The sequence below is a fragment of the Ursus maritimus genome, unplaced genomic scaffold, assembly GCF_017311325.1.
Source record: "Ursus maritimus isolate PB19 unplaced genomic scaffold, ASM1731132v1 scaffold_18, whole genome shotgun sequence".
NCBI lineage: Eukaryota > Metazoa > Chordata > Mammalia > Carnivora > Ursidae > Ursus > Ursus maritimus.
In genome coordinates, this window is record NW_024424230.1 from 12,601,110 (window position 1) to 12,745,288 (window position 144,179).

Here is a 144,179-nt window from a genome sequence, read left to right on the forward strand (position 1 = left end):
AACAATAACAGCTAACATTTAGTGATGTCATATTCTGAGTACTGAACTAAGCCTTCATATATCTCACTGAACCTTCTCAACAGCTTTGTAAGTAGAAAATATTATCCCCATTTCATGCTTGGTAAACCAGAGCTCAAGAAAGATATTCCCCGACTACCATCTGTCAGTTTTCAGGACGGAGCTCTTGTCCACGAGGCTCTTCTGCCCCCTCCTACCATTCTCAAGCTATTTACTATGACAGTGCCCATCTGGGGTCATGTAAAACATTACATGGTGTCCCAGTACAATACCTATTTTGAGAGCAAGAAAAGCACCCCTTTTCTCTTAGTCCCTCTCAGTTTCCCCATCTGCAATATGGGGATAACAATCCCTACCTGCTACATAGGGCTTTTATGAACTTCAAATGTACTAATGAATATTTTTAAAAACGTGATAGCTTTTAAAGTGTCATTAAGTTTTATTTCAAGTTAAAATTCCAGACGGCAAGAATAGTACCACATATGTGTTCTCTGTCATATTTAAATCACTGAAAAAGTGAACTCTAAAAGCACACTGCAGAAATGTATGCATGAGAGCACTGATGGGAAGGAAGAGACTGGGCTACATGTATTATGATATTTGCATTATCATTATGGCATTATTTAAGCCATTATTCATTTTTAAGAAATACGATTTTCCTAAATGTTTCTTCTTTCACAAGATGGCAGAATTTCCTTGGTATAAAGATGTGAGCATTTGGCTGACCCACAGGGGTGCATGAAGACCTCTAAGCTATGGGGAAATCTTTGCTGTGTTCCATACCTTTCCTATCTGCTCTGCACTGTTTCCTCTGGCACCAAGGAGGACCATACTTAGAGCATAGAGCAGGCTCAGCGGTGAAAAGAAGATATTATCTCCTACGTTGTTACTGTTCAGTTCTTTGAACACATCAAGGCAAAATTCAACGTTCGCTGTGCTGAGAGAATCCATTTTATGCCCAGCAGTATCTGAGAAGAGATGGGGAAAAAAAAAATCTCAGAATATCACTTGGAAATACAGATAATCTATAGAGTTCAGTTATTACATTTCATGAATTTAAGAGTCTGAGTGCACTGTTTCATGAAAAATTACATATTCATAGTTTTTGAGAAATCTGTAAATGATAGAGGTGGGAATTCCCAGTAGTTTCAGATTCTAACGAATAGAAGAATCTGTTCCTTTCAACCAGTATTTCAAAGCTGTCTCACTATCATTTGTATACATTTAAAATTGTTCTGCAGCAAAAGAGCAGAAGGAATTAGGTCTTTGTGCTCTTACTGTCCATGCCATAAGACCCCCCTCATCCTGGAATTTGTATAGAAAAATTCTCGTGCGAGGGCGCCTGGGGGGCTCAGTTGGTTAAGCATCCCCTCTGCCTTCAGCTCAGGTCATGATCTCAGGGTCTTGGGATTGAGCCCTGCATCCAGCTCCATGCTCAGCGGGGAGTCTACTTCTCTCTCTCCCTCTGCCTCTGCCCCCAACTCGTGCTCTCGCTCTCTCTCTAATAAATAAAATATTTTTTAAAAAAAGAAATTCTCGAGTTACACAAGTTCAGCCAAACGAAATGCTATCCCACTAGACTACCCACCTTCACAGCCTCATAGGAGGAGAACACTTTTCTATTTCCAGATACCTTCAAATTCTCCCCAGATGGCACAGTAAAAAAATTGATTGCCTGTTGCTCAGCCCTTCCCTTCCCTTCTTCTCTGCTAAGAAAACACAGATCCCATGAAGCGGCTTTCTCTTAGCCATGTACTTCAGAGAAGAAGTACTTCCTTGATTGGCTTAAGCCAACTGAGGTAATTATCCCACATTAGTGACTAATTAGGTACAGACTTTGAGTTATAAGAAGTTCTGAGAATCTAAGTACAGCATGGTGACTACAGTTAATACTATGGTAATGTATAGTTCAAAGATGCTGAGAGTAGATCTTAAGCATCCTCTCCAAAAACAAAACAAAACAAAAAACAGTTAACTATGTGAGGCGATGGATGTGATCTTGGGAAACATTCCACAATGTTTATGTACATGAAATCATCACATTGCACCCTTTAAATATATAATATTATATATTTTTTAAGATATTATTCATTTATTTGACAGAGAGAGACAGCCAGCGAGAGAGGGAACACAAACAGGGGGAGTGGGAGAGGAAGAAGCAGGCTCCCAGGGGGGCAAAGAGCCTGATGCGGGGCTCGATCCCAGGACTCTGGGATCACACCCTGAGCCGAAGGCAGACGCTTAATGACTGAGCCACCCAGGCGCCCCTATATTTTTCAATTATTCCTCAGTCAAATTTAGAGGGAAATAAATAGAATTTTAAAGATCTGAAGGTGTCATGATTTTTGCCAATAAGGACAAAAAGTCACTGCGGGGCTTCTAGAAGAGGCCTCCCTTTGATAAAAGACTCATGGGGGAAGCCAGCCCTCTTCTTCCTCTCAGAGTTGTTTTGTCTTCATGTGACTACTATCATGACAGCTAGTTGTGGGAGTGTGCTATAGCCAGCCCAGGAGGATAAGCCAGATGTCAGAGAGGAATGGTGGACAGAACCGAGTAGATGGATTAACTGAGTAGACAGATTAACCCACCCTGGATCTGTCTTACCTTGGGATTTCTTGTCATGTAAGATGATGTTTCCTTACACTTTCTCATTTTAATCAAGTCTTCCACTAGTTGCAGCTAAAAGCATCCCGACTTACTTTAGGGATTTCTTTATACACCCTTGTCCGCTAGAACCAATTAGCCCACATACCTCACATTCACACATTTCTAGCCCAGCTACATCTTTTCCCTCATTTAGTCCCCCAGCGATCTGGAACTACTTCATTCTTCTTCCTCTCATCTTCTAGATTACAGGTGTGCACTCTTACAGAATCCAAGTCCAGGCCTGTATTCTCTAGGCTATTATGACAGACAGCCAGTCTATTACCTCCACCCATGTATATTTATTTTAGTTACTAACTTGCCTTGTTTTCAGACAGTATATATCTGAGCTGAGCTCACTGGAAATGTGTTCTCTGGGGTGTGACTCTGTTGGGTTACTGATTTAGACATTAGTGTCATACCTGTCACTAAAACATAGTGTTTTGTGCCTTACAAGCCAAACAAAGCCAAGCCTAGGGTAAAGGCCTCAGATCTGGGGCAGGGAGGACAGTGCACAGCTCAGCATTTCTCAGGCAGAGAGAGACTGAAAGGAAACATGTCACTTGGGGACTTTCAAAATAATGACCCACCAAATTTATACGGCAAGAAATGGTGATGACACATCCCTGTAATTGAAACTAGTTGTCTTAAAATAATCATTAAGGACGAGAGCTACCTATTCTATTCATCAGACCACCCAGCATAGTATAATAGAGCCTAGCAGTTACATTATCAGACTGGACTGTATTTTTCTTTGCTCCTAATAGTTTTTTTTAAAGGTATAACACAAAACTAGTGCTAATCTTATTTAATGAAAATACTAGTATATACCTTTAACAGGACACTGTTCAAGTTAATTTTAATAGAGCTCTCTGTAACAGGTCTAATAATAATAACATCCTTGAAAGTTCTTTATTGAGTTACTTTAATAAGAAACCGATTTTGGTCCAACAATGAAGCATGTCCAAACCTTATACTCTTCATACTGCATTCTGCATTTCAGTATACATTGTTAGCTAATGGAGTCAGGCTCTAGAATGCAATTTCAGATTTCACATTTCTAAGTAAATGTAAACTTATTCTCTTAAAATCTATGTCATATTGTCATTATAAAAAGCCTGCCTACATAGCAGAGTTACAGTAGCCCTACACTTATGGAGGCACCCAGGAAAAGAGTATGGGGATATGACCACCTATGTGAACCTTGCACTCCTGTTTTTTTTATTTTTTAAAGATTTTTTAAAATTTATTTTTGTGAGAGAGAGAGAGTGAGAGTGAGCACAAGCGGGGGGAGGGACAGAGGGAGATGCAGACTTCCCACTGAGCAGGGAGCTCGATGCAGGACTCAGTCCCAGTATCCCAGGATTGTGACCTAAGCAGAAGGCAAACGCTTAACCAACTGAGCCACCCAGGCACCCTATTCACTCTTATATTATTAACCTGTTTGTTTCTTTCTTCTTTTTTAACCACATAGCATAGAGGACTGAAGTAATCACACCCCTTGGTTTTCTTGGCACAGCCATCATTGGGCCACAATTCTCTTCTTTGCTTATTGACTTCAACCCAGTTCATTTCCTTTCTCTTCCATCCCCAGAGACAACACTTATAATTTGTTTAAAGCATATTCTTTTATTTACACGTGTCCTTAAAAAATGTTTCTTTATGCATTTTTTTCGTTTTCATAAATGAGCTTACATTAAATAATTTATTTTTCACTGAGTACTACATTTTTAAGACTCATCCAGGTTACTCTGGAAACATCACCTGTAACTTGTAAGTACTGTGTTTTCATGCTTTCACATTTTGCCTGTCCACTCCCCAGAGACAGACACCCAATGGCCTCCTCCTCCACACCATCAGCAACAGGGCTGTGAGGAGCATCCTCACACACACCCCTTTACACACCTGTGTGAGATTTCCTTGTAAAGGAAATGACTGAATGGCAGGGTTCGTGTAGGTGCCAAGCACTGTATACATTATTCAGAATTTAAGTCCTACAGGATGGGTCGTGTTACCCCAGTTTTGCAGACAAGGCAGTGAGGGTTTGGGAATTCACACACTGTAAGTGGGGGAGCCATATTTTGAACACAAGCCCATCTGTTCTGAAACCCATGCTCTTTCCACTTGCCACTGGATACTACTCAGATAAGCTTTTATTTGAGGTAAAATGGTTTTATTTTTATGGCATTATCATTATTATCCCTATTTTATAAGGATAGCATCTTACCAGAAAAATTAAGAAATTCTGTCCAAGATACAAGGCATTGATAGGTGTACTCTAACAGTTAATGGTTATTAAATAGAGTATTATTTCCCTCACTTCACAATAAGATCTTCTAGCTCTTCAAGCATTTAACCATAGCACCAAGAAGAAAAGCTTTAGGTTTAGGTTTTTCTCAAAAGTTATTGGGAATACATAACTTAAATTAATGCATGAACTTTGGTATTTGGCACACTTATTTGCAAGACAGAGTTTTCACTATCATTAACCTAGCTCTTAAGAGCTCTACTGTCATCATTCATTTTCCAAAATTTCACCCTTCTGGCTGTTAGCACAACAGAGTATCCACATTAATCTGGTGTTCAATGGATTTTACCTGGTAACCTTAATTGACTGTTTCTTCTACACCTGAGTAGTTGTCTTTGTGAGACACTGAGACACAAATGTGTGGACGAATTTACAGATTCTTATTCACTGAATAAGTTAGTCTTCCTCATTAGACTTAGCGCTCCTCGAGGGCAGGGAAAACCTACCTGTAAAGTCATCCGTGTCTTGCACAATCACCCAACAATGGGTATGTACTAGAGAAATCAACAGTATAAATGTTTTATAATTTCTAGTCTAATTAATATTATGCATTTGGTTTCAGAAAAGAGCACGCCATGAAAGACAGAAGTCCCAAGACACACAGAACCCTACTGCAGATGCACAGACCCACAGAAGGACTTTGAAGTGAGCTCCCGAAGAAGGAAGGAATGGCAGAAAATTTCTTTTAGTGTACTTTTCTATCTGCTTTTAGATGAAGAAAAATCCCCCCCAAGCAAAAGGAATGTGTCACCTGGAAGCTGTCATGGGAGAAAAACAGTAACAGGATGCCCAAGGCTGCAGCCCTTCTAGGTTAAGAAAGAGGATTTCTAGAAAAAAGAACTATTCAGGAAATGTGAGGAAGAAACGTATCTTAAAAGGGGATACTGCCACTAAAGTATTGCAAGAGGACAGAACATTGTAAGGCATTCTTCCCAACACGTTAAGTTACTAATAAGGTCACTCCAGTGCAGTTAAGACCTTCTAAGGAACTAAGAAAAGTTTCATCACACAGACGCCAGAGCCATGTGCAACAAGCTCTGCTCTGAATAAGGGTTATTAGTAAGTAGAAAATATCAACAGGGATCTATTTTGCTAAACAAATCAGAGGTTTGAAATTCAGTCAGCCTGCCTCAAGGATTTTAAAAATGCACACCATCAATGTTAATGTATTGCAAACATGTTAATGTGTTCATCAAGAGATCAGCAAAAGACACACTCAATCCAAAAACAATCTTCACGCTCATTTGGCTCATTACACACCTGTCCAACTGCCCCATTATACTGCTCTTATCTGCTCCTCTCGGACAACAAGCACAGCTGAAATAATGAAGTACAGAAATACTTCTCTTTACCTTTGTTGCTTTCCGGGGTGAAGTGGACAATTTGGCAGGTGAGATGGGAGCTGGTCCCTGGAGAGGAAATATAAAGCCTTTATTTTTTGCCCCTCCCTTCCCATTGTGTCCTTAGTGATTCAGCTCTACATCCGCCTGGCAGAAAGGGCAGCCCTGAAAAGGAAGTCCCCCTACAGGCCACCCAGAGCTCCTCTGCATCCAGGACACTCACGGGATGGCCAGGGCTTTCTGGATAAGTGCCCAGTTCTTAACCTCCTTCTGCCCTGCTAATGAGGACACATTTACAAGCCTAATCTCTGTTCAAGAAAATAAGCTGTCTTTCTAAAAAGAATAACTGGGACACATTCAAGTTAGCAGCACCATATTAAAAATTCCAAAGATTGCTGTTTCAGTATGCATGGCAGACAGCGATTCAAAAGGAAAGATTCCAGCTGTGACAGAAAGACTCTAGCCATGATGAATGCTTTCTGGCCTGAGGCCCATTCATCCCAAGATTTTCCAAGCTCTCTTGCATGGAGTATATGTTTTTGTGAAGAGCTTCTGCTGGCAGGTAATTCTTGTCCCATAAAAAGGACATAACAATGAGCTCAAGCAGTGGTTTCAGTTTAAAAGCTTGGAAGGAGCAACAAGCTACCTCTACCTAAAGTGAGTTCAGAGGTATGATTCAGCACCATGCAAGAAAGATTATAGATTAAGGGTAGACATCAAAGCTGGAGACAAAAACTGTTTGGGCTGTGCAGTAGCCAGAATCAGCACTATGAGACAAGCCTAGCTTCCCAGAGGCTGTTCTTGCCCATGTAATACACAGCCCAGCCTCCCCAGGGGGATACCACTGCCCAAACTTCAACTATGATGGCAGACCATACTGCACTTATGACAACAGAAAGTCTTTTACGGCCAGTGATTTTTCTGCACATCATAGATGCGCACTAGGATCTCCTTTAGTCAAACTCAACCATTCTAGGGACACCTGCCTGCCTCAGTTGGAAAAGCATGAGACTCTTGATCTCAGGGTTGTGAGTTCAAGCCCCACAATGGGTGTAGAAATCACTTAAAAAATAAAACCTAAAAACAAAAACACCTCAACTATTGTAAAAGACACAAGAACTAGAGGAAGTAGATTTAAAATTACAGCCCTAATATCCACTATGCCCATAAGATTCTCATAAAAACAGTTGTATACAACTAATCACACAGAACTAAGAAAAGTCCTAAATCTGTCCAGTCTTCTTCTTTTTTTTTTTTTTTTTTTTTTTTTTTTTTTTTTTTGCTCAGAGCAAGTGTTTTCCAATGTGAGTTCCTCCTGACTGGGGGTTTCCATCACTTGGAAGCCTCATATCCATGGTTAGGGCTCACCTTCCACCTCTTCAACTTGTTTTCGTCTCCTTTCAGATCCAGTAAGAAAAAGACTAATTTTCTTAGCTTTCTTACTATCTAAGAATTGTACTGATCAAAGAATATCTTTTTCATCCTTAGTCTAGATGGAAACCCTGTTATTTTACCCACTCGAGAAGAACTTCTTACACTCCATTTGATTTTTTCTTCCAGATGGAAGGACACCTATTAACATAACACTCTTTGCCTCTCTTTACTCTTTCACCCACCCCTCCTTCCCTAGTGTCTCAGCCTGGCTTCTCTGAAAACAGAGCCATAGACAAAGTCTTGCAGGCCTGGAATTAATGCAGGAAGTGATCTCAGGGAATAAAAGAGAAACAAGTGGTATAGGAAAAGAGGGAAAGCTAATACATTGAGCTAGCCACTGGTACCTGCTCCCATGAACCTTCTAAAATGTATCTCAGAACGGTCCACATAGAGGAAAAATGAGGGAAGCACTTAATCTACCAGCTTTCATCCCCATTGGTCAAAGGTGACTCTTGGGTGCAAACTCAGGTTGTATTTGAACACATGTCAAGCATGCCCATCCCACAACGAAGCATCAGAAAAGCCCTGGAGCTAGAAGCAAGATGTGGACAGAGGTATTTTCAGGTTGCAGTGCACAAAGGCATTCAAAGCCTGTGCAGAACTGACAGGCTCACTAGCAGCTAGAATAGGAAGTGGGGTGACAGCACATAAAGTGGTTCACAATAGGTGTCCAACACATCTAATCCATGACATTGCCTGTGGGTAGGTTTGGGAAAGAAGCTGCCAGTTTCCTCATGGGGAGCACTGGCGATCCAAAGGAAGTGCACACTCTGGTCTTTTCCTCTTGCCCTAGGTTGCTCTTGGGGCAGTGCTCCACGTTGAGGGTCCAGTAATTTCTATGACTAGGTTGTATATCTGTCTATTTCAGCAGACCAGAATTAGAATCCATTGTTGGCTCATATCTAATCCTGTCTTTCAACCTATCTTGACCTGTAATAAATATTTTATTCTCCATCTGCCTGAATTCTTCAACTTGCTCTCAATATTTTTAGGACTCAGATGAAGTAAGAGTGTTAATTTTTGGACCTCTTAGCCTAGGACAGTTAGCATGGGCTGGAGAGCAGAGTACATGCTGGATTTCAGTCCCCAGTTACTCCCTCACCTTAAGCAGGCCATCTTGATGACGGCCTCCATCAGAAGTTAAAGGAAAATTTCAAGAAAGAACCTGGAGGCAACCAAGAGGGCATAAGTAATCTTAACGGAAGTTGCCTTAATGTTGTTCTAAGGGAAGAATCTAGGCTGTAATGCATTGCAGAACATACTAGAAAAGAACACACCCTTGAAGAGAAGTTGTGACGTAAGAATGCTAGAAAAAGCAAAGTTGCAGAACTTTTTATCTGTGACTTTAGCCTATTCCAACAAGGGAAAAACAATGAATGATAAGTATTTACAACCTTCCCAGAGGAAGGAGGTTAAAAGAGCAGTTGAGCCAGGACCAGAATCTGTGGTTTCAATGGAGATAACGAGTGAAGGGCGAAAGTGAGTACAAAACAAAAAGTAAAAGATGTACTGTGGAATCTGGACAAAGCAGACCCTGTTTAGCCTGAGTTAGCTGTTCTTGGGAGCTTAGCATGGAAGAGAGGGTAGGGAAAACTTTGGGACCATCTGCTCTATGTTGTGGGAGATGGAAAGGGACGGAGAATGTTAACTTCTGGAATTTTCATTTGCATTATGTCATCCTGCTTCGTTGGGTAGCCAAATTTAGCAAGTAAAAATACAGGATACCCAGTTATATGAATAATTTTACAGTATAAGTATATCCCAAATATTATATGGAAGAAATTTATACTATGTATAGCACATATTTCCACTAAAGAAAGCATTATGTGAAATTCAAATTTAACTGGGTGTTCTGTATATTTTATCTGGAAACCCCACCTCTTTGGCATTTTCTTGAGAGACTATAGTAAATATATACATTTACCGGCATTTACTTGAACTAGACATAGAATTAAGAAAGGTCCATAAGGCGGCTTGATGCAGATCTGGATACCAAAGGTAGTACTAAAAAAAAGAAAAAAATGGACAAGTGGCTATTGTTAGAGAAAAGAGAGAAAAGCTGATAAGAAAAGCTACCCAAAGAGATATAAAGAGGCAAGATGCAATGCAGGTAGAAGAACCAACAAAGACCCAGAGACAAAATGGAAAGAGCATGAGGCATAGACCCAAGAAAAATAATCAACGATGCTATTTTTTTAATTTTCCACTAGACACAGAAAGAGCCTTTCAACTATAATAAGCAACTCAGGTAAGTCAAGAAGAATTCACTACTTAAAACTAGGCAAGTCACACATGAGGGGAAAATATTCACCATGCATACACCTGAAAAAAGTGGAGGTCCATGGAACACAGAAACACCTACAAACCAAAAAGCTAAAGAGATATAAATGGCCAAATATTTCCTGACATAAAGCAACTCTTTCAAAAGAAGAGTTCTTTTGAACACTTCACTGAAGAATAGGTATGAAAGGTGAATAAACACATAACAAAGTGCTCGATATCATTAGGCATTAGAGAAATGCAAATTAAAACACAAAGACCTATCACTTCATAGCCACTAGAATGAGTAAATAAGAAAGACCAACTCTACCAAATGTTGATGAAGGTGTGGAGCAACCAGAACTCTCCTATAGTGCTGGTGGGGGTGTAAAATGGTACAGCCACTTTGGGAAAAGGGTCAGATTCTTAAAAAGCTAAACTTGCGATCTAAAAATTCCTCTCCAAAGTGTTTATCCAAGAGAAATGAAAACATTATTTCCACCACAGGTCTTTTTCAAGAATGTTGACAGTAGCTTTAAATGTAAGACCTAAACACTAGATGTCCAACAAGTGGGAACAAACTAGGACGCATCTGTAACTGGAACACTACAAAGCATTAAAAAGAAACAAACTACCAATACACACAATAACAGTGGGTCAATCTGAAAAGCATTATGCTGAGTGAAAGAAGCCAGACTGAGGGAACGAGAAACTACATAGGTATATGGTAAGTACATATGGTTAAATACATACAGTAAGAAAAATCAAAACCACAACAGTGGTTGCTCCTCTTAGGGCAGGATTACCTGGGAAGGGGCATACACCTGAGTGAATGTATTAGACAAAATGGATTAAACTGACTGATCTGAACACTTCACTATATTTAAATTATACATTAATAATAGTGTTCTATTTTAAACTTTTCATTTTGAGATAACTGTAGGCTCACTCAAATGCAGTTGTTAATACACAGAGTTCTCACATATGCTTTACCCAGTTTCTCCCAACGATAGCACCTTGCAAAACTGTAGTACAGTATCACAACCAGTATACTGACATTAGTAAGGTCAAGATACAGAATATTTCCACCACCACAGGTATTCCTCACGTTGTCTTTTTAAAATCGTACTCACTCCGCCCTAGGCTCATCCTTAAACCCTGGTAACAACTAATCTGTTCTCCATTTCTAGAGTTTTGTCATTTCAGTAATGGCATAGAAATGGAATTGTACAGTATGTAATCTTTTGGGATTGCCATTTTTTCAATCAGAGTAATGCTCTGGAGTGCCATCCAGGTTGTTGCATTTATCAATAGTTTGTTCCTTTTCAGTTCTGAGTGATACCCATGGTATGGATATACCACAGTATGTTTAGCCATTCCCTGATAGAAGGACATCTGGGCTGCTTACAATTTGTAGACATTACAAATAAAACTGCTGTAAATATTTACATACAAGTTTTTATGTGAATGTAAGTTTTTAATCTCCCTGAGATAGTGCCTACTTTGGGGGTCACAATTTCATGTTTAGTTTAGGGGTTCATGTGTGTTTGTGTGTGTGTGTGTGTGTGTGTGTTATAACTTGCCAAACTGTTTTTCAAGAGTGGCCATACCATTTAGCACTCCACCAGCGTGTATAAGTGAGCTAGTTCTCCACGTCCTTGCCAGTATTTGCTGTGGTTATTTTTTATTTCAGGTGTTCCGATAAATGTGTAGTGATACCAAACTGCAGCTTTAGTTTGCATTTCCCTTACAGTTAATGATATGGAACATCTTTTCATGTGCTTATTTGCTATCTGAATATGCTCTCCCTTGAAATGTCTCTTCATGTCTTTGCCATTTTCTAATGGATGGTTTGGTTTTTAATACTGAGATTTGAAAGATCTTCATATATTCTAGAACCTACTACTTTGTTAGATACTTGGATTTGACTTTTCATCCTCTTCAAAGGCACTTCCACAGAGGGAAAGTTTTTAGTTTCAAGAGTCCAATTTACCAATTTTTTTCCTTTTACTGATCATGTTTTGTTGTTAAGTCTACAAATTCTTTGCCCTAGCCCTAGATCCCAAATATTTTCTATTTTTTTCCTAAAAGTTTCATACTTTTACATTTACATTTAAAAGTCAATTTTGAGTTAATTTTTGCATGAGGTTTGGGTCAAGCTTTTTTTCTTTTTTTTGTTCTTCCAACTTTTTATTTAAATTCCAGTTAGTTAACATACAATGTAATATTAGTTTCAGGAGTAGAATTTAGTGATTCGACACTTCCATTTGACACCATATGGTGTTCATCACAAGTGCCCTCCTTAATCCCCATCACCTCTTTAACCCATCCCCCACCCCTGCCCCTTTGGTAACCATCAGTTTGTTCTGTATAGTTAAGAATCTGTCTCTTAGTTTCTATGTTCTTCTGTTTTGTTCTTAAATCTGCAACAACATGGATGGAGCTAGAGGGTATCATGTAAGCAAAATAAGTCAGAGAAAGACAAATACCATACGATTTCACTCATATGTGGAATTTAAGATTCTTTCTTTTCTCCTTCATTTTTTAGAGGGGAGTATCTATGGATGTCCAATTTCTCCATCACCATTTGTTGAAAAGGCTATCCTTCTGAATTGTTTTTGAACCTTTGTCAAGAATCTACTAGCCACTATTTGTGTGGGTTTATGTCTGGATTCTCAGTTCTAATTCCATTGATCTTTGTGATTATCCCTCGGCCAAGACCACACAATCTTGATTATCTATATAATACATCTTATAACAGAGTAGACTGGTCTTTCCTATTTATTCTTCTTCTTCAAAATTAGCTTAAAGACATCCTCAAAGGGTGTTAGGCTTAGATTTAATTTTTAAAATAATACTCTTTCAGACATAATTTACAAACCAGGAGGAGGTCACTAAACCTTAGAGGCCCTGACACAGTCAAGAAGAACCTGGAAAATACATTGCAAATCCCAGTTCTTTGCCCATGGAGAGGGTTTCGGCACTAGCATTTTCAGTTTGGGTCTCATCCACAAAGCCTCCCCCTACCCACACTAGAAATTGACTTGTACGACCTCACCAGTACCATACAACTTAGGGCATGAATGAAAGAAGTCTGGTGGTTGTCTAATAGTCATGTGTACAAATCACTTCTCCAATGTGGGGATCTCTTACACCAGTGGCCCTCAAAGAAACTCAATATTCATACCTTCTGTAGTCTCTCCCTCTGTGACTTGCTTTAAACATTAGAATGTGTCAAAAATTTTGTTAACATGGAAAAGTAAATTCTTTCTTTCCTATATACTAGCAATGAACAATTGGAATTTGAAATTAAAAACAAAGCACCATTTATATAAGCAGGCCTCAAAATGAAATATTCGGATGTAAATCTAACAAAATATTATAAGACCTATATGAGGAAAATTACAAAATTCTGGTGAGAGAAATCAAAGATCTAAATAAACAGATATTCCACATTCATAGATACGGAGAGTCAATACTGTTAAGATGTCAGTTCTTCCCATCTTCATCTAGAGACTCAAGAAATTTCCTAATAAAAATCCCAGCAATTTATTTGGTGGACATCTACAAACTGATTCTAAACTTTATGTGGAAAGGCAAAAGATCCAGAATAACCAACACAATATTTTTTAATATAAGAATATAGCTATGGGAAGCTTATTCTTTTTTTTAATCGAAATATAATTGACGTACAACATTGTATAAGTTTAAGGTGTGCAACATGCTGATATATTTATATGTTGTAATATGATTACCACTGTAGCTTCAGCTAAACTAACACTTCTACCAGGTCATATAATTATCATCTTTTTTTATAGGGAACAATTAAGATTTAGTGTCCCAGCAACTTTGAAGTTTATAACATAGTATTGTTAACTATAATCACTATGCTATGCATTAGATTCTCCAGCACTTATTTACCTACTAGTTCTGACATACCTCCAACACAACACTGAAAAAGAAAATCAAAGTCTACTTTATGAGGGAAATGATACTACCTGTCTTCAAAATTTTCTATAAAGCAACAGTAATTAAAACAATGTACTGTTGGTGAAAGAATAGACAAATACATCAATGGAACATAACAGAGAGCCAGAAATGGACCCATACAAATAACAGCAACTGAACTTGACAAAAATAGCAAAAGTAATTTAATGGAGAAAGCATAGTCTTTTCCACAAATGATGCTGGAATAACTGGTCAATCATTTTAAAGATGAACTTAGATACTAACTTTACACCTGTCCTAAAACTTACCTCAAAACTCATCACAGACCTAAATGTAAAATCGAAGCTATAAAACAGCTAGAATATAGGGAAAAAATCTTGGTGACCCTGGGTTTAGTAATGAGTTTTTAGATACAACACCAAAAGCATTATCCCAGCAAGAATTTGGTAAGTTGGCTTCATTAAAATTTAAAACTTCTGCACTGCCAAAGATACTGTTAAGAGAATGAGAAGACAATCCTACCGACTAGGAGAAAGTATTTACAAAACACATATCTGATAAAGGACTTTATTCAAAATATACAAAGAACTCTTAAAACTCTATTATAGGAAAAACAAACAATATAATTCAAAAGGGGGCAAAAGATCTGAACAGATCTCACCAAAGAAGATATGCAGATGACAAATAAGCATATGAAAAGGTACTCAACATTATTTGCCATTAGGGAATTGCAAATTCAGAGGAGACACCACCACACATCTACTAGAATGGCTAAAATCAAAAGCACTGACAACACCAAAGGCTGGTGAAGATATGGTGCAACAAAAACTCTCATCTGTTGGAGATGCAAAACGGTACTGCCATTTTGGAAGACAGTTTGGCAGCAATTTCTTAACAAAGCTAAACATAGTTATACCACATGATGCAACAATCATATTTCTCAGTATTTACCCAAATGAGTTGAAAACTTATATCCACATAAACACCTACACACAAATGTTTATAGAAGCTTTATTCATAATTGCCAAAAACTGAAGCAACAAAGATGTCCTTTAACAGGTGAAGGGATAAGCAAACTGTGGTACATTCATATAATGGATTATCACTTAGCAGTAAAGAGAAATGAGTTATTAAGCCATGAAAAGACATGGAGGAATCTTAAATGGATATGATTAAGTGAAAAAAATCAAATCTGAAAAGGTTAAATACATCTCAAGTATATGATATTTTGGAAAAGGCAAAACTACAGAGACTAAAAAGATAAGTGGTTTCCAGGGGGTAGACAGGGAGGGAAGGATAAATATCTGGAGGACAGAACTTTTAGGGCACTGAAAATTTTCTGTATGATACTGTAATGGTGGACATGTGACATTAGGCATTTACCAAAGTCAATAGAACTGTGTAACACAGACTGAACTCTAAGATAAACTATGGACTTCAGTTAATAATAATGTATCAAGATCTACTCATCAAATATAACAAATGTACCACACTAATTCAAGTCAACAACAGGCAATACTATGGAGAATACAGAGAGAAACCTCTGTACTTTCTGCCCAATTTTTCTGTAAACTAAAATTGCTCTATTAAAAAGTCTATAATTTTTTACAATAGTAATGCTGTGCCTGTTCTGGGAATAAGCCAGTTCAATTTTCTACTATAAAATCCTTCCATTTGGAACTTTATGAATTGAGTCAATGATTAGCTGATCTCATTGTGTGGAACATGTATAGTTGGCAAACATGACTGTACATGACAAAGGAGGAATGACAGATGGTGGTTCCCGGCCTTCATTTCTAAGTCTTCCTCATCAGCAATTTGTCAAAAACCTTACTTGGATATTCAGCACCTATGGAGGACGTGCTATGAGCCAGGCACTGTTCCCGCTTGCCGCAACTAGTAGGGAACACCACAAAGCAGCTGCCATCAGGGATCTGTCCTGCGGTGACAGTACGGGAGACCTGAACTTGGCTAGACGGATCCTACTGAGACATCCAAGCTTTGCAAATGGTCCTCCACCATGTTTCAGAAGGCTTTTGATATTCTTGTTATAAACATAAGTAAATAGTAAAAATAGTTAACAGAGTAGCCCTTGTTACTTATTAATTACAGGAAATTCTGCGTTTCTATCAGTAATTCAGATTTTTCAGTGCAGCATCTTCGTCACTGATAAAGACGAGTGCTTTCTTCCACAGCTGTCTAATGTCTGCTGCTTATTCCCCTTTATCCCAGGAAATATCTCTCTTTCATCTATGGACACTACAGCTTCTGTCTTGGAACTGTAGTCCCCATTCAGCTGCCTCTCTGGCTAGGCCTTGGCTGGAGTTGTGGTTGATTGGGTCTGAAGTGAAATGGAACATCCATGGCGCCAAAACCAGGAACATCTGATGCATCTGTGAACTCCACTAAACCCCTCCTCTGACAGCCACAGGCCCTGAATTTAAGAACATGCATGCTGGTCTTCTTCCTGACTTTCTCAGTCTCTCAAAAAATCATCAGCCCTCCACCCTGGCCTGGTACCACTCTCTCCATTTCCATGTTTCTTGGAGACTACATTCCATGGTGCTTGTATTAGCGGGATGGGGAGGCAAACTTCGGCTTTGCAAAGAAAGCCTTATATAGAGAATACATAGGTTGACAGTTGGGAGTTACTATACAGTTGTGTTATTTTTAGATTTTCAACCAGTATACTGAGTAATGCTGACAGCAGAAAATGGTGAATATTATGTGCTGCTATTATCTGAGGCTTGTGTATATAATAGTCTTATTTGGAGAAGAGGGAAGGGGAAGGGAGGGGAGGGGCGAGGAAAGGAGAGGGCAGAGGAGAGGGAGGGGAGAAGAGGAAGAAAGAAAGAAGAGGAGGAAAAGAGAAAAAAAAGAAAAAAAGAAAAGAACTATTCCAGGGCTTGGATCCACTGGAAGAATCTGGAGCAGGGATAGCAGGAAGTCCTTTGGGGAGGGAGTGTTGGTAGGAGGGCTGGTATTTCACAGAGTAAATACAAGGTCACCAAGAAGTTTAATTAATGTCTCCCTCTTGGAGAGATAAAGATAAAATATTTAACATATCTACCTATAAAATAAAAGAAGATTCGAAACAATACTTGATTCAATAAGTAAAAGGATACTAAAAAATTCTGTGGTAAAAAGACAAAAAAGAAGGGTGGGAGAAGCTAGAAGTCAATGTGAAAGGATCTAAATAGAGATGTGTGGTGGGGAGAGAAAAGGTGAGAGCTGGAGGAGAAAAGGAAAGGAGCAGGTTGGACTAGCGGTTCCAGGAGGGTTCTGGGACAGGACATAGAGACCATGTCTCTTACATCCTTCTGAATGAGGTCAAATGACTAGTCCCCATTGACTGGACAAATCTTGAGAAAATCCTCTAGGCCTCATTTTCTTCAAATGCAAATTAGACAGTTGGAGCAAATGACCTTCTGTAGCCCCTGCCCTGCCCTGTAGGTCTCTCACCCTAATTTGGAGGGCTGAAGCTGGCCACAGATCAGCAGACCTCCTGAAGACCCCATACTGCTGCTTATTGTGTGAAGTGTTTATTTTTCACCCTCTAAGTATATGCTGTAATTTAATTTATGGCGTTGCTGATTTTGCTGCTTTTTTTTTTTTTTAAGATTTTATTTATTTATTTGGCACAGAGAGAGCCAGCGAAAGAGGGAACACAAGCAAGGGGCAGGGGGAGTGGGAGAGGAAGAAGAAGGCTCCCAGCTGCGGAGCCTGATGTGGGGCTCGATCCCAGGACCCTGGGATCACGCCCTGGGCCGAAGGCAGATGCTTAACGACTGAGCCACCCAGACACCCCTGATTTTGCTTCTAAGGTCCTTTTTATTCCAAAAGTTTATGGTTGGAGCCAAGGGCTATCTGATTACCTGCTTGTCCAAGGTGATGGTACCAGCCCCAGCCTCGAGGAAGTAAGATACTCTGCTATTAACCAGGCAAGAGAGTCTTTAAAATGCTGAATCCTGAGATTCTGTAACCATCCCAGGAACAAATGTCAGAAGACTGCTCTGTTGACTAACTGGTTGCTTCACAGGGAAGAGGCAAACTAGAATTGCTTCCTCCAATTACACAGCACAATGAATAGCAACAAGGTGACAGCACTTGTAGTTCATGTTTGCTCAATGTATTAAAGAACAAAAGCTTGCAGAATCACTGGAGCTTGCTCATGGAGGGGGGTGGGGAGCAGAGAGTCCTAAGACTTTGAGATCTATTGTGTTTAAACAATGGTCCCAGATTTTCCAGGCAGCTTCATGGAGAATCAGCGTTACTATCTTGCATATTTAGTCTAATCACATTCTACATCTTGGCCTCTCGAATTACTTATTCATATTACAGAATGTGTGTTTATTGGCAGATATTGCCAAATGAGTGGCTGAGCAACACAGGGTAGAATTGGTCTCATTTTACTTTTACGGAAGCTGGGATAAAACTGGCCCAGAGTAAGCATACTAGATTAATTAGTGATGACAAACCAAATGAACAAATAAATAATTACTGAACAAATGATCAAACTGTGTTTGTGGTACAAGTAGATATACCAGATCGGTCTCTGTGCCCTATCTTCCCGAAACCTAATGCCTCAACTGGTGGGAGATATTTGTGGAGTGCAGAAGATACCTAGCCAATCACGCTCACTTAATTACATGTAAAATGGGTGGATTTCAGATTATACACATGAGAGCTGAAAGAGACCCCAAAGTTCATGTAGGCCAAACTGCTCATCTTACGGAAGACAAAAAAAGGAAGCTTAGAATTGACATACTTGTTTGGGACCTGACTAGCACTGGAACCAGCTGGTAAATGGTCTCCACCTTGACCAATTTGATCTCTTTACCTTGTTGACATCTGAATCTTCCTTCCTTTTAACTGCTGCCTACGTCAACCAAATAACCCTATATGAAATTCTGGGGTATCTCCTACTGCCTTTCTTACTGAAACACATTAGCATACTCCAAAAATAATAACCTCTTGCCCTGAAAGTTCCTAAGAAAAAGCCAGCCAGTTTGTGACTCTAAGACTGGGGGAAAAATACAGCAGCAAATCATCTTATATCCCTTCACTCAACAGAAAAAGGGAAACAGATCCAGCAAGTCCTGACCCCCAACCTAATAATAAAATGTAGCTCATGTATGCTCATTCCTCACCCTGATTAAATAGGAGTCCTTCTGACCAGCTACGCCACTGGTATGGGGATACACTGGATGTTTTGCAAATAATAATCAGCCAAGAAAAGTGTTTTCTCCATGGGACCTGAAACTCACCTCCCCTTTCAAGAGACACTGGATCACCAAGCAGCACCAGCAAGGAGCATCCTGCCAAAACAAGTAGACAGTCCTAGGAAGCATTCTTCATCCCTGTGAGCCAGAGATTCCTCAGAAATTCCTTTCTCCCATCTAGAGGCACCAGGTAATCCTGCCTAGGAATCTCCTTCCACCCTTTCAGGTGGCACCAGCCATGACCAGTGGGACACCCAGCTGTAACAGGTATCAAGTGGACCAAAATAGCACAGCAAAAGTTCTGAAAATGAAATTTTTATCAGAACCATGCCCACAAAAGCTGGCCAGGGCTTGTATGCCAAATCTAAACAGGGTGACTGCCTATTAAAATAAAAGATTTGAAGAGGAGCCAGACTCTTAACAATAACCAAAAGACCCAGGATATGATTAAAAAATAAATCAACTAATGAAGTCCCAATAGTTCAAGATAAAAAGCTTTTGCACAGCAAAGGAAACAGTCAATAAAACCAAAAGGCAACCTACAGAACAGGAGAAGATATTTGAAAATGTCTTATCAGATAAAGGGCTACTATCCAAAATCTATAAAGAACTTATCAAATTCAACAACCCAAAAATAAAAAATCCAGTCAAGAAATGGGCAAAAGATATGAACAGACATTGCTCCAGAAAAGACACACAAATAGCTAACAGACACATGAAAAAATGTTCAACATCAGTCAGCATCAGGAAAATACAAATCAAAACCACAATGAGATAACACCTCACACAGGTCAGAATGGCTAAAATTAACAACTCAGGAAACAAGAGATGTTGGTGAGGATGTGGAGAAAGGGGAACCCTTCCACACTGTTGGTGGGAATGCAAGCTGGTGAAGACACTCTGGAAAACAGTATGGAGGTTCCTCAAAATATTAAAAATAGAGTTCCCTTATGACTCAGCAATTGCACTACTAGGTATTTATCCAAAGGATACAAACATAGTGATTTGAAGGGGTATATGAACTCCAATGTTTATAGCAGCAATGTCCATAATAGCCAAACTGTGAAAAGAATTGAGACATCCATCAACAGATGAATGGAAAAAGAAGAGGTGGGGGGGTGTATAATGGAATATTACTCCATCATCAAAAAGAACTAAATCTTAGCATTTGCAGCAATGTGGATGGAACTAGAGGGCATTACGTTAAGTGAAATTAAGTCAGTCAGAGAATGACAAATACCATACAATTTCATTCATACGTGGAATTTAAGAGACAAAACAGATGAACATAGGGAAAGGGAAGGAAAAATAAAATAAGATGAAAATTGAGAGGGAGGCAAACTATAACAGATGCTGAACTCTAGGAAACAAATTGAGCGTTGCTGGAGTGGAGGTGGATGGGGGAAGGGATAATTGAGTTATGGGCATTAAGGAGGACACTTGATGTAACAAGCACTGGGTGTTATATGCAACTGATGAATCACTAAATTCTCTCTCTGAAACTAATAAAGAGAAATTTTTAATTAAAAAAAAATCACCTGTCAAACCAAGAACCAGAAAAATAAAAATTAAACAAGAAAATACAATCAACTGACAACAACATCAGATAGATCCAATATTGGGATTATCTGACATAATTTTAAATCAGACATCAGACATATTGCTTCAGCCAACAATTAAAAATTCTCTTGAAACAAATGAAAAAATAAAAGATTTCAAGAAATAGAAATTATTAAAGAGAACTAAATAGAAATTATAACAAATGCAATAACAAAAATACAAAACTTTCTGAATGGACCCAATGTTAGAATAGAGAAGACAGGATAGGATCAGTGAACCTAACAATTGCTTAATAGAATTTACCCAATTTTAACAGATTTACAGAACTTACACAATTTACCAAGAAAAAATAGACTGAAAAAAATTAACAGATTTCAGGAACATTCAAGACAATAACATAAGATCCAATATTTGTATCCTCAGAGACTCAGAGAGAGAAAACAAAGAGAGTGGAACTGAAAGAACATTCTAAAAAATAATGGCTAAAACCCCAAATTTAGCAAAAGGCACAAACCTACAGAATCAAAAACTGAATTAGCCCCAAATAAGGTAAACACAAAGAAATACTAAGAAAACACTTCTTTGAGTGACAGCTGACTTCTCATCTGAAACCATGAACACCAGAGGGAAGTGTCACACTTTTCTCAACTGCTAAAATAAAAGAAATACCAACTACCAGTTTCATAACCCACAAAACTATAGGAATAAGGGAGAAATGAAGACATTCTCAGATGCAGGAAAAGTAATTAGCAGACCTACTCTTCTTAAAGGGTAAAAAGGGTAAAAAATTCCTTCTTTAAAGAAAGTTCTTCAAAGAGAAAACACCTAAGCCAAAGGCAGATGCCCAACCAACTGAGCCACCTCAACAAACATTTAAAGAAAATTGACCAGTAAATAGAAAATATAAAGAAAACAGAAGAGAAAAAAACACTTTCTAATTCACTATATTAGGCCAATATTACCTGATACCAAAGTCAAATGAAGACAGTATTAAAAAAAAAAAAAAACTAAAGAAAACTACAAACCAAGAACTCTCATGAACTTAAGTGTAAAAATCCTCAACAAAACATTAGCAACTCAAATCCAATGATGTATAAAAAGAATTATATAACTTTACCAAGTGGAATTTATTCTAAGTATGAAAGATTGGTCCATCATTCAAAAATCTCCACCTGATATCAACAGTCTAAAGAAGAAAAATCATATGATCACAGCAAATGATCCAGAAAACATTTAACTAAATCAAGCACTCACTCATGATAAAACCTCAGCAAAATAGGAAGAGAGGCAAATTGCCTCAACTTGATAAAGAGCATCTACAAAAAAACCTACAGCTAACATTAAACTTAACAGTGAAAGATTGAAATCTTTCCCCTTATATTAGAAACAAAACAACTCTTATTCAACATAGTCCTAGAAATTCTAGCCACTTTGATAGGTAAGAAAAAAGAACGAAAGACATATTGGAAAGAAAGAAAACTCCCCCTATTTTCAGATCACATGACCGTCTATATAGAAAATCCCAAGGAATCTCCAGAAAACTTCAATAATTAGTAAGTGAGTTCATCAAGATTGCTGGATACAGTATCAACACATAAAAGTTAATCACATTTCTCTATACTAACAAAGAGTATGTGGAAACCAAAACACGTTTTAAATTAAAAGCACACTTACTACATATGATTTCTCAAATAAATAAAATACTTAAGATATTCACTTGTCTCTCATTCACAGATTCCTTAGCTTATCTCTTAGAAAGAGGATGTATTTGGTATCTCAGTATCATTTTTTTTAAACTTATGCCTCACTCGGCATTTGTTTGCCACATTAATTTACTGCAGGATACTGTCAAATCTATGCAGATGATGACACAAATTGATTCCTTTAACTCCACTTCACTGGAGGACATGCAAGCCAAGATCACAGAAAATATATGTGTTAGATAAGCTTGTACAGGCATTAGTTATAGTGCAATTGGCCAGGAGATCAATGTTAAGGACTTAACAACATACATTGAATGAGAGTATCTATAAGCAGAAAAATACCTAAAACAAGGTGTACTGATTTGTTAACACAAATGTGGTGACCAGGGGTTCACAGGAACCTAGCCCCATAATTCTCATAGGAGAAATGAATGGTTCAGTATTCACTAATTCAGTGTTCCATGATGACTTTAAAGAACATAATTATCATGAATACCAAAATTGGATGTATCTTGTTTCTTCTCTAAACCCAGCCTAAAGAAAAAATTTTAAGAACCTGGCTACCCGGCAATGTTGCAAAACATCAATATTCTAAGTATCACAATCTGATATGAAAGGAATTAAGAAAATGTTAACATAACTGACCTATTAATATCCTGATAAAAACTGTGAAAACTCACTTTAGAAAAAAATACCTGTGCACACATTCATACAATTTTGCACTCATAAGAACTTCTGCTGTAGTTCAAGCTGCCTTTAAGGCAAAGAAACTCACAGACTTAAGAAGCACATGAAAAACATAAGCAAGCTCATCAATAAACAAAACCAAGAAAATTAAAAGAACAAGAGGGTATCATTTACACATATTAGAACAAGGTGGCTTAGTGGGCACCAGACAAATAAATTTATCTTGATGCCCACTATTCCATGCAGAAGTATTCTGACCTTAGGAGTACAAAAAACAATTAGAGCCTCATTCCTAGAAGTAAAAAAAAAAAGGAGTACTAATGTAATTTTCTTCTTAGCATGGTTATAATGATTAAAAATAATGTATAATAATACCAATAATGTATTAGGCCTATAAAAGACATTCAAAAAACAGCAGTTGCCATTATTATAACAGCAAATGCTGCTAAAGACTGGTAAAACTATGTGGGGAGAGAACGTGGGGCAGCTAGAACTCTCATATACTACCAGTGGGAATACAAAAGGATGCCACCACTTTGGAAACCAATGTGCTTGTTTTATTTTTTCCATCTTTATTAGGATATAATTGACCTATAACGCTGGGCAAGTTTAAAGTTTACACAGTGTTAATCTGGGCTAGCTAATCTGTGTTAGCCAATGCTGTGGCTAACACCTCCATCACTCACATGATTATCATCTTTTTTGTGAGCTGTTTTTGTTCAAGAAGAGCTGTCTAATCGTTAATCTCTGTGGGGAGGGATAAAGGCTGGGGTCTCAAACACTGCCATTTTGGTGGTATCACTCTAGAAAACTTTAAATCTCTCGGGGTTGAGCAATTTTACTTCTAGAGAAATTCTTCCTAGAGACATGCATTGGTTAAACATATACTCACCATAGGATCCGGTAATTGCACGCTCTGGAATTTACCCAAGAGAACCGAATACATATGTCACAAAAGGACTAGTATGCAGATGTTCACAGAAACCTTATTCATAATAGCCAAAAACTGGGACTACCTTAAATTTTTATCAGCTGGTGAATGGTAATACAAACAACGGGAGACAACTCAGTGAAAAAAAAAAAAGGAAGAAAGTACTGATTCCTGCAGCAACATGGATGAACCTCCCACATACAATTCTGGGCAAAAGAAATGAGACAGAAAGAGCACATATTATATAATTCCACTTCCATGATGTCCTAGAACAAGCAAAACTAACAGAAAACTGATTAGTGGGTTCCTAGGGCTGGAATTGGAGAAGAAATTGTTGGTAAAACAGTCCTAGGAAAATTTCTGATTGAGATGAATGCTCTACAGCTTGATTGGGTCGTGCTTACACAGGGGTTTACATTTGTCTAAAGTCACTGCACTATACTTTTATAATGCATGAATTTATTTTATGTAAATTATAGCTCAATAAAATTGATAAACAATAAGGAATAGGAAGAGATTTGTATAAAGCAGACATAGTAACTACTGTCTCTGGAAAGTATGGGGGGAGCAGAACACTTCTTAATTAAATGTTTTTAAGAATAACCCCATACTTAAGAAAAAAATTAAAAGTTACATTATGCATACATCCCATGTGACCTCACCTAATTTTAAGTGATGTGTACTCAAACGTAGATTCAATAAAATCTTCAATTAAATATTTTAATGATTCAAAGAGACCATTAAGTCAAAAACAGCATTTGTGTGTGTATGCGTGCGTGCGTGCTTGTGTGTGTGTGTGTATTTTTAAGTGGAGAATCCATATACTAGTATGGTTTGGGGCTATAGCCTTGACTCACACTAAGGCACCAGCAGTTTTAAAAATCAATGCTTTTGCACCATCTGTTAATCAACATTAGTAAAAAAGATAAGCAATACCCAGAAAGGCTAAACCAGACTTGATATGTTAAACTAATTTAGGTTTAGATTCACACGAGAAGAATCCTTTCTACAGATGTAAACTCTGGAAATGTCTATAGATTAGGAATTGAAAGTCTGTGACAAAATTAAGCAAAGATTAGCCTGCTGAAATATTGGAAAAGATCCTAGATTTGCAGTGGGGGTAAACGGTGATTGTTTGGAATCTAGACTCTCAAAACTTTGAATGACAAAAGAAGTTTATGCATGGAGTGGCTAGAAGAAAGTGGTTTGTTTGCTTGCTTAAGAATGAGAGAGTTTATCATATGGTTTCACTCATTTATGGAACATAAGAAGTAGGAGATCAGTAGGAGAAGAAAGGGAAGAAGAAAGGGGGGGTAAACAGAAGGGGGGAATGAACCATGAGAGACTATGGACTCTGGGAAACAAACTGAGGGCTTCAGAGGGGAGGGGGGTGGGGGAATGGGATAGGCTGGTGATGGGTATTAAGGAGGGCATGTATTGCATGGTGCACTGGGTGTTATACGCAAGTAATGAATCATGGAACATTACATCAAAAACTAAGGATGTACTGTATGGTGACTAACATAATATAATAAAAAATATTATTAATAATAAATAAATAAATAAATAAAAAGGCCAATCAAGTTCTCTTTGATTCCTTTATGGAAAACAAATAATTCTTTACCAGTGGCTACTAACCTCAGCCCTTTCCTTTCAATAAAAATCTTCATGTGAAAAAAAAAAGAATGAGAGAGTTTCAGTATATTTACACCAGGACAGGAGTCCACTAGAGACAGAGGCTCACTTAGGAAAGGTGTGTTACTAATGAAAGAAGTTCTTGAGAAAATGGAAGATGCGAACAAGAGGACAAGAAGAAGAAGGAAGAGTGAGAGGCACATAGGTCTGAAATTTAGAGGATGATGGGAAATTGAAGAAGTTCCAAAATAATATCCTTTTCTTTTTTCTTTAATGAAAAGGAGGAAAAGACATCAAATGAAAATGATAAAGCTTTGGGATGAGTAGAGAATTTAGAAAGGAGAGAAAATAGAATCTTTGAGGGAAATGTAAGAGGGAGGTGACCCAAGATGTTATAAAAAGTTTGGGAAACACTGTTAGGAGAACAGCTTAAAACAGAAATTATGACTTGTGTGTGTGAGCTAAAATATACATAGAATGAAATTTATCATTTTAAAAACTCTACAATTCAGTGGCATCAAGTACATTCACATTGTTGTGCAGCCATCACCAATATGGTGGTTCTTCAAACTGTTTTCCACAACAGTCACACCATATTACATTCCCACTTGGAATGCACAGCGTTCTATTTTTCTCCACATTCTTGCCATATTTGTTATATTCCAGGAAGGCTTTTGTATATCTTCCTTGGAAAAATGTCAATTTGAGTCCTTTGCAATTTTTCTATTGGGTTTTGAGTTTTTGTTATTGAGTGGTAGGAGTTCTTGATATACTGTGGGTATTAATCCCTTATCAGATATAGGACTTACAGATGTTTTTCTACCATTATGTGGATTGCTTTATATTCTCTAGATAGTGCCCTTTGATGCAAAAAAGTTTTAAATTTTGGTCAAGTCCAATTTATCAATTTCCTCTTTTGCTGCCTAGGTTTTAGGTAGCATATCAAAGAAATCATTGCTAAATTCAATGTCATGTTTTTCCATTATGTGTTCTTCCAAGACATTTATAGTTTTAGCTCTTACATTTATGCCTTTGACCTTTTTGACTTAATATTTATATATGGTGTAAGGGAAGGGCCCAGCTTGATTCTTTTCCATGCGGATATCCAGTTTACCAGCACCATTTATTTAAAAAGATTGTCCTTTCCTCCATTAAATGGTCTTGACACCCTTGTCAAAAATCATTTGACCATATATTCAAAAGTTTATATCCAGGTTTTCTATACTACCCCATGGGTATATGGTCTGTCTTTATGCCACACTGTTTGGATTACTATAAATTGGTAGTATGCTTTCAAACCAGAAAATGTAAACTTCCAAATTTATTCTTCTTTTTCAAGATGGTTTTAGTTACTGGGGATGCCATGAGACTACATATGAATTTTAGGATGGGTTTTCCCGTTTCTGAAAAAAATGTCATTGGAATTTTTATAGGGATTGCATTGAACCTGTAGATAGATTTGAATAGTATTGTTATTTTAGCAATGTTAGCTTTCCTATCCATGAACACAGGGCATCATTCCATTTATCTATGTCTTCTTTAATTTCTTTCATCAATGATTTGTAGTTTTCATTCTATAAATCTTTTGCTTACCTAGTTAATTCCTGGTATTTAATTCTTTTTGACGCTTGTAAATGGATGTTTTCTTATCTCTTTTTCAGATTTTTCTTGTGTAGAATATAAAAATACAAGCAATTTTTGTTTGTTGATTTCATATCTTAGAAATTTCCTCAATTATTTATTAGTTCTAACAGACTTTTTTGTGGAATCTTTAGGGTTTTTTACATACAAGATCATATCATCTTAAATAGATCATTTTACTTCTTCCTTTCCAATTTGAATGCCTTTCATTTCTTTTTCTTGCTTAACTGTTCTGGCTTTGTTAAGTAAAAGTGGAAAAAGGGTAACAGATTTCAGTCTTTCACTATGCAATATGATGTTAGTTGTGGGTATTTCATAAATATCCTTTATCATGTTGAGGAAATCTCCTTCTATGACCAATTTGATGAATATTTCTATCAAAAGGTGTTGAATTTTGTCTAATGATTTTCTACATCATATGAAACAGCCACATGGTGTTTTCCCCTTTATTCTGTTAATGTGGTGTAGCACATTGATTGATTTTCATATGTTGATCTATTCTTGCATTCTAGAAATAAACTCTACTTGGTCATGATGTATAATCCTTTTAGTGTGCTGCTGAATTCAGCTTGTCAGCACTTTGTAAGGATTTTTGTATCAATATTTATAACAGATATTGGTCTTTACTTTTCTTTCCATAGTGTCCCTCTTGCTTTGATACCAGGGCGAGCTTGCCCTCATAGAATGACTTAGGAAGTGATCTCTCCAGTTCAGTTTCTGGAAAAGTTTGAAAAGGACTGGTGTTAATTTTTTCAATATCTCATAGTACTCACTGTGAAGCCAATTAGCCCAGAGCTTTCCTTTGTTGGGAGAAACTATGACTTTGATAAATACAAAATCAGATGACATTCCTCTTTAAAATCAGATGAAATATAATCCATCCACCATCCTATTAAAGATGCCATTCTCTTTCCTGGATCCTCCCTCTCTTAACAACTTTAAGAACCACACAATGTTTAACAAATTGAGATGTGGAGGGGGATAGTGAGTCTTATACTTGTTTTAAATAAGAAACACCAGAAATCTATTTTGTCCCCAGGAAGTCTCATACTATTGACCTGCTGTTGCAGCCACTGCCACACAGTGTCACTAGTGGTGTTGCCTGAAATGTGTAGCACCTGGTAGCACACAGCAATACCACGGATCTGAATCCTGCAACAGTGATCTCCAAAACCTTTGCTCAAGAACAACTCATAACTTTTGTTTAAACCTTCGCCCCACGTTTTAGTTGAAAGCTAAAATTCTGGCCAAAATACAGTTACAAAGGATATAACTTGTGTCATATTATGAATGTTATTATTTTAAAAATAAAACTATTTCATCACTCTTTCAAATCCATCCAATGGAATTTAACCATAATATCTACTATTTACCCATTTTTAAAATACATGAACAAGCCCTTTAATTTTTGAAGATCTTAAATCATTCTTCTTCACATGGAAATTATATTTCCATTCCACTTTCTTCAAAGATTTTTATCCTAATTCAATATTTTTATATTTTAAAGTCTTCTATTGATAACTTTGTCATCCTTCTCTCCAATAACAATGTTTATAAATTTAAAATATAAAATGTTATTTCCCATGATCCTATTGCTTTAAATGTTTTCTTTTTTTAGATTGACTTGTCTATCACTACACTTACTATTAGTATAAAACTGGAGAAAAAGTTAAAAATTTGATACATAATTATTAAATACAGATGCTATTTTTTAATTGGAGAAGCATCTCTTAATGAGATAAACCATAACAAAATTTCCCTGTGCTTTTTTACCTAAGATAAAAATATATAGTGCTAAAAATTCATTGGTTCTGCATCTAACACAAAATTTTGGACTTAGCTAGTAGCAGGTTGAACCATCAACCATTTTTAGGAATGAAATAAAATGAGAATTCACTTTCACAGAAGGAAATAGTCATGATGAGATTTGATAAAATAGATTTTATATATTAATTGAGTAATGCACACCATATCTGAAATAAATTTCATAAGTTTGACCTAATGTATCTTAAAAATACATAACCCAGTAAAATAGTCCAGTTAGTATGGTATTTTCTTGTGCCTGAAATAGTATCTGGAATAAGAAAAGAATTTGTCACAATAAGTAGAAAAATCATATTTAGTGTTCGTAGCTTTTGAAGTGCTCTTCTGCTTTGGTCTCCTGAGGAACACAATCTCAATAATAGTCAAAGCTTTGAAGAGGCTGTGTTACTGAAAAATTTTCCATTACTCCCACTGTCATCCTGACTTCATTTATAAATATTCTTAATTCAGAACAACTCAATATGAGCTAAAATACTTCCCTTCCTGACATTCCATTCTTCACAGTTTATAGGAGTCTGTATAAAACCGGGGAAGGCAGAAGCCTTATGGGTGAACCTATAGTATCTTGATTAATCATTAAAAGAGTTTTGTCTTTGTTGCTCCTGGGCATTTCACTGTAGTAAGATTTGCAGTAGGCGACAAGTTTGCTTTTCTTTTGTAAAATGTGGAAGAACTGGGAAACCAGCCACTGTGAACACAGGAAATTCTTGGCATATAAATTTTGGAGAACACATGCATCTTAGATTTTTAAATTATCATATAAAAGTTTCTGGGGACATCTTTAGATTTATTTTAATTTAAAGACTGCTGTTTTGGAAGATGTTTGGGTTAGAAGAATCCTCTCTTCCCTAGAACAGTCAGCTGTAAAGATTCCATGACCCACTGTCCACTTTAGTGGCATTCATTCTCTCCTTCTCTCCTTCTCTCTTTCCTTCCTTCCCCACCTCCCTACTCACACCCTCCTCATGTGTAGTCTTCCCCCCGCCCTGGCCCCCTCCCTCTCATCCTCTAACCACATCACACATACTATCTGACAAAGGGGGCTTGTCAGAAGTGGTCCATCATTAAACACACCTTGCTTTTGGAACTAGCACTCCTATAAAGCCTTGGGAAGGTCTACTCACATTGCCACGTGCTACTTTCCTTTACTATTCTCTCAATGTCCACCCTTGAAATTAGGGCCTCCATGCTCTCTCAACTGCTGCCACCGGAAGTGGTCCAAAACATAATGGGGAAGCCACAGCGCAGCTCCTCTTCAGCTTGTTGCATGAGGCCTAGGTTGGATAAGCACCACAGGAGCCATGACCTCAGCTGCCTGACACCATCCGGCTGGTCCTTCAAGGCTGCTGAAAGTCCTTCCTACTGCTATGGCCTGCCCACTTGCTGTGTCAGTCCTAACACCTACACTCGTGGCCCCATCATCCTCAGTCAATAATCATGAAGAAGTACAGTTTGGTGTCCATGGATTACCCAGTGTCTAGGCTGGTCAGGCTTATTTAGGATCACATGGATACAAGTGTGTGTTTTATATTTATGGAAAAATAGCTAGATGGTTTCTACTCACCTGTTAAAAGTTTTTAGTTCAGCTAATGGGAGTGTTAACTGCAGTGGACTGAATAAGTACCCCCTCAAGACTTCATGTCTACCAAGTATCTCAGAGTGTAACCTAATTTAGTCATAGAAACTCTGTAGATATAATTAGTTAAGATGAGGTAATACTGGCTTAGGGTGAGTTCTAATCCAGTGGTCAGTGTCCTTATAAGAAGAGAAGAGACACACAGAGAAAAAGGTCCCATAAAGACAGAGGCAGAGACTGAATGCACAAGCCAAGAAACAGTAGGAGCCACCAGAAGCTGGAAGAGGCAAGAATTCTCCCCTAGAGCCTTCAGGGGGAGCGTGGTCCTGATAACATCTTGATTTTAGAGTTCTAGCTTCCAGAAGTGTAAAAGAATAAATTTTGGTCATTTTAATCCACACAGTGGAGGGTACTTTATGATGGTAGTCCTAGGAATTTACTATCCTGGTTGAGAGTGGAAGAGAAGTTCCCTCTTCTACTTTCCTGTCTACATTTCTGAATTATCTTAATTTAACAGAGCAAGCATCAAGTATTTCAACAATGTTTTTTAAAAAAATACTTTCGAAGAAGTACAGATACTTCCAAAAATCATTGAAATAATATTGTAAATCAAATTAGTACTGACCAAAATTCAATTTAATGCCCTGAATTTCAGGAAGAGTTCTTTTACATAAAGTACAACTAATTAACGGCTTTGTCAAGTGATCCTCATAGTGTAGGGAGGACATCGCTGTAATGATTCCAGGTCAGGAGTTTCTTGCGCAGCAGTATATAATTACTAGAAGCAGACTGTATCCTGCTTGCATAATTGGGAAACTGAAGGAGGTGATAACTGTTCCTGGCAGTCTTGAAGAGACAGATGTGAAAGGTAGGGTCATTCCAGGAATGCAGAGGCTTGTTACACAGGTAATGAGATGGGAAGTGTATGGTGATAGGATGGCCTTGGGATTTTGGCTCAAGGTAGGAGGCTTACCAAGTCACTTGTCACCCAAATGTAAAGGAACCTTGGCAAACTTCCCTTGTCAGTAAGCCCCTGCTTCTGGCACTGTGCTGGAGACCACTCACTTAGCCTACCACTAAGTCATAGAAAATAACTAAGAATGCTTTGCTTGGAGGATGGGTCACTACAGAAGCCTTAAAAATGTGATGGTCAAACATATTATGTAACCATCCCTAAATTCAAAATGAAGGTGCATTCAAGAACCATTCACCCAAATGTAAGCAGCCAACAATCAGTTATTCCTGGTTACTGCGGGACTTGGTGCACAGAAAAAATTATCTCACCATGTGTTCCAAAGACATGCTTATTCTACTGAAACATCAACAGAGCCCCATAATAGAAGACGTGGAAAGCAGTGTAATTTTTCTGATAAGATTAAAAGGTATAGAATGAAATTTTAAAATAGGGCTGATTAAAATTATGTAAAATATCCATCAACCAAAATGATAAATATCAACACAAAACTAATGAAAAGGAAGGGCTGTATGAATGGCACTAGAGAAGGGAAGGAAGGAGGGAAAGCCCTAAACTGAGAGGAATGAATCAGAAATGGACTCGTGGACTGAAGTTAGAGTGGCAAGATGGCACAGGTAGGCTGGAGAGGGAACGCCTGCAGAATACCCGCCAAGAGAAGGACCTGCATCTGAGGGGTGGCAGTGGGAAGGGGGTCAGAGATGTGGAGAACTAAAGGCAGAATCCTAAGGAAGATAAGTCAACGGTGACAAATAATTCAGAAAATTCACTGTCAAGGACTGGATAAGGGGCCATCAGAAGGCTATGAGGAAACCACCAATGGACGTCAGCAAGAATGTTTACAGGGCATAATGGGGTTAGGGTACAACAGATTCAGAAACAGATGAGCAATCTGCACCTACCTGGCTAAACCTCAAGCCTGAAAGGACAAACCACAGATGTTTTTGATGTGGCTCAGTGTTTCTACAAATTATGTAAGAGCAGTTGACTCTGAATGCTAATTATCATCAATCACAAATAGGCACTATATAAGACCCAATGACATTTCTACATTTCTGAAGCAGGTGTGCCCCCTAGTTCCCCAGAATTACATTCCAATGATCAATCTCCCTACTTTTCCTACCCACACTGCAAAAAAAAAATGATAGCTACACATCCTTTTCAACATGATTTTTTCTCCACTGCACATTACGCTTGAAGACCGATTTATGTTCACTGCTGTAGTATATTCCATTATATGAACTTAGTTTATAAATATTATGGGAAAAAATAAATATTTCCTTATTTTTCTATTAATATACATCTAAGTTGTTTCTACTTCTTGCTATTGCCAACTGTATGCCCACTAACCCCCCTACATACGTCTTCTTGAGCACAGCATGTGAGTACATCTAAGGTACATATTTAAACACAGAACGGCTGAATCTGAAGCACATACCACCAAATATTTCCAAGGTAGTTGTCCTAACATTTTCACCAGCACTTCATCAATAATTCTCTTCTTCCACACCACACCAATCCTAAGTATTTAAACGTTACTGGTGTTAATCTCATTGTTGTTTTAATTGCATTTTCCTAGAAAGATGAAGCATCTTAACACTGTGAATGTATTCTAGCTTTCAGTATTTACTTGTCAAGATCCATGGAAAAGGTTTTTCAGATTTCAGTTGGAACTGAATTTCCCAGGCCCATCATAAGTAGGCAGCTGATCACACAATCTTTATAAGCACTGTTGTTGTTACAGCAACTTAGCACCACAGCCACCTGATGTCCCAACACCTTGTTTTCCACCTGCACTTCGTGTCTTTCCTCCATCGGTGATAACTTGATGCTAATATAGGCCATATGCCAGTGCCCCATTTCCTCTCAACATGTGCTCCTCAGTATGTGAGTACCCTGATTCCAGAAATTCCATTTGAAGATATTTTTCCTAAAGCAATTTACTTACTGTATTAGTCAAGGGCCTAGCAGAAAACAAATGACACAAAGTGGATAATTCAGGAAAGTTTGATAGAGAAACTATACGAAGTATTGTCAGGGCTAAGAGAAACCGAGAAAGGACGGTGAATAGTACAAGGTGAGCAACAGTGGGGAGACACCGCCACCCCTAGACCTAAATAGTAAGGGGAGGAGTGGTTACCAAAATCAGGGAAACAGTTGGAGCTACAGAAAAAGCTGCCCAATAGCATCTGTGGCTTTTGGTAAAGAAATGCAATCATCCCTTGGCAACCTGGCTGAGAGGAAGCTGGGTGACTTGTTGCCTCCCAATGGCCAAATGCAAGTGTCTGTCAGAGGACAAGACACTGATTATGTCGCCCTACAACTGAGCTTCCTGGAGCCCAGAGGAGGTTGAAAGACTGAAGAGTAGAACTGGAAAAGCAAAATAAAATCCCCAGCAAACCCACATCCCATGTACTCAAGTTTCTTTACCCCTCTAGAATTTTTCCTCTCCATTGGTACTCCAGAGACAGCATTAACAACAATCAATATTGCTTTAGACAAAGAGCATATTCAAACAGGTAAGAAACATCATGAATCCAATGATCAAAAGGGCAAAAGACATGAGGAGATTTTCACAAAGAATGAGCTTCAACTAAAACAAATGTAAAATAAGATGAGAATATATTCCATTTGTTGACTATGAAATGAAAATTTTGAAGTCACCTGTAATACTGGGAGCATTTAGGATGAAGAGCTAAATCCATAAAAGGGTGAAGAGGTAACAGATGACTTAATGAATAGTAAGGAGCAACACACAAGATGGTAGGTGGGCACGCGGTGACATAGCACACGGCTGGAAACTGAAAATAGGGCATTGAAGACAGGAAAAAACAATGGTTAGAAAAGGCAGTGAAAATAAAAGAAAAAGAAGACCATGTTTCCTGGCTTCAAGATGGGAGAGTGACAAGTTGCCTCTGAGTAAAGATCCAGTGACATGGAGTCACAGGAACATCCATTATTTCACATAAAGCAAAGAGGAAGAGGAAAGGGGAGAGCCTGCACCAGTGTTTCTTGGCAAAAGAACAGAATGCCCACATGAATCAGGTAGGTAGTTATTAAGAGAACAACAAGGAACAGTGATGGATTCAGTTGAAAGTAGGATGACTGTCCTGGGTGGTGCTGGAAGTGTGGGAATGGGAGAAAAGGCGGAGCTCATATGAATCTGTCATCCATGATATACTTACACAGGAGACCAATTCCCTAACTAATGTCTGTATAAATCGTACTGGAATGAGTTCTCCTCTGTGAAATCCTTTTACAAAGCTAATTAACCCCATTCTGATGTAACTCAATGCATACACAGCTGTATCTGTTTCTGCAGGGGACAGAGTAATTGGCAGATATTCTATCATTGGATATTCATCGTTCTCCACTAACCAGTTTCCCCGTAGAGACACACCATATACTTCGTAAGAAGGAAGAAGAAATAAAATTCCCCAAGGATTTGCAATTTAACAAATCACGCCCTTCACAAGGAAGTAAGGTTCGGGAAAACCAAGGAGATATTTCTTAACCTACCTATAAAAGCATGAGAAATAGCAGGATGGTTCCCAAAAGTGTATGTTTCTCCTAAGTTTTATTGGGTTTCTGGATTCCTGCAACCAATGATGTTGGGTGTATTATTTAGAAAATACCCAAAGACACAAGGTGGCAAGGAATCACATGCAAAAACTTCTGAGGATGGCTGAGTGATTTGTGACACCGTATGACATCAGGATGTCATAATCCTGTCTATTACATGCCAGGAACACTTTTTGGGAACAGAAGTATACAATTATTTCTTAGTTGATCCCAAGCTCTTTCTAAATGTAAGCAAACTCCTGGTCCTTATAGAGTCCCTTGCCCTCGGACTCTACTTCTGCATGATAAATCTTAGCAGCTTAGTCTCGGGGGATTTCAGCCTTTCCCTTAAAGGCTAATTTATACCACTCTGTCACCAAATTTCTTCCTTCCACGCACAGCCCAAGTTTCTTGCTTCTGTCCTATGGGGGTCAGGTCCCTTTCTTTTGGAGCCCAAAGAAACCCCTCCTGCTCCTGCTCCAAGAACCCATACTTCTATCTGGTGACAACGGCCGGTGACACAACCATCACAGAGAAGTTCCTATTCCCATGTTTGTAATTTTTCACCATGGGTCTTTTTCTCGTCATTTTCTTCTAACTTTGGACCTACTCCTTCATCAAAACCCCAACAGTCTGCTTCCTCCCTTACCCTCACCCAGTAGAGATCTGTTACATAATAATCCCACTTGGGGATTCACTACACACAGAGTGATAGAGGAGACCTAAGAGCAGCGTGGCGTAGGGCGTAAGGAGATCTGCCAGAAAAAAAACTTTCAGTTTTAGAAACAAAATTCCCATTCACCCTCTACCTCCTATCCTCACCCTCTATGTTTCTGGGTCCTTGTTGTAGTGAATCGTCCTGTGAATTCATGATGTGCTGAGACAAAAGACCCTGTCCACGGTAAGTATTAGAAAGGACTCACTATGGTAACAAGTGCTAGAGAGGCGTGCTGGAAATCAGAACTCCCATACCTAACCCCATCATATTCTGGTGGGAATATAAAATGGCACAGCCACTGGAAAACAGTCTGGCAGTTCAAAATCAAACACAGGCTTACCATATGACACACTGATTTCACTCCTAAGTATACACCTTAGATATTAAAACATTTATCTGCAGTGAAATTTCTATATGAAAGGTCATGTCAACATCATTCACAATAGCCAGAGTGAACAAAACCCAAATGTAGGTTCACACGTGAATGGATTACAGAAAGTGGTATTCTCATATGACAGAACATTAGTCATATACAGAAATAAAGCACCATTACATGCTGCAGTGTGCTATGCCATGGATGAACCATGCTAAGTAAAAGGAACATGATACAAAGGGCCAAATGTCATGCATTCCATCTATAGGAAATATCCAGAATAGACAAATTCATAGAACAAGTAGGTTAGTGGTTTCCAGAGACTGCGGTAAGGGAGAACTATGCAGGGTCTCTTTGGGGGGTGATGAGATTGTTCCAGAATTAAATGATGGTGATGGCTGCACAACCTTGTCAACGTACTAAAAACCAGTGACTATTACATTTTTAAAAAGTGAGGCTTACTGAGGGCTTCAGAGGGGATGGGGGTGGGGGATTGGGATAGGCCAGTGATGGGTATTAAGGAGGGCACGTACTGCATGGTGCACTGGGTGTTATACGCAAGTAATGAATCATGGAACTTTACATCAAAAACTAGGGATGTACTGTATGGTGACTAACATAACATAATAAAAATTATTATTATTATTATTATTATTAAATTATTATTTAAAAAAGTGAGCCTTATAGTAGGTGAATTACATCTCAATTAAAAAGTCGATCCATGGTACAAACACCCACCCCCGGGGCAGGCCAGGTGTGGGGCTAGATGTCCCACAACCACTACCCTCGACCCTGCCATAGCCACACCTCAGGGTACAGTGTACTCTGGGGACAAACACTTTCTTATGTCTGCCTCTTTTCTCTCCCTCCCTCTCCATTTCTACTAAATCCCAGCTTAATATAGCTGTCTGGGGGAAGGGAGGGTTGGGCATGATGTGATTCTCTCTCTGAGCCTCACGCTCAGAGGAAATCACCTGGGTATCTTTCCCCACCCACTGTTCTTGGCTGTCCCAGGATGGAGCCCGAAAAGGGCATCGGAAGACCAGCCTTCTCTCCTGGTGACTGTGGGGCTTAGTATTTGATTGTATCTCACCCCTTCTGATTTTGTAGGAGGACATGACCTCTTTTGAGAGTACAGAAGAAAAAGGTTCTTTTCATTTAAACACAAGGAGGTATGTCATTTCAAACCCAGAGTTTGTCTAACATACTATGGGTAGTGGATACACCTGCAGGTTCCTGAGCCAGCTTACCTGCCTGATATTTCACCTGTGCAATTCACTACCGGTAGCACCTTTTATTCAACCATTCTGTGCCTCATTTTTCTCTTCTGTGCAATGGGAATAACAAAGGGACCTCCCTTAACAAGTTGTAAAAGGTGTAAATGGGTGAAAGCCTATCACTGCTTGGTAAAAGTCAAGTTTTTAATATTATTCTACCTGTGGGAACACCATTCACATAAAGGGAATAAAGTTCCTATAGCAGAATTAACCATCGCATTCAAAGAACACCTTTGTCTCGTTTTTTCTTATAAGCAGTAAGTGTCCAGTCCATGAATATGAAGCTGGTATACTAAAGGGCAAATGACAGAGAAATTTCATGATTCTGGAGTTCAGATAATTTATTTTCAGTTCATATTTATATAAAAAACTAGAATGCTGCCACACAAGATGTTCCCTGTTTTTACCCATCATTCCCCTTGTGAGCATGTTAACACTGCAAGGTAAATGAACTTCCCACTGACCTTAAAAAACAGGGAAAATCTGGGACCGGCTGCAAGGGGGCATGTGTGGTAACAAGGAAGACAGCTATCGAGGTACAGCCTTTGGGAAAGGCAATAGATTCTTGTCCTCCATGCATTGTTTTTTGTTTTGTTTTGTTTTGTTTTTAAATTTATTTATGTGACAGAGAGACAGCCAGCGAGAGAGGGAACACAGCAGGGGGAATGGGAGAGGAAGAAGCAGGCTCCCAGCAGAGGAGCCCGATGTGGGACTAGATCCCGGAACGCCGGGATCACGCCGAGCCAAAGGCAGACGCTTAACGACTGCGCTACCCAGGCGCCCCATCCTCCATTGTTAAGTCACCGTGTCAGTAGCACTTTAGAAAGAACTCGAGCTATTTTCCTGGTTATAAAGAATAATTACTAAGGAAATCGACAGGTTGAATGAGCCCTTTCGGAACTTGAGATAGAAAATGTAACCTTTTTTACTGTTTATGTTTGAAGTGGGCCTGAGGGACATCCAAAACCAAGAGAAGACTTCTTCAAGGGTGATTTCCGGGTGGATGTGGCAGGGGCATGTGAGGAAGTTGTAACTGTATCCTCATCAGTATTAGAAAGACACCTACCTGCATTTCATAAGATCCAATGATTGCAGGTCCACAGTTTTTTGCTGCAGGTGAGAAGGAAGTACAGTAATAGAAAGCTCATGTTTTATTCTCATAAATATTTTGAGTTGATTCACATGATGGTTAGCCTGGTTAAGAAATCAAAAGCTGATTTACTTGAAATACCGACCACAACGAGGAATAGGTGGCAGGAGAGAGCTATATATTTAGGAGCTCACTGTTCACCACACACAGGCTGACAGACTCCCTGCCCACCTCTGCTTCCTTCAGGAACACAGGTATGTGCCTCCAGTTGCTCCAGCTCAATAACAGGAGTCATTTCTGAAAATCATGGTGGTAATGGTGTGTTTTCTATCATGCATCTATCGCAATCTGTGTGACCGTATTTTACTTATTCTGCCAGGGTAAAACGGAAACACCTTCTTCCTCTGATTTATCCTTTATCTAATTTATTTCTGATTAAACAAATGCTCCCTTAGGCACACATGTGGTGGTGGGGAGGGGGGTCTCTGGCACCCACAGAACCCCAAAGGAAAAGGCAGAGAGGTGCCTCATGGGAGCAGGCTGAATCTTTGTGTTGGTATTTGTAATAGTGAATTTTCTACCCAGGCCTTGTGCTGCCAGTTATGGAAGAAAGATAAAGATGTTCTATTACTTTTTCACAAAAGTTTTTTTTTTTTACATAGTAATTTTGATAGTCGTTTAATTATGAAATTTATAGATACATTGAAAGAGACTTGAAAAGTAGAAGGAAGAAAAACTTGAGTTGCCAGAATCCTACAATCCAAATATAAGTCATTTCTTTTAAGAAAATGTCATTACAGACTCACCCTCCCTTCAGTAAAGTCATAAAGTGAATCTCATGCTTTTCCAGGAGTTCCAGATTGCACCAAGGTCACCATGAATTCACTCAGTGCAGCAAACACCCGCTTCGCATTTGATCTGTTCCAACAGTTCAAAACATCAAAAAAGGATGACAACATCTTCTACTCCCCTCTCTCCATCTCATCAGCATTAGCCATGACCTACTTAGGAGCCAAAGAAAATACTGCACTGGAAATGGAGAAGGTAGGAGTCCACTTCCCACCCACTGTAACAGCTTAGACTGATTTCTCTGTTAGCTGTGAGCACTGTGAGCACAGAGCTGTAGGGGCACATGCCCTCCCCAAGGCCCTGCCCCACTCGCTTCCCTGTGCCTAGATTTCCTCTGATAGTTGGAATGAACTCCCACAATCGCACAACAGAGGCAAGGCTTAAAGGGAAGAGTAATGGGAGAAGTGATGCACTATTTAAATTCATGCAAAACATTTCATGTTTTCTCAGCCATGAATAATGACACAGGATTCTTTGAAGTGGCTGGTGATGAACCAGCTTTCCTGTGGTTTTTCAAGGAGCAAATGCTTACATTGAAGTTTTCTGTGTTTCCTTTGTTTAGTGTTTTGGTTTGGTTTTGGTTTTGGTTTGGGGGTTTTGTTTTGTTTGGATTTGGGTTCTTTCTTTTTTTTCTTTTTTATTTATTTCCAGATCTTTTGAGTAGTTTTCGTACCCCACTTCCTGTCTCTTCCAGGTCCTTCACTTTAATGAAGCCACAGAGAACACAAAAGAAAGAACTACAACAGATCATGTGAGTCACAGAGACTTGGGTCTAGAAGGAGAATTGCATATTCAAGAGGGTCATACTTTAAAGCAGGAATTTTAGATAAACTGTGAAAAGTCCATTTTTAGGGAAAATCTTAGATAAAATAGATTGGACAGAGTTGTATCTCATTTCATATTACATACTTTTTTATTTCATACTTTTTTCTCCTGAGGGGAGATCAGCACCGTGCCTAAAGAGCTTCAAATTCCTGCTTTGCTGTTCACCAATAAGGAACATGAACAAGACACAACTGCTCTGAGGCACAATGACCTCATCCCAGTAAACTGGGAATAATAAAGGAATCTGCCTCAATGCATACACAGAGATGTAAAACATTACAACAATGCCTAGATTACTGGAAACCCTGATAAATTTTACGTATTATTATTGTAGAATAATAATAATTACAGTAATCATAACACTGTTGCTAAAATAATATAATTTTAATTAATTCATAAATGGGATTAACACATCCAAGCATATTTTGGAAAATGATTACATGAGGTATGTAATTTATAGCCTTAAGGTCCAAAACTCTTAGCTAGCAAGTAGAAGTTTCTGGATTCAGACAGGCCTAAATTCAAAACTTGGTGCTGCTACCTGCCTCTCTGTGGAAAGTTTATTTAATTCTGAGTCTCTTGTTTTCATCTGAATAGGATTAAAGACTTAGAGATAGCAATGTAAAGCCCTTACCAGGCACATGCTGTTCCTACACTTAAGAGTATGACATCATTAGTAAAGAGCTATAGATCATGGTCAACAGATTTTAGAAGAAATACAATCTAAGAGTGTAAAGGGCTTCATGTCATAATGTAACTGAAATATACAAATTCAACATTATCATAATATTAATGGCTGTTAAAATGAAATGTGCCTCTAGCCCTTAAGGAGCATAAGTTTAGTTGGGAAGCTTAACCTAGCTATTTGTACCATTAAAAGACAATCCAATGGAAGAATGGTGCTGCATCTGTAGTTAAAAGGTGAAAAGACTGGATTATTTGGAGCAGGAAGAATTTCCCGGGGGAGACTAAACGTAAGGATTTTGAAGAATGTTTAAGTAAATCCACCAAAAACCAGGGAATAACAATGAACATCATCTGTGGCCTGCCAAAAACTTTAGCTTTGGATCTAATAGTTTACATGGGGTTAGTATTTATATTTACATTGACAGAGAATGCAATGAGCCTATTTTTTTGATATTTTAAGGTTGAAAATTTGGGAAATGTGCACCACCAATTTCAAAAGCTTCTGACCGAATTAAAGAAACCCACTGATGCATATGAACTGAACATCGCCAACAAGCTCTATGGAGAAAAAAATTTCCAGTTTCTTCAAGTAAGTTTCATGTGGTCTAACACATCTTTAATACGAATCTTGGGACCTATGGCCTCCAATGACCAAATGGGAGAGACTGAGGCAGGTGAACCTGGCTGACTCACGTGCAGAGCATTCACACAGGGTACAAGACTCTCTTGCCTCCACGATACCAAATGAAGTGTCCTAGACCCTGACAATCCACCAATATCAAGTGTGAGTTTAGGGATTACTCCATAACCCAAGAGGAGGTTCAGTAGCAAAGGAAGTCGTGAGATGCCCCCAATGATCTGACACCATTCAGTCACACAGTGTAAATTTTGGTGGGCAATGACCCAGGAAATGTATGGCTAATGGGATACTGATGAGAGGGCAGGCTTGGTGTCTCTAAGGCAAGTGGGGAAAGTGCCAGGGAATACTGAATGCCTAGAATGGAAGATATAAGCAAAAGCAAGAACCCTATGGATTGAGAGTACTGCTGAGGAGTCCCAGAAGCACAGCATCTCCTTTAGAGCATCATGCTTTTGCAGCTTGCAACCCACAGCCTCTTCTGCCCCAGCCTACATCCAGAAGGTATTGCCTTTCAAAGACCTCATTCTTGTGCCAGCCTGTACTTCCTTTTCACATTACTCACACGCTAACTGTATAAAATATGCATGAGCAAGAAAAAATAGATTTCTTCAGGGTCTAGATTCCTGTACTACCTTTTGTCCACATTGAAGATAACTAACTTAGGAACACATAATTACTGATTACTCTTAATTCTTCCTTTCTTCCTTCCCACGTCAAAGGAATACATGGATAACATCAAGAAATTTTACCTAACCACTGTGGAATCAGTTGATTTTAACAATGCTGCAGAAGAAACTCGTAAGAAGATTAATTCCTGGGTGGAAAGCCAAACTCACGGTAGGGTACGAGAGATCACCCATAAAAAGCACTTTTTTTTTAGTCCCCGCTGTGTGTAAAACCTGTTCTTGACACCATACGGGGTGCCAGTGGGGTGGGGGAGGTGGCTTTGCAGAGAGCCTGGAGGAGCGCACTGTAGATGACAGAATGATCTAGGTAAATGTGACAAGCAACAATGGAAACCCAGGAGGTATAAAAGAAAGACAAGTACAAAGAAACACAGTTGGCAATCTGTGTTTGCTCAGGGCTACAAATGACAATACCTTTGTGAATCCCAAAACTCTGCTCAGACCCCATCTTGGGTTCACATCCTTTAAATTCTCAAAGCAGAGAATAAAGAGGAAGACACCCCAGGGAGTGTTGTCTGACAGCACAGGGCACGTGTTTCAGGTAATAGAGTTCATGCCATTTGTCCTAAAGAACAATCAAGCCCTATTTCCTCAGAGTAGTAAGCCCAAAGGTGAAAAAATAGAAAGGAAGGGAGGAAGAGAGGAATGAAGAATGGAGGTGGAGAAGAATTCGGGGAGAGAGGGAGGGTGGGAATAGATTTGCCGCAAGGGTAGCTGAAATCAATGTATCCATATTCCGTGTGAAACGACTGAAGTCATGCAAAGACAGAGAATCTGAACACCTTTCCCATGACAAGAAGGGGTGTCCCCACCTAACTCCATCAGGCTGGTGCCTTGAGGAAAGCTGCACCTTGAGAATTACTGCTCACAGTCCCTAAATTGGTGACTTGTGTGAATAATTAATGATCCACTGTAACTTCCAAAGCATCTTCCAGACAAACCACTTGTACTTTCACAGCAGACTTTTGATTTTCTTTCTTTGGCAGAAAAAATCAAGAATCTGTTTCCCAAAGACTCTCTTACGTCTACCATTCTGGTTCTGGTGAATGCCGTCTATTTCAAAGGACAGTGGGACACAAAATTTGATAAAAAAAACACTGTGGAGAAAGAATTTTGGCTGAACAAGGTACTGTAATTTATTTAAAATATTGTAACACACTTATAAATGGAATGTTAAATTTAAACTCATATCTGATAGCATGTACAACGGCAGGTAGAAAATAAAGTTTGTCATGGTTGTATTTTCTTCTTGTTTTATTTTCTTACTTCATTTAGATAGGAATACGCGAAGAAATTCTTGCTTCTAATTCACAAATTTCCCATATCGTCTCTTAGAGGAGGATGTGTTTGGTGTCTCAATAGTATAATCTTCTTTTGACTAATGCCTCACTTGGCATTTGTTTGCCACATTAATTACTGCAGGATACAAGCAAACCTGTGCAAATGATGAAACAATACGACGTTTTTAAATTCAGCTCACTGGAGGGCATGCAAGCCAAGATCCTGGAAATACCATACAAAGGCAAAGATCTAAGCATGATATTGCTGCTACCAGATGAAGTGGATGGTCTGCAGAAGGTAAAATCTTGTACCTCCAATTCTTCCTACTATTTGCCTGATTTCCTAGTAGTTCAATGTTTGTATAGGCTGTTCATTGAAGCAATGCTCACAGATTGGTGATGGTAGTTGACAGTTCAAGTACAGAGTACATAGTTTCTTCTCTACATACAGCCTAAAAAAGAACTGTTAAGGAGAACCTGGTATCCTGCGTGTTCCAAAAAGTAAATATCTTAAATTGATATCACAGTGTCATATGGAAGAATATACAGAAAATCTCAACATCACAGGCCCTATTAATATTCTGATGAAATTATGGAATGTCAGTTCAGAGGAAACAGACCAAGCACACACATTAATATTATGCAACCGTAAGAACATCTAACATATTCCAGTCTATTCATTTGAAGACAAGGAAATGAACATTCATATGTAGGTGACACTTGGAAATATTTGCAAGCTCACTCATAAACAAAACAAGCAAATTGAAACAACAAAAGGTACATTTAAAATATCAAATCACAGTGGTTTTGTAAACAGTAGACAAACAGATTTATCTTGATGCCTACTTTTCAATTTGGAAGTATTCTCTCCCTAAGAGCTCAAGAGTCATTTGGAGCCTCATTGCTCAGAGTTTGGGGGGCGGGGGGGGGAAGGTGTGTGAGGGGATTATAATTTTCCTTTTAAAAGTGTTATAATAAAGTTAATATATAAAAATACCAACAACAGTATCTGGCGCATTAACATTCCAAACATGGCAGTTTCCAAAGATTCCAACAGCCAGTCATGCTGCTAAAGTCACAGTGAACTTGCCACACCCAAAATAAGATACTGTGCTAAGAGTGGGATTTAGAGATCCTCAGGGAAAGTAATACAGCAATACATGAGAAGGGCCATGACAGTGCTCACACTCCAGCTCAGCAATCCTCATTATCAATGACATCAGGAGTCCCAGTCCTGGGATTTTAACCTAAAGTAACTAATCCAACAAGGCAAAAGCTTTTGGACAGCAGAAGCTCAAAATATTGAAAAATTCAAAATTTTGGTGCATCTTTGTATTACCAAGTTTAACTTGGGGACTGACACAAAGCGAATGCTTTAAAAATATTAAGTAAAAATATGTACACTGATTATCAATTTAGTAGTAGTACTGTGTAACAATTAAGTAAAAATATATACACTGAATATCAATTTAGTAGTAATACTGTATAAAAATTTAAACTTAATTAGAGAAATACATATCTATATAAGAAATGATTACAAATAGGTCAAGCAAGAAAAAGGAATAAAAGTAGTGCCTACACTATAAAAATTATTTAAATTAGGGTGTACAAAATTATGTCCACAAGGATAGTAACAAGATAAGTCTATTGAAAAAGAAGCATATCATATGCGGGGAGTGTAAAAAATACAGATACATAGTTCATCTCTTACAAAATAACTTTATTTAATAATTCTGTTGTATACACACATATGTGCATATATATCCATATATTCACATGTATAGATATTTATGCACATATATAACACAGTCATGAATATATAATACATTTTTCAATTGTATAATATATATTTATGACTCTGTTATTTTTGCCTGCTCAGATGTGATAAACTGAATCTTCTGCATTTGCATTTACTGTTTAAATAAAAGTTTTCTACGATTTGATCCAATGTTAAATCGTGTTTGACATCCAATGAGAATCACGTCAGCTGTTCCTTTTTTCCATTGCTGTAGCTTGAAGATCAACTCACTGCTGAGAAACTAATAGAGTGGACAAGCTCACAGAACATGAGCGATAATTTTGTGGATTTATACTTACCCCGGTTCAAACTGGAAGAGACCTATGACCTCAAGGACACACTGAGAGCCCTGGGGATGGTGGATGTCTTCAATGCACAGACAGCCAACCTCTCAGGCATGACAGGAAACGAGAATCTCCTGGTGTCTAAAGTCATACACAAGTCCTTTGTGGAGGTGACTGAAGAGGGCACGACGGCCGCAAGCTCTACGGCAGTAGATTTTCAAATGAAATCATCACCGGCTTATCCTTTTCATTGTGATCACCCTTTCCTGTTCTTCATCAAGCACAATAAGACCAACAGCATCCTCTTCTTAGGCAGAGTCTCTTCCCCTTAGATGCAATTCGCCTGCCACTACTTAGGAGGAAATTCACAGTTGTTCCAGTACATGGATTGCTAGAAACAACAGATTCTCTTTAATTCTTTTTCCAATCCAATCTCATAGTCACTAAGAATGTAATGGTTGAAATAGCATGTCTGTCTATCTCTCCCCTTCTACAAACACATGTAAACTATTTCATCTCCCAGTGATAATTCCCCTTTGGACAAAATGTTCAATATAAGATAAAAGGATATTTTAACACTCTTCTACTAAATTTGAAATCATTTTGCCTATTTCAAAAATTTTACCTACTATTCAAACTTATTAACCTAGATACCCTCATTTGTTTGAATTTTGGTAGTATCTGGAACCCTTACATGTCTAAATTTCTTTTATTATACATTATCAATAAAGCAATTATTTCTTCATATTATTTGCTGCTTTTCCTTTTTCTCCTTTCAATAAAGTACAAGTGGCTTACCACACATATGAAAGATAATTTAGAAATATATTGTCATATTAAAAAGAATATTCAACGTAGGAACAGAACATCATAAGGCTGACGGTAGGTTGATACCAGACCATGAAAGGCTCTCTAGCCCATGTTAACAACTTCCTATTTTATCCTAAAATAAATCAAAAGCCACTACAGGTTTCAGTTGTTTGTTTTCCAAAGAGGAGAATGAGATCATCATATCTGAATGCTTAAAATATACTTCTGGCTATCACGATATAAATAGATGAGAGGAAACAACAGTGTAGACAAAGTAAGATTAATTAGTAAGCCATTAGAATGTCAGGAGTGGCACTAAGAAAACAGATATGTAAGAATTATTTAGAAAGTAAAATGCACAGGATTCTAGCAACATATGTGACGGAAATGAGAGATGGAAGCCAAAAATGATGTCCAAGTTTCTGGCCTACCCAATGGGTTGAATGGAAGATTTTGTTTTGGAGAGAAGAAAAGATCCTGGGTTTAGATTTGTATTTGCTGAAGTTTAATTACTTTTGAAACATCCAAATGGATGCACTTGAACATATGAGTCTAGAGCTCAGATGCAGGATATGATCTGAAGTCCTAAAGGCGTCATGCTCAATATAAAAGTTTTACCATGTTTATTCAGGAACTCTAAAACATGGTTAAAAAAAAATAGGTGGCTACTAGCAAGAATGAGATCCTAGGGAGAGAGTATAAAGTGATAAGAAAGGGGGGCCTGGAACTGACTTCGAAGTGTGTCAATATACAAACATCAGGTATTGACAATTTTTAGTTTTTAGAACACAGTTTTGCTTAAGGGACTGTATTCATTCAAAATCCTTCTCAGTCAGTACTGAATCCCCACTGATTTCATAAAACACAAATTTTGGAGGATCTGAGCAAGGTCTAAATTTTCTTCAGCAGAATTCAGCAGCCCAAGAACAGAGCAGAGGAAGTAAATATTTCCCCATATGAGATTTGGTCAAGGGAACTCACAGACTGGTGAGAGAGTGGGCAACATTATAAACTATGCGGTGAATAGCTGGGCAGGGAAGGCAAGGTGGGAGGCAGTTACTTTGATGAACAAGAGGCACTGGAGTACCTAATGAGGATGAAGAAAAGAAAGAGAAGATCAGAAGTTTAGCCCAGGACTGGGACTTTGAAGTACATTTTAAAAGAAAATTTTAAACAATAAACTCACAGTGTCACCATGGGTGTGAATTAATTTCTAATGATTCAATGAAGTTTAAACTGGTATAATGTTTGGGGGGGGTTGAAGAACTGATTGTTGGAATCCCTTTAGATTGCAACTTTCAACTACTTGTTATTTTAGTTGGGTTTTCTTTCTTTTTTTTTTTTTAATGTATTATTTGTTTCAGGGGTACAGGTCTGTGATTCATCAGTTTTATATAATACCCAGCACTCACAACACATACCCTCCCCAATGTCCATCACCCAACCACCCCATCCCCTCACCCCCTTCCCCTCCAGCAACCCTCAGTTTGTTTCCTGAGATTAAGAGTCTCTTATGGTTTTTCTCCCTCTCTGGTTTCATCTTGTTTCATTTTTTTCCCTCCCCTTGTTTCTTAAATTTCTCGTATGTGTGAGATCATACAATAACTGTCTTTCTCTGATTGACTTATTTTGGTTAGCATAATACCCTCTAGTTCCATCCACGTTGTCACAAATGGCAAGATTTCATTTTTCATGGTTGTGTAATATTCGTGTGTGTGTGTGTGTGTGTGTGTGTGTGTGTGTACCACATCTTCTTTATCCATTCATCTGTCGATGAACATCTGGGCTCTTTCCATAGTTTGGCTACTGTGATTTTAGTTGGGTTTTCAAAAGGAATGTTATAAGAGCAAACAAGTTATGACAAAGGCTCACAGGCATTAGAGTCAAGTCAAGTAGAGGGCATGGCTGATATCTCGTTATGAGAACTGAGAAGCTTTGCCTATATTCTAGGCCAGTCAGAGAACCAACTACCCCTGCATTGTGGCCATATGCAGAGAAATTGATAGAAAACTCAAATCTTGTATCTTTATTTTTAAAGTAATGCATTCTAACTCATTGAATAAAACAGAATATAATGAGTCCATACTGATAAAAAATAAATGATCAAATTAAAAGTTTTGTAAGGAATGGATATTTATGCTTTCAAGGGTCCTCCCCCACAGAACACCACCTCACACCTAGTAGAGTGGCCAAAACTTTAATTTCATTTTAAAAACCAGCCACATCAAGTGTTGGCGAGAACATGAAACAAAAAGAACTCTCATATAATACTGGTGGGGAACAGGGAAAGGTGCAACCACTTTGGAAATCAGTTTGGTAATTTCTTATAACATATAAACATTTACTTAACACGTGATCTAGCAACTCCAATCCCTGATATTTACCCCAGAGAACAGAAAACATGTATCCGCGAAAGGACTATATACAAATGTTCACTGCAGCTTTATTCATAGAGGCCAAAAACTGGAAATAACTCAAATTTGCATCAGCAGATGAATGGATAAACAGACAATGGAATGGTACTCGGTGATAAAAAGGAAAACACTACTGACTCCCACAGCAGCATTAGTGAACCTTCCCCACACTGCACTAGGACAAAGAAGCAGGACAGAAAGAGCAGGTAATGTAAGTAATTCCACCTCTGTGGAGTCCAACCTATGGTGACAAAAAGCTGATTAGTGGTTTCCTGGGGCTGAAGCTGGGGAGGATACTGATGGTAAAAGACTCCGGTGGAAATTTCTGGTGGAATGAATGCTTCACAACTTAATCAGCTGGTGGTTACACAGGTGTTTATGTTTCCAAAAGGCACTGATGTGCACATTTACAGTGTGTGCATTTTGCTTTATGGAAATTATGCCTCAATAAAGTAGACAGAGTAGGAGGAAGAGGAGAAAGAGGAAGAGGAGAAAAAGGAAGAGAACTGCACAAAACATAGTGACTACTGCCTCTGGAAGTACGTGAGTGGAAAAAATTAAGTATCTTTTTAAGAGCAACTTTGGGCCAATTCGCAATTTATTCATATACATTTAACCCTATTTAATTACATGCCAGTATTCCTGTCATATGGAGCAAGAAGCATCATGAAACTTCAAATTAAAAAATAAAATTCTGCAATGTGTGATCTACCAAGCTGCCTTTACTGCTCATCAGACATTAAAAATTACTATATTTAAATTTTAATTTGAGATTTGAAAGAGTTTAATAAGAAAATTCATTTCTAGATAATTTTTCATTAAGTATCATTGGATAAAATATGCTATTTTAAAATTTAAAGCTATTTTTATGTCCGTTTTGGATACAATTTTCACAATAGTCAAAGATGAAAGCCACACCTCACCAACTATTTGTTTATCAATGGAAGAATAGATATATTCTTCCTTTATGAAATGGTATCATCCTTTTCTGGAGAAAACCTTCAATGTACAATCCTATTGACTCTATCAGAACAGGGTGTCTGTCAGAATTGCTTAGGCTGTACACCTGGAGCACACACAGGTGGTCGGCGACTATGCAACAAATTAATGAATGATTGAGTCATTCCCCTAAGTCCCTTGGGAGCCCCTTATTTGTTCTTTAAGAATTCATTTGTATTTCTATTAAAAAATACATAATAAATATCAAAAAAATGTGTTATCTGCCTCACCGTGTGTAGTATAGTGTAGGCCATTCAACAAACAATTATTCTGTACCTACAAAGTGCCGTGCTGGATTAGGTAGTAGGTTCTCATATACAGGATGACCAAAAAATAAATAAATAAACCATGCATCCTAAAGGCCAGAATAAGGGAACTGAATTCAGAACACAAGTGGGCCAGAACTTGGGGAAATGACCCAATGTTAACAATCAAGGCAGAGTTGAAGGTCTGGAACTAGACTAGCAGTATGAAAGCAATATATTCCATGGAAGTAGCTGAGATCAGTCAGAAAATAGCTGGTGGGCAATCAGAAAACTAAAAATCCAAAAAACTTAAGGATCCATAAAAAAGGCAAACTCATAAATTCAGGAAGACATTTTATAAAAGATACAAGAGACCAGAATTCACTGAGGGTTCTACCCTCCCAAGTGGCTGTATATGTGTGATTCCCCAGGGGACAGGGCTGTCTCAGAGCACAGAAACACCCAGGGACAGTCCCTGGCCTTCTAGAATCGTAACACCTAAGACTGTATTGCCTCTGTTCCTGATCATTGTCTACCCAAATGGGTGGAAACCAGAAACACACGTAATCCAAAATATTGCCCAAGATGATTCATATTTCACTTGAGACTCATAATGCAGTTGTTTTCTCCCTAAGAAGGACTCTTTTACCTATAGTTTTTATCTAACAATAATTTTAAGAAAAACAATAGCTTGGGGCGCCTGGGTGGCACAGCGGTTGAGCGTCTGCCTTCGGCTCAGGGCGTGATCCCGGCATTATGGGATCGAGCCCCACATCGGGCTCCTCCGCTATGAGCCTGCTTCTTCCTCTCCCACTCCCCCTGCTTGTGTTCCCTCTCTCGCTGGCTGTCTCTATCTCTGTCGAATAAATAAATTTTAAAAATCTTAAAAAAAAAAAGAAAGAAAAACAATAGCTTGCATTTTCAGTACATTTTTTTAGTAGTCAGACTAAAGTGAAATGAAGATAAATTACACGTGACAAATGGAGCACTACCTGCATTTTCACCTCTCTGTGGTAATGTTTATGCCCATTGCAAGAGTGGTACATCAATGACCTCGAAGGCAATGCACGCTGAGACAGCTCAAAACCAGCAATTCTGCCAACACATCCTGCAGGGACAGGCTTTCACCATGACAATGAGGTGAAATCTGCTTGGAGATGCAGAATGCATCACAAATATACAATCATATGTGAATATTTTTAAAATCCAGGGGATTAGTGTGTGTAAGCTTAGTGAGCCAGAACTTTCAAACACCCTTGATGGCTTAATATACATACTGGTGCCCTGGAACACTCACTTCCAAATGCTAATGTAGAGATATAAGTCAAGGGAGAGAACTGCTGCTCTACCTGGAATCCAATAACATTTCAGAGCTGATAAAACAGCAGCTTAGTTTCCAATATGGTGGCTAAGGAGAAGCTGGCCATGATTTGGTTTCCCAGCAAAGTTAGAAGATGCTTCTGTGGCTGTTACTGTTGCTGGTGGTGTTGGGGCTGGTGGTGGTGATATGATGGCAAAGAAAATGGCAGCTAATATCAACTGGATGCACACCATGTTCTAGATTCTTTAATAAGCACATATTCTATTTATCCTTGCAATGGCTCAATAAAGTAGAAAACCTTAAAAAACTCATTTTAAAATGAAGAAATTGGGGTGCCTGGGTGGCTCAGTCGTTAAGCGTCTGCCCTCAGCTCAGGGCGTGATCCCAGAGTCCTGGGATCGAGCCCCACATCAGGCTCCTATGCTGGGAGCCTGCCTCTTCCTCACCCATTCCCCATGCTTGTGTTCCCTCTCTCGCTGGCTGTCTCTCTCTCTGTCAAATAAATAAATAAAATCTTAAAAAAAATAAAAATAAAAAAATAAAATAAAATGAAGAAATTGAAGCCCAAAAAGATGAACTAACCTGCCTGAGGCCATATACCTTTTTCCAAAGCCCAGATTTATATTCAGTTGTCTGACCCTAAAGCTGGCACACAGAAGGGTCAGAAATGGACATGAACAAAATGTGTTTCTGTTGCTAAAAATCCGTCTTCATGTCTGAATGATTTTCCAATAAAATTAGATAGCAGATAATTTCATAGGGAGTAGCCACCCATATAATGTTAGAAGTGATGTAGAGATCATTTATATAATTCTGTTCATTTAAGCAATAAAAAATAAAGTTCCAAAGAAATAAGCTGCCTTCTCTGAGACCACAGTCAAATCAGGGCAGGGCTGGGATGGAAACTCTTCCTGACTCCGAACTAGGGTTCATCACTTTGCTTCCTTCCCCCCAACTGGCTTGATCAATTTAATGCTACATGTCATGTTGCCCATCCTTCTGTTATCCTGATCTGCTGTCGCCAGAAAGCAGTGACTGCATGAACCAGAGGGTATCCATTTACAGACTCACCCACCCCTGGCATCATGAACAAGCCCCCTGCTGACTGTACTGTAGCTCATACCAAACAGATTATGTGGCAGTTAAACATAGCCACCTTCTTTAGGACAGTTACATTCTTCACTGATAAATTGCCATTAGATGCTGTCTCCCTACTCCCGCAAGAAGTCAGTAGATGGAACACTGGATGTAAGATGTGCAAGAACCAGGAACTGATCAGATTTTTGAGCACTTGCATTTCCAGACACTGGTCTATATGCTGAGCACGCAAAGGTGACTACAGTTAGCAGTGGAGATTCATATATACAGGAAAAAATCAATACAATACAATATAGCTGGTAGTATGAAAGAGTTTGACCAAGCACTCTGGGAAACCTGGATTGGGTAGAATAGTTGGGGAGGGACAAGAAATGCTTCCTGGAGAAGAGTTTCATATGACCCAAACCCAGAACTGTCTGATTTACATATTTCAAATCCAGGATGCCAATGTATTGATTTATAAAGGGAATCACACCATGAATTCTATCTAGTTATCCCTGAGAACTCCTTCCTGTTGCTTAAGTTCACATATCAAATTGTTGATGAGAAACTCATCTGGTCAATGAAAGAACAGAAAAAATTAAAATGGGATTTCCAAAATGAAAAGTAAATCAGTATATAGTGTATACCGGTATATCAGGATCTTATTCCCCCTTCTGTGCAAATTATAATAAGGAAGGATGGAAGGAAGAAAGGAAGGAATGGAGGGAGGGAGGGAGGGAGGGAGGGAGGGAGGGAGGGAGGAAGGAAGGAAGGAAGGAAGGAAAAGGAAAGGAAGGAATAGAAACATCTGTAAATTCCTTTTTCAGTAGTCAGGGGGAGGTATAACCCATAGCCTCACAATTCCTATAAAGGCTGCAGAGGAGGAAAGCAGCTAGGTCCCTGGAGGCCCTGGAGGAAGTGAGGAAAACAGCAAGAAGAGCAATGCCAGGGCTCAGCAGCAACACGTTTCTCACAGGAAAGAGCCTCACTCTGAATATAGAAAACAGCATGGCTTCTCTGGAAATACCTGCCACAGGACCTGGGCATGCAGGGTCGGCAGCAGGAAACTTCCTGGGCCCGATATGGCTCAGGAGCACAGAGGAGATGGGTATCTCAGGGAACTGCACGACCTCCAGCTTCCACTGTGATGGAGAAAGCCAGACAGAATGCTATTCCACTCTAGCAGGAAAAGCTGGACGAGACAGAAATTCCTGAACCCATCAGAGAGCTGTAGTTGCAAGGCAACCACCCAGTCTGAAATCTAAGGAAAGACAAGCATCTCCAAGAAAAGAAAGACAGACACAGCACTGGCTTGCCTGCAGCACGACTCAGAGGAGGACAAGTTACGTTCAGACAAGTACTGAAGGCCAAGTGTGAGCAGCACAAGGGCTCAGAACCCTGCAAGCCACAGACAAAGGGGGAGTTCATACTTGCTCAGTCTTCAGTGCTGAGGTTCACTGGGGCTTCAAGAGAAAGACGGGGCAGGGCACCCTCAGTGGTGGGGGTCTGCAGGAGGAATACAGCTGCCACCAGCAGAAAAGGCAAAAAGCCACACCTGATTCTTCTCCCTCACGAACCAAAAGGCTCTGGCCACTGAGACAAGGCAGCAAATCCCATCACTCCCATAGCAGAGGTGAAGACTCACACAACTCCGTAAGGCAAAAGGAAAAAACTCTCTTCTACTTGGGGACCATGAGAAGTCTCTGGTCTCCGGAGAGAGAAAACTACCCTTCTCAACCCAGGCTTGCTGGCACCACGCAGACAAAAAGTCCCTCTCTGAGGTCAAGGAGCATAGGAATGCTGAAAGCTGAGGGTGGAGCAAAAACATGGAAAAAACTTTCCAGCAATCAGGCCTCCAACCTAAACACAAAATAACTCTACAGGAATTTAAGCCAGGACTGCACTGAAGACAATCATAACAACTACATCCAAGCTCAGTTCAAATCCTGCCTAGAAAGACTCCATATTCCACACTAATTGCATAACAGAAGAGGCATGCCTGTTTCCAGACCTAAATGCTAGTTCCCTCAGTCTCTACTGTACCACACACAAAGTCTGGTATTTAATAAAAATTTATGAGACATGCACACCCACAAACACACACAAAGGAAAAAATAACGCACTGTCCAGAGACAACTCAATCAACAGAACCAGACTCAGATATGATGCAGATGTAGGAACAATCATAGAGAAAATTTAAAATAACTATGATTAATACGTTAAAGGATCTAGTGTGATCTTAGTATGGCTTTAGAGCAGTACCATAATATGCATTAATATACATATTCACCAGACAGGAACACAGAGCACAAAATAAATCACTGCTGCTAGAATAAGACATGACTCATATTAAATAAAGCAGTATACTCTGCAATTATCCTATAGTCTCCAAGGATTTGCTATTTTCTGTGCTCTGTAATTCTAATAAATGGGTTTGGTGGATACTATTTCCAAACATCTGGGATTACCAGTTCGAGAGAGTAAACATAATGATAAAGAAAACAGTGTAATGAGTGCAAAGAGAAAGAGAATTGAAAGTATATTACTGACCACACTGTTTTACAGAAAATTTTAAGTGACAGTTGTGACAGTTGTGACAATCAGATTGTCGCTAATTGCCCTAATATAAAATGAAAAAACATAAGGTCAATGCAACAACTGTAAGAACAAATACAAATTTAAAACAATTGGCTTAATTCTTCCTGATTCCTCTCCTTTCCTTTTTCTCACATTAACTCTAAGAAAATTTGTAATTCTAAGTACTTTCTCCTCTTTGAAATGAATTTATATCCTTTTGAAGACTAATTAAGCCTTCTGTCAGCTTCATGGCTTGAGGAATGCCTTTTCTCAAGGACCTGGGAACCATCTCATGAAACATAAACTTCATGGGATCCAGCACCATCTCCCAGATTCTGCAGAAGGGTAAGCACCTAAGTCAGAGGCCAAGTTTCAAAAACTACCTCCCATCTTAAAGATAGGAGAAGTTTGTTTTTCCTCTGGATAAAGCCAATTAGCTAACACACATGGTCACCTCAGCTCCCAGATGAATCTTCGATGAACTGTGTGTGATAAATGGGGCTGTGAAGTCCTCTTGGGGACTAGTTATTGTTTATTGTTTCAGAATCTCTATGTTATAGGTTACATCTGCTTGGCTATGTAACAGGATGTGATTCCCTTCTGCCTTCACAGTCTCTTAGCAAATTGCTTGTGATATGCAACACATTCTGGTTTAATATTTATTCAATAATGAAAGTGTCTTCTTTTTCTATTACCTTTGTCAAGAGAATGTCTAGGTTGGAAGACTTTATTTTTAATTATATTTCCCTTACACTCTCCACAATTACTGAGAGTATGCTTCGTCCCATCAGAATCCTGCCACAGGACAGTAAAAAAAAAAAAAATGTGTGATGATTACAACAACTTTAGAGAAAGGAGGTTCTGTTTTCTTATACAGCCTCTGACACTGTACTAAGCTGTACCCAGATTCTGGACCCACAGGAAACATCAGATCAGAAATGTTTACAATTTTCAGCTCCTACATTTTAGTGTAATTTTTACGCACCAATAAATAACGAATACTGGAACTGACTTTTTTTACTTTAATTTAAATGTAATGGAGCCACATGTGGCTGATGGCTGTACTATTAAACACCAGAGGTTTAAAATTATGTTTGCTTGCTATTTCATGTTTCTACTCAGGAATTTGGAGTCTCAAGCAAGGCAAGAAAAAGTCCAACTTTATGTCCCCCATGGGTCCACCATATGTACCCTTAGGAGTCAGATCACCTCCATACTTGTACAAGCCAAAGAGTTGCTTGAATTCACCCACAAAACTTCATCAAGCATTAAAGAAAATGATACCAACAGAAACTTAGATCTACACAAAGTATTGTAGAGTGACCAAAATGGTAAACTGTGGATAAATATAAAAGACATTTTTACTCATTTTTAAAAGATAATTGACTGCTTAAAACAAAAACAACAGCAATCTATCGCCGGGTTTATAAGAAACAGAAAAATAGGGGCACCTAGGTGGTACAGTCGGTTAAGCTTCCGACTCTTGGTTTCAGCTCAGGTCCTGATTTCAGGGTCATGAGATTGAGCCCTGCCACAGGCTCCATGCTTAACACAGAGTCTACGTGAGATTCTCTCTCTTCCTCTCCCTCTACCCCTCCTGCTTGTGTGTACTCTCTCTCTCTCCCTGAAATAAATAAATCTTTTAAAAAATTTTTAAATTATAAGAAACAGTGATATAAAATCTGTCACTACAATAGCAAAAAGGATGAGATGATGTAATAGAAGTACATTCTCTTAAAGCTGTCACATTAACAATTAAGTACACAGTATTTCCTGAAGGTAGTCAGTGAAGGTTTAAATATGCACAGTATAGACTCTAAAGCAGGACCAGTTTGGAGATAAAATGTAATACTAAATATTCTCAATCATAAAAGAAGAAAAGGGGAACAACAAACAAGACAAGCAGAAAACAAATGGCAATATGGTAGATTTAAACCCAAACGCAAAGTTACTTATAGCAAACACTAATGATCTAAACACTCTATTTAAAGAAATTGTCAGGCTGTATGAAAAAGCAAGACCCAATGTAATAAAGAGTCCAACTCCACTTTTAATATTTGATTGCTGACAGCATTGGAGGCCCAGGGCTCTCTCCCTCTGACCCCCATCCGGGCTAGCTGGTAAGAAAGCCCTTGGGCTCCCTCCCTTGGCACCTGCAGGAAGTGCAAACCAAGCAAGCTCTCGTGTACGAACTCTCACCCAGGGCCAACTACTAACCACAATAAAAGCCCTCCTGGCACTTAAGTCTGGGACCATGCCACACTCTGCCCAGAAAGCCTCATTATTTGAGTACCTTCTTGGTGCGGACCTGGTATCGTCAGATGCAATTTTTTTGGAGAAGGGTCCATTCTACCTTCACAAGATAATCACAACACCTCCACTACATGATGTCTATTAAAAAACAAACAAAACTTTAACTATAAGAACACATCTAGTTTAAAAGAAAGGATAAAAAAAAAACATACCATGCCAACATTAGTCACAGGAAAGCCTGAGTGGTTATATTATTACTAGACAAATTAAACCTCAGGACAAGGACCATTATCAGGGATGGTGAGGTATTGGCATAGGATGGATATATAGATCAGTGGAAGAACAGAGGACCTAGAAACAGACCCACATATGTATATGTCACAAAGTTTCCAAGATAACTAATTACTGGAGTAAGGATAGCCTTTCCAAGAAATGATGCTGGAACAACTGAATGTCCACATGAAAAAAAAAAAAAGTGCCCTAACCCTTACTTAACAAAGACTTATTCAAAATAAATCACATGTCTAAACGTAAAGGTAATACCATAAAAGTTCTAGAAAAAAACACAAGACAGTCTTAGCAAATTTGAAATAAGCAAAGATTTCTTAAATAAGGCCAAAGGGCGCGGCGAGGCTTCAGAAGCCATAAAAGAAAAAGTAATGAACAGGATGGACTTAATCAAAATGCAACCCATCCCATTGTGGGGGCGCTAGTCTCTCACCTCGCACCGCCCCTCCATGCCTGGCCAGGACAAGGTGGCGGTGGGCACGGCAGCCTGGAGGCCTCCATCCCCATCCCCCACAGGCGGCCTGGAGGCGGCATCGCATCCTGCATCACCTTCCCCACCCCCAGTACGTGCAGAAGCAGCTGGAGCTATGCGAGCGGCCACACCGGTGTACCTGGGCTTCCGGGACTGCATGTGAGTGATGGTTCAGGCCCCAGGGCTCCATTCCAAAGTGGCCATCGGGTCGGGATGCGCCATTCCTCAGCAACCACACGCCGGCGCCTTGGCAACAGCACGCGCCTGCTGCCCTGGGGCCAAGGCCGAGGTGGTCCTGTGCCTCCTGGAGATAATCATGGTGAAGTTCACTCACGACCAGATGTCCCTGAATCCCAAATCCAGAGGATTCTTTCAAGGGGGTCACAGAGATTCTGTGGAAACAAGGGCTGAAGGGAACAAGCCAGGACCTCCTGGAACAGCTGGTACGTAAGGGTCAACTCCAGGAGGCCCTGACCCGCAGCTCTCGCGGCGCTCCCAGATCTCGCGTGAACATACCCCGGGATGCTCAGGACCCGGATGCGGGGCATGCCGGCCTGGAGGCGTGGGAGTGCGCTTGCGCACTGTGAGGGATGAAGGGCTCGAGGCATTCTACGACGGCAGAGACTGATGTTTGGGCTTGGGCCGGGACTGCATGGAGGTGGCCATTCTGTTGGTCATCTGTGATGAGGTGGAAGCTCAAGTAAGTGTGGAAGACTAACTGAGCACCATAGGGTCTGCGCGGGGAGCGGGGCCAGGGGCCTGCCACCAGGAGCCTCCAGCCCAGCCCCTGCTGCCCTAGTCTCATGATTACAGAGCAGTCCAGCCAAAAGACCCCCTTCCCCTATCCCTTGCACTGCGTGGCCTGGGTTAGTTCCCTGTGGCCATCGAGTCCACACGTTCTGCGGTCTGACACGACCACTGTGTCCACGTGTATGGCCAGGGCTGGGTGTCCCTCAGGCCTGTGACTCATGAGCTGTGCGCCTCTGTGTCATGTTCTGTGTCACATGACCCTGTGCCCTGCTGCCTGGGGTGCCCGTGTGGCTTGGGTCTATAGCCCTGGAGCCATCGCCCAGTCCCAGCCCCGTGCCTTCCACTCTGGGCAGCAGAGGCACCTGCCGCAGCCTACTACAGCTACCTCTGGGCCTTTGCCTGGCCTCCCCACATTCCAGGGGCTTCATGCCCTAGCCCCCCTTATCCCACCATGGACCTTAACTGACCTTCAGGCCCTCCCTCCTCTAGCACAGGGTGGCACCCAGCACTCTCAGGACCATCTTCCCAAAACAGAATAAACCAGATTGGGGGGGGGGGGACCATGGAAGAAAGAAAAGCAATCCATATATTCGTCATGGAACTTTTATTCAGAATATATTAAAAGCAATTAGAGGTCCATAATTATAAAACAATATAATAAAAATGAGCGAAAGATTTGGACAGACACTTTGCAAAAGAAGATATCCACGTGGCCAATATCCACGTGAAAACATGCCTGACATCATTAGTCATAAGGGAAATGCATAAATTAAAACCACAATGAGATAATACCTACACACCCACTAGAATGTCTGTAATGAAGAAGACTGGCCACACCAACCATTGGTGAGGATGCAGAGCAACTGAAATGCTCATACATTGCTGGTGGGAATGAAACGTGGAGAACAGTTTGGCAGTTTCTTAGGAATTTAAATATATACTTATCACATGGCTTAGCAATTTCACTCCTAGATGTCTAAATGAAAAGAAATGAGAACATATGTCTACATAAAGATTAACACACACAAATGTGCATAGTAGCATTATGCATAGTGGCCAAACACCGGAAGCAACACAAAAGCTCATCAATGGGTAAATGGATAAACAAAATGTGGTTTATCCATACAATGGAATGCTGTTTGTCAATAAAAGGTAACAAACTACCGATATCTCAGCAACATTGATCAATCTCAAAAACACAGTGCTGAGCCAAAGAAGCTAGACACAAAAGAGGACATACTATATGAATCCATTTAAATGAAACTCTAGAAATGGCAACTCTACCCTGAAGTGATTGAAGGCAGATCAGCAGCTGCCTGGGCTGGGGTTTTATGGGGGTGGTTGACTAGGAAGCAGAACAAGAGAACCTGTGGGGATGATAGAAATATTCTGCATCTTGGTTGTGGTGGTGTTTTCAGGGATATACACATTTACAAAAACTCACGTTCTATGCTTAAAATAGGTGAATTTTATTTTATGTAAATTACACCTCAGTAAAGTCGATTATTAATTTTGTTAAAGTCTCTTCTGAATCTTACAGAAAAATCAGAAGTAACATATGTAGATACTCTCCCCTCCAGAAGAAGCTTAATCCCACCCCCTCACCTCCAGTAGGATAAGTGGAACTTAGTGACTTACTTCCAAGGAGTATAGAGTATGAAAAGGGAAAAATAACAACTTTATAGTATAGAAACCTGACAAACTCTATCTTAACCGGGTGATCAAGGTTAACATTCCCAGTGATGTCATGTATGTGGTCAGTTTCCCCTTCATATGACGTGACGAGAAGGCACTTCACTTTTGTGATATTCTTTCAAAAAGCCTAGAACCCCAGTCTAATCATAAGAAAATAAGTCAGTCAAATACAAAATACCCAACCAGTACCCTCAAAACTGCCAAGGTCATGAAAAACAAGGAAAGGGTGAGAAACTGTCCCAGATCAGAGGAGACTAAGGAGATAATGACAACTAAATACATTTGTTAAATCCTGTACTGGATTCTGGAACAGCTAATGGACATTAGTGAAAAAAATTAATGGTAAAATCCAGGTAAATCCTTGAGTTCAGCTAGTAGTAATAATATTAATTTTCTGTTACTTCATAAGCAATTCCAAAAATACAATCCCTCACAGTTCTATGAATCAGAAGTCCTAGCACAGTGGGACCAAATCCTACCCTCGGGGACTTACAACACTGAAACCAGGCTATCAGCCAGGCTGTGCTCCTTTCTAGAGGCTCAACAATTTGGGCTGTTGGCCAAATTTATGTGTTGCACTTGTAGAACTGAGTTTCCCATTTACCTGCTGGTTGTGAGCTAGGAGTCACTCTAAGGTCCTAAAGCTCTCAGAGTTTTGCCACACGGCATCCTCCATGTTCAAAGTCAGCAAGAGAATTTTGCTTCTGTCAAATCCCTCAGACTTTGCCTCTGACTTCCCTGTCTCTGAGCTCTAGACCAAGATTTTAAGGGTTCATGTGATTATACCAGGCCCACCCTGATAATCTCCCTTTCCTGAAGTCAAGTAGTATGGATTCTTTTTATTATTTTTTTTATTTGGATTCTTAATTGCTTCTGCAAAATCCCTGGACAGCAACACCTAGATTAGTATTTGATTGAATAACTAGGAGAAGGTATGTGTATACCAGGTGGAATCTTAGAATGCTGCCTACCACAGTGATGTACCAACGCTGATTTCTTAGATTTGACAGAAGTACCATAGTAATGTGAGATGATAACATTAGGGGAGACTGGAAGAGGGGTATATGGAAACTCACTGTACCATCTTTGCAACTTTTTTAAATCTAAAATTATTCCAAATAAAAAGCTAGTAGAAAACAGTATCTTCAAAAATCCTTGGTTAATGAAATGTGTCATTTCTTGCCTGCCGGAGCACAAACTAATAGAATTTCCATATTCAGTTACTATAAATAATAACAATGTATAGGATTGAGGGACAATGAGGAACAGTAACAATGAAGGAAGCAGGAGAAGGAGGGAGAGGAAGAGAAGGAAGAAAAGGAGGAGAAACAGGAGGAAGAAGAAGGGGAGGGAGAAGAAGTAGCAGCAGCTTACACTTATTGAAGTGCCAGGCATTTTCTTCAGTACTTTGTATAAACAATCTCATTTCATCTCTGAACCAACCAGCTAGGGCATTATTTTACTGAGTAATCTCCCTATTTTACAGATGGGGAAATTGCAATAGAAAAGGTTACATGACTTGCTCAAAGTCACACAGTTAATAAGTGGTGGAGCTGGGAATCAAATTCAGTTAATCTGTCTCCTGAGTTCTCATTCAGAAGCATCTTCCTGGGGCACCTGGGTGGTGCAGTCAGTTAAGCATCCAACTCTTGGTTTTGGCTCGGGTTGGGTGGTGATCTCAGGTTGTGATCTCGGGTAGTGAGATCAAGCCCCATGTTGGGCTCCACAATGAGCACGAAGTCTGCTAAAGTTTCTCTCTCCCAATCCCTCTTCCGCCCACCCTGCCTTGCACTCTCTCTCTAAAATAAATAAATAAATCTTTAAGGATAAAAAGAGAAGTATCTTCCCATTTGATCTCCCACAGTCCATGCATCCACAACATCAACCCATTCCTTCAGCCATCCTGTTCTTCCCTCAGAAACAGAGAGCTTCCAAAGAAGGTAACATAGGCATTAGTTCACATTTGGCCCAAATACTTCTGCAAATGTGATCCATCACCATGGAAGCCAAAACGATGTTGTCCTGAACTGCCTTTGCGTAAGAGAGTATTTGAAACTCCAGTCATCTTAGGTGTCTTTTTCTCTGTGCACAGAGCCCAGAGCTCATTGTGATGAGTTTGTGTTTATCTGTAAACACATTTTTATACCCAGAGTTTGATCAATTGCAATTATATATCCAATGAAATCTTACCAACTTACCCATTTTGAAGCAGATGTGAATTATACAATTCATTCTGAGAACAAGAAGCAAAAGATTCACTTGAAAAACAAATCTTAAGTGGAATTTTTTTTTTAAGATTTAACTGAGAGTTTTCTCTTCTTATTTTCCCTGTAATAATGGATGGTTTTCTATCTAGGCAAGAATATCAGCCAAGACTTCTGTTCTCTTATAATAAGTCAGCTGTGCCATTGGCATTCCCACTATCTGCAGCAGAAGAAAATATTTTTAATCAACTCCCCAAAATAACTAGGACTTCAGGCATCCCCCAAAACATTGGTCCCAACTTCCCTGCTATTTTTCAAATTTTTGTCTAAGGAGGTCATAGATTCCTCAGGATTCTTCAGGTACCCAGTAACAAAACTCAGCTTTTTTGTTTGTTTGTTTTCTTTTTTGGTGGAACTGTGAAAACAGAGTGGATCAAGTTATCTCTCCATGGATACATGACAGGTAGGTAGGTAGGTGGGTAGATGATAGATATCTCTATTTTATAGATCACTTGTTTTCAGGATTGATCTCATCCTCTCCTACTATATAAAGGAGAGCCTCCTACATCGTGAGAAGACTAGCATTTGACTTGGGCTAATACCTAGATTATCCTATTCCAACTAGTCACCCCCAAGAGAGCTTCTCTCCCCCCATCTTTGTATGAAGTCCCAGACCGCCTTCCCACCCCTAACACAGATTACCGTAGCTAAAAGATGAGTTAAAATGATTGCCTAAGCCTGGACCATGTTACCTTTCAGAGGCCTTTAGTACTATGGTTACTTGGTGCTAATGGTTAGCAACCCTACCCAGACTGGCACCAGAGAGGGCTTAACCAGCACCCCCTCTGCTGTTTGCCAGATACGATGTTGCTCATCTGTGTCACTTGGCTTTTTTTCCCCCAAGGTCGTCTACTTGTAGACATGCCTAGCTCCGTTGAAGATACTTGTAAAACCAAAAAAAGAGATCCTGAACACTTGGTCAAGGATGTGTGGAGTGAAGAGGCCCCATAACTGTAGCTGGTGGGTAAGCGCCAATCAAGATCCTGAACCACAACTATGGTTAGTGATACCTCTGTCATATCTGTTTCCTTATCACCACATCCCTACTTGCATTTCGATCCACTGTACGTCCTAAAGCCTTATTATTCATAACTTGGATGAATCACCTCCTCTCTTTCTTCCTTGCCTTTTTAAGTATATTTCAGTTTATTTAGTGGCTATCAGGTGGTGGTTGGAAAGAGCAGAGCTGATTTAGCCTACGCATCCTAAGCCTTAGAAGGAATCTGGTCCCAAATGCTCAGAGATTTTGTGAATATAGATTTCTGAGTTCTTCAGCTGACAGTTCTTCTCCATTAGAAAAAGTCTCACTCAACAAAAAGCCTATTAACTCTCCACCCCCTTTTAAATTCCTTTAAACATCTTAAATTCATGCTTCTTTTTATTCTTTATTTTATTTTTAATAAAAATTGTATATACTTAAGGTATACAACATAATTTGATATACAAAGTAAAATAATTCCATTCACAATAGCATCAAAAATTGTCGAAATTCCTTGAAAAAAAGATGTGTACACTTCAATCTATCAAATATTGCTGAAAGAAATGAAATTACTAAATAAATGAAGAGGCATTTGATGTTCATGAATTGGAAAACTCAATATTGAGCAAATTGGTCTATTAGTTTAATGCCATTCCTATCAAAATCCCAATAGCTTTTTAAATAAATTGACAAGCTGATTCTAAATTTTATATGAAAATGCAGAAGACCTGGTATCACCATAACAATTTTGAAGAGAACAAAGTAATTATACTCCCTGATTTCAAAACATATTACAAAATTATAATAATCAAGACATTGTGGTATTGTCATATCGGTAGGCATATAGTTCAATAGCATAAAATTGAGACCCCAGACATAAAATCTTATATTTATGGTTAATTGATTTTGATAAAGGTACCAAGACAATTCAATGTAGAAAGGATTGTCTTTTTAATAAATGATAGTGTGATAATTTATATATCTGTAGTCAAAAAAATCATAACTTAGACCCTTACCTCACCACACACACACACACACACACAAATGGACCATGGATTTAAATGAAAGAGTTAAAACTGTGAAACTTCTAGAAGAAAACAGGTGGAAATCTTTGAAAACTTGGATTAGGGAAAGAGTTCTTAAACACACCAAAAGCATTATCCTTCAAAGATAATGTTGATATATTAGACTCTATTTGCACTTCAAAAGACACCGTTAAACTACAAGATACTATTTTACAATCACGAGGACAGCTAAAATTTTAAAAACAGGTTATACCAAGTATTGGCAAGGATGAATAGAAATTGGTGCCCTCATACATTGCTATGGGATTGTAAAATGGTTGCCGCTACTCTGGGAAACAATTTGGCTGTTCCTCAAAATGACAAACATTAAGACATCATATGACCCAGCAATCCCATTCCTTGGTATATACCTAAGAGAAATGGAAATATATGCCCACACAAAACTTGTATACAAAATGTTCATAGCATTATTATTCATAATAGCCAAAAAGTAGAAACGATATAAATGTTCACCAGTTGATGAATGAATAAACAAAATCTGAAATATCCATGTAATGGAATAATACTCAGCCATAAAAAGAATGAAGTATTGATTCATGCTATAAATTAGATGAACCTTGAAAACATTATGCCAAGTGAAAGAAGCTAAATGCAAAAAACTACATACTTTATTATTCCATTTATATGAAATGTCAAAGAAAAGTTTATAAAGACAGAAAATAAATCAATAGTCGTCTGGGACTGGGGGTGGGAACAGGCATAAGGAAAACTTCTTAGGATGATAGAGCTATTCCAAAACTGGATTGTGGTGATAGATGCGTAACTGTAGAAATTTACCAAAAATCATTGAATTGTAAATTTACAATGTATGAATTTAAGTAGGTAAATTATAGCTGAAAAGAGCTGTTAAAAAAATAAGTCAGTAATGGGATCTTGTTAAAAACTGAAAAATAGAAGTCGAGTAAGCCCACAATAAGGAGCATTGGCAATAGATTGAGAGCCTCTAAAACAGCATCTTCAAGAAGAATACTATTTGGTAGTGCCCACAGCTCACTCACAAAATAACCAGAAATATGGAAATGGGCAAAAAAGAAGGAAAACACTCTTCTAAAAGTCATACCAGATATTTACTGTCACTTCAAAAAGTGACAGGTACAAATAGTGATGGGCTACAGTATTTATCTTCTCTAAATCACATTTGTTTCACAATATCAAAATGCTTACACAACTGACAACAGATAAGATACTCCATTAGAAGAGAGGGTGAAAATATGGGAATCCTCTCTGTCTGATACACTGTTTTATTTTGTTCTGGCTTTAAGCTTTAATTTTTGTTCTGCTGATATGCTTCTAAATTCTGTGCAGTTGGCCACACTATCTGCTGAGAAAGAAAAAAGTAACACGTGTATTGAATAAATTATTGTTTTATTTTATTTGTGTATTATGTCACACTATTAGAACTAGAGGGACTGCCAGAAACACTAGTCCATATCCTTTACTGAAGAGTCTGTTTCTTGCCATTAATGCACAAAACTACAAGAGGTTGACTTACTTTCAGAAGAAATCAACAGGAGATTACTAATGAGCCTTGATTTAACTCACTTCATACATGGCACAAACAAAAGGACATTTCACTTTCAAGGAGAATTATAAACACAACACAGCCTATTACAGTCATTAAATCATTGATTTTGATGGTAAGATTGGAATGCAAGCAAGTAAAACAATTTTTTTTTTTTAAGACTGGACTATTTCCGTAGTCTTAATAATACTCCAATGCTGGTTTTCTGCCAAAGCAATGACTATCCTAAGGAGAAGAAAGTCTACCAAAGAAGAGGATGCTGTTGGACTCCTGGTGCTTGATGAAGAACAGGAAAGGGTGATTGCAATGAAAATGTTCACAACCCAGCGCTGAGGTGAGGGCAAAGCCCACACTGGTGGCCGCTGAAGACTCGGTGCCTTCCTCGGTTACCACCACAAAGGACCTGTGCAGGAACTTCTGTGCCTGCAGCCTGGAGTGTGAGGACATCCCAGGATAGTCAGCTCTGCACACGCTGAAGGCTTCCCCCATCCTCATGGCTGCCAAGACAGCCTCCAGATCATAACCGTCTTCCACTTCAAACCGGGGCAAGTGCAAGGTCACGTTCCTTTCTTCCATATGCCCTGGGTTCGTCCACTCTATTAATTTTTCTGGAGTTATTTGATCTATAATCTATTAAGAAAAATAGGAGGGGAAGGGGGTATGATTATCAATACAAAGTTGAAACACTGTAACACTGATTTGTATCAGAAATTACTAATTTTGATAATGAATAAAAGTAGAAATTTCATTTCACTAGACTCTTGCCTTTATATAGCAGGCACTTGTCTTATACTTCTTTATTTAAATTATCTGTGTATATGTGAAAACTCAATAGTATTAAATGAATTTTTAAAGATGAGAAATAAGTTATTCTATCAATCTAATACATATCATTTCATTTTTTACTATTCCCCTGTAGTCTTTTATGAATATATGATATGCAATTTACATATACTAAGTTGTATATTTATATGAATTATATATAATTAAAATGTTATAATTGATATAATTTATATTATATATCTATATTTACATAGTTGCAATCACATTGAATGTATGTTACTTGTTTTGATGTAAACTTATTCACAAGTCTGTATCTCTCCTGGATATCTTCAAACTGATAAAATTAATAAGTCCATCGAGATGATAGATTTTGCCAAATATTCATCCATTCATTTTACAGTCATCTAGTATGTATCCATCATGATAGATGCTGATAGATACTGTGGATCTCAAAATAACAATGATGATGATGATGATGGTGATGAATTTCAAACTAGGTATCCTAGTGTATTTAATGCAGAAATTACTGATTTCACTCAGAAAGGCAATTTTTTTTCTTTTGAATTATTTCCCTAAGGCAATCCCCACAACTGGGATTTTGGGGTCAGAGTATGAACACTCTTAAAGCTTTCATACATATTGCCATTTTGCTGTCCCAAGTTTTTCCAATGTATAATGCTACTAGAGATATTTCACACCAGCAGAACGGCATCTAGTATTATAATATAGTACCTATCACTTATTGAGTGCTTCCATGTACTGGACCCATTCTAGAAGATATCTTAGTCTGGGTTTAAATGAAAGGGACTAAATCAAGGCGTTCAAGATTAAAGGTCTTATGGATTTGGGATGATTATTATGTGTCAATATAGGTTCATCCTTGGTTAAAAAAAAATTACCATTCTGGTAAATGATATTGATTATGAGGGAAGCTATGTATGTGTAGGGCCAGGGGATACATGGGAAATCTCCGTACTTTTCTCTCGATTTTGCTGTAAACCTAAAACTGCTCCCAAAAAAATAAAATCTTTAAAAAGAAATTAAAGGCCCAAGAAAGAAAATCAGGAGGTCTAATCGCCTGCTGAACAGGGATGCAAATTTTGCTGTATGTGCAAATGCAGATTTCTGGGGAAAAGGTGCATAGAGATGGACCATTTCTCAGAATGGTGGCTGATCTTTAGAACTCCCGTATGACCTTAAATGCTCATTTTAGTTCATCCCCAAATATTCTAGTATTGCTTGTTTTCAATAAACCTGATACCATCCATCTAATGCTCTTCCGTAGACATCCATCTATCGCTGCTGCACAGAATGAGAAATATTTTCGCTCGGCACTATCAGACACCGGCTCCCTATCAGAAGCCCTGTTTCCAGGCTTACCCAGAAACAACCAATGGGACGCAAAGTCTCAGGAAATGAAAGTAAGATTGGGGAGACGCAGGGTTTTACCTTCTCCAGACCATCTATGTCATTGGGCAGCAACACAAACATGCTTAGGTCACTGTTTTTATATGGAATCCGCAGGATTTGGGCTTGCAAGTCCTCCAGGAAAGTGAAGCTAAAGGAATGGTGCTGTGTCATCATTGGCACAGATTTGCTTGTACTCTGCAACAAAGTAACAGAGCGTGCCGTGTCAAAAGACGCATAAGACAACTAAGTTAGCTCACCAAAATAATTAGCTCAACACAAAATGATGGTAAAAATCAGAGCCTCAGAGCCACCTTTGCTATCCACCATGTACGTTTGCTCAAATATGACTCTAGATTTTATATTCCATGGATAAACACATCACGTAAATAAATTAAGGGTCATACCTTATTCAGCCAAAATTCCTCCTCCTTGGTATTTTCTTTCTTAAACTCCTTGTCCCATTGCCCTTTAAAATAAACTATGTTCACCAGCACCAGCTTGGTGAAGCTGTTTAGAGAACCATCTGGAAACAGGTCCTTGATTTTTTCTGCAAACGAACAACAACAACAAAATTGGCCCATCTTCAAGATCACAAGTGCTATGCATGGCAGATAGATGCAGATGGACTTGACTCATCATTAAAACCTCAGCCAGGTCAGCACCTGAAGGCCTTGCCGACAAAAGGTTTGCTGGCAGAATCGTAGGGAGGTTCTCACTTTGCCCATTGCCTATTTATCCCATTGGATAAATTGAGGTGTGATGGTTAAGAGTTCAAGCTCTGAGATCAGATTGCCTCTGTGAGCATCCAGTTTTGTCTCTTATGGGTTGAGGAATTTCGGGCAAGTTATTTAAGCTCGCTGTGCCTCAGTTTCCAAATCTGTAAAACAGGAATAAAACCTGCCTCATAGAGTTATTGCAATATTATTGTGTAATATTATGTGTAAAATATGTGTAATATTACACATATTTACAATATGTGTAAAGCACTTACACATTATCTGGCTTATAAGAAGCATTCAGTAAGTGTTAGCTGTTATTATTTTTACCCATTTGATGTGGTTGCCACCTAAAACTTAGAAATTTCTTATATTATTGGAAAAGGGGCTAATGTTTTTGTCTCTGGGTTTAGCCCAGCCCACACTGAATACTGCCTTCAGTCAACCCTTTGATAGGCCCTCTTTTTTCCTGCTCTTTCAAATTCTATTTCATTTTTTAGACTAAGTATGAAGACCAAAAAACGCATTGTGAAATAATAATGTCTTCCTGATAACTGAAGTTTAAAAAAAAAATGTATTCTGAAACTCTAACACTAAAGTATCAGCTATTGCTCCCCAACGTGTAGTTCCTTTTTTTTTTTAAGATTTTATTTATTTATTTGACAGAGAGAGATACAGCCAGTGAGAGAGGGAACACAAGCAGGGGGAGCAGGAGAGGAAGGCTCCTAGCGGAGGAGCCTGATGTGGGGCTCAATCCCAGAGCACTGGGATCATGCCCTGAGCTGAAGGCAGACACTTAATGACTGTGCCACCCAGGCGCCCCCCAACATGTATTTCCATATTAGTAGTCCTGTCTGGTATCTCTTGTGCATTTGCCTCAATACTAGGGGATAAGGAGGGAGGCTGAAGGGAGGGCTCTGTCAAGTTCTCTGCTGTGGATGGGGCTGAAAGTTGTTATAACACCTGCGTGACGCTCAAGTGGAGATGAAGCCCAGGCAGCCCCCGCTGTAGGTAGTAAAGGGGGGTAATCAGAAGGGGGAATAAAGCATGAGAGACTATGGACTCTGAGAAACAAACTGAGGGCTTCAGAGGGGAGAGGGGGTGGGGGAATGGGATAGACCGGTGATGGGTAGTAAGGAGGGCACGTATTGCATGGTGCACTGGGTGTTATACGCAACTAATGAATCATCAAACTTTACATCAGAAACCAGGGATGTACTGTATGGTGACTAACAAAATATAATTAAAAAAAACATTAAAATTAAAAAAGAAAAAGGTGGGTCTTGATGGGGGGAGACTGAATGTTTCTCACTTGACAAAGAGAAAGGAACCACTCTGTGACATTTCCACTTATGGACCCAGACTCAGAAAGGAAGGATCTGATATAGAGGAAAAGATATGAACCCAACACAGACGTGTGTCCAGTTTCAGGAGCCCCAAAGATATCGTGATCTACAGCCACGTGCAAATCATTCTCCACTATGTGTTTCCATGAGGTTGGCTTTCTATGGTCCCTCTCTGGTGCACCCTTGACTCTCTCCCATTTGCTGAGACCATTCCACCATCTGTAGTGTCTTTTCCCACTCCTCATGCCCAGTGCTGCCCTTCTAACCCTGAAAAATTTATCTCAAGTCTGCCCCCCACCAAAAGCTTATGCACCCTGGCCCCACATGCAGTGTCAAGCTCAGGTCTTCTCTCAGAGCAGGTACTCAAGGAGTGTTTTATGTTCAATGACTGATCCATACTCTACCGTTTGTTTGGCTTTCAACCCAGGAATTAATCTTCTTTCGACTTTCATCTGTTGCATTTACAAAATCAACAGGTTCCAGAGAAGCATGGTAATATTTTTCCACATAATCTAAGTATTTCTTTAAGAGGAACAGAGAAGGAATAGAAAGAGGTTGAAAATTCAATCTATCCATTTCATACATCTCTAAATAAATGTGTCTCTACATTAAGATGACTAGCATTGTTAGCAGGGAATTTTAGGACCTGGGCAAATCACTTTGAGTACTTCCATATACATTTTTTGCAGATGCGATAGGTTTAAGGCAAAACTCAGAATTAGACTGCCAGAATTAAAAAGAAGCTCCCAGAGGGTCTGGGTGTCTGGAGAAGAGGCAGGGGAACACACCCTGTGATGTGGGCTGAGCCAGGGAGTTAGCTTAGCAGCATGCCTCCAGGACCCACAGTCCTAAAAGGGCCACTGGCCATTCATGAATACCACTCATACATGTGGTGGACACAGCAAAACTTACTTGAAGGAAGAGGTACGTCTTTTCTCCAAATAGCCTGTTGGCTATTTTGAGTTCATAATCATTAGTGGGTTTGCCTATCTCATCCAAAAACTCTTGGAATTGGTGATGTATCTCTTCGGTCTTGTCGGTCTTCAAAATCAAAAAAAGATATATGTTATATATATCATGTGCTGTATTCTCACAATAAATTTAGCTTAAGAAAAGAAAATGTTAAGAAAATTGTAAGGAAGAGAAAACACATTTACAATACAGTGTTACATTTATCCAAAAAAATCCTCATCCAAGTGGACCTGTGCCATTCAACCCCATGTTATTCAGGGTCAACTGTGAATGAATATCAATAACTAGGGATTTCAAGGCCAGTGGGGTCAGGTTCCACTCTCTCTACATAATTCTATGAAATGGGCCAATGTACACTGCTAAGTGGAACAGATATTGGTATAATCCCTTTGGCAAACAATTTGTTAATATTTAGTGAAGTCAAACATACATAAACCCTACCTCCCGGATATATACTATAGACCAGTACTGTTCCATAGAAATATAATGCATGTGAACTACATATATAATCTTAAATTTTCTAGTAACTACATTCTTAGAAGTAAAAAGAAACAGATGAAATCAAATTTAATATTATATTTTACCAAAGCAAATCTATCTAAAACATCATTTCAATCTAAATATTAATAATGTATTATTTCAACAAAAATAATATATAAAAATTAACAAGATATTTTACATCTGTGACATTAAAAAAATGTATATTTGTCTCTTTCTCCAATTCCTAAATTAAACCTTGTAATTTCCTGAAGGATAGAGGTACCAGGAGCATCTTTTGTTTTAATATCTGCTCTTTGATCCCAGTTCCTGACACAGAACTCCTAAATCCCTTGGAATTTCCTGGTATAGGAGCATCTTTTGTTCTAATGAAACAACTCTTGGTGGGATCCTGAACAGCTTCAACAGCTTTAAGGTGGGGGCTGGTCACCGGAAAAGACCAAACCATAATTAGAAGCTTAGAATTTTCAGCCCCATCTCCCATGCTCCAGGGAAAGGAGAGGGGCTGGAGATAGAGCTAATAGTTGACATGCCTATATGATAAAGCTTTCATAAAAATCCCTGAACTACAGTGTTTAATGAGCTTCAGGGTTTGTGAACACATCCCTGTGCTAGGGGGGTGGTGAACTCCAAAGTCCACAGGGACAGAAGCTCTTGCTCTTGGGACAATTTGAGGCCTCACCCTATATACCTCGTCATCTGGCTGTTCATTTGTATCCTTTACAGTAGACTAGACTAGTGTTTCCCTGAGTTTCGTGGGCCATTATAGCAAATTATCAAACCTAAGTAAGGAGTAATGGGATCCTCTGATTTGTAGCCAAGTTGGACAGAAGTGTGGGTAATCTGGGAACTCACTACCTTGCAATTGGCATCTGAAGTAGGGCAAGTCTCGTGGAATGGAGCCCTTAATGTGTGGGGTCTGCTCTGACTCCAGGCAGTTAATGTCACAAATGTTTAATGTGAGTAAAAAAAACCCCACATTTGGTGTCGGAAGGTTTGTGAGTAGTAAAGCAGTTTTCCTTCAACAAATCTTGAAATTGTCAAGATCTCATACTAAGATCTTGAAATTCAATTTTTAAAAGCAAGGTTCAGAATACTCTGAATTCATGTGCTAATCAAATATACATCTGGCATGTCCTTGGGCAGCTCATTCTACTCATCTGTTTTCTCATCTATTAAGAAAGGAGATCAGAGTAGATGACGTCCAAGACAGGCCCCTGTCCTAACATCCTTTCGGTCAGTAACTCTGTTCCTCTTCGTACTCTGTGGCTCACAGCAAAGTCCTGAGGAATGGACAGAGTTGCTATGCAGAGCCGTACAGGTTGCGCCCTGCACAAAGCTGAAAGCCAACCCTAATCCCCATCACCAAGCCAGGGTGGGCACCTGTCCAAGGGGGTGTTCTTTTTTCTAATTCCCACAAAGATTCTGTACAGGCTACTATGCTTGGGAGGGACAAGGCTCTGAAAACAACTGTGCTCCTTGACTGAGTGGACAGTGCAGCAGCTGTCTGACCCAATTCTGTTGCACAAACTTTGTAAGGAAGCCTGACTCTCCACATACGCCCCTCAGCCAACCAGATGACCTGGCCACGTGGGATTGTGAAATGAACAGCTCATATTGCTGGGCGATTGGAGCCATGATTTTATGAGCGTCTGGGACTGAGTGATGACTACTGTTGGGCAGAGGTGCCCCTCCTGAGAGCTCCAACCGTCTCCAGATGCCAGCCCTGACCTATGAACTTCCCCGCATTTGAGCAGATCATCCTTTAGGTAAGGAATACTACTATAACCCTAGAGCTCTAAGAGACCCTAAGAAGTCAGTAATCCTGTGCTAATATATATTTTTTTAAGATTTTATTTATTTATTCGACAGAGATAGAGACAGCCAGTGAGAGAGGGAACACAAGCAGGGGGAGTGGGAGAGGAAGAAGCAGGCTCATAGCAGAAGAGCCTGATGTGGGGCTTGATCCCAGATCGCCGGGATCACGCCCTGAGCCGAAGGCAGACGCTTAACCGCTATGCCACCCAGGCGCCCCTGTGCTAATATATTTTTTAAATAAAACATCACCAAGGGGGCTTAAAATAAGAATGGAATGTAGTAATAGTATTGCCTACTACCACCGCCAGTATTATTGGGTGAGTCACCAGTGTGTTCCAGACACTCCACTGGACACTTCATGGAGGCTCAAAGAAAATAGCTTGCCCAAGTAGTTAAGTGACTGGGACAGGATTTGAACACAAATCTGTTTAACTCCTAAACCCATTCATTCTGCCACAGGAAATTTTCAGTCTATGGGCACTTACATCAGAGTGGTCAATGCCCTTAAAATTAAAGTCTCCTCAGGGCGCTTGGGTGGCTCAGTCGGTTGAGCGCCTGACCCTTGGTTTCAGCCCAGGTCATGATCTCAGAATCCTGAGATCACGCCCCACGTCAGGGGCTCTTTCTCTTCCTCTCCCCTGGCTCGTGCTCTCTCTCTCCCCCTCTCTAAAGTAAATAAATAAATCTTTTTTGAAAAGTCTCATCTTAATATTAAGGGCTTATTACAAGCAACCCTACTTGGCTGGAGTGATTGTAATTGCTTAAAAATAAGTATGAACTATTAGCTCTCCTACACATTTTCCCAGAGAGCCCACATCAACAAAGCAGCCATCCTGAAGGATACAACACCTGTCTCCTCACCATTTTTTCTTCCATTTTGACTTTTGAGCTCTCTGTATCTTTTTCAGAGAAAAGCATCTGGAAAGGACAGAAAATAGTGTGGTTATGGTCAGAATAGAGAAACTCCTCACACAGAATCAGTAACATGTTTGTTAAAGAAACCTCAGTGGAAAACAGATAACATTTCTCTCCCTGTGAAATCACCCAAAGGTCTCGACTGCCCATTAATCTCACCTACAGCGGTTTAGCCATTCATGTACTGATCTTTGATGTGTCATTTATAGCCTAGTGGGGATTATGCAAGTTCTTCCAGTAGGTTCTGTTCTTCACGCTCAATCTTTAATTATGAGGTTAATGACTTTGGACAAGGCCACTCACAAAACCCCCCGCTCAAAGGAATTTCAAGCACCAGAGAGCAGATGGCATGGCGATATTTGGAGGAGGAGGACTTCCCTGATAGATTTGAAATTGCTCTGTGTCTTCATATTCATTCTCTGTTTCCAAGCCGCATTTCAAGGTCATGCTGGAGGGCTGCCCCAGAGACGAGCCCGTGCTAGACAGCAAGGGAGCCTCCTTACCTTCTGTAACTGGACTGCGGCGGCTCCTTGGGCCTCCAGGACAAGCATGCCGATGGCAGCTGCAATGCCCACAGGGGAAAAGAAGATGTTGCCGTCATGTACTTTATTCAGCTTTTGGAAGAGATTAAACCCAAACCGAGTGTATGCTGCACCAGGCGAATCCATGAATATTCCAGCAAGATCTAGAACAACAACAATCAAAACCAAACGAGAACATTCCATTCATTTGAATTGCTTTGTGTCACAGGAACCCTTCCTGCTTCTCTTCCTCTCCCTGCACTGATTCAGAAAATAGAGGTTTTCACCCTCCCAGGGAAAACTCACTGCAGTCTGCTTCTCCCCCTTTTCTCGGCCTTCTCTGGACAGGAGATGTGAATCAATCTGGCAGCATCCGGTATTCCTGTTCTCATTTCCACAGGCAGCAGGATTAACGCCTCTCCTGTTCTCTGCCAGAGCCTGCCTGTATCTGCCTGCCCGCTGCCTCCTCCTGTGCTCATCTTCCCCAAGCAGGCCCAGCCCTTGCCTGTTCCTGTCCAGCTGTCCAGCTGCTGGCCCATGACCAGGCCAAGGGAAGGCCGAGGAATCCCTGCTGACCTCAGGTGCAAGCTGTGTTCTCCAATCCAGCCTTAAAATAATAAAGCTAACAGCGGCTCCTTCTCTGATACTTTCCATTTCTCAACTGATTCAAGATCTAGTCCGGAGAGTGGCAGGACACATTAATTCTCCTAAACCCCAATCCCTAACTGTGTGAAAACTTGACTCTGGACTGAATTTTCCCTGAAGGGCAAAGATATATCACTTTGCCATGGACTATTAAGTAGGGGCAATAGTATTTTCTTTTCTATACTTTTCTATCTTGTTTCAGGTTGTACCATGAGTTCGTATTACTTTTGTTATCTCACACAAAAAGAAGTAGTTTTAAAGAGCAATTAATATTTACCAAAATAAATAAAACACATTTTATATTTTCTTCCCCACCAACTATGTTATAACTAGTTTATAAAGGCTTTCAAAAAAAAAAAAAAACCTAAAACAAGAATGAGATTAAGGCAGAATAAAATTTTTTGAAAGCCTAAATACTTTGAAGAGGTTTGGCCATCAAGGGCCCATCCCTGCTAAGTCATTCTATATCTGCTGTTAAAACTCCTGTTTCAACCCCGCATTGCCTCACAGGGATTCCTTGCAAGTTAACTGAGAAATAAAATGAATTAACTTACTGTCAACCAAGATGATGATACGTTGTCATGGCTGTGTAGGCTCTGTACTAAACAAACCCAGCCCAAGGAAAACTACACACAACAGAAGTCCGTCCTTCAAATCAACAAACATCAACGTGTTTTTAAAACACAGAAGTCTTAAGTGGAAGCCAAAGAAAGAACTTACCTGATTTTTGGAGAGACAGAGGTGGCTGAGTGAGGAACCAGGAAGCATGTGTAACATGAGTTGTTGAGATCTTTAATTTGTAGCGCTCTCTGCCTCTCCCTAGTCATTAGCGTTGCATTTCCAGTGAAACAACCTTTGGTTTCTCAATGACAATTTCCCTCGTAAAAAGTAGCATGTAAGGTTTTTAACAAAACTGAGGATTGGATTTCCTGTTTCTTCCACTCGTGGCCATGAAGTTATGCACTTGTTGTTCTGTGAACTCAAAAAGGGTGCACCTTACAACATAGAGGGATAGAGTTTAAATTCTTAAGTTCCCCCACAGAGGATTTGGGAGGTCCAAGCATAAAGATATAAAAATCAACCAGACAGCAGGGGGCGCCTGGGTGGCACAGCGGTTAAGCGTCTGCCTTCAGCTCAGGGCGGCCTTGGCTCAGGCTTAGGGCGTGGTCCCGATGTTATGGGATCGAGCCCCACAACAGGCTCCTCCGCTAGGAGACTGCTTCTTCCTCTCCCACTCCCCCTCTTGTGTTCCCTCTCTTGCTGGCTGTCTCTATCTCTGTCAAATAAATAATAAAAAAATAAAATCTTTAAAAAAAAAAATCAACCAGACAGCAAAATAAGACTAAAAGCAGGAGCTCAACCCAGGACCAAAATGGCCAAGTCAAATGAATTTTGACCCAGGTGGAGAGACCATGAAAGGGCCTTCATCCCCAGTGACCTTGGGAATCCCCTGGAAAGAATTGTTCAGAGCACTGGTTCTCCATCTTAGATACACACTAAAATCTCCTGGGAAACAAACAAACAAAAATGATGCCCAGACAACTTAAGTGAGCATTTTCTAGAGTGAGAATCAGACATCAGAATTTTTATCACCCCAGGTGATTGTGATGTGCAGCCAAGGTTGGAAACCGCTGGTTTATAGCCTGACGAAGATCTGATTTAATGCATACTTTACTCACCGTGGATGTACAAGGCTGTGTCCTGACAAGCCTGGTCTCTGCAATAAAGGTAACTTAGCAGTTGCATTATTTTGAGATATCAAATGCAAAGAAGAAAATGAAAGAAAACTATCTTGCTAGAAAAGAACCAGAAAGAGCAGTGAGAAAAGTTTGGGTAGGCAGTAACCACACACACACACACACACACACACACACACACACACGTTCTCTTGTTCTCAAGCATTCTTTCCATGAATTATGAAATCCCTCATTTTAGTTGACTCAGCAAACATTTGTTGAGAGTCTACTATGTACCAAACACTGGGTTAAGGACCAATAATTCATAAACATCCAACAAGCTCACAGATTTCAGGAAAACAAAACTATTAAAAAAAAACTCAATAAAAAATTACATCTCCAAATTCCAGTTTTTCCTGCTAATCCTGAGGCATCCCTATTGTCTCTACTAGTCCATTAAAGAAACAGTGCTTGCTACTAGGTATTTATCCAAAGGATACAAACATAGTGATTGGAAGGGGCACAAGCAAGCCAATGTTTATAGCAACAATGTCCACAATTGCCAAGATATGGAAAGAGCCCAGATGTCCATCTACAGATGAATGGATAAAGAAGAGGTGATGTGTGTGTGTGTGTGTGTGTGTGTGTGTGTGTTTATTACTTGGCCATCAAAAAGAAAGAAATCTTGCCATTCAGAGAATGACAAATACCATATGATTTCACTCATATGTAGAAGAATTTAAGAAACAAAACAGATAAACACAGGGGAAGGGAAGGAAAAACAAAACAAGAGGAAAACAGAGAAGGAGGCAAACCATACAGGCTCTTAACTATAGAGAACAAACTGAGGGTTCCTGGCAGGAAGGTTGGTGGGGAGATGGGATATCTGGGTGATGGGCATTAAGGAGGGCACCTGATGTAACAAGCACTGGGCGTTATATGCAACTGATGAGTCACTGAATTCTACCTCTTAAACTAATAATACACTGTATGTTAATTAAATTGAATTGAAATTTTAAAAAAAATTTTTAAATTAACAGTGCTTGGATTATTCTCAGCTTTAGTCTTGGGTAAAGGGTGTGCAGATTTGTCATCGTTGCTAAGAAACAAATCTTAGAAGGACATCTTAGCTCTTCCCTCTCGCCTACAAGTCTGCCAAAGGAGGTAGCTCAGTGATATACCTTCTAAGGGCACGGGTAATGTATGTGCCAATCTCAACACTCACAATTTGCCTTCTGTTTTTTTAATATTCTGATTACAACTCTTTCAACAAACTCAAAACAGTACTTAATTGACTTAACTTTCTCATTGTCACTGAGAGATACACCAATTGAGTAAGATTTGGAAAGAATCAGCATTTGGTTATGGAGTTAACCCTGGATGCCATTGAAATGAAGATGCTGGTTTTTTTTAAAAATGAAATGAAATCTTTGAGTTGGCAATAATGCTTTATGTTTGAACATCTGTATCAGTATATGTCTTCTAATTCCTTTCTCTGTGACCCTAGACCCCCTGTTGTATGGGCCAGCTACCTCCACAAGCCCTCTGCCTTTTCCTAATGCATTTCCTCTGCCAGGCACATTCACAGGGAGGCCTGGCTTTCCGCTGAGGACCACACATCCCACAGTCTTCCCTGGGACCACCACTCATGTCTTAGGATTAGGAAGCAAGGTCCCCATGCCTGGTGTCCTGCTCTTGCTCCTTCTGAAGACTTTCTTCCTTCCGTCACCTTCAGTGTTCCCTTTAGAGACTTCCCCCTTCTTTCCCCAAACCGTATCTCTCGCCACCTACCACTCTGCACATGCAAGTTCTTCCTGTCTGTTCTAACCCCACCACCCCTCTGTATATCTTCACAGTCCATGCTGGGGGCATCTCGCACTTTCCTGACCCTCCCCTTCCCTCTCTTCTGTGATCCACATACATGGTCACACTCTGGGTGTCATGGCCACCAGGAACTGCTCCTACTGGAAATTACTGGACCCCGAAATTCCCCCTTCTGGTTACAATTCTCATCCTTGTTCTTCATAAACCTAACCTTCAATGTCATCACAGCCTCCTATCATTGGACCCTTCCCAAACCTTCTATCTCATTAGCCCCTTCATCCCAATATCAAAACTATCCCAAAGGTAGAAAATACATTGACAATTAGAAACCATAAAAGTGGTTCCAATGTTTCTGAGTGAGGACATGAAAATAATTAAGCCCTGAACCAGAGTACTTGGGGGTTCTCCACCCATCCCAAGTTTTGGCACAACCTCTGCACATCTGTGACTGATACTGGCATGTGACACTTTTCTTCTCCAAGCCTATAATGTATTGGTTGGTGCTGGGTCCCAACCAGATTCCCTTTGCCAGCCAGTGCTCCTGTCACCCGGTCGCTGTTTTGGCTGATGATTCAAATGGGAGTCATGCAGCATGCCACCCCCAGCCAGGGCACACCTCAGCTGTGACTCACTGGCATAAGGATATAAAAGGACAGGACAGCCCCCTTGCATCAAAACAGGACTCAATTTGGAATGTAATTTGTCCTCCAGAGCTTCAGCCATAGGATCAGAGTGAATCCAATCTCTAGCTGAGACCACATGATTGATGAACAGGTTTCCCTTCCCTGTCCTTCTTCTCTCAAGAAAACCCTCTCCTCTCCTCCTCACCCAGAAAATTCCCTGAACAAGAGCCCCTGTCTGCAGCATTGCTTCTCCAGGAGCTGACTAAGACCATTTGTCTGCATATCTAGCCCAAGCTCTCTCATTGTTTCTGCTTCCTAAACATTCCTTGGCAATTCTTGCACATACTCTCCTTTAGATGAGTTTTTCCACCAGTTTACCAAGGCCTATGGAAATTCCCCTGGGAATTTAGATTGGAACCTTCATGTGGGAGAAATTGTCATCCTCACCTACTGAGCCAAGAATACGCTCATCTTACATGTCCCTCAGTAGAGCTTATAGGCAGAAAGGAATGGAGGAAAAAAAGATGGAAAACCATTTTTGTCTTCGCAAGCAAAAATGAAACAAATATGCCCACTATTGCTGCTCCCATTCAAAATTGAACCAGGTCTAAAGAGAAAGAATAGAAAAAAAAAAAAAAAGGAAAGCTCAGCAAATGTGATAAGGTGACTGAATAATTAATTAATTAAGTTTCAAGACCCAAAACAAAATAAAATTATCATTCACGGAATAATCGACACATACATCATAAGAATTTAAAAGTGAGTTTAGCAAAATTGTTAACAGAAATGTGCATTCATGGGCACCAAGAGATACATATGATGGTAGAACATAGACATAAATTACGTTGCATTCACACAATAAAATACTACACAGCCCTGACAAGGAATGAACTAAAGCTATAGACAACAAAATGAATGAGCATCGAAAACAATACTGATGAAACCAAATGCAAAAGAATATAGACCGTATGATTCTATTTATATGAAGTTCAAAAGCGGGCAAAACTAACTATAGTGAGCGCGCCATCATACTGGTCCTACTTCGAAGATGAAGAAAGTAAAAATTGGAAGATGATGCAGGGAGCAGACTTGGGCTAATGATAATGTTATATTGTTTTCATCTGGACAGTGGTTGCATGGACGTTCACTGTTTGACAAATCATTGAACTCTGCGTTTATATTTTTAATAGTTCTGTATTTGTGTAATTCATCAGACAGAAACACGTCTTTTTAGACTTATTCATAAATATTTTATAGTTTTGATATTCTTGGGAATAGGGTCTGTGGTTTTTCCATTCATTCATTTATTCAACAAGTATTATTATTTGAGCATTTTCTCTGTGTCAGATACTGGTTTAAGTACTGAGAAACAGCAAGGAAAAAGATGTAAAAGATCCCTTCTCTCATCAGACTGACATTCTGCCAGGGAGATGCATACTATAAATAACTATGTATAAACTATAAATAACTAAATAAAAGAATGACAAGAAAATCTCAAATAGAATTAAATGCGATGAATTAACTGAAATGTTGAACTAGCAAATAGCTATTACTGGTGTATAAGAAGGCTTTCTTTTTTTTTTTATTTTGGGTAACTAACTAACCATCTTGAAGAACTTCCTTATTTGGTAAACTGTCAGCTAACTCATTTGGATTTTTTAGAAAGACGATCATAAAATCTCGGCATAATGAGTTAGTCCCTCTTTACCAATATTTATTCTTCCGGTGGAACTGTTCCACCAGTTTAATGGAGGCCACCTCATTTCAAATATCTGTGCACGCAATTCAGATCAACAAGCATAGCAAGAAGGCACCATTTGTTTTATAAGCTGCACTTTACTATGCCAACAGAAGAGGGTACTCTTGAACCAAGAAACATTGCCTTCCTAAAGGAATGTCATTTTTAGCCCCCAAATTCTACACATTTCATTGTGAACAGAAAAAGTTGCCCAACAAACATGCAAAACTACTATAAGAAGAAAATAGTGAAAATCAAAACTTTTCAGTTAATAAAAATGCTCCCCAAGAAATCAACCATGAGTGAAAAAAAATTGCTGCGGCATTTTACCTTAATGAGTTAAATACCACTTAAAAAGCACTTGTGGGGGTCACCTGCGTGGCTCAGGCCCTTAAGCATCTGCTCGTGATTTCAGCTCAGGTCATGATCTCAGGGTCGTGAGATCTAGCCCCTCTGTGCTCACCACGGAGTCTCTTTGTCCCTCTTGCATTCTCTCTCTCTCTCAAATAAATAAAATCTTTTTTAAAAATTGTGAACACAAAGAATGCTTCAAATCATAATTGCAGAAAATCAGAATGTAAATGAAAAACAAAAAGAAATATGTGTCATGATTATCTTTGTTCCTTACCATTTTGTTAAGATCAATATGAATGCTTATTTTTTAATAATTCATTCTAATTTAGGTTTAAATCACATTTTACTCTTTTTTTTCTTTTTTGGCATCACAGCTATTCATGGCTCACATTTTCTTCTCCAATTCATCTTTTAAGGGTTTTTTTGCAGTAGAGCTTGTTTCAGGGTAAAGTTTACAGATAGTCAGCTAAGAGCCCTTGCTCACGCATTTGCTGTCACCCACGACTAACACTTTCTATAGGGTCACACTTGAGTTGCATTTCCTTTCTCTCGGAATTCCAAAATATTGCCCTGTATCTTCTTGCAGGGCCAAAGAGAAACATAAACTCAATCTGATTCTCATTCCATTTTATGAATTCTACTTCTTTTGCTCACAAGACTTTTAGAATACTCCCCTCTTTCCCTGATCTTCAATAATTTGGCCGCAGTGTGGAAGTGTGGGCTCTCGACGGGCCCTTTGAATCGGCATGAATTTCTTTCAACTCTATACATTTTTCTTTTCTTATATCTTTGCGTACTTCCTCTCCTCAGCTCTCTGTGTTCCTGAAATGCTCTCTGATGAATGTTGGAGCTTTTTTAACTACTGGCATGGCTCTTGACATTGTTAAGTACTTTCTATCTCTTTACCTGTCTCTTCTACGTTTTGTAGAATTTCGAGGTTCAGTCTTCCAGCTGACTCTTTGGCTGTGTTCATTCTGCTATTCAGTCAACTTACTGACCTTTTCTAATAATTAAGCTTATTTCCAGGAGCCCTAAATGAATATCTTAACTTCCTATTCTTATTTTATGTGTCTTAATGTATTTTATTTAATCTGTTAACTCTGTCGAGGTTGATTTCTTTTTTTCGTGTGGTTATTTCCTTCAGACATTTGGTAATCAATGTCATACATTTATCTCTGTCTTTGAGATTACCCATTAGACTGTCTATGAATGCTGTTTTGCAGTTGCCCCTGCCCGCTTTAACAATTTAGGAGTGGAAAGCTCTGTATGTGCTTCCTGGCAAGGATGTTAGCAGCTTATACCCATTGAGTGGGAATTTGTCCTCCTCTGTGACAGTAGCAGTCACCTGGGAGTATGGCTATGCCTCTGTAACTCAAGTGGACCCACTTACAGCCAGGGGGCAAAGACCTCTGTCACTCACTGCCTGGCACAGGGCCAGGGCAGGAAGATACACACCTTGGGGGCGGCTCCCACTGAAGAACTTGAAGCTGCCACCATGATGATTGCCTACCCCATATTCCTTCTGCCCCCTGAATTCTCCACCTCGAAGCTCAAAGCACATTGGGACCCAAAACTTTATCTCGAGTGAGTCCTTGGCCCTCAAAGGTCATCCTTGCAAAATAAAGAAATGGAAATAGATGGCCTCTTATGTTCTCATTTCTACTTGGAAGGATATATAGGGTAGTGGTTAGAGATCCACTGTATAATATCCAGCCATACCGCCGGGTTCAGACTCCTAGTTCAATCAACTGCGACCTGAGTGACTTTGTGCCTCAGTTTCTTCATCTGTTAACTATGGGTCCTAATAATAACCTACCTCTGAGGAAGACTGAGAGGATTAAATAGGCGAGCACATATAAAGGTCTGTGATCAATACTAGTAAATGTAAGTACTCAACAAATATCGAGAACTATTACTGTTCCAATTCAGAGATTTCATGACTCTAGTCTTATTCTGGATATTGAAACTCACCCCATGCCTGGACCCAATATTAAAAAAAAAAAAAAGTGCCAAAGGAAAGAGTCACAGCTGCCAACAATTTGGGGACATAATTAGAATTTAAAATTAAGAATTTCTCTTCTTCCTTTGGTTGTCTGTTGAAACCCTATTTTTACTGGATGTATTTCTTTACTTTTGGAGCTTTCAACTGCATTGGAATCTACTCAAAGCAACATGAATTTAGTTTCAATTCCTATGATGGTTATAGCATGGTGCCAGGTGCTGGGGATTAAACACTCCATGCTCACCTGTGCAGAAATACAGCTAGGAAGGATTTTCTGCCGCATTTACAACTTGACTGGTCAGGAAATTCTTTAATCATACATTTTCCCTTCAGACCTGTAGATTAGGTTTCCCTGTCTTCAGAAATTTAACAGAACATGAATGTCTGAGGAGTCTCTGATTATTTATCCTTTATAAGTGAACTATGTTCTTTTTTGCCCAAATGTTAACAGAATTATTTTCTCAACCTTTTATTTTTACAGTTTTTTAGCAAGTCTATGTTTGCTTACTTTTCTTGGAAATCAATCCACTTAATCAGGTGACTATCCAAGTTAAGAAAGTTTTTGTCTTGATTATTAATTTCATGCCAATTAATATGCTTGCTTGCTCAGAAATACCATAATTCTTGGGTTTATTTTCTGTTCTCTATAGCTATGAATTTCCCTTTTATCATTTCCTATATATTCTAAGACAAACACTGAAATACACCCTATTCATCCCTAATTAAATTTTCCAGTGCATCAGTTTTGCTTCTTTAATGCCTCTAACATCTACTTAAATTCTGATACTGTATTTTTAGGTCCCTGGCAGTCTTTTTATATTTCATCCAATTTTTTCACACCTTGTTACAATTTATCTACAGTTTATCTTCATAGATTTCTGCTCCAATTCCACAGATGCCCTGCCTTCTTCAAACCTATCAATCATACTAAAAAGTTCTCTAAAGTTCTCATCTGGTTCTTGCCACAAATCATTTTCTGAAGCCTCATTTTTTGGTCTATAGTGTGATGTATTCATTCCTTACTGGGCACTAATTTTTTTAAAGCTCTATATTTTTTTCCCCATTTACTTAACCTTGGACCTGGGATGATCTATTCAGAACCTATACATGTCAACAAAAGGTGTGTGGGTTTCCACCAGCTCCACTCTTGTGCACTGGATTGCTTCTCAAATCCTTTCACCCATCTGTAGCTGAAACATTGTTTGATGCACATGATGGATAACATTCATAGAAGGGAAACAGTGTATGAGAATATGAGAATTTTTAAATTGAATATTAAGCATATGGAATATATTGGTAAGAGGTATGCCTCTTAAATATAATCTTGTGTTATATTTATTGTGTAAAAAAAAAAACAAAAGAATAAGACAGTGGATTTGTGAAAACAAGAACACAACATGAGTAATTTGGATGAAGAACACTCTGACATTGGCATTCAACTGTGGAGCCAAAAAAACCATTGAGACACCGCACAGCTTCCTCACCCATCATCCCAATCATAGGGCCTCCACCTAAGGTTAATGATACTGTAATTAAAAAAAAAAAAAACCACACATGCAAATGCAAAAGAAGTAAACAGCAATCAGGGTGAAGCAACACATGTTCTGGCTCGTTCCAGCACAGGAAAAACCTGGGGAGGAGTCTGAGGGGGAAAGATGCATTAGGTAATGTTTGGAATCATAAGGAGGGCCCGAGTTGAAATAAAATAGAATGTACAAAGCCTGTCACCTGGAGGGCGCTAGAGAGCCTGTTGGGTATGACACAGTAGTGGTTCTCTTCCCAGAATGTAGTCGGAGTAAATGAATCAGTTGTTTTGGAATCTACGTTGCCTCATTTGCCCTACCTGTCAACCTTGCTGGGTGGAGGGAATCTTGAACTAGAAATGGAGGAGTTCACTCCCCGGATTTGTACAACTGGCTGGTTTTCTAGCACTTATAGAGTATGGACTTGCATGCTCTCTGTGCCTCTGGCTGCCATATTAAAGGGTCAATCTCACTGGCGCACGAAGGAAGAATCAAGAGCTCCTAAGTTTTAGCATAAGTCCCAGTTTCTCATAGGCTTCCATCTACCATAGTTCCACTGAACTAAGTTAGAACACTGTCCTCCCTGTGTTGTCTGACTCTGACACTCCAAACAGAGGGTACAAGTGAAATATGCACACCCAACAACATTGCCACCACGGTTCTTTCTGTCCTTGTCCCACCAAAAATACTCTCCTTGTGAAGACTATACTGCCCAGGGCAGAAAGTGCCAATACCCTTCTTCACCTTCCCGTGCATTCTATTGGGGGAGTTTCATTCAGTCTTCAAATGGCTGCAGAAAGAAAAAAACTGGCAAGAAAGAGGCTAGGAGAACACAGCAAGGATAAAGGAGAGAGATGGATGTCTGGAATTTAAGCTGGCAGAGCTCTGTGTTTCTGAACTCCGGGGGAGGCAGTAATGGGAGGGAACAAAGCTGACTGACACAGGGGCGGCACCATATGGGGAACCGCCTGATGAGGCTTTCCATCCAACTCTTAACTTGCAGTCAGCAGAAATGTCTTCCAAGTTTGAGGATCCATTGGCTATCACTCCTAGATTTTAGAATCATTGGAAGCTTTCATCTTTTGTGTATGCCTTCATAGGTAATTATGGTGGAAGGTTGGGAAAGATTTTCTGGCACAGGATATGTCTTCCCGACATAATTGAGATGAATGGTTAGTTTTATAGATTATGTATTTCTATATTTTGGGATGGAAAGATTTAAAATTAGGTTTATGTCACTAAAAAAATCAGTTGGCACATAAAATACCGTACACATTTTAACTAATCACAAAATTGCTTTATTTACTAAGAAGAAACATTTTAATCAATTAAAGATTAGTAAAAGGTAAGTTTACTGATTCACAGAAAGATTTAAGAATATCACTCTCATTTTTGTAAATAGATACACTTTCCCTTTGTGATTAAAATTCTGAGAGACCCCAATTCAAACGAGAAGATGTGTCTACCAAGGAATAAGAACATAAGCAACACCAGACAATGCCAAACCTTCATGTAGCTCATAGCTATTTAGCTCAGTATCCAACAGTGATGCCAGGTCAGGCATGGAATCTTCAAAACGTCAAGCCGAAAAAGAACCATAGAAGAGACTATGTATTTGATTATCTAACATAAATTTGACCCATGGGAACTGCATTCTGTGGAAAAGACTTGGAAGAGCCACCTCAAGCTGCCTCACGTTATCAGTGAGAAATTTTTTATACCACAAACAACCTTGGACCATGAGAAGACTGTATGGGGAACATGGAACTTGTCCCTCACAGCACAAAGAAATCATTACTATAGAGGAAAACAGCGGGACCGGGGCCAGCATGACAGCAGCTGAACTTAACCTACCTTCTCCTGCAAAACCCACCACAGCCACACTTAACCAACACAGCGGTAACTGAGAGGAGGACGCTCATAGGGTAGGGCCGGGAAACAGGAACACGACCAACACCAGAAATTCACCTTGATGGAACGACCGTCCACGTCCTTGAGTTAGCCATTGTTAGTAGTCATTCCAGAGCGTTCAGCTAAGGCAGAGATCAAGAATTCAGACAGACGCATCAGAGAACGAAGGTCCCAGGTCCTGGCGTCTTGAACACTCAGGCATCTGGCTTTCAATAGACTAGAGCTTGATATGAAGCCAAGGGCCTTCCTGACAAAGGTTTCCACATGCATCATGCCCAGACCGAGGCCTGCTCTCAGGATGTGACCAGGCATAAGGCCTCCAGTAGGAAATAGGTCCATGTGGCCAGACTCCTAACACAGGGGGTCGGGGAGCCCAGCAGTCCACAGCGAGGGCAGTGCTCCCCTCCCCCACCTAATACTCTGGATAGTTAGGGGTAACTACGAGGAGAATTCTCTGAGGAAGGGGGTGAAGAAGACACAGAGGATCGTGCTTCATGATGATGGTCTAAGAGACTCGATAAGGAAAGCTGAGACTAAGTTTTAAATCCGCTGCCCCTCTCCTAGGTCAATGTCAGATTCACAAAGCATATCCTGATCTCCACAGAATGAGTGCTGGTCGGGGCAGGCTTCCGTCCTTGAGCTCTCACTTAAACCCACCCCAGGTGGGTGGATTTTCTCCCAGGTGAGAAGCATCTGACAGGGCATTTTCCATGCAGTGGAAGAAGATGGGAGAGGAAGAGGCAGGGCATCTTGCCCAGCGATGACCTGTGGTTTTAACTACCATAGAAATAGAGCTGAGTTTCCAAAACCTATTCCATTTAAACATTTCCTCCTGCTGCCCATGTTAAAATGGTTTCTGAATTTATCCTCCCCTAGAAATGGTCTAATGACTTGAACTTCCAGGATTCCTTTATTAGGAGGTAGGGAACTTAAAGTCAGTACCATTCACAATTACGTTGACCTGAGGGTCACAGAGGGTGAATTATATGCTTGAAAGCTTAGTGTGGTGAAAGGTTAGGGAGGGAGCCAGGGCCTTCGATAGTAATGGAAGTAGGTGAAAGTCAGCCAGAGGGTGAAAGAAGGATCAGGATAAGCACAGGCCAGTGGCCAGAGGAAGGGGGCTGGGAGTTGTGACAGAAGTCGGTCAGCTTTAGATATCAGCAAGAACGCAAATGCCCATGTTATGCCAGGGGGAGACCGTTCTGGCACTTTCTTCCAGCTCCCGGGTACTAGACGGTGTGCTCCTTTCAGGGAGAGCAGACCCTGCCATAGAAGAGAATGGTTTGGGTTTTGTTGTGTCTGATGAAAAAGAGAAAAGGGTGATCGGCAGTAAAGGTCACCCAGGAAGGTAGGGACATTTCCGTGCCAACAGCCCCACTGGCGGCAACTGCCTGGGTGCCATTTTCATCCACCTCCACAAAGGTTTTATGGACAACTTTTGACAGGTACAAATTGGGACTTGGAGAGATTCCAGTAAGATCAGCCTTCCCTTCCTTGAAGATATCCGTGATGCCCATGTCCTGTAGAATAGAATTGAGATCGTAGCTGTCTTCCAGGGTGAACTGTGGGAAGGAGACAGCTACTGTTTCTTCTGACATATTCTCTGAGCTGCTCCAGGCCACTACTTTTTCATGAGTGATGTTCCTTTCAAGCTACGAAAGGAAGGAAATAATGGTTAGGGTCTGGTTATGAGCCTGCAAAGGATAACCCAATTACTTCAAAGGGCTCGAGTCTATTTCAACAGCCAGTAACAATCTTCAAGGTTCTCCCCTAAGCCTCAAACTACTCTGATCTCATTTAAAGTCCTCCAAGCAAATCTCTTTCCTCTTTCGAAGTCACAGGACAATTTGACTTCTGTATCCTCTGGCATCTGACAGACTGGTGTCTGGGTGTCAAAGCCCAGCCAAGCTCAGTTGACCAAGTTGGGTGAGCTTGGCCACGCCTTAACATTCTGAGGTTCAACCCCCCTCTTCCATAAAACAGAGAGAATACCATTAGGCTCTTGCCGGGATTGAACAAAATGATGTATGTAAAGTATTTAACATGGTGCTGGCACACAATAAATTTTGAATAATGGCTATTATGGTGATCACTATCCAGGTATTTCTCTCTCCCTGTGTCTCCATCTCTCCACCGCACAGAACAACATATAGCTGAGGCATTCTAGCCTTCACTGATTCCCACCTCACAAGCAATCTATTCCAGCGTCAGTATCTCCACTCTGTCAAGGCACTAGCACCCAAAAACAGAGTTCAGCTACCAGGTCGTTATGTGAGCCATAGCAGATTAGTCCAAGCAAGAGGCCAGAAGTCAGGCTATTCAGAGAAAAGGAAAAGCTATTTCGTTTGCAGCAATTCTCACATCACTCCACAACTAAATTCCTTGGTCTGGAGAAAAACTGCAGAGAGCTATGAGATGGGAGAGGAAAGCCCTATCCAATATTTTTGGCATTTGTCCTTTTCTAAACCAATGAGGAAGAACTATCTCATTGAATTCAGATCCTTATATATTCTCTGATATCTCTGATAGCTGAGGTGCCATTCTTCCTCAGGCAGGTAGATGGTAAATAGATTGACTCTCCAAAGATTGACACTGAAATATTTTGTAAAGACACGAAAATGAAAATTTACCTCTTCTAGGCCCTTCACGTTATCTGCAGAGCAGGAAGGCAGCAGGACGAACATGCTGAGCGCCCCCTTGGTATACCTCATTTCCAGGATCTGTGCCTTCAGCTCCTCTATGAAGCCGATTCGAAATAGGCCCTTTTGGTTCATCATCTTCACAGTCTTCTTTTCATTCTATGTTGGACAAGATAGAAAGTCACAGGACTGCCACAGTAAGCTCACACACTCACATGGCCTCCATCTCTCTTGAAAACGGGGCTCCATTAAGATGAGGAGAGTCTTCACTGAAGCTCTGAGCCACACCAGTGATTCAACCTAAGGGCCCTCTGCCCACTGATCAGTCAGCCCTTCCTTTGCCAACACCTTATTTTCCCATGGTTTTAATAGGTTCTTCAGCTCCCAAGGCCACTCGTTGGTAAACTGTCTATCCAGGCACCTACCAACAGCCCAGCCAGGGGAAATAAGCCCCACCAACTTTCTGCCTTCCGTGCCTGCCCCAGCCAGTCTCTTGGCCCCACCTGACCCCTTGTCCTCGCTGACCTGAATGACCTACCACAGCACCAGCTGGAGCCTTGGTTAAATGATAATCATCTACATATCAAATAACAGCACTTCTTCCGTAGATGTCCATCAGACGGAAGGCCACCACCCCAGACACCTCGTGTATGTGAGAGGTCACCAATCTACAGATGAGGATGCACAGAGCTTGCGGGAGGAACACAGCTGACAGGTGGTGGGCTGGGATCCCAACCTTCCCTTTCCTCCACTCTGCAGTCTGGTGGCTTAGAACATGGGTTTTTGAGACAAATACTCACAGTTGCATGAATTTAGCTGAGTAATCTAACCTTTGCATTCTTTCCCCTCAACTCCTAAATGGGAATAATAATAATACCCATTTTCATAGAGATAGTTTAGCGAGCAAGTGAAATAATGAATGGAAAATGCTCAGGGCAGTGCCTGACACCAAGAGGGTCAACGAACTTCTGGTACTGATTTTTGCTAATAATAAAATATTTTGATTATCTTGTATGCTGTAACCCAGAGACCTAAGTTTTAAAGTTGAGTATACACACTGCAAATCATACTTCTTAGTGGAAATTATGAGTGGAATATCTAGAAAACCATGCTGTAATATCATACCTCATTTAGAGAGAAAAGTGCATCAACTGTGTTTTTAGAGTCAAAATATTTTTCCCATTTGGCCTTGAAGTAGACAGCATTCACCAGCACCAGCACGGTCGCACTGTCAATAGCGTCCTCGTTGAAGAGTTCCTTGATTTTACCTTAAAAAAGGTTTCAGAGCATATCCCGAATATGAATTATACCAGAAGTATTCATGTAGACAGATTTTCCTTGATGCCGTTTCCCATCCCCAAGACTAGGGCATGTCTGATTCAAGAACTAACCCAAGAAAATTACCCCACTCACAGTCCCGGATGTGGTGGAGGTGGGGGTGGGGGGCATGATATGGGAGAGACACTCTGTCACTCAACTCCAAGAGGGACCCATTCTAAAGCACTGACGCTGAGGGTATTTCCTTCCATTTACTGAGTCACTGTGGTTGGAACTTGCCATTAGACATCCTATGCCATGATTGACCTTTCTTTTTTCTTTTTAAGTTCAATTAGCCAACATATAGTACATCATTAGTTTTTGATGTGGTGTTCAGTGATTCATTAGTTACATATAACACCCAGTGCTCATCACACCACGTGCCCTCTTTAATACCCATCACCAGGTTACCCCCCACCCCCATGATTTGCCTTTCAAAGTAGACCCTGCCACCTGAGTATATTATAATCTGCTTGAGAAACAGAACTATCGTGTAAACTTCCTATCTCAAGTGCACATCACAGTAAAAGGTATATGCTTACATATAAACAAAAATGCATGTAAATATGCTAGGCCAGGATTAAAATCTATTCAATAGGGACTTTCACATGTCCTCTCTCATGCCACCCCATGTCAACCATGAGAAGTAGGTATTGTTACCCCTTCTTGGAGAGGAATACACTACAGCTAGTGAGAGGGAAGGCCACACAGTCAAAAATCAGCAAGCCTAGCTGAGATCAGACCTAGGGCCTTCCCGCTCTTGGTCCAGCTCCGAGGCTCCCTCCACCATAACACAGCCCTGAGGCAGACTGGAAAATCCCATGTGGCCAGGCAATCATCCATTTGCCATACGCATTCTTTCCCACCGCAAAATACCAAACCATCAGTTATCTGAATGCATGCCGAGTCCTTAAAGATAAATACAACTTTCTACCGCAGGACTTCCACATAAACTCCATAATAACAGATTATACTGACATCACCTATACTTAAAATACTCCAGGAGAGTTAACTAGTGTCTTAGCATAAATGTTTTTAGTGAACATGCTTTCCTCATGGCAACTGAGTGGGACCTTGAAGGAATGGGAATTTTTGTGGCATGTGGGCCAAGTAAGGAGAAATAATTTTGGAGTTTGGGTGCTTCTCCCAAGACAAGGCCAAATAAGGGAGTTTCATATTAAAAAATTATTCCATTTTATGTTGAATTTTAAATTTCACTACTCATCACTATCTCTAAACCCTCCTTCACCCAGAAAACACCTATGTACTTAGTGAAAAGTTGATAAAAATTGGGATTTTATTATTTCTATTTCCCTCTGAATAACTAGATTCTCTCCACAATCTTTCCACTGACCTTTTTTTTAAAAAAATGGAAATAGTTATACCACTGGCATGTGCTCGGCTGAAAGGATTTCCCCTTTTATGATGGAGCAGTGTCTAAGCATTTAACTGTTTGCGCCTGCAAAATGGGCTTTGAACACGGCCCATGCCTGTGAGCACCTGGTTTTGATGGACTAGCAATCTGAGACACCGGGCTGATGACTTTTCTCCTTTAAATGGAAAAGAGCACCAACTACTCTTTCTTTCTTACCTTGGGACTGAGATTCAACCCAAAAGTTAATCTGTTGTCTGGACTTTTCGGCATCTTTTTGGAAATCAACACTTTCAATGGTCGTGTGGTAAAACTGAATCACACCGTCTACGTATTCCTATTAAATTGGAATAAAGAGAAACAGTACAATGAAATCAGATAACCATGCTAATACTTAGGTGTGAGGCACTCCGGAGAAGTCTAATGAGAGAGATGGTCATTTAAACAGGATGCACGTGGTCTCTATCTATCCCCACTCTTACTTAGCCAGAGACCTTTCACCCATCATGGTGACAATTTAGGATATAGAATGCTTATTCATGGGGTGCCTGGGTGGCTCAGTTGGTTAAGCGTCTGACTCTTGGTTTCAGCTCAGGTCATGATCCCAGGGTCCTGAGATCGAGCCCCATGTCTCTCTCTGCACTCAGTGCAAAGTCTGCTTGAGATTCTTTCCCCTCTTCTCCCTCCCCCTCTGCTCCACCCCCTGCTCGCACTCTCTCTCTTTCTCTCTCTAAAAATAAATAAATAAAATCTTTTCAAAAAAGAAAAAACCTGAAGCAGTCCACAGTGACAAGGGCACAAGCCGTTCCTACGAGATACCCTTTTCCTTGGACAGCCCATCTGTGGAGACACTGGAACATGAGTATGGAGTAACTTGAGAGGCTTCGCTGTAAAATGCCTCTATTTTTAAGAATTAAAACCCTAACTAACGGTTACAGAGTTTCTGGAGCGATGAAAACATTTTGGAAACCGGGTGATGCTTACACAACATTGTGAATGTGATCAATGCTACTAAACTGTATACTTAAAAATGATTAAAATAGCAATTTTTACATTATATTTTACACAATTACAAGGTAATGTACCCAAATCACTGGCGTGTACGTTGTTAATAGGTGAATTGTATGATATGTGAATTTATACCTCAATAAAGCTAGGTTAAAGAAAAGAGCATCTAAAAGCTCATTTCCATTGTGAGAGAACATACTTATTTTGGCCAAAGGAGGCTAAGCTCCCCCCTCACCAGACCAGCCTAACCAACAGTATCACACATTTGCCTGTGCTCACGGCCCTCATGTCCGTGGCTAAGTACGTGGCTCCTTGCAGCGGGGACAGAGCAAGCTGCCGCGTCTCGCTGTAGGTACACGCTGCTTGGCCACGGACACAAGCCGGGCGCCCTTCGGCTCCGAACACGGTCCCGGGCTTCACCGCGGGGCTGCTGAGCCCAATTCTATTAGGGGTGGCCTGATGGTGTCATGAAAGGGGATTTTAGAAAAGTGCTGGGGGAGGGGTGGGGAGGGACGGGAAGAAGAGCTACCAAGAGCGTCTACCGGGCACCTTTGCTGGGAAAGACGGTCACAACAGAGAAGGCCATTACCAAACCCACACGTGCTCCAAAAGCTATTAGTCACACGACCCTCTTTCATCAACTGCTCAAGCTGAAAACTGGGAGAAGGACAACAGACAGTGTGGGAGAGAAAGAGGTGGGCCCCCGGGGAACCCCCAGTCCACAGCACATCCTCCTGTCAGAGAGGACTGTATTGCAGGTGACAAGTGAATAATCCGGTTACTTGCTGATTTTTAAATAGAATGCCACAGGATAGTTTTAATCCCTGGCCACGCCAAACTCACCGGACAGATCGGGAACTCCTGCTCTCCGTAAAGCCTGTTGGCAATACTTAGGGTGTAATCAACTCTGATCCTGTCTATCTTGGCGAGAAGCTGCCCGAAGTAGCAACTGAGCAGTCCACTCTCATCCCTGGAAGACTCGGCCTGACAAAAGAGGGAAGAAAATGTGACCTGATCAGGAGAGTAAGATGCCACCAGAGTGCGTTGTCATTTCACTTTGTTACCATGGGGGGGAGCGAGCTGAGAAGAAGCGAGGAAAGGAGGGCCGGAAGGGGTCCCACGGGAAGATCCCGGCTCTCAGTTGGTATCGAGGTCATCCAGGAACAATACATCCGGGGACTCAGCAGTGCACACTGTTTGACACCCGTGCACCTCATTTTTCTCTATAGTCAAAAAGATACAAGAAGAAGACAACCTTCTCTCCACCCCCCTCTTAAACTTTCTAAGGTACAGGGATATTTAACCTGGAGAATATCTTTCCCACACCTGGTATGAGCCAACCAATAAAAGTTTTGTGTATCAGTGGATTACCCCATGAAATAGACAGGCAAAGGTAGAGAAAGGGAGTAAGACTCCCACAGCTGATTCCTACCCCTTCCTACCCTTCATCCTCAACCATGCTCCGTCCTGGGGACCTGCGTCCTGGGAAAGGAGGTGAGTCATGGGGCTTTCCTCTAACTGTCTTTATCATGAGCAGAAGATACCAGAACCTACTCTTTAGGAAACTAGCTTACAGCCAACGGCATAGAAGATACACAACCAGAAAAGAATTGCAGGTCATATGGCATTCTTGCTATTATTGTTGCTGCTGACGACAGCCAGGACCTAATGTCTGGGGATAAGTAACCATTGCCAAATACAGCATAACCAGAATGAGCAAGTCATAAGAAGAGAGACAGGAGTTCATGGTGGCTCACCTGCGGGGAAAGAGACTCCCTTGTTTCTTTCTGCTCCTCCAGAGAGCTGTCAGCCAGCAATTCTTGTTTTTTGCTTTTCAGACAGGGATCAGGTTCTTTTCTTTCATTCTGGGAAAATTCATTGAAGTGTAGTACCTGCGAGATTATGGGGTCGCTCAGACAATAGGAACACCCTCAGAAACGTTTTTACTGTGTGACAGGGACAATGATTCCACAGTCAAACAATCAACAACAGTTCAAAGGGTAGTGGGTGTTTCTTCTGACTTGGCTGTGAGGTGAAATGGAAGGAAAGTACACTGCATGCTACCCCCAGGGTCCGTATTTAATAATGAATGTAACCGAACTAAAAGCATATTACACATGGCTAAAAGCATGGGACACACATGGCTACTGAATTGGACAGACTGTTAGTATAAAATACACATTGGATTTTTGAAGACTTAGTATGAAAAAAATGTAAAATATCTCATTTAAATTGTTTGATTACATATTGATATGCTGTTTTGGATGTATTGGGTTAATAAAATGTATTTTTTTAAATGAGTCTCACGTATTTTTACTTTCTTATGGCTGCTAAATTTTTTTAATTACATATGGGATTTGGAGCACTGATCTAGACCTTCTAATCAATCAAGCAAGTGAGGACAGCAAAAGACAAGTTACCCAGAGCATTGCAGAAAAGGTAGGAGACAAATGCCCATCTTGCACTGCTCAGGAGAGTTTTGCTGGGCAGGCGAAACCCAAGTGCCTGCAGAAAGAACATCTGAAACCTGACCAGGAGGATGCCAACCACACTCTAAAGCTAAGTTTTGCTAATGGAATAATATTCCCAAAATTAAATGAACAAAGCGGAACAACCCAAATACATTCTACCTTAATCCAAGAATTCAACTCCTCCATATTAGGAACAACAGTCGGGTCCCCACATAACCTCTGTGCTGTGTGCAAGATCCAGGGAAGTTATAAGACCAACCTCGGGAGCCTGTAGATAATTTGGGGAGTTGTTCTTGTCACATCCATTCATTCATTCTACAGATTTGTATTGGATGGCTACTATAAGCCAAGCACTGTTCTGGGACAAAGATTCTCGCCATCTGGAAGATTATATTCTAGCAGGGGAGGCACACAGTAATGAATTACTGTATGCATTATGTTGGAAGATGGAAAATGCCATGTCAGGGGAAAGTAGCTAGGGTAAGAGGGAATTTTACGGGGTTAGGAGTCAGGATGCAGCATTAGACTGAGAGATCATGGTAGGCCTGGTTGAGAAGGTAAATTCTGATCAAAGCCCTAAAGGAGAAAGTAAGTTATAGATCAGTTATCTGAGGGGGAAGCCAACAGGCAAAGGGAATGGAGCAAAGGCCCTAAGGCAGGAGTGGGCATGCTTACCACTAGAGGCCAGCGTGGCTGGAGGAGTGGGGAGGGGACAGGGTGATAGAGGGAGTCACCTGGTTGTTGAGAATTCAGACACCAGACCTTCATCGGCCACTGTAAGGACTTGGGCTTCTATCATTAGCTAAATTGGAAATTCGGGTTTTGAAAAGATGAGAAATAGGATCTGACTGAGGTTTTTAAAGGATCTTCCTGGCAGCTGCGTTGAGAACAACGGACTGTCAACAGAAGCAAGGAAGCCCATGAGGAAGTTGCCTCCAGGTTCGAAAGGATGGTGGTGGACCAGACCTCAGGGACACAGCGGGAAGCACCTGTGTTCTGGATCTATATCAAGAGAAAAGCCCGTTGGAGTTTGATGTGAAGTGAGAGAGAAAGAGAGAAGTCAAGGAAGATGCCAAGATCTTTCTTTAGCCACTGGAAACATAAGTGGTGCTTACTAAATATTTATTCATGGAATGAAAGAGACAAAACACATAGACATTAAAAATATTGCTAGTGATATCAGTATGGGTAATTATAGAGTGAAAGGGGGACAGACATGCAGACAGAGACAGAGAAGGTGACTGAGAAAAGCTATGAGGCTGGGGAGGCTGAAGAAGTGTCATAAAGGAGGGAGAAGTTTAACTGAGCCTTGAAAGAGAGCAAGGTGGGACGTAAATCAAAGCTCCAGGGCAGGGGCAGCCTCCCCCCAAGCCCCAGCACAGTGAGCAGCGTGGCTTGCCAACGACGGACTAGGATCTGACTCTGAGAGTGGACCCACAGATACTGGATTCACACCTGGTCAATCTGCAGTGCACTGTCACTTCTGGCCCCCAGGCGGACCATGCCAAGGGCAGCCGAGAGGCTCAGAGGACAGAAGAAGATGTTTTTATGTGGATCATCTTTGCTTATCTGCTGGAAAAGATCAAAGCAAAATTTGGTGTTGGCTGCCACGAGAGAATCCATCCTGAGATTGACGGCAGTCTAAAACCAAAAACAAAACAAAACAGAGAGAGAGGGAGAAAACACAATGATTAGAGAAAGATAAACAGTTCTTGTGTTAAATACATGAGATATAATCATATACAATGATTCAACATGTTATTAAAAACTCAAAAACTAAGGTCATCATCATCCTGGTATACAGATATTGATGTCCATATTGATATTGATACAGACAGAGGTCTATTTTCATTTAGTGATGTGAATTAGTTTCCTAGAGCTGCCATAACGAATTACCACAAACTAGGTGGCTTCAACAAGGGAATTTATTCTCCCTCAGTTTGGGAGACCAGATGTCCAAAATCAAGGTGTTGGCAGGATTGGTCCATTCTGGAGGCTGCCAGGGAAAATCTGTTTCCTGCCTCTCTCCCAACTTCTGGTGGTTTCCAGCAACCATTGGCATTCCTTGGTTTATAGAGGCACCATTAATCTCTGCCTCCATCTTCATGTGGTGTTCTTCCCTGTGTCTTCTGTGCAAGTCCACATTTCCCCTTTCTTATAAGGACACCAATCATTGGATTAAGGCTCACACTAATCCAGTAAGACCTCATCTTAACATGATTACATCTGCAAAGACCCCATTTCCCAATAAAAGCACATTCACAGGTACCAGGGATTAGATCTTAAACATGTCTTTGGGAGACATAATTTTATTGTGGCAGAACTTGCGTTATTCAGGTAAAACAAAGTCACAGGCAACCATATCCTCATGGTCAAGTCACCAACCAGGAAAACTTCATTCCACCTCCTTCTACAACAGGCTATACATGGTTCTGCTTAAGTCCTTTGCCAGTACTTTTCCCTCAACATCCTAGGACTGAGGATGCCCAGCAAATTGTCATGGGCCATGTCTTTGTCACCTTCTCATCTCCTTTTGACTCATTCCACATGCAACCTGCAGGCCTTCAGGTGGTCCTCCGGTCAGTATTGATATTATTGTTCAAGAGAGCATTGATCTTAAAAGATGTTGGGAGTTTAGAAGCCATTAGGTTTAATACTTTCTCTTGACAGTACAGAACCACAGGTGATATGGAACCAAAGCAGGGGAGCGACTCCTTTAGGACAGATTCCTTGCCCCTCACCAATAATCTGTTCCAGAACTATCAAGAAAATCAAGAAAATCAAGAAAATCTTACATAGATCTCACCTTGTACCATCCCAAAAGAAATGTTTTCTCTTTTGTCTTTTTGTCTATGGATATTGCATATTTCCAAGATGGAAATGTAAGCCCCCTTATGTGTGTTTATCATCAGACATGCGGCACATAGTAAAGCATTAAGAAATCACGACTGCATTGAATTGAATTGTGTACATTGGTTTTAGCATCTTCCCAGCTTAACATTGGCTTTTTTGTCTATAAAACCTAATTCAAAAAGATAGTTTTAGATACTTTTTTAAAAATGTGCCAACATATCTTTTACATATATTACCTTTAATCCTACAACTTTAATTCCCTTTTTATAGATGCGAAAAGAATCGAAGAATCAAATCACACGTGTTGGCCTCAGCTAAGTGCTCTTTCTGCTGTATCTACTATTTCTACTTAGTGGCTCTTAGTGTAGGACAGGCTGACACATGCCCGCTATATATTGGTGTTTTCTTCCTGTCCAGCTTAGATTCCATTCTTATGCTTACATTTTTTTTTTTCGTGCCAAATTTGTACATGACATGTATTTCTCATTTTGTGCTGGTAAAGCTGGGTCCAGGTAGGTGTTTTTCAAGAAACATATGTCCTGAGCGTGCCTGGAAATTCACTAATGCTTCATACTTCCGGAATCTACATTTTTTTTTATGTGGAAAAATATCTTCACATCCAACATGTTTGCTCTATGATAGCGGCTGGCATTAGCCCTTCGGTAACAAATTTACTAAGGAAGTAGAGAAATCAGATAAATTCGAGGTGGTCTGAGTCAAGGGGATCGCACAGACTTGTGTTAAATCATAAAATTTGGATAAAAAGTAGTCTCATATATTTTAAAGCCTTGGTCACATAACCAAGGTTGCTCTTTGATACAAATCTTTGGCACCAAAGGAAAAGCAGTAGATACTCTGGCTATTTATTCACTACCATAAAAGAAGACTAGAGACACAATACTCACGGCAAAGACGGGGTGCGGACTGAAAACTGAATGATCCCAACCCAGCTCTTTAAATGTTCCAGCTGTTTGCTCAGCTTTACCCTGTTTCTTTTCTTTTCTTTTCTTTTCTTTTCTTTTCTTTTCTTTTCTTTTCTTTTCTTTTCTTTTCTTTTTAGGGGATGAGTTCTCTTTATTCAGATCCTCTCAGATCATCCCCAGTGGGTCAGGGGTCAGGACACTTCATCTGGGAACTGCCACTTCCTGGGAGATAGGGGCCTTTGTCTTGGGTTCAGGGAAGACTGGGGGGGTCTCCAGAAATCAGGAGGGACCTGACCCTGGGTCCATGTTCCTGAATATTCTCAGGGCTTAGAGGTGGTCCTCTGGCTCAGGCAGCGGCTCCAGACTCCACCTAGAGTCTGGGGTATAGGAGGGCCCCTGGAAGGAGCAGGTACCAGGGGAAGCTAAGAAGCCATTTCTGCTTTGTCGTTGATCTGGCCATAAATGTTCGTGTTGGGGTGTCATAATTTCTTCCAGTCCTTGTGTGGAGCAGGAGACACGCCAGGGCAACTGTCAGTGCCAGTCCGACCAGGACCCGACTGCAATGCCATTGAATGACCGCATCAGAGGGGAAGGGTGTTCCTTCCTGGCATGACATGCCCGGATCTGAACCACTGGAGTCTTACCTATTATGGAAAGGACACGATGGCTCATGCAGGCCAACTCCCTTCTCCTTGAGACTAAAAAACCTGAGGCCAGGAGCAGCAGTGACTTGCACACAAGCACATAGCTGGCTGGGAGAAGAGCGAGCCTCAGACCTCACCATGCCCAGGCCTGCTCTCTACTGGAACAGACTGTGTTTTGTGCCCTTTTCTAATTCGGCTACTACCCTTATTCACTGTGGGAGCTGCAGTGGACCCCCGAACTCTCTCTGCCGATTAGTGCTTAAAGAACACGGAACCTACACTACGTTTTGTAAACTTTTCACGCATTCCCTAACCTGGCTCCAACCACTACTATGTCCTCACCCAGCAACAAAATTCCCCTTTCTGACCCTCATCTGGTTCTACCCCGTGGATTGGTTCTAAGTTTCCATTAGAGTCTATGTAGCTTAACTCTGCCCCACCTTCCAAGGGAGGGATGAGAATGGTCGTCATAGAAAAACAGCCTAAAAGCTGCAGTTGATAAAGAAAGGGGGGGTAATCAGAAGGGGGAATAAAGCATGAGAGACTATGGACTCTGGGAAACAAACTGAGGGCTTCAGAGGGGAGGGGGTGGGGGAATGGGATAGGCTGGTGATGGGTAGTAAGGAGGGCACGTATTGCATGGTGCACTGGGTGTTATACGCCACTAATGAATCATCGAACTTTGCATCAGAAACCAGGGATGTACTGTATGGTGACTAACATAATATAATAAAAAAACATTAAAAAAAAAAAAAGAAAGGAGAAATCTGTCAGCAAGGAAAAAAAAAGAAAAGCTGCAGTTGATCTTGGATGACGGTATGTAAGCATTTACTACAGGAGACTCTTCCCTGGTGTTATATAAAACTCTAAAATATAGAAAAATGAGCATTTAATAACTTGATTAAAATGTCATCTGGTAATTACCTCCAGAGGGCTGTTGTCGTTTTGCTTGTTTTTAAATTAGAAACTGGCTAAATCTGACAGTAACCTAATTACCTGATAACCCTTTATAAAGTTCTCCCACAAGAGTAGTCCCTGCACATAAAAGGATGAGCTGAATGAGACCCGATCTCTGCCTCTGAGAAATCCACCATCTCATAGAGCACACACTGCAACAGAAGCAGCTTCAGTGGTGCAAGGGCACCGAGGAATCTGGAATTCATTTACAAAATGAAACAGAAAAAGCAGGGGCGCTTGATTGAACGTCGGAATCTGGGTTTTGGCTCCAGTCATAATCTCAGGGTCATGACCTCAGGGTCATGGGATCAAGCCCCATGACAGGTTCTGTGCTCAGCAGGGAGTCTGCTTGAGATTCACCCCCTCTGCCCCTCCCCCCACTCACATGCATGCTCACTTTCTCTCTCTCTCTCAAATAAATAAAATCTTAAAAAAAAAAGAAATGGAGAAAGCAGAAGAGTATTACGTAAGAAAAAATTTTTAAACAGCATCCATCAAGACTTATTCTAGTATTCCTCTAATAATATTCAAGCAAGCAATTTAAAAATATAATACTTTCAACATTTTTAAAGCTACTTAACACTGTTCTCTTTCATTAGAGAGAAGCTTTGGTGGTCAGTAAAAGCCATGTTATGTTATCACAACAAACAATAAAGTAAAGTAAAAAAAAGCTCTAAGGTCAGTTGTCTTGTCCTCATCAAAAATCCCTTTACATCATTACTAATTTGAAAATAGTATGACCAAGGCAGTCTCCAAATCCACCGGATTTACAAATGGGACCTACTTAGCAATAAATGGAAAGTAGAGATCTAATCACCATCATACTAAAGTGTAACCATAACAGATATTTTTCAGAGGTGTGTAGCAAAGTAACTCACAGATTTTCAAAAGTGGTGTGTACAAATAAGTTCATAGAAACACTTTCATAATAGGCCAAACTCAGAAACAAGACAAATGTCCATCATCAGTAAGATAAACAGCTCGTGGGTCAGACATACAATGGAATACATACCAATGGGTGTGAGTGAACTATAGTCACCCCATAATAACATGGATCTCATAAGCACAAACTTGAGTGAAAGAAGATGTAGGGGAAGAGTCCATGATAATATAGTTAGATATAACTAAATATGTAAGATATATTTATCTATGTGTATATATGTTTAGATATACATTTTATATATACATCTAACGTTTAATTTTAAAATGTACTCTAGATATATTACAAAGCATGGCAGCAAATTTTAAAGCACTGCAAAGTTATTTGTGTTTAACACAAGAACTAAGATTACATGGAAAATCGAAGAATAACTTCTCAAAATGAAATTCAGTCTCCAGATGCAATTAGGACGTTCCCCAAGACTTAACAGGAGATACTTCACATCCGCTCAGAAATCATCCACCACACAAAGAAGTTACTGTTTGGCAAGTCTGAGCGCACAGGCTGATTGCTGAGGTAAGCTGCTTCTTAATAAGCTACACCTTTAACCACTTGTACATAATTTACTTCAGTCATCATTATTTCCAAACAGACTTGAAATAATCTTTAAAATAGCAAGGGCCCTCAAAAATCTATTCATCTCAAGAAATTAGCACTACCCCACCTACAATGACTTGATAATAACAGCTACCATTTAATTTGCCTCCCATGTGCCTGGCATTTCACAAATGTCATCTCTAATTCTCAAACAATCCTGTGAATTAGAAATTATCCTCACTTTACATCCAATCATTACGTGACACAACTGGTCAATAAATCTGTCGGTTCAGTCACCCTCTTTCCTGCTACATCACGCTGCCCTCTGGAGCGGACAACACTTGTGCTCTGCAAGACCATGGCTCTAGTAACCCACCACACAGCTTCGTGACAGGAAGATGTTCTTACAAGAAATAAGAAAATAGGGGCGCCTGGGTGGTGCAGTCGTTAAGCGTCTGCCTCCGGCTCAGGGCGTGATCCCGGCGTTCTGGGATCGAGCCCCACATCAGGCTCCTCTGCTAGGAGCTTGCTTCTTCCTCTCCCACTCCCCCCACTTGTGTTCCCTCTCTCGCTGGCTGTCTCTATCTCTGTCAAATAAATAAATAAAATATTTAAAAAAATAAATAAATAAATTTGTGGTCGGTAGGAGGTGATATTTGGACAGTAAGTGTGAAATGACCTAAGTCAGATCTAATTTGGGATAAAGTTGTTTGCAATCATGGAGTTCCAACCTATTTTTATGATACATTTGCATAGGTTTCAGTGCATCTGAAAAAGGTTTTTGAGTAAATTCTCAGTCTAGAGAAGCAAACCCGTCAGCAGATCAGAGGAGTCTTGGAAGGACAACCTGGGACCGGAGATGCCCCTTAGCAGTGAGGTAGTTCAGAACAGTCCCTGATGGATGCTCGGTGTTGGCCATTGGTCAGAGACACCAACAAAACCAATACACATTTTATTATTTTATTATCATTATTTTACCTTATTATTTTCTTATTTCTTTTTTAAAAAATATTTTATTTATTTGACAGAGATAGAGACAGCCTGCGAGTGAGGGAACACAGGCAGGGGGAGTGGGAGAGGAAGAAGCAGGCTCATAGTGGAGAAGCCTGATGTGGGGCTCGATCCCAGAACGCCGGGATCACGCCCTGAGCCAAAGGCAGACGTCCAAACGCTGTGCCACCCAGGCACCCCCCGACCACAAATTTAAAGGGAGGGGCTTATTGGCAATTTTTATTCAGGAAAAAAAGAGACAAAACTCACTTTGATATCAATAAAAACATTATCGTATTTTTGTCTACAACACTTTCCAAGTAAGTGATTCATTATTTAACCTCTAATGAAGTAAAAGGACTTTGGTTCTCAAAGTCAAACTTATCGTGCAGATGGCAGAATATCAGGTATCAGTAATGATATTCTGCCACCTGCACGATAAGTTTGAATTTTGTTCCCACAATATTGACAAATTAACTGCCTTTATTTTCCACGTTCTTTCCAATCTTGCGATCATAGCGTAGGTATAGACATAGATATTAAACACACAACATTCGTATTTCTGTTCCCTTATCACTCTGTGAGGTAATTTTTTTTTTTTATATATTTCTGTCTTTGCTTCCAAAGCATAATTCTCTTGCAGGCTGGTTCCGAGTTTTATATTCATCTTCGTACCCCATCAGTAAAGAATACAAATAGTGGCACATAAGAGCATTTCATAAGCTTTTATGGCTTTATTTGCTAACATCTGCCTCTTTTGCACCGTAAATAATTCTAATATTTGAAATATTAGAGGATGCTTCAGTATTTCATACTCGCTCTGCACACATTCTGCAGACAGCTATAATCAATAAATGGAGATGCTACTTTGCAGAATCAACTTCGATTCATTTTCTACTGCATTAGAAATAGTTCATTTGTTAAAATTGGTTTCTTTTACGGTGAAAGTGTAAAAGTTTAGATGAGACAGATTTTCTAACGACCCAAAGCATTCTGGGAGAAATTGTTCTTCCTATACGGTAGGAAGAAAAAAAAATTATACCTCCAAAATATTTCCTGTCTGATAATTTTCATAATTCGCACAAAGCTATTAATAACCCAAGAATGAAGTTCCAGCTTTACGCAGGTAGATGCTATGCTGCTAGAATAAATATTCGGATCTGGCTAAAGCTAACGAAATGACAATCTTTAAAAACAGAGAAATAGATGTGAAAGATGCAATCAAGAGCATTTCCAATTTAAGTTACAAAAGAGAAATGCAAGCTCATATTATTTAAAATATAGATATTCTAAATATTATACCTTTTTATACTACAGAAATAATAAAAAGATAAAATACAATCTATCAAGGATGTCAAGATTTTCATAAAATTATTCAAACATCCACATTTTTAAGAAAATCAATCAGACACATCAGACATCTGACTGGGTACGTGGAGGTCAAATGGGGTGACAGAGGTTGCTAATACCTCCCAGCAAGTATTGCCACGTTTACAAAAACTTCAACACATTGTAAAACAAACTGTTCTTTTTTAAAAGACATTGACTTAATAAAAATAGCATATCCTTTGGTTTCAATCAAATTTCCTTTGGGTTTCTATTATTTTCCAATGTAATGTTCTTTGTTAAAAATGATATTAGGCAATGCTTGCATTTACCTTCTTGCCTTCAGAGTTGCTGCTAACAGCTGGTCAGGTAAGTTTCAATCCACACCCCATCAGGAATGGAAATATATGAACTTTGCCCCTCCCACAATGGCACTTTTCCAAGTGCCATTTTGGAATCCAGGGTAAAATTGTCATTGATTGATTAAAGGGGGAAAAAAGAAGGAGACAAATCTATGACACATATATTTTTAAACAACTTCACATATTCTATACGTTCCACTAAATTAAATATTTAACTATGTTATATTTTCTTTGCTATTTCCAATTGGGTCTCTTTTTAGAGGCTTCATCCTAATATTTGATCCACACTTTCAACCCAAATCCCTACACTAGAGTGAGAAGAAAAGAACTATTTTACTTCATATAACCATTGTCTTGGACATTCTCTTATAATCTAATTTCTATATTATTCTGACCTTTTTTGACTTATTACATAGGATCTGCAAAATTCACGTTAAGCTATTATAAATGGTTTGTTGTTGTTATTGTTTTCCTTTTGCAGCCCTGGGGTGGAGATGGGGGTTACTATTTAATTTATCAACTAGAATAGCTGAGTACCAATCAGTGGGTAGAAATTATCAAGGCCTACTGACAGAGAGACAGAATGGGGAGTGCTTTCTAGAAGAAAACTGACTTGCAAGGAAGCAAAGAACTGATCAACTCTTGTGCCAACATCTCCAGGTCTGTCTAATTTTGCCTCCACACCAAGTGGCCGGCTCTTCTATTTACCGTATTTATTTCCTCAAGGAATTTTAGAGGTCCGGACACCTCATTTTCTTCCTTTCCCTCCCTCCCTTCCCTCCTTCTTTCCATCTTTCTTTCTTTCTTTCTTTCTTTCTTTCTTTCTTTCTTTCTTTCTTTCTTTCTTCCTTCTTTCTTTCCTTCCTTCCTTCCTTCCTTCCTTCCTTCCTTCCTTCCCTCTTCTTTTTCTTATCAGGCTTTTAATAAAGTTTTCATGCAAATATATTCCAGAGAAGTTTTAAAACTGAGCCGGATAAAACTTCTGATGTTGCTTTTAGCTCTAACATTCTGCAATCCTGATTCATTTGCATCTATAAACACGGGGGTCTGTGAATAAGGAGCAAAGGTTGAAACCAGAGGAAAGTGAGAAAGAGTGAAAACTTACAGAACTGACATGATTTAGGGACAGAATGAGGACTCCTTTCTGGCCTGGTTGCCTTTTTGACAAGCTTTGTCTTCCTCTTCTAACTTCTTGTCAGACAACAATATTTCTGAGCCCCAGCCCCACAAATATGATTATGTTAGGAAAATTCAAAAGAAAACTTTTTTAAAGTGGGGATATAACCATTATGGAGAACATAAGCTGCTTATCTATACTATACGTATATGTATATATAGAGAGAGAATATAAGCTACTTATGCAGCCAGTGCATAAATGAAACAAGTAAAAGCCAGGTTTATGAGGCAAGATATTGACCAATGGAAATTCACAGTTGAGCATCGAGAAAGTCTCTCGATTTTCAATAGTGAACATAGAAAACAAATATGTTTTTAATTCTCTTCACTATTTCATTTGAAAAATGCGTGTGGGTTTTTTCTCTAAATGCTTCCACAAAATTCTAAAAACCATAATTTTTCAGCTGAATTTCATCATTGGTTAGGACTTACGGCAGGTTGGAAAATTTTAACACGTCATCAGTTAATACTTCATGCTAGTTGATCAGTAATCATTTCACATGGCTACTGTCCAGCATCACCTTTCAAAAAGGATACTATTTACATTTACAGCAGGATGATTTTTTTTTTTTTTTTTTTGGCCTGGGTTTCTGGATTTCAGGCTGTCACGCTTGTCGCTGTTGCTGCTAATATTCACACCACGTAGGGCTTCTGGGTGCCTGAGCAGATTCAAAGTTTGTTCGAATATCTTTAATCTAGGACTGAATCTGTTTATCCTTTCAAATAATCCAACAAAGATCTGACCACAGATGACTGTGCCCTACAAGCCTAAAAATTTGGTGTGGTGTGATTGGTCAATCAGTAATGATGCAACCTGCCACTAAATGTAGCTAAATATTAAGTTAACGTAATGAATCACTAAGGAGGGTGTGAGAATTCATGGAGCACCTACTACGTGCCAAACATCATTTGTGATTTCGCGTACACAATCTCACTGGAGTGAAGAAAGTCAGTCTCCCTAATATCAGCAACGTAAAGCGTCAGAGAGTTACTCTAGAGTTCGAAGGAATTTTGGAGGCCATTCACCTGACAGCGCTGCTATTCAAGGCAAGCCAGAAGGCTTTCCTGGGTCAACAGGCTGTCAGAACCTGATTTCATCAAGTGTAGAGTTCGATGGCTCCTCCTAGGTATGTTACAACTCGTCATGAGTTATGAACCAATCTTTTAACTCTTTAGTAACTAGTCTTTTTCTGCCTGGAGTTAAGAACTGAGGAATGCCAGAATGATTCACCAAAGTCTTCACCAGCTTGTGACGCAAAACCATATGGCTACCATTCTCTCTGGTGTGAGAAAGGCAGTCTTTTTGAAATATCATAAAGAGGCTCTTTTCCATCTAATTTTACATCACATTGCCGAGGAAACAAAATGTTTATGGGGAAAATATCAGCACAGAGGCCTTCGGTCTAATGAAAAATGTATTCTTTACCTAAAGTAGACAGTTGACCTCACATTCATCATTTTATCCTCCAAACTTAAAAGCCCGGTGTAAAATAAAAAATACATACATATACCATTAAAATGACAAAAAGCAACAATAATGAACATGAAAGCACACTAAGCTTGTTTTAAAACTTGCAATCACCCTTCCCATTGAAGCCCTCCATCTCCAAGATGGCAAACTGAAGCGTCCAGGCTTGAGACGAAACCAAGTGCCTGCCCCAAAGAGACAGAGACACGGAGGCCAAAGATAAGATGGCCAAAGCTACAAGACGGCAAAGAACCCAACACAGAAGGAGCAGCGCATTTGCGATCAGAGCTCCGGATCCTGCTCTGAGTCCTGCCAGCCTGACATCTAGAGCAAATACCTCTTGCACTTCAATTTTCTCACATATAAAATAATAGGAATAATAATATGGTTTTCCTTGCTCTAATATGTTATACAAATGTTAGTATTACAAGTATAATTATATAGAAATAGTACAACATAAATGTTTTTTCATTTCTGAGCCAAATCTATATGACGTCTCTCTATGTCTTCTGCAATTGTAAATCAGGGCTTCAACCTTCTAATCAAGGTTCGGAGACTCTAGCCTTCAGGTCAAATCCAGCCCACTGCCTGTTTCTGTAAATGAATTTTTATCGACACACAGCCATGCCCACTCATTCACTACTGTCTATGGCTGCTTTCCAGCTACAGTGGCAGAGCTGAGTAGCTGTGAAGAGACTATATGGCCTGCAACATCAAAAATATTTACCATCTGGTCCTTTAGTGAAAAGTTCGCTGCTCCTTGCTTTAAGTGATAAAACATCCTCATTTTTAACACCCATGAAATTTTTATAGTCTTAGATATAAAACCTCTCCTTACATAATACAAATGTTATAATACAGATAAGAAATATAGTTTCTTAAATTAAAAGTATTCATTTGGATTTGACCTCGATCCCGGGCATAGCTCTAGACCCCTTGAGTATCACAGTAAAATAATAGCCCAGACATTCATTTGGTGAATAACTATTTACTGAGTACCTACTATGTGTCAGGCATATCCAGTGAACAAGAGCATGCTTGCTCTTGCACTCATGATGCCTAGTGCCGCAGGGGCTTACAGCCCAGACTGCCTTCCCTGCATCTAGCTGTAATAAACACTTACGGAGGACCCACTATGCCACAGACCCTTCCACATAGTTACCCCATTCAGCTCTTCCAATAAGTCAGGGAGGAAGACATTGTTTTCCCAACACACAACTGACAGCTGGGACTCAGACATATTAAGTTGCTCACAGTCATGATGCTGGAAAGTAGCAGGATGATAGGATGATAGACAGAGTGCACCTCCCTTGCCCTCTATGCCAAGAATAAGGATCTTCAAACATCTCGCTTCAACACCAGGACAACTATCCCCAAAGGTTCCTGTACCGCCAACTGCTTGCCCACCTCCCAGTACATACCTGGAAGCCAGTGAGGACTGTCCCCAGCTAAGGTTTGTGCTCTGATGAAGTCAGTTCAATGGTCACACAGAGGAGGGAGCAGCCAAGCCCCACAGCCTATGAAAACCGGTAAGGAGAGGTGTTGAGCAAGTAATTCTATGACTTTCTAATTACGACCATGAATCACAATGACGAACCTGTAAGATAGAGAGGGGAAAAAAAGACCTACATCTATAGTCATTAGCTCAATGAATTTTAAATTAATTATCTCTAAGTCTGTTATCACTCCTTTAGAATAGAGCATTCCACGGGCACAGCCTCTCTTTAGAAGCTGTCCCACAGCCTGCTATTTTCTGGGAAACCTTGGGTGAGAGAGGAGGCCTTTAGAAAGGGCTTCTAGAAAGGCCTGGACTTCTATCTCTGTTTCCTATTCCCCCCAAACAATTTACAGAGACCTTTCAGCATTGTGAAACTCCATGAGTTCATAGTTTGTAAACAGAATACACGAAACCCAAGAGGAATGGTTTTCCCAGCGTGTCCCAACCCACTCCCAGCAAATGGATTGAGTGGTGACAGAACTCTATGGTTTGAGCTAAGTATGAAGCAAAGGGAAGTGCAGCTGAGAGAAGACTCGGGTACTGCGAACTATGTTCTCTGTGGCTCTATTACTTACCCCATCGTGACGCAACTCTATAGCTATCTAGGCCAATTCACCAGCACCTTCACCGATGACTATTTTTTCTTCTCACCTTGGACAAAACCTAACCAGTGGACAAATTCTCTCCCCTCTTCCCTTTTTCCCCCCAATCTTTCTCTTTATGTCTTTCTTCCTTACCTCCTCATTCCCTCTCCCCTAGTCTCATCTGACCTATTTCCCCATTGGTCTTGCTCTTCCTATCTAAGTAAGGCTATTTTAAAGGAATTAACTCACTTGTAAAACTCACCAAACATTACCTATCAACATAGAGAAACACAGGGTCCTTTTCAAAACATGGTTCATATTTTGTGAAGGAAAATAACACATCCTAGGAGGATTTTTTTTTTTCTATTTGGAGGCCAGCTAGTTCATTTACAGCTTACAGCAAAGCCGTAGCACTGAATTTCCATAGAACAGCTCTTCCTTTCTATGTAATTCGAGGACAGTGTACTTGATGTTCCATGAAAACCCATCCCTGAGCCATGACTGAGTAAGAGTCATAATTTGAGGAGCAAATAGTATCTGTAATTATAACAAAAATGAAGACCTTATCCCATTAGAAAAGAAAGCCCTGCAGTTCTATGGTGTTAGAGTTGTAAACTCCCAACCTGTAAACCAGAGAATCAGAGAATCTAAAGGAACTCAAGTAGCATATAACTGGCTAATATGAAATTGGGTTTCTTACATGAGTCAGATTTAACCCACAGAATAATAGTGTAACTAAGAATACAAATGTAAAAGCAATAAAAGTTTTGAATTAGAAAGATGGTTAGAAATTTGGGACAGTAGGGGCGCCTGGGTGGCTAAGTCAGTTTGGCGTCCAACTCTTGATTTCGGCTTAGGTCATGATCTCAGGGTCCTGGGATTGAACCCTGTGCTGGGCTCCACACTCAGCAGGGAGTCTGCTGGAGATTCTCTCCCTCTTCCTCTGCCCCTCCCCCTGCTCACTCTCTCTCAAATACGTAAATCTTAAAAAAAAAAGAAAGAAAGAAAGAAAGAAAGAAAGAAAGAAAGAAAGAAAGAAAGAAAGAAAGAAAAAGAAAAAGAAATTTGGGATAGTATTCTATAAATGAATTTTAAATAATACGTGTTATTTGAGAAAATTAAAGATATTTAGTAATGTAAATAAAAAATAATTACAAGCCCATCAAATCACAATTTTCCTTTTTTCTTCTATACATCCTGTTTTTACATAGTTGAGCTCACACTACATTGTAGTTTTACGTCTTCCTTTTGTTTCATTTAATACTTCACCGTAATTATTTCTCAATATCTTAAAATTCTGTTCGCAAGAATTACTTTTAATGACTCTGTGAATGTGCCATAAATTACTCATCCATTCTTTTATTAATTCAACATTTAGGTGGTTTCCAATTTATATAAACATTGCTACTGAAAGTATTTGGTTTTATCCTGTTATTTGAATCTGAGATGGTCTTTTTAGCACAGATATCTAAGTATTAAATCAATGGATAAAATTTATGAGCATTCGTATGCCTGGCTACACCATGTCAAATGTACTCCAGAGAGGGACACCTGGGTGGCGCAGTTGTTAGGCGGCTGTCTTTGGCTTGGGGCGTGATCCCGGCGTTATGGGATCGAGTCCCACATCGGGCTCCTCCACTGGGAGCCTGCTTCTTCCTCTCCCATTCCCCCTGCTGTGTTCCCTCTCTCGCTGGCTGTCTCTCTGTCACATAAATAAATAAAATCTTTAAAGAAAAAAAAATGTACTCCAGAGAAATCCCACCATTGAAGGAGCTGCTATTCCACTGCTCTTCCCCAACCAGTTTCTCCACTCTTAAAACCTGGTAACTAAGCCTTCTCCTTCCTAAGAAAGGTCCCTGAGAGAATAATGAAAAAGGTCAGCTTTCTTTACCACTCATGCTACACAAATCACTACTTTGCACAACTAGACGAGTGACTATTTAGATCATATATGATGCTTTCAAGTCCAGTTTTGAGCGGCTTTCAACTCGTCTCTCCCATGGGAGTGGAGACAGGGTTTGACCACCGAATTTTCAGAGTATTCCTAAGGAAACACCAAAGACAGGCTGGAGTCTAGCTGCCTTGTAATTTCCCTGGGGATCTTCCACCTTGTAGCAATTCTGTGCCTCCGATGGTGGCCGGCGATGACGTACGTGGGACATGCCATCTCAAATCTTAACAAACGAGCCTCAAAAACTTAATTCATCTGGTTATATTAGTGCACAAAATTAGATTGAAAAAAAAAAAAAGCAGTGTACGTGGGGGTTATCCGTGAAGTTACCCAGCTGGTTCTCCCTTCTACCATGAGGGTTTCTGGGGGAACGACCAGTCCACCATCATCCATATTCCAGGGCGTTTCGGAATATAGCTCACTTAGAAAAGCCGGACGCTAGACATCGAAGTGAGTACCCAAACAGAATGACAGGATTTCGTGGCCTTTTATCTGAAAGCGGAGGGAGGGGGGTGGGATGAGGAGAGGGAGAAGATAGTAAGGACAAACATTAGTTCCCAACACAGCCAGACAAGAAGACAAAGTCTTTGGTGACACCCCCCCCCCCACATCCCTCCCTTTTGCCCTCTGTTCTCCCACATCCCAGAGCCCTCTCCCTATTCCTGGAGATGATGGCAAAAACCCCATGACATGCAACACTTCCTGGCGCTAACTCAGTTCTGGTAAAGAAGTGTGAACGTTTGTGCATCCTTTTATCCCCCACCCCCACCCTTTTTAAATAGATTTTTAAAGAGCCTTTTTAGGTGTACTGAAAAATTGTCCAGGAAGTAAGAAAACGTACTTTCTGGTTTCACACCTTCTTTCTGGCTCTGCCTGAGCCTTTGGAATGGCCTCAGCTGCTGCTGTGGGCAATTGTGGGAGCCCCTGATGAGAGCTGTGGTCACAAAAAGGAAACAATGCGAGGGAAGAAGAAATGACTCTGGTAAATGTGGAAGCTTGGTTTTCTTTTTCCTACAGAGAGGATGGCTGGTAGTGCCAGCCTTCCCAGGAGAGTGTCCACAGTTTAAATATTGGCCAGAAATAAATGAAAATTTTTCAAGGAGAATGAATTTATTCCTATAAAATTCAATTCAGTTACCTTGGACTTTGGAGGAAAGAGTAAATAACTATGTGTTAAGTCAGGGGATTTGCCTCATTCTATTTGTCTTAAGTGAACTTTCTTCTTTCAGATACTGAAGGACTCCATAGGCAACAACCAGTGAGTCTAAGGGCACGTGGTTATGTATAAAACTCCAACAACAGAACTATATGTATCAGTTCAGTCTAACAAGTATGCTCGAACTTAAGGGAAGCATCAGGACATTTGCAGAAGTTCTTCTGTCAAACTTCCTCATTGAGTAACACCGACCGAGTCAGCAAAACTAACTGAGACTCAGTTTCTTCACCAAAACCTACTGAGCCTTCTAGTTTCTTCCATGCCAGATGATAAAAGAAATGTCCAAAATAGACACACAATACATATCAACTCCAAATTTTGGTGCCACAAAGAAAGGGGACTAACAGTAGAAGTTAGGGCGGCCAAGAAGAGAGAAACGAATCAAAGTTGGTGGCAGAGGGTCAGGGAATACCACATCTCTCTGTTTCATCCACAATATAACAAGAGCCATGACCTATTGTTTGCTGAGCCCAAAATGCATTTGTCCTCTGCTCAATAATTCAAGGGAGGGATGCCCGGGTGGCTCAGTTGGTTGGGTGTCTGCCTTCAGCTGGGGTCATGATCCCAGGGTCCTGGGATTGAGCCCCATATCTAGCTCCCTGATCAGCAGGGAGTCTGTTTCTCTCTCTGCCCTGAACCCTGCTCATGCTCACTCTTTCTCTCTCTCTAATAAATAAATAATTTTTGAAAAATAATTCAAAGGATCTGATCACAATAAGAAATCAGATTCTTTTTGACCTGACTTGTTCTTTTATTTTTTAATTCCATACTTATTGATTTTTAAACCACTTTTATTGAGTGATACCTGACATACAAAAAAAGCTGTACATATTTAATGTGTATAACGCGATGGGCTTGAAGATAAGTATACATCTGTGAAACTACCACTATAATCTTCATTTTAGTCCTCTGAGCTATATTCCCTTTCAGTGTCTCAGAGCAAAGGATATAATTTTGTTGAGTCTTTTAATATGTATTTAGAAAGCCTAAACTCCATACTCCAGTAGTCCCTGTATTCCTCACATTTGACCTCTAACTTTTGTCCTCACCTCCTTAGGGCTTCCATCATACCAATGAGATCTTTTCTTATAACTCAAAATTAAATCCAGAGCATTACACAAACAGAGGAATGAAGTTGGGCCTTACCTGACACCACACACAAAAATTAACTCAAAATTGATCACACCTAACTCTTAGAGACAAAACTCAAAAGCTCTTACAAGAAAACATAGAAGTAAATCTTTATGACCTTAGGTGAGGCAGTGGTTCCTTACATGTGACACAGAAAGAAAAAAAGGGGGGGGCACCAAAAGCAAAAATAGCTATACTGGAATTCACCAAAATGAAAAACTTCTGTGCTGCAAAAGACACCATCAAGAAATGGCAAAGACAACCTACAAATGGGAGAAGATGTTTGCAGATCATATATCTAGTAAGGGACTTGTATAAAGAACACTTACAACTCAACAATAATGAAATAAATAACCCAATTTTTAATTGGGCAAATGATTTCAACAGAAACTGCTCTGGAGAAGATATGCAAAATGGCCAATAAGCTCATGAAAAGATACCCAACATCATTAGTCATTAGGGAAGTGCAAATCCAAACCACAATGACATAGCACTCCATCTCTCATTCCTGTTCTCCTTCCCTCTGCTCAGCCAAATGGGCTTCCTCGTGCTGTACACCTCCTCTTTAAGTGCACAAACATAATACTATTTTTAAATAATAGTAATAAAATATTTCAAAAGATCAGTCATTAAATGTAATTCCATAAATGTAATCTATCTTCATGGGGTTTTTTAAACTATACACAAGGGGGTTTCCATAGGGTAATATTTAATTCAGATCATTTATGTGATAACTTGTTTGTAGTTGACTCTCTAGAAAATCAGAGTTTTATTGATTTGCTTTAGTCTCCCAAACGTCTAGTAACAATTTATGGGGCACAACAGAATAATCATACAGTTCATCCACATTCCTAGTGAACTTAGAAATGTGGGTGTAGAACTCAGTCAATCACATTGCTTTAAAGCACTAGACTGCTCCAGCTTTCTCATTACCCATGTAATGTCACCAGTCTAGGACACGCCTACTGTGCCTTTCTATCACGTTGCTTTGGCCACACCTGAATACCATTCCTCTGTTTACTCGATCTATCAAAACACAGTACAGAATGCACGGGATGGACCAGGTCAGCACAAGACACTAGGGACACACAGGTGAGCAGAACACGGTCCCTCCCTGGAGGAACACATCATTTAGTAGGAGAGACTCAGAGTACATTCGATGTCACCCTGAGAATGCTGGCACACTAATTTTCTAACAGGGCCCTACCTAGTCTCTCCAAATAAGTCCTAGTTGGTAAGCAGTCCATGATATAGATATGTACTGGGTGATCCTGACAAGTATCTCTTTTTATCTGATAAGTGTATCTTTTCCTTGATAATTTTGTGTTTTATATTTATAGTCTTTCCCCTTTCAGAGAACAGGTAATTACTCAACTACAGTTGCTTGTAGGTTTTCTTTCCACCTTTTTCCTTTTAGTTCATCAAGAATTTATTTTGGTCTATGATGTGGAGTAGGGATATAAATAAAGACTCAAATACCTCTGACTACCTAGTCAATGTTCCCAGCACTATTTGGTGAATTACCAACTCCTCTTTGGGTTGGAATTACTTCTTTTATTGGTCAATTAGTTTTAATATATGATAAAGCTAAAACATTTGAAAGAGAAATAATAATAGTACCAACTTTATAGGACTGTTTTAAGGGTTGAATGATATAATCTATGTCTATAATGTGTTCCACATGGTGTCTAGTACGTGGGAGCTCCCAACATAATGTATGGATTAGCTTAGCTCAAAACAGTAGATCAGGTTCTGTCCAATCTAACCAATCCTCATTGGGCAGAGTGAGTTGAGTGGAAAAATATCAAAGCGTTAGTCCTTCCATGATTCCTTCATGAGATTAGAAAAAAGGAAGCCCCCAATTTTCCCTAACATTATCAATTTTTATAAACTTGCTAAAAATGGTAAAAATGGAATTACTTTTATTTTAATTTAATTCTTTGGTCAGTTATAAATTAAGCATCTATTCATATTCATTGGCATTTTTTTCTGTTAAATGCATTTTTGTATGTATTACACTTAAAATTTGAGTTATTTATATTTTCTTGATTTACAGGTGTTCATTTGATGTTCTAAACATATATGAACTCTATTGTGTTTTTCCATTGCTGTCATTTGACCTTTAAATTTGATTATACTTTCGAAGTATAGACATTTTTAATTTTTATTAAGTCAGGTTGGCCTTCTTATAACTTTTCTAAGAAAATGCAGTTTTTTATCTTTTATTTAGAACTAATTTCAAACTTGCAGGAAGTTGCAGGAATGTCACAAAGAAAAACTATATATACTTCACTCAGATTTACCAATCACTAAATTTTTGTCCATTTGCTTTGTAATTCTCTCCTCTCTTATCTGTACATATATCCACACAAACATATTCTGAAGTGCTGGTGAATAAGTTGCATACATCATGCCCCTTTCCCCCTAAATATTTTTATATTGTAAGAAAAATGACACAGTTATTATTTTTTAAAAAAAGGAGATATTTTGAAACTGTAACTATCCTTGTCTTCATCAAACATTTTCAGATTTTAACAACAATTAATGATTCTTGCTTGGATCAATTATTATGATAATTGTTTCAAAATAGTGATTTTCTAATCAGTATTTCGTCTATATTTAGAAGTTGGTATTCTAAGAAGCCATTCTTAAAATCAGTAAATCATTAGGGGAAAAAAACCCTAATTGAGCATAACTTACCTATATTTTGCTTTCAGTCTCTCACCTGAAATTTTTTAAGAAAAAGATTGCCATTTGTTTGAGACACTGCCTCTGTTCATAGAACATTTAAGGGTGTCCCACATGACTATGTGACTCTGGCCTGCTCTAGGTTGTTGGGGTCATAATGTGGTGTGAATGAATCTATGTTTTACAGTTTCAATTTCCAAATAACCTTGATCGCGGGCACTTGCCTTCCTGAGCCACCCAGTCATCATAGCCCAAGAGTGCTGTTACAAAGTCATACCAGTCTGGAAAAGAAACTCAAAAGACAAGTACTGATGACTAAGTACAGAGATACTATATTAGAATATGAATGAGCACAAGAGCACCTGGGTGGCTCAGTCGGTTAAGCCTCGGACTCTTGATTTCAGCTCAGGTCCTGATCTCAGGGTTGGAAGATTGAGCCCCATGTCAGGAGACCCCATACCAGTTGGAGGCTGCTTAAGATTCTCTCTCTCCCTCTCCCTCTATCCTCTCCCCCACCCCCACTCGTGCACACATGTGCTCTCTCTCTCTTAAAAAAATACATATATATGAATGAATACAAATCCTCAACATCTATACTTTGTGCTGGAAGAAAGAGTGGGGGCGGGGGGTGGGGAACTTGTGAATTCCAATAGAGTTAATTCTCAGAACACAAGAGCACAATCAAAATCTGCAAAGTCTAGCTCTTCTGTGCTGGCCAACACCATGCTTGTTCATGAAAGCTCACAGACAAAACAATTTTTGTTTTAGAGTCGTAATTGGTTTGGTAAATCTAGTCTTTCTGTGTAATTAATAGCACAATAAGGCAGGAGGACATAGTACGAAAAGTTCAGCGTCCTCTCACTTGGTAAGTCCCTAAGGTCTCCAAAAATAGTTTTGCTTTTTTAATGAGTCATATCCTTCCAAAATAGAGAATGAATTACTATGGATTTTATAGTTGCTTTTGATGGCACAAAGAACAATGAGCTCCTACAAATCGGTTCATCTGCCTACCAATATTATGTTCGATCAAATGGGTCTTTGGATTACCGTTTCTAATTCTACAGTAAGTTTCTCAGATATATCAAAATTTAAAAAAAAAACATATTTTTGCAACTTCAGCATCATTTTTCAAATAGCTTTTGGAAACAAAATGCTTTGAAATTTAGAATTCCAAATCACAATTTAGATGAATGGTTTAAAAATGGAAACATAAAGCGAAACCTTGACCTAAACCATAGCTTTGAAAAAAGCTAAAACACAAGAAAGAATGTAAAAATCATCGGTAGTTGTGGTTGGTATATTGCAGTTTCTGGGGTTCCCCACAGTGAATTTGACAACCAAGCCACTGAGAGGAGAGCAGAGCAGTACATCTGAAACTGAGCTTATATGCCTTTCTTTTCAAATAAATTTTTATTATATAGATGCCAATAAACCCGAACCCTGGTGTTTCTTTGGTGAAAAAAAAAAACAAAACCAACCATATGTCACAAGGTGCATAAATGTATCTGAAATGCAAGAAACCACCGGTTTTCCGAAGTTATAAATACACCATTACGGATGGAGCTGGGCAAACTAACCTCTCCAACCCCAGCTCTGGGTCACCAGGGAAGATCAACACCTATTCATTAGCGCCATGAGATATCTGGATTAACATGTTTTCAACAAGATTAAAACTATGCCTCCATCTAATTATCAGTAAAATTAAGGGTTTGTGCAATGGGAACTCTCAGCCCTGACATTCTGTAATTTCAGACTTGAAATTGAATTTGGTGTAAGGTATAAAGAGTGCCATATTTGTTTACATGAGAATGCAATGGGAAGACAACGACTGGATTGACTGGTGATGATACCAAGATGTGAAGGTGGAAAGATCTCATTAAAGGCCATAGTCACGATTCAACCTTCTTACACACCCCCAACCATGAGAACTTAAGTTTGGAGTCATTCATTCAATAAACCTACATGAGTACTCACTATATAACAAGAATTCGCGTTATAAGGAGCTTCTGTTATTCCCAAGGTCAACTTTTCCGGGCTCAGGAAGGTTTGGGGGCAACCCTTCAAACATGCTGGTCCCTGAAAAGCAAGATTGCTGCTGGGGTTTGCTCTTGCTGCTGTAGTTGCCATTGTTCTTATTTTGTAATCATGCTCATTTCCCAATGGAGCCCAGAATCTATGTCACCCTTAGAGGTAGCACAGTGCTGTTCCTAGCAGCAGCCCTGCAGCCAACTCTTTCATGCTAGGCCTCCAGAATATTCTCAGCTACCGTGGAGATGATCTCTTTGATCTCAAACAAGCCTAATCTTGAGGATGAGTGCAGGGAGAGGTGAGGACAGGTTTGCAAAGCAAGCCAACACCCATATCACATGAAACAATACCATTCCTAAAATCACACAGTTGGAGATTCTCAAGCTGAGCTCCCACAGTGCCCTGGGTGCCACGGCTGGAACCAAAATGTTCCTCAACTACAATTAAATAACACTGCTCCATTCATAGAAATAAAATAAAATACAATAAAATAAGATAAAATAAAATTAAATTAAATTAAATTAAATAATTTCTTCAACCTTTGGCATTTATTGAAAGTTACTTATATCAGAAATAGGTATCAGATGGTGTTGAATTTCGGAGAATGAAAGAAGAAGTAACATATTTGTTGAACGTGTTTCATTGCCAGGCACTAAACGAGGCGCTTCATTAGTTTATCTCCTGTAACCCTCAATATGTGACGGAATATTCTCTGTGCGTCACAGGCTGGAAATGGAAGGTCAGAGAGGTTAAGTGAACTGCTGAAGGTCTCTAAGCAGTAAATTCAAAATAGTGTGACTCAAACCCAGGTCTTTCTTACTCTGAAATCGAGTCTGCCTCAAAAACTATACACCTGTATTTTGCATCCAAAGCACAGTAGTGCAAATTGTAGGAGGGTTCACTCCTAACCAAGTTTGAACACCATAGACTCAGCTCGCATCTCTGGGGGTTTTTCCTTCCTCCTTGCAAAGTCGGCACGAATTATTGACCCAGACATTGACCAGAATTTAAGAAAGTCTCTGGGTGTTCAAGCTTAAAGATCTGCATGGCAAGAGAAAATTAAAGGACTCCCAAGGAAACACTCAATCCATTTATGTGTATGGGCTATTATCGACAAATGCTGAACTCTCCCAAGTATTTGGGGTTTGGCAAATCCCAGCTGTCCCCCCCCCCCCCCCCCCGCCCGGAGACCATCGCACATTTGGGTAAGCACGCTATGCCCTTCAGGCTACGATTTTGTGATGAAAGCCTTAGGTCTATAGTGCTTTAGGGAACCCTAATGATTCTAAAGAATTCTTGGTTCTTCCTGCCAATGGGAAGAATACAACTTCATAAGCATGAATTCTATTCATAAGTACATAAGTATGAATTTCTATTTCTTATAAAAAAAGCAATGTAAATGGAAGCGCCTGGTACTTATTCACTTACTCGCTAACCAGTAAATGCTTATTAAATATAACCTGAGTCTCTGAACTGTTTGGTGTCTACCATCTCCCCAAGGCTTTACCAACTCATTCTCCCCCTCCCATTGAAAAATACTGTTCTAATTATTGCTCTTCTGTGAACACACTTCATTTAATTATACACTTGTCTCTTGAGGGAAGGCCTGAGTCTGTGAGCACGATGTGTTACATAATCTTGGCAGCCTGATAAGAACTTGCTGACTGATTACATTGACTGAGATAACTTGACACCAGCATGGAGCTGAGGGGGAAGATTTGGTCTGGACGACAGAAGGTTCCCAGGGTTAGAAGACAGCCTCCTGATGGTCCTCCTGGTGTGGAATACCACTCAGAGGGACTGGCAGGGAGTGGGGAAGCAAGGCGTCGGTGAGGAAGCACCAGCCCCATGGGGCTCACTCAGCTCCTCCACTCGGGATCCTTGAGACTTGCCTCAGAATCACTTCCGGTGCCTTGTTCCAAAATACTTATTCTTGAACCTCAGCCTAGATAATAAATCAGAACTCATAGGGATGCGGCCTCCGAATCTGCATTTTAACAAGGCTCTGGGGAGATTCTGACACACACAAAGCTTCTAGTATTCCTAGAGCGAGCGACAAGGCATCTCATGAGAGCAAGTGAAATGAGACGCCCACCAACAGCCAGCCTTCTGCGCTGGATTCCACCCAGCAAAACCAGCTCCCTGACATGAAAGAGATTCCTTATATTGCACTAAATTGCAAAAATGCGCCACATGGTACTGGAATGTAGGGAACAAAGCAGCCAGGCAATCCACTGGCATGTCAAGCCGACAGAGAGCAGGGGTAGGATGGAGGAGGAGGCAAAAGGCAATTAGCAAAGGTTCGAGAGGCTAAGTGAGGCTGCGGATATCAGTCCCTCCCCCATAAGGCTTTTGTGCTGCAAATAAACGCAGTAGTGTCTAGAAGCATCTGGTACATACCTGGTACAGAGGAGAGTCTCCACAGATGTCAATCGTCCCAGGATTATTTCCACCGAGTTTTCTTTTCATGTGCGTTCTGCCGAGGCTGGAGAAGGTTCTAAGGAATTCAACCAGGGTGGGCACCATCCCCAACCCACAACATCTGGTGCCCACAAGCAACAGTCAGGTAAGAGGCGCTGAGTTGGCGGTCTCACCTGTAGAGGGAGGCTCTCGCAGGTGGCGCGCTGTTGGGAGAGCGTCGCTCCTGCTCATTAAGGCCCAGCGGCGCCGGCCTCTGCCAGTCGCTCTACCCAGTATTCTGGTCTCCTCGCTGCCAGCTGTGCGGGTAAATCAGAGGAAAACAGGAGGCAGTGTGAGATCCAGAAGGCCTGAAAGGGGTGAAGCTCTGAAATTTAAGATGAATGTGCACAGAAGGCTGAAGATGATGGCGTTTATCACTGAACGGGCCCGGGAGCTGGCCCCCGCTCTCCTCCGGGCCAAGCGGCTCAGATATCACCCGACGGGCATCAGAGTAAGTTTCTTGTTCGCACCTGGTGTGCGGTGCGTACTGTCTGGGGCTCCCTTTGACCCCCACCAGGCGACCTGTAGGTCTTTCTAAGTGGTGCAGATGTCCTTGCAAACACCTCTGTGCTAGGCTGAGCACCTCCAACACAACACGGTCCAAAGTGAACTCATCCTCTCCCCTAAACTGTCCCTCCTCTGCTATTGCCGATTCTGATCAACGGCATCGCCATCCAAAAACCTGAATCCTATTCCGCTCTCCTCCTCTTTTCTCTTGTATCCAAAACCTCCTGTAGTGTAACTCTCACTTAAATGTTACGGCTCTTTCCCGCTCCCCACCTGCTCTGTTGCCGAGTAGTCAGCGGAGGCCTTGGCATTTCTCACCAGCAATACTCCAAGAGCCTCCAGGCTGCACTTCTGCTGCTGATCCTTCTAGCCTCCGATGCACTTGCCACAGGGCTGTCCTAGTGATTCTTCTTCACAAACGAGATCATCACACCTGACCTCCTATTCAAAATCTCTACTATTGTCTGCATAGTTAATTGCATTGTTCTCCCGAGGAAGATGCGTAAGATGATCTTTGTATTATGCCTTGGGCAGTATGGAACACTGGGTCCTCTGAAAATACTGGCTACTCTGAAGGTTCATTCCTCTACAAAACCGCTTAGTCTCATAAGGCATACTCTTTCATGCATCGTGGGACTCCCAGGATGTTCGAGAAGAGCTCTGTCCGATAGACATGTCGTCGGCAGTGAGGATAATGTTCCGTATCTCAGCTGTCCAATGTCGTTGCCACTGGCAACATGCAGCTATTGATTTCTGGCAATGTGGCTAGTGTGACGGAGAAACTGCGCTTAATTTTACTTTACTAACCACAGACAGCGAGTGCCTATCATAGTGGACAGCGCAGTTCCAGAATCTAAAACAGCAACAACAAAAACTTGTGAGCTGAAATCTAAGCTTCAAAGGGTGAGCAAACTCAAAAAGTGGGAAATCTGGTTCCTAGACTTTCACGTGAGGCGCTGGATGCTAGCTCAAATACGGATCCGTAGCGCCCCCTGGCTCTCAGAAAAGAAAGACGCAAATCATTGGAGGATAAATGCCTCCGGTATTCCCGCGGATGAGTATCAACCAACTATGATTTTACAAGAAAATATCTCCAAACATACAATGAAACAAGCCACCATGAAATAAGGTCAGCAGAAACAAACAAAAACAGATTTAGAGCCCAAGATTTTCAGCTACTGACATTATCATATACAGAATGTAAAATCACCATGTATGAAATGTTAAAAAAAAAAAAAAAAGTTAGAATACCCAAAATGAACAAGTGGTAAGACCATCATATATGACCAGGCATATCTTAAAAGGAACCCAACAGAAATTTTGGAAAGGAAATACATAAGTATTGAAATTAAAAATTGAATAGAGGGCTAAACATATTAGACACCACTGAAGAAAGAATTAATGAGATAAAAGATAGATATAAAGAAGTAACTGAGCATGGAGTGTTCAGAAATAAGGAGATGGAAAACATAAAAGGAAGATTAATAGATACATAACACAGAATAAGAAATAATGCATCTATTTTAAGTCTCAGAAGCAGAAAATACAGAAGATGGAGGGGCACATTTGAAGAGACGTGGCTGAGAAATTCCCAGAACTGATGAAATATGAAATATACGAATCCACAGATTTTGAAAGCAGTCTTACGAGCAGAACCAGACCCAAGCAAAATTACAAAGTGGAAGGTTTCCTTCTCTGCCCCTCCTATTCTTGGGAATGTCTTTCTCGTTTTCAAGGATCCTCTGCCGAGCTTCCAAATGCCCAGCTTCCCCACACTGCCCCCAGCCCATTCGAGTTTATTATACACACACCCTCAACCAAACCAGCACTTTTCAAGATAGCAGGGGATGATAATGAAATAATCACATAAACCAGCCCGTGCTTATATATGTTCTAGCTAATGAGTTGCCCCTCCCACTAGATAATGCTTTAAAATGACTTTAAGTTACAGATGTCCCTTGAGGAGTGACACACAATTATTGGAATTCGAGGCACGTTGCCAGAAAAAGATCTGAAAGAGAAAAAGACTCCGAGTGTCCTCAGTTCACCTCAGTTTGAGGGCCCTGCCCAGCTGGATCATTCCTAAGATGGAGGAGTGTCTAACTGACCCACACATGAAATTGGCCTACCAATTCAGTGGGTCCTTCGTCATCAAAGAGAATTTATTTCATATTTATTTTCAAAATTAGGAGGATGGAAACCAATATGTCATGTCTCTCTGAGAACCCCCAGCCCTGTGGAGGGTTGTGGGGCTTGAATTCAAGACCCTGAGATCAAGACCTGAGCTGAGATCAAGAGTTGAACTCACAAGCGACTGAGCCACCCGGGTGCCCTGATATACATTTCTTTATAAATATCTTTTTATGCAAGCATATACATATGTATACATACATGCATATGTATATACATATACTTACATATGTGCATATATATGTACACAGATGGGCGTGTGGCTGCACTATGGAGAATGGACGGAGGAAAAGAAAGGGCACCTTAGATAGAGTTATGTTTCTATTATCCAGAGGAGGGGCCACGCAGTTTGGATCAGGACGGTGGGTGAATTTGAAAGATATCAGGATGTAGTGATTGGTTGGTGGGGAACGGAGGAAAATAGTTGTGGAAAATGATATGAATCCAGTACAATGAAAGAGAATAGGGAAAGAGGGGCAGGTGAATTCAGCTTGGGGTGTCTGTGTCACACGTAGGCGGCCACAGGGCAGTTGGATATGAAGCTGGAATTCAGTGAGGAAACCCGGGACAGAAAGATTGGAGAGTGGTCAACAGAGAACTAATAACCGAAGCCAAGTAATTGTTATCGATAACAAATAGCACCCTGGAATAAAACGTTAAGGAATGTTAACACTTCAGAGGCAGGCAGAGGGAGAGTTGAAGAGTGTTGCAGCAAAGAGAGCCGGGGCAGCAAAGAGAAGAAAGCTCTTCAAGAACGTCCCCAGAGAAGCAGGGGTAGGGCCTGGAGTTTAAGTCTTCAAAGCGGTTACAACTGCTGGTTTGAGACCTGGAGCAGCAGCTATAGTGTGACGGACAGCGCCATCTGGTGGAAGGTAAGGTGAACAGCCGGGAGAAGACCGATATTCTTCCTTGATGATCACATTGAGTTGGAGTTGGAATGAACCTTAGATACGTATTTTACAGAGGAAGCATGGGCCACAAGAACTGAGTCTGACTTCCCCACAAGTCATAGAAGTTCTCCAGTGAGAGCTAGAACCACTACCTGGATTGTGGGCTCCCAAGCCAGTAGCCTCATTAACTCTGTACTGCCTCCAAGAGGACTGTGGCTCATAGAACACTGTCAGACCCAGACTAACTGTGACCGAGATGTCCCTGGGGTCCCCCTGCTCCTTAGGACCCGCACAAGGTTTGGACCAAATCCCCGTTCCTTGCCCTACAGAACGTCCACTGCTTTTTCAAGGCCTGTGTAAATGCCCAGACACCTCAGGGTCCAGAATCTTCCTCTCCTGAGTTCCTATCCTCAACTTTAACTCAGCTTTTGCATCAACCCCAGCGTGGAAACAAACCCCATCTATGATACCAGGGTTGAGGTAACAACCAAAAGTAGCCTCGCACTACCACAAACGAAACAGCCCACCCAAGGCCAACATGGAGACCAGAGCCGGGAGAAGAACAAGAAGCCCTTGTCTTGACAGTATTTTGACGATTCCACCACACATCATGAGTTTCCTTCTCTTTCCTTTCTTCCCTGACACTCTCAGGAGAAAACAATTATTTTCATAGTGTCTCTCTCTTTTTTTTTTAAGATTTGATTTATTTATTTGAGAGAGAGAGGGAGAGCACAGAGGGAGAAGCAGACTCCCTGCTGAGTAGGCAGCCCAGTGTGGGGCTCGATCCCAGGACCTGGGATCATGACCTGAGCTGAAGGCAGACTCTCAACCCACTGAGCCACCCAGGCACCCCTCACGTGGTCTTTTATACAGAGTGTGATCACACAATTAATCTGAAAGTAAAAAGGGCACCAAAAATGATTAAAGATGGATAGACAGACATGGTCAGGCATGGATGTAGATATGTGAGGTGTTGACTTGACTGCCAGACTGGTTTTATTTTATTGACGGACCTGGAAAATAGTTCTGTACAAAAACTATTTTCAAAAATAAAATTATCTTTTAAAATAGCATGTCTGTGCACACTAAGCAAAATGTGAAAAAGGAAAAAAACCTCCTTAAAATGATTATCTGAGCATTAAAAAAAAATAACATAAACACAGGCAGAATAATTATTGTGTAACTGAAAAGATGTTTGAGATGTATTGCTCCCCAAACCTGTGTCACTAGTATTTTTCTGAAGAATGTGTTTCTCAGTATGACTTATTTTTAATTCTTTCATAAAATTGGCAGAAATCTTCTTCAAAGTTGCATTTTATGATTAATAAAATGGAAATTATTGAGAAGATAGTCCTCTAAAGGTGCCAACAAACCAGGTGAGCCCAGAGGTAATTCTGCTGCAGGAGGGATATTTTTGATTCGAACTTTCTGCCGTTCAGTACTTAAAAAATCCACTTCAATAGTGCCATGGATACAGGGTCTCCGCCTTTACTCAGAGAACATCTATCCTACAACCCAAAACTCATCAAATAAGTTCCCTCTATGATCCTTTTGAACATATCACTCAATTTAGATTGTGCAAAATTGAGGGCCTCCCTTGCATTCTATTCTGGTAAGAAAACACAAATGTATATAGAATTAAAAATCCAAGTTCCATCAAAAGATTCCACGAGCTGAGATAGTCTCAAGTGCAGTTACAGAATTTCTAAATTTTATACACATTTGAGCAACTCTTGTTCTTAAATGTATTCAGTTCCCCCTTTCTTCTTCCGTAATTAATTTAAATGTCTTCCTGTCTGCAGGTTTTGTTCTAAATACTTGCAATTAGCTAAAAGCTTCAAAAGTCGAGGTTTGGGGGACGCTTTGATTAGAGACTTTCAGCCAAAAGGTAAGGAATCCATTGGTGTAAAAACAAGAACACACACACACACACACACACACACGAACAAAACCTTAAGACATGGCCATGAGGAGAACATGACTCGCTTTGTAACACAGCTCTTCACAGACTCGGTGAAAGAGGGCCTCAACCCTCTTTTTGACCTCAGTCTGTACTTTCTAGTTGATGAAGTTCTTCTTTCCAGCGTATCTCTTCACTCAGGCAGAAGAGCCTGCAGGCAAAGTGTCCCCAGCAGGGAACTGAAACCATCCCCCTCAAGCCATAAGGACTGCCCTGAGCCCGCAAGACCTCCCCGCTCCGTGTGATTGACCCCAAGACAATGATTGACCTGACCTTCACTGCCCACCTGCCTGTACCCACCGACCTTTGTCCTACATTTTCTGCATAGAAACTTGGAAGAATTTTTAGCAGTTTAGAGACCGTCTTTGAGATGCTAGTCTGCTGTCTTCCCACTGTGGGCATCACTGAAATAAATTTCTTTCTTGTTTCCCCACCCCTCGTCTCTCTGCCCTTAGATTTTGTCCGCGGCAAAACCCGAATCTGGTCTGCACCCCCGCGCCCCAATTACATCGAGCCTTTCCAAATTCCAACTGATGATGGTGTCACAAAAATTCTGTAGCGACTCTATGGGTACATCTACAAATTTATGAATTTTTACAACTGAAACTTCTATGTTGGTAGAATAGCCCAGCATATTTGGACACCATTATGAATTTTAGGAACACCGCACACAATTCCAAGTCTATTGCTGTTTCATGAGGGCTTTTTCATGAGGGAAGAAAATTGTTTCCATGATAACGTGGAGGTCCACCAAAGTTTCTATTTGTGTAAGTGCTATAAAAATAATTTTCTTTAATGTTGACTCTTTTAACCTTTCAAATTTACAATTGAGTTCATGTCAGATGTTTTTCGTTTGATAAATGGTAATTCTAAAAGTATGAAAGAAAAAGAGAACCACTGTTGAAATTAACATAAATGATTTCCTATCTGAAACAGCTCGTGACACGGATATAAAGCTGTAACCAGGGGCGTTCTTCTGCTAATGGAACTAACATATCTATAGCTGTTGCTTCACTTGGCCTCTGCACACAAAAAACTTGGAACTGAAAACGAGTTCGTTAATTTAGAAAAATAGTCACATGAATATGCATGAAAAACGACACTTCCCAAAGTGCTACATAAAAGTCCCCTCTCAACGTGGTATATGTATATACAATGGAATATTATTCTGCCATTAGAAGAAGGAAATCCTACCTTTTACAACGTGGATGGCCCTTGAGGGCATTTTGCTAAGTGAGATAAGCAGCTAACATTCTCAGGAGTTTCTCATACCCCTTCCACCCAACAACTAGGCGTAATCCCCTGCCTCCGTGCCTTGCATATACTGTTCCCTCCCTTGTTTCCCTCACTGTAAGTAGTGCCTCCTGGTCCTTTAAAACTCAGTTCAGATGCTGAGGGATCCCTCAGGTTGGGCTGGGAGCCCTCCCTCTGTGCTCAGAAGCTCTAAATACCCTATCCTAATCCTAGCCAGTCACTCGTTTCCTATGTGACTATGGCCCCTATGTCTTATTCATGCCTTTCACTCCCCACGTTTTGACCAGTGTCTACCACAATCAATGTTTATCAAAAGAGTAAATGAAGAATTGAGCTGAAGAAAATTTTCTTGATAACTTTGTGGACAAGATGGAGGCCAGAAGTGATAGCCCACTTCCGTGGTTTCATAGGTGAGCCAGCAGCCCTGCCTACTGGATACTCTACAGTTTTATCTAAAAAAGAAATAAATTCATTATTGAGACCGATGCACTTAAAATTATTGAAAACGGAGGTGTCAAGCTTACTCACCACCTACTGTAACTCCATCATCAGTGCGTGGGTTCCCACTGGGATTAATTTTATGGCAAAGAGAACGACGCTCAGGATGGCCTCACATTCGCCAGCTGACTCTTCAGCCGGCAACTTGGCAATGATGTTTTGCCAAGAATGGGAAAACCTGTTCTCTCCCTGGAAAGCCATTGACCTAATTACCCTGCCCATTTAGTTTCTGCTTTTCCCTCAGTCAGCAAAGAACAAGAATTAAAGACCAGGGAATGCAGCTCATCTCAGCTCCCCATGACCTGCCTTCCATGTTTGGTCAAACTTAGTCATCAACACCAGGCTCTAGAAAAAAGGAAAGAAGACCTGTTTGTTTGGGTGCAGGCAAAGTGCTCAGCCCCTACAGTGCCCAGGCTTCGTCCTTCGGCATTAAACTCCCTTTATCCATGCCTCTTCCCTAAAAAGTGATGGAACTGAAGATGGTGATGGTAAGGATCCCTTTTGGACACAGGATGACCAAGGAAGAGGCAAGGGAGAAACCAAGGAGTTGAGTCAGGGCTCAGCTTGTGGGCGTGGCAAGCGGGATGCTCATTGCTCGTTCAGGTGGACCCCGTCTCTTGGCTATTTTGAATAGTGCCCCAGAGAACCTGGAGCACAAATATCTCTTCGAGGTCCTGATTTCAATTCTTGTGGCTAAATCCCCAGAACTGGGATGGCTGCATCATAGGGTAGTTCTATGTTTAATGCTTTGAGGAGTCTCCATACCACTTTCCATAGCGGCTGCACCATTTTACATTCCCGCCAACGGCGTACACGGGAAAATCCATCTACTTCTAACTGGCCTAATTTTACATAAGGGTCATTCTCTTAACAAAGTAGGATATTGACTTGATGATGATGCTATCAGCAATGGTGATGATAATGGAAACAATGATGATGAAATGATGCTCTTATTTCTTTCGCACATCTCAGAGTACTGAACAGGGCCACTGTCAGCCTGGACAGCACCTTTGTGCAAATTCAGAAGCGGTGATCCTTCCTCAACCTGACACAGCCCCACACCCCGGTGCGCTGCTATATGGACCGAATGCCAGCCTGATGTCAGCCCGCTTACCCTCTCACCTCATGCCCCCTTACTACCACATGCAGTGGCACTCATGTAGGGGGACCCCCAAATAAAGGGGAAAAGACTGGGTAGCCTATAGGAAAAGAACGAGCTCTGTGTTATAAGTAGACGGAAAAGAAAAAAAATTAAACTATATGATCTCAGGGAGAAGAAGCTGGTTTCTTTGCCTTAACACTTTCCACCTGCCTCAGTAACCTTCTCTCTGGGACTGTTGGAGGAAGAGTCATCTGACCACTAATGCGAGGTCCGAGAATTGGCATGGAAGTCTCCGCCTCCAGTGTTTCTGTCCTCTCCCTAAGTGGGGGGCCATAGCAATCATGCCTCTTCACCTTGGAAAGGCCAACCTTGGTTCCCAATGTCAAAGAGGAGAGTCAGCTTAGTCAGACCCTTGACCACACTCTTGAGGATGGAGGTGGTGGTTGGCTCTGCTTAGATGGAGGAGTGAGGACTGGCTCAGATAGAGATTTGTCTTGGCCCCGGGAGACTTACTGCCATTAGTGGGAATCTCAGAGATTATTGCGATAAAAGCGCTCCCTCATATTCAAGTAGCACCTGAGCCCTTGAAAGGGTGGATGGCTTGGATGCTGGAATCCAGCCTTCCTGTTCCCCTTGCCAATGCTCTTTTCACAGCACCCACTTGGCAACCTGACACATCTGGACTTTTCTCCTCAACTTGATGTCCCAGGTAAGTTTACTTTCCCCAAAACTTGCTCCATGAAACAAGAGTCCTCCAAGTTAGAGTGTAACTAGCAGGTTTAGAGGTCATATAAATGTAAGAAACAAGGTCCCACATGCTCCCCCAGAGAGTTACAAAGCTGTTTCTCCAAAGCCTAGACAGTACTGCATCACCTGTTTACCTTTGCTCAACACGGCCTGCGCGTGACTCTTCAAGCATGGATTCCTATCTTCACAGCAGCTTCTCATCCCCACAGAACTAGTGATCCTCCAGACTCATTTGAGAAATACTGAATGATTTTTTTTAAGTCAGCCAAGAAGGCTCTGTTAGTTCTAAGAGACAGCAAAACAACCCAAACACATAGATTACCTGCCCAATTGGATGCTCTTTTCCCATCAGCCAAAAGTATGTATTAATATTTACTATTTCCGCGGAAGCACGAAGGAGCTTATGGTAGAGACAGGCAGGGCTCAATCCGGGCTCTGCGGGCCTGAGGCTCCTCTAAGGCGGTGAGAAGTTCGAGTGACACGTCCGTACCTATCTTCTCTCTAATGGAGCACCATCTGCTTATTCCGTTCCAGAACTTGGGTCAGGAATAGGAATACACTTTGATCCCCTCACTTGAAAGCCCTCACGCACTGGAGGCGCCATTGTTGTTGGGCCAGAGGACGGGAGCCGGGAGAGACGCCTTCGAACGGGGATCCGCCCATCTAGGAAACGCTCCTTGGCCGCGGGGTGCGGCTGAGGGCAAGAATGCTGTAGAGGCAGTTTCTGGTCTACGAGCTAAAACGACAGCGGGCAAGCCCTTCAGATCGGTGTGAAGAGCAAGCAAAGGGCCCACAGGTGACCGAGTGTCACCCCTGCGGGAAAAGCTCCGAATTTTAAAATATATATATTACATTTAACCAGAAACGTTTGAAAAGTAAACATGGCTAGAAGGTTTGCTTCCCATGCAAATCTTCATCTAAGGCTTATCTTTCCCTACGTTCATTTGTCTTACATTAATACCATATTCCATTTTTAACCTAAATAGAACAAAATCTGCCCTTGAACGTAAACAATTGAATTCATCAAGTAAAAGTTTTCGTGGAATCAAATGCATTGAGGTTAAAAGGAGGGGCTCTGGAGTCTGAGAGCTGGGGAGGGGGCGGTTTAATCCTCACAACACAGGTTACCAGCCGAAAGTGCTCAGCGACTTTCTTCATGTCTCGGAAACCTCCATTCCTTTCACCTCAAGCGGGTCCTCAGGACTGTTGTGGAAGCTGAATTATATTATAGGTCATGCTTAGCCCAGTACCCAGCTCATAAATGGCAGTGGGGTCGATAAAAGTAATAACTGAAAAAAATAATCATTAATAATAATTATTTAATAATAATAGTACTAGTAATAATATACCAGCCTTATTTTATATTATAACATACTATTATTGATATTACAGTAATAATTATAATAATAGTAATACTATTACTAATAAAAAATAGTGAGGAACTGGAGAACCACTTTGGAAAACTGGCGGAATATTTGCATATGGCTCAGGAATCCCATTTCCCAAGTATGTGTGTGTATAAGTATATATAAGTTATATTTTTATGTGCCCATTTTATATATGGCCACGGCAAGGCAGCGCTGGTATCAGCCCCACAGCCCTGGACACTGATGTCGTCAGGCCCCCTGGTGCGAGGACCCGCTATGGACCCACATGATCTGGCCTCGTGCTCTTTCCTTCCAGTTCCATCCACCCTGAGCCTCCTGTGCATTCAGCACCTCATTTTTCTTCCGCGAATGATCACTTGCTTCTCCCTTGTGGGATCCCTGCTCTCACTCTGTCTTTCCCCATCTGGACGAAGGCTCTAGGCCTTTCTGAAATCCTACTTCCTTCCTTCTACTGCTTTCTGGGCTCAGCCACCTCCGCAGAGAGACATGACCCTGCCAACGAACGCCAGTTAGCCTATGCAGCCCCACAGGGCACGAGAGTACTGAACAGGGCCACTGTTGCTGCTCCTGGTGTCCTGGTGGGGACCAGCTCAGGGACTAACCAAGGAGTTTTGTTCTGTTCTGTTTTCCTGGAGGACAGAGACAGACATTGCTTCGGCAACACTGGGTGGCCTGAGGTCCCGTGTGATGCACGAGGTAATGCAAAGCCGTCCAGGGGGAGACTGCGCCAGGGGTCCAAGGGCCCTAAGTCACAGGGGAAGGCGTGTAGGCTTTCGGGTCAGACAGCTGCAGACATACTCTGCTAATCACCAATTTGGATGCTTTACCCAATTCCTCTGAGCCCGCATTTCCTCCTAGAATGTATGCGGTTGGGCCCACCTCCAGGGTTATTGTGAGGATAAGCAGAGGTAGCAACACCCACAAAGCACCTGGCCCGTAGAAGATGCTCTATGAATGTATTGAATGGAGCCAGCTACCTCTAGGCACATTTGGGTGACCAGAAAAGGACCGCCGGGATAAGACAAACATCTGGGAACTCCGAAATAGAGAAGATATAGAGGAGAAAGGATGGTGCAGCAGCCAGTGCCAGGGGGACGATGGTGGCATCGAGGTCAGCACTCCAGCTTTGGACTCAGTCTGCAGGAATTCAAATCTGATCATCAGCTTCCATTAGCCCTGCGCCCTTGCCCTGATCATGCATCCATTCTGTGTCCCGGTATCCTCATTTATAAAACAGGGTTGTGCTTTCCTCCTCATACGGTTGTTGTGATGATTAGGTGAGTAACCAGCTTCTCGGAGAACCAGGCTGGGCAAGTGCCGGGGAAATGGCACTTTCCCCAGGCGTTCTCAAGTCCACGCTGCCGCAGCATCCCCCCACTCCCCTGGACCAAACCCCCTAAAACCCATGCCCTAGACTAACACCTCTCTAGTCACTCTCATGTATTAATAAAGTCATTTTCAGAAGTGAAAAAGCCCAGAATTCTTCTAAGTCGGAACTTCAGATACTCTTTTGGCTGAAAGCTTCTCCATCCACCACCGCTGGGGGCTGGTTCGGGCTCCCCAACCCACAGGAGAAGGAATGGGAGGTGGGCGTCCCCACCATTTACCCACCCTGCTCTTCTGCTGCTCCCTACAACACCCAACTTGCGGGGCAAGGGGAGGAAGGAGAGGGGAGGAGAGAGAAGGAGAGAAGGACCTGGCCTCGCTGGTGCAGTTGGAAACCAGCACGAGAGGTGCCAGGTGCCTCTTTCTCACAGGATGCTCTCGTGGGCTCCTCGGAGACCGCACACCCCCACTGGGCAGAACTTTTGAGGAAAGTCTCAAAACACTCAAGCCTGGCTCCCTGCGAATCTCACTGCAGCTGACAGCAGGCACCCTCCCCGCACACCCTCTGCTGCTCCGTCTCCCTGCTCTGCCTCAGGGACCCCCCCAGCCAGCTTCTGTCCTTCAGATAGGGTCCCAGCTTTCCCAACCTTGGCACTGTTGGCGTTGTGGGGGCATTCTTTGCTCTGGGCCTGTTCTGGGCATGGTAGAATATCAAGAATTCTTGACCGTAAGGTAATGTCCCCTCAGGGATAGAACTGCCCCTAGTTGAAAACCACTGGATTAAAGTATCCCAGCAAGAGTTAATCAAAACTTCCAGTACTTTCCAAATTCCAGGAGATACTTTAAGCTCCCTGAACACTTGACTTAAAGAGGCACTAATCCCTTCCTGCCCTGAAATAGTCCCCAAACATTTTTGTGTTTTGTAGCCTAGAGGGAGTGATGAGCCAAGAGCGACAAGACCTGGTTTGGGTCACCCCCAGAAACTCTGCACAAACGGTTTTTTCCTTTTGGGGGGTTGGGGAGCATTTGTCACTCTCTGTGCTCAGCAATTACCGTAACAGGGGACACATTCTGTTGGAGCACAGCACAGGGACAGGACAAGGGCTATGTTGAATATTGGGTTCAGGGATGGTGTAATTGATTTAAAACAAATGTACATTGAGAAAAATGCACTTACAAATATCTTGAGCCCATACAGCTTACTTAATAAAATGCGATTTTGAGACTGGGCCCGAACTTTTCTGCTGGAGAAAAGTTCCATGTCCTCCTGCCAGGCCTCTCATTTCATTGCATACTTTCACATAGGGAAAAGTAATCCCAGCACCCCCCTGGTCCTTGCCCCCCACGATGAAAGGGAATGGGGGAGGAAGCAAGCCTGGTGGGCAGGAAGAAAGGAAGACAAGAGAATAAGAACAGTAATTATTCTTACTCCTTTTCATTTTCCATCAGTGGCCTCAGAAAGCATTTACCTACAGGAATGCTTTTGTAAATGATAGCTTGGTTCCATTTCAAAAGAGTAAATCTAATGTCATGAAAAAAACAAGACATGTAGTTCAATAATATTTTATTGTCAGTGGCATAAAAGACATTCAATATTGAACCTTTGGAGCAAGAAGAAAGTTGAACTTATTTACAATGAATGCCAGAGAACAGATGGGCAAAGGAATGTCGCAACATTTTCAGCAAATGTGCTCTTTTGGTCGTGAGTTAACCCATGTACCTGCAGCACAGATAACGTCACAGACCAACTGCACCAATTATTGTCAATGTAAGTTACTAACTAGCTACGTACCGTAACTAAACCCATGATCTGGAAACATACATGTCAAGGCACGAGAACACTCCAGTTGCCATTATTCTCTTTTCCAAAGGCATTAGCTCCTTTCCCCTTCCCACTAGCACGGTAGACAAAGAGACAAGTTCCTTCAACACTCAAAAATACTTTTTATCGGCTACCTTAAAAATCCCCATGTGTTTGAAGTCCCTGGTCATCAGACACCCAGAGCTTCGTTGAGGCTGTCCACATTCCCTGCCCATCAAGTGGCCTACCACCAGCCAAGTGACCACGTGCGTGTTCTGTCGAAAGTGAAAGTGGATTTTTAATAAAATCTAACCTCCCCTCGACCTGCTGCACTTCTGCTACTATGGGTCTGCAATGCCCTCCCCAACCTTCCAAAATTTCAAAAATTTCTGTAAACAAGAAACTTTCTCTTGGCACACTCGTTTGGCAGTAAAAGCTGACACTTATGGGCTTCTGGGAGTCTTTATCCATTGTGTGTGAATATTCTATGTTTTGTGGCAGAAATATGAAAGTGTTGATTTATAGGGTGCTGTCCCAGACTCTATCGAGGGAGTTCCTTCCATAACATATACTATGTGCAACATGTTAACTTTCTAAAATCCCAAAAAGTCAAGAGTTGGAAGAAAACATTGGGACCACAGTTTAAGCAAAAAGAGCTAGGGGCCGACAGCAGCCTGAACATGTGCCCAAGTTCTGCTGGAGCCAGGAAAGTTTCGTGGATCCCACGTCTTTCAGGGAAGTGAGAACATCTGGAACATTCTGTATCCCAGTGAAGGAAGGTGAATCTCTAAAATCCTCCAGATCCTCCTTACAGGAATTTTCATTGCGGAATAACCCTAGATAATTTGGCAAGTGATGAGTACGTATTTTTCCTCTAAGGGAACTCCTTTTCATTAAAAGCATTGTGGTTTATGGCAGCATGGGGGGCAGGGAGAATAAAAGAAAGGATTGAAAGAAGGCCCTATTAGTGTGAGGGCTACACATGTCAAGCACCAGCTGCTTCCTGATCCAGCAATATTAACAATTTATTATATTTAGAAAGTGATTCTTTGGATGCAGAGTTTACAGAAAAGTCAGGTGGGACTTAACCTGGGCTCTGCCACTTAAGGAGAACAGAACTTGCCAAAGAAAATGATGTTTCGCGTTTTGTTGTGCCTGATGATATAAATAAATGGGTGGTCAGCATTGAATTCATCCTTGTGTTGCAGGATTCGCGATCCTGGCACCTCTATGGAATCCCCACCATCTTCCGTTATCTCTAAGCACACTCTGTGAATAACATTGGAGAGGGCCACTCCCTTGGTCTCTGACATTCCAGAGAAATCAGATGTATTCTCATTAAAGATATTTTTCAGCCCTAGGTTTTCCAGACTAGCTTTGGGATCAACAAGCTTTTCCACCTTAAATTTTGGAATGGAGAGTTTGACTTTGGCATTGGCCATGGTGCTGGGATTGGTCCACTGCAAGAGCGTCTCTGAGTTGAGCTGCTGTTCAACCTGAAGGACCCAAAGGAGAGGAAATTATTATTATTTATTTTATTCCCAGTTGTAAAAGATCCTGTTTGATTGAAAACAGGAAGTGCCATGGGGGCCCAGTGTTGAAGCAGCGCAGATGGGCCACTGAACATGGAGTCAGTCCTACAGTTTGGGCATGTGCCTAGTTCCCCTTACCCAAGATGCACCCAGCCACCCAGGACCCCACCCTCCAACAATGGTCCCTCTGCACTGAAGTGTCTGAGGGCGTTTCTTTGAAGCTGTAAAGAAGAAGCGAACACACAGATGATGATGTTGCGTAAATAAGAGTGAAGTAAAATAAAATTAGAAGAGTTCTTAGATACACTATTTCTTGAACGCTTATTTTAACTTCTCTACTAGGAAATCCAGAATATTCATGTACTTGGCATGGCATCAAAATTAGTAATGCAAATTAAAGCTAAAATTCCTCTTTCTAAAATGAGAACTTGAACTGTCTATGGTCATTGTTGAAGACCCGAGGTGATGAATGCATCCATTTCAGTTGGTCGTTTCAGAAATGAGAGGTTTGCAATGACGCATAAAATGGTTTAGTCATAAAATTCTTCACTGAGCAAATCTTACATTGCTCCGGGCCCTGCCAACCTCCCCACTGTCTAAGGAGAAATGCACGTACAAGGGAGAAGGACAGTACCTTGACTCTTCCTATCATGGGGCAACCCCGCACTGAAGTTACTCACCTGAAACCCCACAGAAATCAGTAACAGGGCAAGGTCACAGACGGGGCACAAGCTTGTTTGTTTGTTTTGTTTTTCTGTGGGGGAGGGCCCCATTGGATTCTCTTGTTCATCTATGATAATTATGTTGTCAATGACTACTGCTTCATTTACGACAAATTATTCAGACCAAAAGATTGCCATAAGTAACTAGAATATTTGAACCGAAAGGTACCAAAAGGTATATTCTCTTGTCCACTTATTATCTGGGAATGAAGAGAGGGAAGAAAATTGATCCATAACTCAAAAAGACTACTCAGAGAGAAAAAAGCTTTTTGCCCCCTCCCTTATGTATGTGTTATGGGTTGAATTGTATCCCCCCCAAAATAAATTCATGTGTTGAAGTCCTAACTCACAGTGCCTTAGAACATGACCTGATGTGGGAACAGGATCCTTGTGGGTGTCATTCAGATGAGGTCATTAGGGTGGGCCCTAACCTAACATCACCGGTGTCTTTATAAAAAGGAAAATTTTAGACACACACACACACAGGGAGAAAGCCATGTGAACACAGAGGCAAAAACTGAAGTGATACATCTACAAGCCAAGGAAGGCCAAAGATTGCCAGCCCATCTCCAGAAGCCAGGGGAGAGGCCTAGAACAGTCTCCCTCACACCCCTCAGCGGGAACCAACACCTGGCATAAATTCCTGCTGTTTAAGCCACTGAGTTTGTGGTCCTTAATTACGGCAGCCCCAGGAGACCAACGCTAAGCTCTTCTTGCATCTCCCTGAGACCCAAGAGATCAGTTTCTTCCATTCTGTACTGTAATCAGAAAAAGATCGGTATGAGGGTATTTCCCATAAGGGAAAGTGCAAGGGCTGCAGGAGAAAAGAGACCCAGGCATGGAGGAGAGTGAGAAAGAGGAGGAGCAGTGAATAAAAGAGCAATGCAGGCCAGGGATGGAGGAAGTGTGAGCACCATCAAAGCAGCAGGTGGGATGGAGACTGAGGCCTGGAGGGGGGACAGGTGGCCGGGGGTGGGGGGCTGGTTGGGTTTCCAGAGCGGAGCGAAAGCTAGGGCACCACTCACAGGCACACGAACCTCCAGGTCAACCCGGGGCCTCTAAAAACCTACGTAAAGGACGGCGCAGAATAAACTCTCACAGATCTGTATGCACTAAAGGAGCTTCCCAAAGCCCACAGACTGTACACACAAGGAGCGGACCGATGAGTACTGAGCAGATGACCGGCGCCTCGGTGCTGACAGGTGCGGCGCGCCGAGGCAACGCGCTACTCACAGGTACCCGAGACTAGATTAAGAACACACAGTCCGACTTCCTGGGCTCAAGCCCAGCTCTCCGTGCCGCTGACGACCTAGGTGCCCGCGGCCAGGCCCCGCGCCCGCTGTGCCTCACCTCCCGGCCAACAGAGCACAGAGAGAGCTTCCCAGGTGCGGACGGGCCTGGGGCGAGAAACCAGTGAGAAGGTGCACGTGGGACCTCACGGTCCTGGCTCCTCACAAGTGCCGAGTAAATGTTTTCTTATTAAAGAGAAAGGCCCAGAAGGACGACAAGACCCTTGGAGACGACTGAGCGAGCGACGTGGAAGGCAGGGCAGGGTCACAGCCGCACACCGTGCCGGCCACACGTCTCCGTGTCATGGCAAGTGGCACCTGTGTGTTGAACCCCCGCCTCCCTCCTCACCTTCTCCAGGCCCGTGGACTCATCCTCCACATCCTTGGGCAGCAGAATGAGCATGCTGAGATGCTTATTTTGAAAGGGAAGCTCTATGATCTTACAATTGATACCGTCGACGTTGCCCATACAGAACGTGGCCTCCATACTCATCATCTGCACGGGCCTGGTGTCCGTCTGTAAGAGGAGAAGAAATTTGGACCGCTTGCTTTCCAAGTTACACAAGCACAAATACACACACACACACATTTGTTCTTGTTACGGTTTCAGACCGTAACGGCGCAATCCCCCATCTGGACCCAAACCATCAGACCAGCCCCTGAGAGTTAATGACTTCCTTTGAAAAGTTATTCACAGGCCTCATAATTCCAATCTGTTTCAGGAACTATACATAATACTGTACTTGCGTATATAAAACATTAACCATAAGACAGTAAGACTGAAAACACAGGGACATTTTGACTCAGTCTTTATAGAAGCTCGTAAGTACAAGCTCATTTCCGCTGGAGCTGACTTGAAAGTAAGTTCTAGTGCAAAGCACACGTCTCCTTATGCAGCTTTTCCTACTAGAATACGAAAGAGAGAACACTCGGCAGGTAGCAGGACAAACTTCACATTGGTTTTGTTCTCTGTTCTCCTTTGGTTTTGTCACCCTCTTCCTGTACAGCCAACCTACTCGGACCTGAGCAGATGAAGAGTCTGGATTAGAGTTCAGAACCTTGGGTTTCAGTCTCAAATGTGACATAAACAGATGCCGTGATCTTGCACAAGTCACTCAACTTCTCTGGGCCTCAGTTTCCCTGTCAGTAGAATGAGGGAATTGGACATTTCAGAATGATCGCTGCCTCTGGGGAGGAAGAGAGAAGGACATGGGAGGGGAGGGGCTGCACAGGGCCCCATCTGTTGCTCTATTTTTTTCTTTCAAATATCTGAAATAAGACAAAATATAAAGATTTACAAAGCTGGTTGTTGGGTACAACGGTGTTTGTTTTATTATTCCTATAATTTTCTGTATGCTTGAAATAGTTCATAATTTTTTAAATGGGAATATTAAGTAACAGAATTATCTCGAAGTGCATTCCACACTCCTCAAAAAAGAGCTTAGTGCCCAGGCCTTTCTCTCCAGGCCCTTCCTTCTCTGCCCCCATTAATATTTGGCTCTGTCTCTCTACTACAAAGACACTGATTTTCTGAAGGAAAATTAGTTCATACTCAAGAGGAAGAGACTGATAGTAATTTAGTGTGACCTCTTATTTCAATCTACACCTCCTATGGGACATTTGCCTATTAACTGAATCTCTTTTAGGGGAGATTTCAAACTTCCTCTCAGGCCTGGAGGATGATATTGCAGTAAAACTTTTATCTGGGATCTTCAAACAGTAAACTGCATTTCCCCCAACACCTTTCTCAAGCAGAGCGAGACCATATTTTACTTTTTGTAGCACTTCTATTTCAGTATTTGTCACATGGTTACAATATTTATTTATGTGACTGTCTTTCCACCCCCCCACCCCAACTAGGCCACAGTCAAAGCAGAAACCATGTCTTATTATCTTGGTAGATTCCGGAACGTAGTAGTCACTCACTAAATATTTGGCTGATAGATAACTAGAGACTTTGATTCTGTGTACAACCAGAAACATAACTGTGATAGAAAAACATACTCCTTTTGAAATTAACTGCGGGTTCTTGCATTTATTTCTCTTAAAGAAGATACAGATTTATCTAAAAATCTACACCAAGTTAGACCGCTAGTCATATGAATTTGCATATAGTTGTGGCCACCAAAACCATCACCGATTTCACTTATGAGCACCAAATATGGATACAATAATCCCACTTCTGAAACCTAAACCGAGAGACCTATCTTCTGAACACAGGACTAAATAAGGACCATTCCAAGAAATGTGCGCATGTATATTCACTTTGTCTGCATAAGCACTATACCAAACTTCTAATAATATAACTTCATCAACTTAGTCTACCCTTAAAGGAAACACCAAGGGACCAGTGAGGTGGGGGGCGGGGTTAGTACCGTCACTGGAAAAGTTCAGGGGCTACAAAAGCAATACAAAGGAAACAAAAGAAAAGTCTGCATTCAAAAGGAGGGCGTATCCCCACACAGCCTGGAGCCGTGTTTTATTGCTTGGTTAGATGAAACACAGAAAGATCAATGACATTTCAAATCCTTATTCATTCTCTTCCTAGAGTCCGAGTCTCCAGGATCTGGCAGGACCCAGCTTTACGACTGAATCACAACAAAGGAGTAGCACACATTCCTACTCCTTTCTGCCCAGTCATGCTTTGCTAGACGCAAAAACGACACATCTGGGGTGCTGAGCGCCAAAGCCCACAGCGCGCTCACTGACTATCACCCAGAGTAGATCGTGTCCGGGCTGGCCCTGCGGCCGCTAGGACACCCACCATCAGCAAACTGTTTCAGGTTTTGCTTACACAGAACTCAGGCCCCTGTGCCAGCCCTTCCTAGGGAGGAAAGCCAACCACCAGCAAAACAATCTAAACATTCTGGAAAAGAGGGCGTGTCTCTGGATTATGGTACTTTGTCTGCTACCTTCCTCCCAGCCGTTAGTCTCAGGGAAGGCACACTATCTCCTGTGCCTCAACTGTCCCCACAGGAGTGAAACCCTATGGTCCCGTCTGTTGCTATGATTTTTCGGATCTATAGCTGGGAGCCTCTGACCGGCTGCCCCCTGCCCCTCCCCCATACCTTGTTGATTCTGAACGGGCATTCTTTGGTTTCGGATTCAGGAAATTTCTTCATCCACTTCCCAACGAAGTAGGCAGCATTAACCACAAGGATTTTGGTCTGGTCACTGACACTGTTGTCAGCCAAGATGTTCTCAAAGCGACCTGCAAACAATTGTAGGAAACCCCAGATTGCACCTGTCATTCTTCCAAACCACATCTGACATCCACACGCACGTCGGCTCCCTGGGTATTTATCACTGCTGGAGCTACCCGCCCAAGGTCTGGTAGCCCACACGCCTCATTTCAGAAGGGTTTCTTTCTCTCCTCCTATCTTGCCACAGGAACACTTAGCAAAGAGACCTAGCGGGGAGAGAGCAGAGGGGAAGGGAGGGAAAAGAAAGGAAGAACAGGAAGAAGAGAAGCACAAGCCACCACTTTCAAATGCCTATCCTGTGCCAGCGAGCGTGCTAGATGTTCCCCAGGCACAATAGCACGTATTTCTCCCCATTTTACAGATGAGGAAGCTGAGACATGGGGGTGAAGTCACTTGCCCAAGATGACACATGAGCAAGGTAGGGTTCAGGATTCAGAGATGAGGCTTTCGGACTCCACAGCCTGTGCTCTGGAATGAAAATGCACGAGTGTAATTTTAACCTTTTCACGTGCACTACCTCACAGTGATCCTGGAAGGCCAAGATCATTATCACCATTTTATACTTAAGGAAATTAGGGCTCGGGGAGGCTCACTGGCCTGGAAAGTGCCTCTGTACGGGGCTGAGCTGAGCCCTTCACCCTACAGCTGACCTCGCCCTCCCCAGAGGGCACTGTTGCAAATGCGTTTGCATCAAAGTGGGCAGGGTCATTACTGCAGAGATCCAGTCCCCAACAGGAACAACAGCTCCCTCCTTTGTCATAAAACTAAGAAGTCCTCACATATGAATAGCCCTGACATTTTTTCCAAGGGATTTTCATTTACCTAATCCCTGGGATCTTCCGCACTGCAGCTCAGGGCCCACTCCACAGACCTGTGACATCAGTGTGCAGAGCCCTGTTCTGGTTTCCTGCTCCTCTGTCACCACCTTGATGTCCTTAATACATTTTTTAAAAATGGGCCCTGCATTTGCATTTTGCACTGAGCTCATGTAACCGGTCCTGCCAATGTTACATGACGGGTTGAATACTAATCATGTTAAGGAAGGAACTGAAAGACCAGAGAAGGAGGGGACCTAGTAGGTGGTCGTTTCAACTTAAATCTTGAGCTTCTGACTCTAAATTCAGAGGACTTTTCACTAAGCCACCTTCTCCAGTAAAATCTTAGGTTTACGAAGATTTTTTCGAAGGTCCTTATAGAGAAAATACAATTATCTGGCAATTCTAGAAGCAAAACTGTTACACAGCAGTTTAAACAGCAACTGCTTTTTGCTTATAAATCTTTAAATTGTGCTTAACTTGGTGTTACTTACACCAGTTTTCTCTTTACCTATGAAGGCAAAGAAGCATCATTTCAGTAACAGATACATATGTATGTATACATTTGTGTGTGTGCATGTATAGCTATGGCTCCCATATATTATCTTGGTGATCAT

At 40.8% G+C, this 144,179-nt stretch overlaps 5 protein-coding genes across 7 annotated transcripts in view; 1 reads left to right on the forward strand and 4 right to left on the reverse strand.

The window, feature by feature from the left end:
* The window catches only part of SERPINB11 (serpin family B member 11), a 14,895-nt gene extending 13,835 nt beyond the window's left edge, over nt 1-1,060 (reverse strand). For both annotated transcript variants that reach the window (XM_008704907.2, XM_008704901.2), the window contains exon 1: nt 802-1,060. In XM_008704907.2, coding sequence (XP_008703129.1) covers nt 802-969 — 168 coding nt within the window. In that variant the 5' untranslated portion in view covers nt 970-1,060. The remainder of the gene's footprint in view (nt 1-801) is intronic.
* Nucleotides 1,061-39,597: 38,537 nt separating this feature from the next.
* On the forward strand, nt 39,598-46,123 carry LOC103675774 (serpin B4-like). 2 transcript variants are annotated; one of them, XM_008704920.1, is made up of 7 exons: nt 39,598-39,765; nt 40,265-40,321; nt 41,543-41,671; nt 42,442-42,559; nt 43,395-43,534; nt 43,831-43,986; nt 45,701-46,123. In XM_008704920.1, exons 1-7 carry the CDS (start codon nt 39,598-39,600, stop codon nt 46,100-46,102), a joined length of 1,170 nt encoding a protein of 389 aa, XP_008703142.1. In that variant the 3' UTR covers nt 46,103-46,123. The 2 variants fall into 2 exon arrangements, with proteins under 2 accessions (XP_008703142.1, XP_040488296.1); XM_040632362.1 differs by having other exon boundaries at nt 43,894-43,986.
* Nucleotides 46,124-66,412: 20,289 nt separating this feature from the next.
* Nucleotides 66,413-78,343, reverse strand: SERPINB13 (serpin family B member 13). The gene is made up of 7 exons (XM_008704924.2): nt 75,486-78,343; nt 74,929-74,985; nt 71,692-71,820; nt 71,184-71,301; nt 69,122-69,264; nt 68,757-68,912; nt 66,413-67,154 (listed from the first exon to the last, which is right to left on the reverse strand). The coding sequence occupies exons 1-7, from the start codon at nt 75,705-75,707 to the stop codon at nt 66,750-66,752; spliced, it is 1,230 nt and encodes a 409-aa protein (XP_008703146.1). The 5' UTR covers nt 75,708-78,343; the 3' UTR covers nt 66,413-66,749.
* A 10,347-nt stretch (nt 78,344-88,690) lies between these two features.
* SERPINB12 (serpin family B member 12) lies at nt 88,691-101,546 on the reverse strand. Its single transcript, XM_008704933.2, has 8 exons — nt 100,365-101,546; nt 98,062-98,247; nt 95,893-96,027; nt 94,979-95,119; nt 93,347-93,464; nt 91,564-91,706; nt 90,430-90,597; nt 88,691-89,451 (listed from the first exon to the last, which is right to left on the reverse strand). Exons 2-8 carry the CDS (start codon nt 98,227-98,229, stop codon nt 89,047-89,049), a joined length of 1,278 nt encoding a protein of 425 aa, XP_008703155.1. The 5' UTR covers nt 98,230-98,247; nt 100,365-101,546; the 3' UTR covers nt 88,691-89,046.
* A 35,462-nt stretch (nt 101,547-137,008) lies between these two features.
* SERPINB5 (serpin family B member 5) overlaps nt 137,009-144,179 on the reverse strand; it is a 20,075-nt gene continuing 12,904 nt past the window's right edge. The window contains exons 5-7 of the mRNA XM_008704939.1: nt 142,613-142,755; nt 139,894-140,061; nt 137,009-137,497 (exon numbers count right to left, since the gene is read on the reverse strand). Coding sequence (XP_008703161.1) covers nt 137,105-137,497; nt 139,894-140,061; nt 142,613-142,755 — 704 coding nt within the window. The 3' untranslated portion in view covers nt 137,009-137,104. The remainder of the gene's footprint in view (nt 137,498-139,893; nt 140,062-142,612; nt 142,756-144,179) is intronic.

Excerpts from the sequence above, each read along its gene's own strand:
- SERPINB13 (XM_008704924.2), bottom strand. The coding sequence starts at position 75,707 with ATGGAATGTTCTCGTTTGGTTTTGATTGTTGTTGTTCTAGATCTTGCT. Across the intron at positions 71,821-74,928 it reads TCAAAATGGAAGAAAAAATG|ACCGACAAGACCGAAGAGAT; the intron begins GTGAGGAGACAG and ends TTGATTTTGAAG. Across the intron at positions 68,913-69,121 it reads AGGAATTTTGGCTGAATAAG|AGTACAAGCAAATCTGTGCC; the intron begins GTATGACCCTTA and ends ACTTTGTTGCAG.
- LOC103675774 (XM_008704920.1), top strand. The coding sequence starts at position 39,598 with ATGAATTCACTCAGTGCAGCAAACACCCGCTTCGCATTTGATCTGTTC. Across the intron at positions 43,535-43,830 it reads AAGAATTTTGGCTGAACAAG|GATACAAGCAAACCTGTGCA; the intron begins GTACTGTAATTT and ends TAATTACTGCAG. Across the intron at positions 43,987-45,700 it reads AAGTGGATGGTCTGCAGAAG|CTTGAAGATCAACTCACTGC; the intron begins GTAAAATCTTGT and ends CCATTGCTGTAG.
- SERPINB12 (XM_008704933.2), bottom strand. The coding sequence starts at position 98,229 with ATGGATTCTCTCGTGGCAGCCAACACCAAATTTTGCTTTGATCTTTTC. Across the intron at positions 91,707-93,346 it reads GGTTGAATCTCAGTCCCAAG|GTAAAATCAAGGAACTCTTC; the intron begins GTAAGAAAGAAA and ends ACCTTTTTTAAG. Across the intron at positions 89,452-90,429 it reads ACGTGAAGGGCCTAGAAGAG|CTTGAAAGGAACATCACTCA; the intron begins GTAAATTTTCAT and ends TTCCTTTCGTAG.